Raw genomic sequence first — 123,496 nt, forward strand, 5'->3', positions numbered from 1 at the left:
ATATTTCCTATATATTTCTTTATATTTTGGTAAATAGCGCCCTCTATGTGTGACCTTGAAAAATTTAAGTATGCGGTCATGTAGACTATGAGTTGCTCTACCCATGTGCCAAATGTGACGATGAAACATCAAACAATAACAAAGTTATATAGGGGGAGGGGCACAATGTGCCCCCCCCCCCACCCCTTGGGCCTGGGAAGGGTCAAAATAGCTTGGGCTTTATAGGGTTAAAGGGACTGAAAAGTACTGGTTGAGGTAGGGATTCATGTTTTGAACATTCCTAAGTGAGATAATGAAAAGCCTCTTATGAAATATGAAAGAGCATGTCATTTTAAGAAGGATTCAACGTTTATTTGATGAAAATTGGTTTTCAAATGGCTGAGATATCCCAAAAAGTGCTAATAATGAAAGGCGACATGCCACAACTTTATTAGGATCTCTTTGTTTCACTTTGTTTTTGGATATATCAGCCATTTCAAAACCGATTTTCATCGAATAAACTTTTGCTACCATTTAGAACTGCATGTTCTTTTACATCTCATAGAGTGGTTTCTGAATATCTCACAAAATGTTAAAAGCTAAATCTACACCTCGACCAGAACTGTACACACCCTTTAAAGGTAGGGAATCCCATTTGCATGCCTCAAATGAAGAGTTGTATAAATACAGTGGTATGTTGAAGAGAGTATCATTTTAGAAACTCCCATAAAGTATTGAAAGTGGAAGGTAACATCTAGTACATTTTTATTGACCGTTAAATTTTGAATTGAATTTTTTTTTTTCGGGGCTCACCGTAAATTCCAGTACATTACTAGGCTACCTTTGCAGACCCATGCACTGCATGTGTGTCCATCACGTATATTTTGTGAAGACAGTTCATCAAAACTTTCAAACATTTCTATATACATTCTTGCCACACACTCTATACGTTATTACATCAGCTCTTATACTTTTAGATTTGTGTTTATAGATAAAAAATACAGAAGACTGCAACAAAAAGGCTTAAGTGTGGCTGACACACAGAACTACTGAGTAGTTGAGTTTTGTGCATTATTCAAATTGTAGATAACTGTTGACTTCCAAATTTCTCAGCAGTGGCCTAAACAAGTCCCCTGAGGTTCATATTTAATGTTTTGCTGCATTTTGGGAGGTCTGTAAAAGGTATTCCCTACCTTTAATATTACATGAGAAAAAGTACCGACGCACCCTTTCGGCAAAACCGAGGGGGGGGGGGGGGCTTTGGACGAAGGGTGGTGTTCCCATTAACGCGACGCGCCACCACCCAACCCACCCTTTCGGCACAAGCTTGTATGTACTGTATGTAATGTACACTGTATGCACAGTAGTATGCGAGTCCGTTCATTCGTGTACAAATTGAGTTTTATATTACATAAAATGTTGGCACCGAGTAGTAGGGTCCAATTTTGCTTCACCGTATTAACACGTTTTCATTCCTAGCGACATGAACAGTTTATCAATGGCGAGGGTGCTGCCTTGAGAACTACGTTGTAAGTGCTTCGAGCTCGACAGGTGACGGCTCCTCGGTAGCAGGAATGGCTTCTTCTCTTTTACTATCCATACATCGTACACGGAGAGCGTGCAATCCCTTGAAAACGGCCGAGCCAGCAACACTGGCAAAGGCCGTGCCAACAGCGGTTGCCGCCGCGATGCCGGGATAGTTTCCGTAGTCGAGAAAAGGAGAAATGTAAGAGTTTCCAAAAGGGTCCGTTCCCCCAACCGCCCAGTAGATGACAGTGAAGAGCAAATATACGGTCATGAAGATGCCTGGGTAGACCACGTGCACGAAGCGGACGACGATCAGGGTGAGAAAGATTTCCGCGAGGCAGGCAACTGTGGGGAGGAGATCTACGCAAACGTAGACCAAAATTGGTATCTTTGCCGAAATATTATAGTATAGGTCTATCCAAAAACCACTGGTAACGATGGAGCAGGAAGCGGCGGTGATGTTAAAGAGACACCACTGAATCTGGTACCGAACTTTGTCTGAAAGTATCAAGAGAAATAGAATCGAGAACAAGCGTGATAAACATAAATCGTGAAACACTCAACCGAACAAAAAAAAAAAAAAAAAAATGATCAAGGACCATAATTATCTATGCGCGCACGACTTTGCTAAAGGCATGCATGGTACGGTTCCTTTCGCCCTAATGTTTTATGTTATTACACTTATTCTGAACATCTTTTTTTTTTTTCATTACGTTAAATTCTGATAAACGAAATTGTTCGTGTTAGGACAAAGAGAAATGAGAAAGCATTTCACATAAGATAGAGTAGCATTTAGACAAGGAGAAACAACACAATTCCATCACTAGCAAACATTTTACAGCGTTGCTGGAAAATGCTCTCATTTCTTTTGAAATGCTGAGTGAATGTTTCTGACAGTGTCATTAATAGGTTTTTGTGAAATGAAGCTATGAAAAAAGAAAATTATGTCCTAAAAAGGATTGTTTAACACATCCTTCAAAAGGAAACGAAAATCGGCTTGTGAGCAACTGGATTTTATTTACCTATTTCGATACAATTTATTAAACCATTAAAGAAGCGGTTTAAAGATAAAATGGAGTTCCTGTTAAGGTGCATTTCACCGAATGAAACCATAATTCAAAGTATCTGGATATACCTGCTAGTCAGTATGGTGCTTAGGGAGCATTATAACTCATGTTTGATTACTAGAATGTCAATTTAGATGAGAACTGCAGTAGTGACTCTCGGTAAATAACGGCTCGTTTAAACGGAAGGATTTGGTCTCGCGAGCGCATGATTCACAACGCCCCCTTGCGGTCCCGAGAAGAAAGTCGGTTTTCGGATACTACTCACTGAACTCTTGAGAGAGTTCTGTGATATTCTACTGAAGTGTACTGTACACAATGTAAGCGCGACCGCATCCCAGAGGTTACGATCCGCGATCCGTTTATAGCTAGCAGAGCAAGCTGTCGACAACTGCGTACATTGTGTGTATAGCCCACAGAGAGTTCTGTGATATAGCCACTGTGTGCGTCTCATGTCCGACGTCCTGTAGTGAACGGATACCCCTGTGTGCGGTGTATGTTGTGTGTACGTATGATACTCACTGTCGTATTTCAGTCATGGGGGCATGGATGGGGCCGCCAGCCAACCGTGTACTATACTCGAAGTGTCTAGTACTGTGTGGTGGCCATGAGCACTAGTACCCATATTGTACACATGCCCAGCACGCAACGCGCTTTCCACCACTCTTTGCCTTCCACCAACAAGTAGATACTCTTTGCTAGTCATGCTTCCACCGAAGAGTGGATTTAGTACACTAAACAATGTAGTCCGTGGCGATATCGTTCTGGCTTCAGTTCGCTATGACAATGCCACTCACTATTGGTACATGCGTGGCCGGCCATGGCAAGCGAGCTGGCTTCTTTCGTTCACCCCTTTGCGAGCTATATATTTTACACGTATTATGTACCTGTACTTGGGTACTGTTTGTATTCATACGACCAGCTACGAGCTGCGTGTTAGTGGACTGTTCTGCGGATCATGCTATAATAAACAATGAGATTCTCTCGCCATATGTGTTGACAAGAACAGATAAAATAACTCAAACAATCAAAGATAGTCCTCCCATTTTTCTTGTTTTTGTTATTCTGTCGATAAATGAGCTTCCAAGTAAAAAAGAAAAGAAAGAAAAGAAAAAAAAAAGAGTAAACAATAGTGGGCCTGTACGTTTTGTGAAGGACATGTTTGATGTTGTTCGTCGGGTGATGGACCTAATATAGGCCTACTAGTACAAGGGCATTCATCGTACACATTTTCGCACACGCATAATACCTTGCGTATAGGATATACCTGTCCTCTACGATTACCGTCTTTTTTTTTTTTTTTTTTTTTTTTGCTCTGGAATATGCTACGGAAAAGTGAAATATTATTGAGATCACATGTGACAATCATTCTGCCATCATTTCTATGTGCTTTTCCCTAGCGAAAGTGTTTGCTTTGAGGTATGATTTCCAAACATACACCTCAAGACTGCACATTCACTTCATTTGATTTTTCTGCGTTATTTTCTTCTGCGCATATAGTTTTAGATTTCTCGAATCTCCATCTTGTTCTTCTCCCGGCTTGCTGGCGGTGACAATCATGGGATCAAAGCAGTAAAGCATGCTAAAACTGTCTTTGAGACGCTTTTGAGATGTAGGCCTACAGGTGCATGATTGACACAAAATTTCTCATGATCTCAGGTCTTTCTGCTCCTCATCATCGGTATCTATTCAAAGACATTTCTGTCTGGAAAAGGCACATCTGCGAAACAAGACTGAAATAAGGGAAACGATCATTTTGTTAGTGACGATACATGATCACACAATCAAGTAAACCTAAGAAAGAACAAGTGCTCTCATATGTATTTATTACTGATGATCATCTACACAGCCAAAGTTGCCACAGACGAGATGTTGACGCTTCCGCACGTATACCACGTGCTGTTCATTTCTAATTTTAATTTTACTTTATTATTGTTTTTAGTTGCATAGGCCTGATTGTCAGAGAAAGACATAATCCGAAATCGAAAGAATTTTTGTTTTGCTTTTTTTTTCTGTCTTTTTTTTTACTGATTGTTTGTAATTTTCAAATTAGTAGGGCCTATTGAGATACGTTTTGTGATTGTAGGACAAGTTTGTTGTTGGTCAGGTGATTTGTCGAGAGAACTGACAACCAAATTTGTTAACCATGTTTGTGTTATTGTCGTTTTAGGGTTTTGTTTTTTGTTTTTTGCTTTGTTTGTCCCGCATGATGGGGCCTACCTGTGTTCTGTGCGTATAATAAATAGTTACTGCGGCCGGCGTGTAAAGACAACAGGGTCTTGTTCAATTTGCCATGGTTTTTACACTATATCATTTATGATGAAAGAAAAGCAATTCTCTCGCCGTAAGTGCTGACAAGCCAAATCAAAAAATCAATAACAATCTTTGCATCGTTTTTGCCAACTCTGTCCATAGCCTAAATGAGCTGCCCAGTAAAAAAAAAAAAAAAAAAAATGCACTAGATATCGTCAACTAAACCTATAGAAGTAATAACAGCTTGATGATCTACACACGGTCAACGTTGCCATAGTTGACGCTTCAGCCTGTATATGCTGAACATTTTTTTTCTTAATTTCATTCCTTTTCTTCTTCTTTTTTTTTTTTTCTCAGCGTACTTTTACTGATTGTTTTTCAAATTAGTTGGGCCTATATATGCGTTTTATGGAAGACGTGTTTAGTTGTGTTTTTGTTTTGTTTTGTTTTGGTTTGTCAGGCGATCTGTTGACAGAATAATATTGATGACCACTGATCCTGTCTTGACTACAATTAATATTATTTTGGGTTTTGTTGTTTGAAATCGAAAATTGTCTGCACTTTTTTCCTTTTTTGGGGGGCCAACTATGTCGACAAATCAGCTGTCAAGCAAAAAAAAAAGAAAACAATTGCCGACTAAACCTAACTAAAACATCAACAAAAAACCAACAACAACAAAAACAAACCCAGCTCGGTTGTTACTGATGATCGTCTATACGTTGCCAGAGTTGGTGCAGTACATGACGCTTCGCACGAAGCATTTATTCAAATTCATGAAATTCTTACGTCGATATGTTTTCATTGCAGCTGATTGACAAATTGCCCTATATTCTCCATCGACGTATATCAGTTGCAACGTAGCATTTATGCTTGACATTTTTCATTTGTCCATTTTTCTTAGCGTAATAATAGCATAGGTCTGAGTGTCAAAGAATTACGGATTCCGAAAGGTTCGGGTTATTTATTTTGTTGTTGTTGTTTTACAGATATAGTAGGGCCTATAATATATGCGTTTTGTGCAGGACGCGACAGTTTTTGTTTTTTTTTTTTTTTGAGCAGATTTGTCGAAAGATTGTACAGAAATGCTAATCCTGTTTAGATTATTATTGTTTAGGGTTTTTATTTTCGTTTTTGTTTGTTTTTGCTTCCTTGCTCCATTGCACGTGGTACCTGTGTACTGTATGCAGTGAAAGAGCGTGTAATAGAACTGTGCTGCAAATCACATGTAGCGTTCTAGAATAATGTTCAATTGCCATGTTTATATGCTTATCGAAGAAAAGCACTTCTCTCGACATTGTATTATGTGCTGTCAGGTCAAGATTTAAAAAAAAAAAAATGAAAGAAATTATAAAAAAAAAACAGTCTTCACAGCCTTTCTTTTTCTCTTGCCCATTCTGACAATGAATGGGCTGTCAAGTCAAAAAGAAAAAAAAATCGCTAACTAACATATGGAAAATCCGATTGTTAATGACGATTATCTACATGGTCAACGTTGCCATCAGAGTAGGCATAGGCCTATCATGGATATTGACGCTTGGCATGTAGCATTTTATGCTGGACATTTTTTTTTCTTTTTTTTTTTTCGTAGCGTAGTATATATAGCACAGGCCTGACTGGCCAAGAAAGACGTATTCCGAAATGTTATGTTTTAGTTGTTTTACTGACTGTTTGTTTTTACAATTAGTAGGGCCTAATATGCGTTTTGTGTATAACATGTTTGCTTGTTGTTTGGGCAGGTGATTTGATGGAATTGGTTACCACATGTGCTGGTTCTGTTTGTATTATTTTGTTGTTGTTGTTTTTGCGTGGCGGCCAATTTTGTGGAGAGAATTGGCAGAAAAAAAAAATGATGTGAAGAGAACTGGTTTGTTTGCTTATCCGGTGATCCCGTGAGACAATTTTGTCAACAACAACAACAACAACAACAAAGCAAATCAAAGACCTCTTCCATCTGTGATTGTTCGACCGTCTTTTCCCTTTTTTTCATGATGACAAATGTCATGACAAGAGCATAATTTTATGCAATCTGTTTCACATAACACAATCCCAATGGAGATCGAGAGGGTTTCGTGTTAAAGTAAGCTATAATCAGTAGTGATCGAGGTGGCTTCGTGTTCGACCGGTATAACAAGCAACGGTGGACAGCTCTACACGTGTACCATCAGGTATGTATATCACTCGTCATATATATATATATAAGATATATAAGATATATGTATATATTTACATATATTATATCCTTTCTTTTTTATTTCTTTCTGGTGCCCCACTCGGGATTAATCAGCTGAATAGGGAAAAAAAAGGCTCCCCCATGCATTTTTTTCCCCTTCAGTTTCTCGTGCCACCAATGTCCCCTCGTTACGGGGTTGTTTCCTTCCTAAAAACAAATACATGTATTAAAAAATAATATACTAGTACAGTGGTCACTGCAGAACCTTGATGATATACATTTTAAAAGAAAAGAGAACTAACTATACCCTAGTTGGATGTAGGGGGCATGGGGGCAGTTTTCTTTCGTTATAACGAAGTTTCGTTATAACCGGACAAATACAATATTCAACGAAAAAAAAAGGAAACCACGCAAATTATGATGTTCTGTTTGCTGAATATTCATCATACACTGGAAAGCTATGTAAAATGGAATGGGACCTTTTAAATTCCGTTTGAATATTACAATTAAAAGGGAGCATAAAGTTGTTTGTAATATCACGCATGTATATAGAAAATGACGGTTTATAGGATTCGGTTATACATTTCGCTATTCCAAAGGTTCGTTTCTTATACTGAAGTTTGTTACTCCGAAGGCTCCTTATTCCGAAGTTTCGCCATTCTAAGGATTCAGTAGGTTTATTTATTTGAAGCTTCACACTTCTGAAGATTCGTTTTTCCAAAAGTTCATGATTTAGATAAAAATATATCATTCGTTTTCCGAAGGTTCGTTAATTAAATTTAAAATTAAAATGATCAGGCTCGTCATTCAAAAGGTTTGTAATTTACTAACTGAGAAAGGATCACTATTCCGAAGGTTCGTTGTTGCGAAGGTTTTTTAATCCGAAAATGTAATAAAGTTTGTCGTTCCGAAGATGGTTTGCTAATAAAAAGAAAAGTGACACAGGCTACGTATTTCGAAGGTTCAGTTTTCTTAATACAATTATAAGGTTTGAAATTCCTAAGATTTGTTAGTGGACTCACCTTTTTCTTTTCTGGATTAACGAAACGTTTTTTGTTTGTTTGTTTGTTTGTTTTGGTTTTTGTTTTGTTTTTAGTTGTTGTTTTAGGTTTTTGTTTTTTTAATGTTCCGATCAATGAATGTTTGGAATGCCTAATTCATCGGAGTATCAAGCCTTTGTACTTCATTGTCGAATATCACCTTCGGAATAAACATTCTACATCCGGCACTGGTGGATGTTTCAGAAAATAATTGTCAGAAGGGAAGGGAAATCTTAAAAGCAAAAATGAATGTCATTCTTAGTTTGATATGTTTCCCCTTCGGCAGTGGGAGATATTTGATTGTCTGTTAATAAATGATTCACCGTAAAGTCCCAAGGTAACAATGATACATTTCAACTATAATAACAAGGTATTATAACCAAAGGTAAACGGATTGATTGCCCTGCTCGCAACTCGGCATTCATGATCGTGATGGTCTTCCGAGGAATCCAATTTGACATGAATTATTAAATTGACTGAAACTCCATTTAAAATGAAACTCTTATTATAGGCACATATATTAAAGCTACACGAAACGAAATCATAATTATACAGAACAGTATTCGAATACCACCCACCCACAGCCCTCTTCATATAACATAATCATTAACATTATGTCGGGATACCAGATCACATACATTTTCATAACATCCAGTGCAAAAAAAAATATTATAAATTGCTTTCTTATATAGGAATTACACGATGGTGAGGGTGAGGATATCATTACCCAAGGTAACAGTATTGCATAGATGACTCACGATAGGCGAACATGCGTTTATTCTGTTCTTGTTTATTTTGACGTTCATTTCTTTTTCTTTTTCTTTATCGAGCAACGAGGGACAGGCCTATACTTCCGAAGTAGGAGCCTTAGTATTGACGGAAGGGGGAATTGGCGGGAAACTTTTATCTCCCTTTTTGACATCGTTAATTTTTTTTTTTTTTGCACCGTATCCATTACTTTGGGGGATAAGTACACATGTATAAGGTTCGTCAGTCCGGGTCCCCAAATTCCTGTTCCAGATCCATTTGTTACTCCGAATAATTATGAAGGCGTTCGTTATAATCCGAAAATTTTTATTCTGAAAACGAATTAGGTCCTATACGTGGTACGAAATTTATTTCGTTTCAGGATGAACGAACACCCGTGTTCGAATGAAGGAACCATAAAATAACGAAAGTGTCTGTCTGTCTGTCTCTCTGTCTCTCTCTCTCTCTTTCATTTTGGAATGATATAACCTTCGAGATGCGAATAATTTTCTTTCATTTTTGGATTAACTATCTTTCAGAACAACGAACTTGCAGAGTGACGAACAGTAACATGATTTTCCCTTTTTTATAATCAAGCACCTCTGAGTCACCGTCAGAAAAGAAAGAATAATAGAGAATCTTCCCCCTTTTTATAGGGCAGTGGAATATAATTCAGGAAAGATATAAAGAAAATAGAAAAAATAACATTATTTTACGCCAATTGATTGATGAAAGAAATGTAGAATCAGGTAACGTTTGCAATCTTGCCAGTGGTCTTCCCCGGAGTCTTCGACTTGAGCTCGCTTCGAAACATCCTTTTCATTCCCGCAGGCCCCAGACTGTTCATGACCTCAGCAGGAATGCGCCACCGCGCGGATTTGTGGTTTATCCCCCCCCCCCTCCCCCTTCCCCTCCCCCTCCCTCTCCCCCCCCCCCAATGCTATCGTGGGATTTTGCTCTTTTCGTCTTTTTTTTTTTTTTTTTTTTTGAAAAGAAGATGTTCGCACGCAGTGTCTTTTCCCAGTACCACTGCGCGTTCTGTTTCAATTCGTTTGGGTTGTAGGGTTTTTTTTTTCCTTGAATTTTGACTATGCTCTATAAAAACGTGGAAACGCCCCAGCCATACACCTACAGGTAGCTCACCGCAATTTTTGCAGCCAAATACTCGACTTTGTCAACACGAAACCCCCTAAAACAATAAAGAGATGATGGAGTACCTTGTATCGATGCATAAACGAAATATCATTGATGGAGAATAAAATATTCTTTACAAAAAAATAAATAAAAATAAAATAGAGTTCAGCCAACATATGAGTTTGTCGTCCCACAAGTTTTACACGTGTTTTTCACAAATCTGATAACACTTATATAGTTAGAACATGCATGTCGCCAATTCTCGAGGATGTCGCACACAATGTTTCAGGCTTCTGTTGTGTCGCACAATATTAGAGCTACATGCTCATACCCGTGGCTACCCTGGCGTCGTAAATAGGTAGTTCATAACTACAATCAAACTGAAGCTTACTACAGTACTAGTATACCACCCACAAGATCTTGCGATATTCCTCTGAAACTTGGATTTACTACCTCAACCTCGGTATGCGCAGATTGATTTTCTTCCCTTTGGAGTTGAATGTGGAGATTTTGTGTTTCTCTGAAGGAAGAAAAGCGTGTTCGAAAGAAAAAAAAAATCCGGTAAGTCCATTTTCCTTGAAAATCAATCGATTAATGATTTACACTGTGAATCTGAATGTAATCTGTTTGTAAAAATAAAAAATAAAAAACAAACCACGTAACATCGGATTATTTTCAGTCTAAAATCGATGTTTTGGGGCCAATAGCCCACTTATCATAGGCCTACTATAATGCACCATCTGCATAATGAAAACACCAACGTAACTTTGAAATACCAAAAAAAAAAAAAATAAATAAATAAAATAAATAAATAAATAAATGAATAAATTAGTGCAGGCCGAACTAAAGGCCAAAGAGGCTATCCTAAGCCCGCCGCACACTATTGGAATACGACTCACGACTATGACTGACCGACTTTGGATTTGAAAAAAAAAAAACAAAAACAAAAACAAACAAACAAACAAAACAAAAAACAACTCGTTTATGCTGACGCTGTTGTGACTTGTTCAGGATCCAAACTCTGTCAGTCCTATAGTCGCGAATATGGGATGGGCTCTATTCCATCCTCGACTGCGTCTGCATCATGGAGCTACTGGCACTGTTCTCCACGATTGCTTCAAAACGAGGCAGGTTTGTGAAATGTGTGTCTTTTCCTCTCTCTCTCTCCATCTCCCTCTCCCTGCAATCTGATCACTCTGCATCTTTGGCGTGGTTTCTTCTTCTTTTTTTTTTTTTTGTGAGTGTGACCCGACTCAAGGTCAATAAACGGTCGATCTATCTGTACCCGTGTCAAGACAGGTGGACTGGAACACTCCCTGGTGTATGTGTGTGTGCGTGTGTGTAGGATTTGTGGCAAAGTGCAGGATTTGTGGCAAATTATTGTTCAGAAATTTAATTTAGAAGAATTAGGAAATATGAATTGGGAAGTTGTTTATATAGGTATATCTGGAAACTCGTTAAAAATCAAAGGATGGAATACAATTATATTGATGATTAAATATATTCTATATTTAGCGAGATCAGAAGGGAAGGTACCAAATTTTAATGAGGTTATGAAGTATTTTAAGATGTGTAAAGAAGAAGAAAATAAGATAGCTAGTAAAAGAGGAACAGTTGGAATGCATCTGTCAAAGTGGGAGTATATATATGAGGTATACCGAGGATGATAATCCTATGTGATTATCTTTGTTTTGTTTTGTTATTTTCTTGTTTTTTCCTCGTCTCTATTGTTTCATTTCCACATCACTTCCATATCATGAGTAGAAAGTATTTTATTGTATGAGAAACAAAATGGCAATCTATACTGCAAAGGTATTAAAGTGTGAATAAAACCTGAAACCTGAGGGCTGAAGGCACGGGGGGGGGATGTGTGTGCATGTGTGCATGTGTGTATGTTGTCTCGCAAATGGCCTTGTTTGTTTGTTTGTTTTTTCATAGAGAAACAATGGAATATGTCCCGTTTTTTTGTCTTAAGCAAATGATCTTTATGTTCCCGTTTCGCGGACTTGTGCGAGAATATGTGTTAAAAAAAAAAAAAACGGATTTCGTTTCCTTGATTTCAGAGAGTTACAATGTGAAATTTGATATTAGTTTGCACAATGGTGTTGATAATGCATTTTGTTATTTATGTAGTGTAAGTTTGACGTTATTGTGTACAATGTTTGTGCAAAAAGCAGTTTGTTTTTGTATGATGTTTTGATTCTGTGAACATTTCTGTCTCTATGATATGGAATGGTACGAAATTCGAATAAAGAATTATCAAAAAAATATATATATACATACATTTGTTTGGTTTAATTTGTTAACACACACACACACACAAAAAAAAAAAAAGTGTTGCTGTTCCAAACGTAAACCAGCGCGAGCGGGTATTGCATTCATGCATGCATCTGGTCGGGCTGGGAGCTAGCCGAGGTGATCGTCTTCCTTCCTGTATTACGTGAATGAATAGGGAGTTCCCGTCTCCCCGGTAAACCACCTCCCTGGTAAAACGATCGACTGCTGAACAGGGCATGCTAAGGGTGCTTACAAGATAGATAACAAGTCCGCGTGATAGTCTAGCACTGTAGTGAAGCCTCTAAAATCACGCGAGTTTACCAACAGATGAATTCAGACAATAACTTAAAAATATCTAACTACATTATATCATGTAGGACCTTCTGTCTTATTTGGCAGCACAGCAAGTCTCGTCTCACCACCGCAGTGTTGTCAAGTTGTGTGCGCGTACAATCTGTATGTATGTTGTCTCACCTCCCTGGTATAATCCGTGCTTCGCTGCATAACGAGCCTCTAACCACCAGGGTGGCCGGTGCCAGTGGTGAGTAAAACGCAGCGCCCAGTATACAAAGTATACTGATGCTTATCTGATCGCCACAAAGTTGCCGCAGCTATACTCGTCTTTTTTTTTTTTCCTCCGGCAGGATTGACCACTGTTCATGGTCTTCGTATTTGTTTTTGTTTCCCTCCTGCAATGGCTTCTCTATGTCAAACCCGTCTTCGTGTACCAGACTACTAGACTGGTAGTACTCGTACACAATTCGTACATCCTCGCCTCATGAATGTACAATAATCTGTGATCAAGCATTGTCATGTCGGCACTGTACGTACCACTCGCATGCATGCACGCATTACACGCATTACACACAGCTGCAGAGGAGTGTCAGCGCTGCGGCACTGCCCGGATAACTGGCGGTCACAGAACTCTACACAAGTTCTGTGCTGGCGATCCGGTTCTCACGAGTTACACGCAGAATGATCGTTGAGGGAGCTATATAAAGATTCGAACGAGCCGTTAGTATTTATCGACGTTGTACAGCGTCGATAATATCCGAAACCATTATTGCATGATTACTAAGACATGAGAGCACTTTGGGGCGAGTAAGTCTCACAGTGTTAGTTATATGAAAGGTACTTTAACCTGAAACACAAACTAAGACAAGGCAATCTCAGGGAAACTTTATAAAGGTACCAAAACTCCATATTATCTTTAAACTATTTAAAAAAAAAAATTGTCTAACAACATCATAACTAATGTTGTATTCGTGATACAGTAGGTGTGCCCTCGCGCATTTGAGTGTGTCTCTGAATACCTGAAAATCATACTATTGTTCAGTTAACAAAGTATCACAATTTATTATATCAGGGCCTAAGGCCAAAACCGCATGCTTAACGTACTACTTTGTCAAGGGCTAACAACAACAACAAAAATGTCTCGAGCGAGCATCAACCCGCCGTAGATAACTATTGTGACGAAACAGATGAGTACAGCTATATCAAACGCGGCTCGAAAGTAATGTTTTCCTCTTTCGGCTCATTAGGGCCACTAAAATCTACAGATTTGGGATGTTAGTGGCTCAAAATGAAAATGTGTCCGCCGGAAATAAAAGCAGCCATAATCATCATTCTAAATCTTAGTTGTCACATCAGCAATACCTCATTTTTGTGAAATTTTGTGGCCAAACATTAAATTTTAATCAGTCTGAATTTTAGTTACCTCATTTGCAATACCTCATATTTTGAAATTTAGTGGCAAAATATTAAATTTAAGTGGCCCTGGACCACCAGGGCAAAGCGGGCGTCGATCCCTTTAATAGATTGGGTTTAGAAGAAGCTTCGTTTCCTTTCAATTTAACTTCCTCCTCCCCCTGCCATTCAACTCCGGCCATATCTTTTGGATCACCTTCAAATGCTGCATTTTTCCTGGTCTTCACGAAGTCCATCGCAACGTTAAAGAAGGCAAGGCACACATAACACACGGAGGCAGTATACGCCCAGACCGGGAGGTAAATGAAGAACTTCGCGCCCAGTGCCTTCACTCCGAGTACAACGTACGTTATGAAAAATACAAAGAAATAGGCGGCCAGTGTGGTCCGATAGAAGACGTAAAACCAGAATGGTATTCGTGGCTGAAAGAGATAGAGAGAGAACAAGTTTTGTTTCACGATAACAATGTTTTTAAATAAACTTTTCAAAGAAAACCGTATAAACAGTGCCCCTTAAAATGTCATTTTTGCCTTTAACATGTACATTTGTGTGCATATGGGTGCAAGATTCTGTATTGCTCAAAATGACATGACTTTTAATGCATACAAAAATAATTACCATAGTTATGTGACCGTGCATCACAAAACGAACAAAAAGTCGCACGCAGTGGTTTTGTGTGAGGACTGAAAATAGGTAAAACGGATCAACCTATAGCCAATCTTGAGTTTTACATATTTTCTGAAAGAACAAGTCTTCTTCTCTATTATTCTCAAGTTTTGGATCACAAAACAAACAGGAAACTGTGTTTTTCGCAGTTTTTCCCAAACACTTTATTGTTAAACAGTGTGATTAGATGTTTCTTATAAAATTGTCTTTTGGTTTATTAAACATGCTCTACACTTTCAACTCTAATAACTTTTGAAAGGATAATGCTACTGCTTTGAGAGATTTCATTAATCATGACCAAAATGTGTTAATAAAGCGTGTCAAATTCAGCTTAATCTGATTATCCCTTCATTATCATTGCTCCGGTGGTTAATACCCTGTTTTGATCCCAGCTAGCGCAGCTAGCGTGGCTTGGAAAAGATTAAGCGCTTGAATAGACTCTTCACTTCAGAACCTCTTTTCTCAGTTCACACTTTTCCAGAGTGTGTGCTTTCTTTCCACCATTTGGATAGGTTAGGATAGTGCATTTGCATTGAGTTATACATAGTTTTAAAGCGTAGAGTCTGCTCTTTTCATGCCCTATTCATGTCTGGCGACTTTTTGTCTGTTTTGAGGTGAAGGGTCACATATGATGGTGAGCATTTTGATATTTTGACATGCCTGCATGTTCATAGCGGGGTAATATTTTGCATGATTACTCATTATGACATAGAGTGAGCTGTGGCTCTACGAAATTGTATCTCCCTCCTTTTTACGTGCCAGCAGGGGTAAATTTCTTACATCTCCATATTTTACAAAAGCTCATGTGATTTCCGTGTTGAACAAGAAGGGTGTATTTTTCTTTATATTTACGTGAGACTCCAAAACAACAACAAATAAGCGCGAACAGTAGCACGATGCTAAAGCCAAGAAATGTTTCGCTTATTTCTGAATTTGCATGCTGATTTTTCTCGCGGTGAAGGTGCGAACGCCTCACATATAAGCGCGAGATTATTATATAGTCCAAGAGCATTAGTTTTAACCTGGACATTTTTGGTAACAAGCTGATTTTTTTCAGGATAGGTCCAGAAAAATGTCTAGAATAACATATTAAAAGTCCTCATAAATCCTCTTTGAGCGTTTTCCGCAATCCAAGATGGCGTCCAAAATGGCCGCCATTTCCAGAAATTCTTAAAACTTTTCAACCTGTCCAGAGAACCCAAATACAAAATGTAAATGTCTTAATATAATGTTGTTAAGCATGAAGAACTCAATAAAACACATATTAAGAGATGTTGATGAACGCAAGTACATTGTACGGTAATCCAAGATGGCGTCCAAAATGACCGCCATTTTCTGAAATTCTTATAACTTTTCAGCCAGGTAACCCAAATACAAAATTAAAATATCTAAATGTATGTTTTGAAGGATGAAGAACTCAATGAAATACATCGTAAGATGGCGGCTTTGTATAGTGTCCTGCACGCTCTTTCTACCCCGACAAATTGCTGAATTTCTGCTGTTGATGACATCCTTGCGATCTTGGGAGTGTTCACATATCGGTAAAAAAAGGTGACATTTTTCATTTGTTCAGTCTGTAATTTTACGAATCCCTATTAACTGACGAATTCACTAGAGTTGTTGTTACGCGACAAACGTGTCTTCGGTGAAAACAGCTCGCCCAGTCCGACGTATTGCGTCTTGTGTTACTGTGGGAGCCAGTATTCGGGTCCAGTATGGAGCTGCGTGATCGCTCCGCCGGCGGCGCTGGCGGCAGTAGGGATAAAGCAAAGCCACGACATATGAGCGCAGGCAATGTAGCGGACGATTCTGACTTCGAATCATATGTCAGACAGGCACTTAGATCCATTTTAGATGGCCAGGAATCAACGAAGCAGTGTATCCAGGAACTTAAAACTACACAAGCTGAGCTGAAAGACTCGATTAACTTCGAAGCAGCAAGAACCGATGAAGTTGAGAAAAAAGTAAAGGCTCTCACAAAGAACATGTCTGCATGCATGAAAAAAATTGACTATCTGCAGGTCGTCAATAACAACCTAGAGCGTCACTCTCGCAGATGTAACCTGCTTCTCTGCAACCATGGCCCAGAGAAAAAGGATGAGATCCCTGCCGCAATAGTCAACAGTGTCTTGAAAGGCGAGCTAGGCATTGATGCAAAGGTGGAAGTAGCCCACAGAGTTGGAAAAAGAAGGAGTGATGGGGCTGCCAGACCTATCATCTCCAAAGTCGGCTCAATCGAGGTGAGAGATAGGATCCTACGGGCCAAAGGCAAACTTCGTGAGGCAAAGTCTCAGTTGTACATCAAGCAGGGTGAGACCTTGTCTGATCGTAAAGCGAAGCAGCAACTGAAGTCTGTAGCTTCTGAGGCCTTCAAAGCAGGAAAGAAAACGTTCTTCCGGCACGACAAACTTTTCATTGACGGAGTAGAATACAAGAAGCCAAACGCTGGCCCCCAAGCGGAAGTGGAAGGAGCCACCAAGGAGATAGCGTAGGATAGCGATGGCTTTTGTCAGTTAAACATCGGCTGCTGGAATGTTGGTGGTTGGTCTGATTCATGTTCTTTGAGGAAAACTATTTTAGCGAAGTGTGATTTTGATATTATTTGTTTGGTGGAAACTCATCTTGTTGAAAGTCAAACAATTCAAGTTAGCAACTACATTTGGTTTGGGCATAACCGATTACAATTGCACAAAAATGCAAGGAAAGGATCTGGAGGAGTCGGCTGCTTGATACATCGTCGTGTGCTTCAGTATTACTCTGTTAAATGTTTGGAGAAATCATATGAGGGGATATTATGGCTGCAGCTGAAAGACAAGCAAGGAAAGGATATGTTTTATATATGCGTCTGTTACTTACCCCCAGAAAACTCAAGCAGAGGGGGACATGGTGAAGATTTTTTTGATAAGCTACTTTCCGGAGTATACAAATATAAAGACTGCGGAAAAAATTCAAATCTGTGGAGATTTTAATGCGGGAACTGGAGATTTATCAGATATTATTGAAGGCATAGATTGCATTAGACAAAGAAAGACTATTGACTTTGAAACAAACTCTCAAGGAAGATCATTTATGGATTTTTGTGTTTCGTCAAATGTGTGCTGCCTAAATGGTAGATATACAAATGATAATTTTACTTGTGTATCTTATAAAGGAAGGTCAGTTGTGGATTACTGTATCGTACCCTACCATGATTTTAACCTATACTCCAATTTTTATGTTCTGCTCGTTGCAGAGTTAATTGACAAACATTCTATTCCAGTGTTGGGTTCAATTCCTGACCATTCTATTCTATGCTGGTCACTCGACAGAAATCCTTCAGGTGATAGAGCCAAATCCACAGAGCCTGTTAATTCTAGTCCTCAAAATCTGTCTAAACTGTATCATTTAAATGATATAAATGATAGATTTATGTGTGATGAGGAAAGTAAAAATGCAATAGATTCTCTTTTTAGAAGATTAGCAGATGGTGCACCATCACAAGAGCATTTGGATGAAGTATATGGTGAATTTGAAAAAGTTCTGCAAAATGCAGTACACAGGCATTGTAGGAAAAAGAAAACCAATAGACCTGTAAAAGGTCTCCCTCACACTCCTAAAGCATGGTGGGATGAAAATCTCCAATCTTTGTGGAATAGAGTGAAATGTAAACAAAGAGAATGGTTGAAATGTAAAAATGCTTATGATAGAAAGATGAAGTTTTATGATTATAAAGTTGTACATAGAATTTTTGATAAAGCTGTACGTCAAGCAAAAAGAGCATATCAGCATAGAAAAATTAATGCATTGGATGCAATGGTTAATAAAGACTCTAGTAGTTTTTGGAAGGAGATAGGGAAGATTGGCTCAGATGAAAGTAACAGGTGTCATAAAATTCCTATGGAGGTAGTCAATAGTGATGGAGAAATAACTGAGAATTTTGATATTGTATTGAGTAAATGGCAAAATGATTTCTCCTCTCTTTTTACGGATAATGATGCTGGTTTTGACGATAATTTTTTGTTTGGTATAAAAAAGAAATTATTGGAGTTGGAATTAAATGTTCAGGAAATTGATTCACGGGGAGATGATCTGAATCATCCTATTGGTTTATCAGAGGTAACTTCAGCAGTAAACAGAGCAAAATTAGATAAAGCAGCAGGAATAGATGGCTTTATTGCTGAGGTAGTAAAAAATAAAGTTTCTATTCAGTTCCTGCATGCTTTATACTCTTTTTGTTTTGAACATGGTATTTCCCCTCAGATATGGCAAAAAGGTATTATTCATCCAATTCTTAAACCTGGTATGGATGAACGTGAACCTTTAAGTTACAGAGGTATCACATTGATATCTGTGATTTGTAAGATTTTTTGTGATATCTTAAAAGAAAGATTGATTAATTTCCTTGAAAAAGAATGTGTTATTAATGAGGAACAGAACGGGTTCCGAAAGAAAAGGAGTTGTCTTGAGCATTTATATAGCCTTTATTCTATCATTGAAAACAGAAAGCTGTGTAAAAAAGATACTTTTGTTTGCTTTATTGATGCAAAAAAGCATTTGACCGTGTTAACAGGATTTTGTTATGGTACAAGCTGAGGTCTAATGGTGTTCATGGCAAGTTGTATAACTCCATAAAGGCTCTTTATCAAGATACCAAATGTACTGTAAATGTGAATGGTAATTTTACTGATTTTTTTAATGTAGATCTAGGGGTAAAACAAGGTTGTCTTTTGTCCCCAGTCCTGTTTAATATTTTCATTAATGATATAGTTGATTGTGTGAGGCTGTGTAACAGAGGTATCCAGGTGTTAGATACAAACATTGATATGCTTATGTATGCAGATGACATTGTGGTAATTGCTGACAATGAACATGATCTTCAGTTGAAGCTTGATAGTATATGTTTGTGGGCTCAGAAGTGGAGGATCGAATTTAATACTTTAAAAACTCAAATTGTACATTTCAGGAGAAAAGCCCAAGCAAAAACCACATCCTTATTTCATTGTAATGGTCAAAAGCTTGATATTGTTGACTCATATAAATATCTTGGATTGTGGTTTGATGAATTTTTAAGTCTACAAAAAGGAACCAAGATATTGGCTCAATCTGCAACTAGAGCCCTTGGAGTGGTTATTAGTAAATTTAAATTGATCGGTGGTTCTCTGTTTATGACGTATAAAAAATTGTATGATGCTATGATTTTGCCCATATTGCAATATGCAAGCGGTATTTGGGGCTTAGAAGAATATTCAGCCATTAACCCGTTTAGGACGGTTTGCTTTGGCGAGCAAACACCCCCACAGACGGACAGGTTTTCCAAAATCGAGCCCGAACCGAGGGTTACTAAGGGGGTGTGACTTACGGTCCCGCTTTACCCAATCATCAAATTGCCGTGTTTGCGGTGTAGGAATCCGCTTTCTGATTGGATGAATAACGACCGCTCATGAATAATAATGTCGCTCCCTTCGCTATCTGTGTTCGCGCGCGCGGTTTGAACTTCACGTACTCTACGATCGCCAATTTGCGTTCCCTCGTCAACTCAAATGAATAGCGTCTTTTATTATTGGGCACCAGGCTATGCTGAGGGTGTCGCAAATTTCTACTACGTTATTGTCTTGAATTTACTGATTCATGGAGGCAATCTTTTGTTTATGGAAACTGTAATCCGTTGATCACAAGCCTTTAAAGTCTTTCAATGAAAAGCGATCGATCGGAGGATTGTGTACAGGCTTGCGTATTTCCATTTACACGACTATAAGACACGGCGAGTAAATCTCGTATTGTGGCGATATCAAAAGCACACGAACCCACTCTTAACTTACTGTTGTTCACAAAATTCCTTACCATAGCTAGTCAAGGAATTTTGGAAACAGAAGGAAGTTTATTTATTGTATACAACGTTTGAAAATCTGTAACACCTTGTTTGTCCCTGCTACTTGTATCCAAATACAAAGCTCGCGTGTCTGTAACAGAAGCACGTGGCTTAATTTCAACACTAGGCAAACCATCAACGATGTAATATCACAAGTAGAATTGGTGGTACTGATTTATCAAAATCGAATTTCGTAATAGAATAACGTCCACTTGAGTTTATTTCTTGGTTCTGTTTCAGTAATTCCCATAAAGTTGACAAGAGCCTGGAATGTTCAATATTCAAATAAATCTTTGCATCTTTCTAACTTTCTTTGAGACGATTAAAAATGCATAATCCACGCTTGCGCGATACCTGCCATCCCCTGAAGAAGTCTGTATAAAGAAGTTTGCTTCCTGAAATTATCAGTCGTGACTACCTACAAATTTCGATTATGCGACTTATAATAGGTTTTCATGGGATGCATAAAAGAGATCACCGAGTGGATTTGTGAGTTTATTATCGGGGTTTGATGCTGCCATTTTTCTGTGCGATCTTACGATTCCCTTACAACTTCAACGTAATGTCGGGAAGATATTATTTACTATGTATCAAGTGAAATGAGATTTCACACAGTGATACAAGACATATATTTAATTATTATAAAAAGTAATCACCAACCTAAATGAGTATCGTTAATTCTTACATAGAAAAAAAACAAACAAACTAAGAATAAAACACCGGTCCTGTTCAAGCCAGTTGACAGAACATGTATGAGCTCTTCAGATGAAACATGGGAGTCTATACGATGAGAAGAAAAAAAGGAGAGAAAAATAGGATGGTCATCTAAACTTTGTTTGATGGACGGTAGATAATATGAAAAGATTTTTGCAAACGTAATGTAAAAATATACCAGATGAGGTTTGCCTACAACCTGTATCTTGGAGAAGAGATCATCACCATCAATGATTAAGTTCAATCTACAGGTTTGTATATGGGAATGAAGAAGGGGATAGCTGGAAAGGAAAGTGATGAGATGTAATGAGATAAAATGAAGGAGCAATAATTGAGACAAATGTATTACAAAGGAAGAGCAAAACGGCAAAAAAAAAAAAGGCAAAAGAGTACAACATTATGCAAAGATTTTGCAGTCATTTTTTGTGTACGTTTGCCTTCCAATTTCGTAGTTACGTATAAATTCAAAATAGCCAACAAAAAAGAAAAAAAAAAAAGAGATAGCGCCATGAAGATGTTCATTCAACCTCGTTTGCCTTTCACTATGTCCTATCACTTCAAAAAATGTAGCATTAACACAATTCAAATTAGAATGCCCATCGAGAATTCAAATTCGCATCAATGTGAGAGAGCGGCTTTTCAAACAGGGTCGCAGGTGAGCATTTTTCGAGTTCGTCGGAGAAAATGAAGTACTATTCTCATTCAATAAGCATAATAAAGGAAACGATCATTTGCTGCAATCGTTTATGAATATGAAAATGCTGCAATGCGATTTCACGAAGTCTAAAGGAATGAATTCAAGTAGGTGTACCTAAATACAGAGATGTATATAATGCAATTATTATGAAAAATACGCAGCCACGATAAGTGCATTAACCACTTCAATAGCAGCATGAAAATATTTGATCACATCAGTATATGAGATGGACAAGAATATTTCATGCTTTTATTGCTTGAAATATGCTCCTAAACAAAGTACAATGTTCAATTTAAGCGACGGGTTATCACATCTCCGTCTCTCGCAAAACTGAATCATCACTTCGCAAATTTGGAGTGCTTTCAACAAATCTAAATAAAAAAAAAGTTTATTTTTAAAGGCATGAGTTACCATTTTCTACTGACTATAAATCGATTGAGCTACAAAACGGTAGTGTGTTGCTAAAACCATTGTTACTCGATGATCGCGAAATCATTTGACTTGTGAACTTCCAAAAGAGATGGACTGAAAAACCCAGATTTCTAAACGTATAATAATTGACAGAGCGACTATAGCCGAAAAATAGCATATTATGAAGAATTCATACAAAACTAGAACAGTCGACATCACCGTTGTCGGTATCGTCGTAATATGGGATGTAATTTTATTTTGACTGCCTCTTTGAAATGCTGCAAACATCAAATACTGAACATCATAATTTTTATTTGTGAATTCTAAGCGTATGAGAGAGAGAGAAAAAAACAACTTCTGCCGTATGTCTGGTTTCTCGCTTTATTGCAGCGTATGTCATTGTCGAAGTTTAAATTCTGTAATACATGCTCGTAAAAAGTACATGAAAACTTGCACATTCGAGTCCCAACAGCCATAAAATCATTGGGATCCGTAAAAGCGGTTACGTAATACATACGAAGCACATCACTATAATGCATTCTATGGACCGGTGCAGAAAAAAGAGACAGTCTGTAATCGGCCTTTGAACTTCTCTATTATGCTCATAATCCCCGACTTTTCAGATGGCGTCTACGAGTGCGTCTAGGAATGTTTTTGTATGAACATCCTGTCTATTCATGGAGGTACAATGTAACCTGATACTCTGGCCACCTGGTCTATTCAAAGTGTTCTTGCCTATAACACTCGCACATGTTACGCTGTGTTTCACCATGATGAATATAATTATAAGACCCCATAGTGGCAATATCGGCTCTTGCATTGTATCAAAATAATGAATATTATACAGTATATCCTCAATTTGGTTCGTTGGCCGAGTAGATTTGTTGAACGATCTTATAACATAATCACGCTGACATTCATAAGTATGAGAGAGGGGAAAAAAAGCTTCAAGCAACATCGAAGTTGAGTTTCTCAAATCAATCTTCCATTTGAGTTTGTTTCTTGGTTTTGTTTCAACAATTTTCAAAATGTTGACAAGAGCCTGATGGGATGTTCAGTATTTAAATAAATCATTGCATCTTTCTTGCAATCTTTGACAGCTAATGGTGACTAAACCTACGAACTCCATGCATTTTTGTGCAAAGACGTTTGTTTTCTGAAATTATCCATCATGACTGCCTCTAGATTTCGACCATAATTATATGACTTAGGTTTCCATGGGATGAATAAAGGAGATCAACGAGCGCATTTGTAAGTTTACTGTCGGGTTTTATGTTGCAAATTTTATGTGCAATCATGATTCCCTTACAACTCTACCGTAATGGCGGGAAGGTATTGTTCACTGCACATCACTTGAAATTAAATGTCACACAGTGATATGATAATCATCAGCAAACGGGATACATTATTGTTATATATATTATATATACACCTGTATATATATATATATATATATATATATATATGAAGAGTTTGTTTGCAAAAACCGATAAGTCCATATTTGTCAAATGGAGATATTTGCGATTAAAGGTCAAGAAAAATAAAGGGAATAATAAGAAAATTTTTGCTTCTTTTGACCATAACTTCATAAATATACCTTTATATGTAGTGACCAATATATCATTTAAAAGGTATTATTTTGTACTTTATGACATAGACCGTACTTCAAAATCTTCAAAAATGGACTTATCGGTTTTTGCAAACAAACTCTTCATATATATATATATATATATATATATATATATTATATATATATATATATAATTCTATAAAACACCTGTTCAAGTCAGTTGATGGAACATTTATGAGCTCTTCCGGTCTGAAAACGAAACATCGGAGTTTATGCGATAAGAAGAAAGATTGAGAGATAAAGAGAGAGAAAAAAAAATAGGTTGATCTTCTAAATTTAGTTCCATGGACGGTAATCTGAACACACTTTTGCAAACGAAATTAAATATTATACACGGCTAGGTTTGCCTATAATCTGTGTTATGGTGATATCTTATTAGATTATATATTACAATACGAGCAACGTATCTTGGAAAAGTGATCGCCACCATCAATGGGGATATTCAATCTAGACGATTAATTGTAGATGATGGGAATGAAGAAGTGGATAGCTGGAAAGGAAAGTAATGAGATGCAATGAGATAAAACGAAGGAGCACTAATCGAGGCAAATGTATTACAAAGGAAGAGCAAAACGGCATATTCGAGTGTTCAAAATGGTTTAACATTATGCAAAGATTTTGCAGTCATTTTTTTTTTTGTGTGTGTGTACGTTTGTCTTCTGATTTCACAGTTAGGTAATTCAAAATCGCCTACAAAAAAGAAAAAAAAGATAGCGCAATGAAGATGTTCATTCAATATCAGTTTCCTTTCACTATATCTTATCAATTCAAAAAAAAAAAAAAAAAAAACGTAGCCTTAACACAATTCAAATTAGAATGTCCATTGAGAATTCAAATTCGTCTCAATGTGAGAGAGCGTCTTTTCAAACAGGGTCGCAGGTGAGCATTCCCGAGTTCGACGGAGAAGTTCATTCAATTTAGCAACAAAAAAGTTTGGCCATCCAGCAACTGTAGAAGAAGCCGACATGATCATGGAAGTATGGCAAGCACAAGCCACACAGGCTTGAAGGCCTGAAGTTATTACATCACTTCAGAAAATAAGGAAAAGACGATATTTTTGTTGAAATAAACGACATTTCTCCCGGCATTCTTTGATATCTCATAACAAACGGCTAATTTTGCTGAACTGGAAAATGATCATCTCTTATGTCATGAGTGTAAATCAATATTTGTTTTATTGTGTATACCAGTCATCCCCCCGATAAAAGACAAAAACAATAATGAAGTACTAACAATCTCATTCAATAAGCATAATGTATAAAGGAAACGAGCATTTGCTGCAATCGTTTATGAATAATAATGCTGCAATGCGATTTCACGAAGTCTAATGGAATGAATGAATGTAGGCATACCTAAATGCAGAGATATACGTAGATATATATTAAAAAAATACACAGGCACGATAAGTGCATAAATTACTTCAATAGCAGCATGAAAAAAAAAATGATTACATCGATAAACATGAGATTAGACAAGAACATTTCGTGCTTTTATTGCCCGAATACCTTGCTCCTAAACAAAGCGTTCAATTGAAGCGATATGGTGATCACATCTCCGTCAGTCGCAAAATTGAATCACCACTTCGCAAATTTGGAGCGCTTTCTACAAAGAAAAAAAAATCGTTGTCATCGTAATATGGGATACTATGTTATTTTGACTGCTTCTTTGAAATGCTGCAAACATCAAATACCGAACATCATAAATTGGCGAATGCTAAGCGTATGAGAGAAAAAAAAATATGCCATATTATGTCTTGTTTACTCGCTTTATTGCAGCGTATTTCGCTGTCGAAGTTTAGATTCTATACATATATGTTGGTAACCATGGTAACAACCACATGAGATCTTGCACATTCGCTTCCAAACAACCATAAAATCATTGGGGTCCGCAAAAGCGATTACGTAATACATACGAAGCACATCACTATAATGCATTCTATGGACCGGTTCAAAAAAAAAAAAGAGACTGTCTGTAATCGGCCTTTGAACTCCTCTATTACGCTCATAATCCCCGACTTTTCAGATGGCGTCTTCGAGCGCGTCTATGAATGTTTTTGTATCAACATCCTGTCTATTCAAGGAGGTACAATGTAACCTGATACTCTGGTCACCTGGTCTATTCATAGTGTTCTTGCCCAAAACACGCGAATAGGCTGTGTTTTACCATGATGAATACATAAGACCCCATCGTGGCAATATCGGCTCTTGCGTTGTATAACTATTTTACAGTATATCCAGGCTCTATTTGGTTCGTTGGCCAGGTAGATTTTTTGAACGATCTTATAGCATAATCAGGATGTCATTCATAAGCATGACAGAAAAGAAAAAACAAACAAACAAACAAACAAACAAACTTCAAGCATCATCAAAGTTGAGTTTCGCAGACCAATCTTTCATTTGAGTTTGTTTCCTGGTTTTGTTTCAGCAAGTATTTTTGCCATAATATTGACAAGAGCCTGCTGGGATGTTCAATATTAAAATAAATCACTGCATCTTTCTTGCTGTTTTTGAAAACTGATGATGACTAAATCTGAAAAATCCATGCTCTTGCGGTACCTGCCATCCACACTGACGTTTTTGTGTATAAAGAAGTTTGCTTTCTGAAATTATCCATCATGACTGCCTACAGATATGACTTAGGTTCCCATGGGATAAATAAAAGATATCAACGAGCGCATTTGTGATTTTACTGTTGGGGTTTAAATGCTGCCAATTTTGCTAGTGCAATCTTACAATTGACTTATAACTCTGTCGTACTGCCTGGAAGATATTGCTCATTACGAATCACATGAAATAAGATTTCACACAGTGATAAGACATAAGTTATTCATCATAATAATAAAAAGTCATCACTAATAGGAAAGATGATTGTTTTGATGAATATGTATATTTATGAGGTCTTCCGGTCTTCAGGCGAAACATTGGGGTCTATGCGATAAGAAGAAAGATTGAGAGATAGAGAGAGAAAAAAAAAATAGGCTGGTCTTCTAAATTATGTTTAATGGATGTAATCCGAACAGTCTTTTGCAAACGAAATGTAATATTATACACAACTTGGTTTGCCTATAAAATTTGTGTTATGGCATGTATGGTAACATCTTTTTAGATTGTGTTATTCATAATACAGGCAAAGTATCTTCGAGTAGTGATCGTCACCATCAATGATAATATTCAATCCATACATTTGTAGGTGATAATGAAGAATTGGATTACGGGAAAGAGAGGGAGAGAGATGGAAAGGGGGGGGGGGAGAGAAATATGGTGGTCTTCTAAATTTTGTTTGGTGGATGGTAATCCGATCACACTTTTGTAATCGAAATGTAATGTTACACACGGCTAGGTTTGCCTGTCTGTGTTATGGTAATATCATTTTAAATTATATATATATATATATATATATATATATATATATATATATAACGGGCAAAATATCTTGGAGAAGTGACCGCCACCATCAATGATAATAACAAATCTATACGTTTGTAGACGGGAATGAAGTGGAAAGCTGGAAAGGAAAGTGATGACATGTAATGAAATAGAATGAAGGAGCACTAATCGAAGCAAATGTATCATAAAGGGAAAGCAAAATGGCAAACTTAGTTTACAAAATGGTACATTATGCAAGATTTTGCAGTCGTTTTTTGCGTATGTTTGTCTTTCAATTTCATAGTTAGGTAATTCATAATCGCCAACAAAAAATATAGTTTCATGAAGATGATCATTCGGCTTTGTTTTCCTTTCGCTATATCCTATCACTTCAAAAATGTAGCATGAACACACTTCAATTTAGAATGCCAATCGAGAACTCACATTCGTCGCTATGTGAGAGAGGTTTTTTTGTTGTTGCTTTTGTTTCAAACAGAGTCGCAGTTAGCATTTCCGAATTCGTCGGAGAAGTTCATTCAATTTAGCAACAAAAGGTTGGCCACCTGAAAGCTGAAGAAGTCGGCATGATCATGGAAGAATGGCGAGCACATGCCACACAGGCTTGAAGGCCTAACATCGTTACACACTTCAAAAAATAAGGAAAATGGACAACATGTTTGTTGAAATTACACCATTTCTCCCGACATTCTTCGATCTCTCATAGCAGAGGGCTAATTCCCCTGAAATGATCTTCTCTTCTGTCAAGAGTGTAAATCAATATTTATTTCATTGTGTATACCAATCATCTCCCGATAAAAGACAGAAAATACAGTACTTTTCTCATTCAATATGCATAAAGCAAACGAGCATTATTTTGCTGCAATCGTTTATGAATATCAAAATGCTGCAACGCGATTTCATGAAGTCTATAATTCGATTGAAAGCATGTACCTAAATGCAGAGGTAGATAGAGAGAAGACACATGCACAATAAGGGCTTAAACCACTTTGGTGATAGCATTAAAACATTAATTACATCAAATAAAGAGAAGAGCATTTCGTACTTTTATTGCTCGAAATACCTTACTCCCAAAAAGTCGAGAGCTACAATTGAAGCGCTCCATAATCACATCTCTGTCTTTCGCAAAATTGAATGACCGCTTCGCAAATTTTGAGCGTTTTCTACAAATTTGAATGAAAAGTAGATTTTTTTTTTTTTTTTGCCATGAGTTGTCATATAACGATTGACTGAAAATGGATTGAACTACAACCAGTGGCGTTTGGCTAAAATCCTTGCAATTCAATGATAGCAAAATCATTTTGACTTATGAACTTACGAAAGAAATGGACTAAAAAAAACCCAGATTTCTTAACGTTTATCGAGCGACTGCAGCCGAAAATAAGCATATTAAAAGAATTCATACAAAAAATAGAAATACAGACTAAACAGTCGAAATCACCAATGTCACTATCAACGTAATATGGGATATAATTATATCAAATATACTTTTTTTAACGGCTGCAAATACCAGATACCGATCGTTTTTTTTTTTTTTTTCATAGACAATTTCTTGCAAATGCTATAAACGTATGAGAGAAAACTTGTGCCATGTGTCTTGTTTATTCGCTTTATTGCAGCGCATTTCGTTGTTGCATTTACATTTCTATGATAAATTGATGTTTGGAACATGCACATGAGAACTTGCACATCCAATTCCCAACAACCATAAAGTTATGGTTACATATACATACGAAGCACATCGCTAACATCCATTCTATATGGACCGGTACAGAAACGAAAAGACTGTCGGCAATCGACCTTTTACCTTCTCTATTATGCTCATAATCCCCTGCCCTGCCCCTCCCCTGCCCTATCTAGGAATGTTTTTGTATCTGCATCCTGTCTATTCATAAATATACAATGTAACCTGACACTCTTGCCAGCTGGCTGGTCTATTCAAAACATTCTCGCCCATAACACGTGCACATGTGACGCTGTGTTACGCCATGATGAATATACGACTTCGATGAAGTAGCACAATCGACTGCGTTGTTTGTATGCAGTACATCCCCTACTCGGTTTGTTCTTGGCCAAGTGGTTTCTTTTTTTTAAACGATTTTATAACATAATCAGAACATTATTCATGACGGTAAAACTCTTCAAACAACTACAAGTAACATCGCTGTCATGATAACAAACAGACACAAAAACATTCACACACATCACATGCAGGGACACGCAAAAGATTTACTTTTGAATTTATTCAGTTTGCCTAGTTTTGGTAAATCCCAGGACTCGGTAGCGGAAGAGGAAGGCCAACATTTCAGGCCAATAATGGTAAGCAGGTTGCCATGCCGAGATGGCTTTCATAGAAAATCCATAAGTACGACATTACATTACTGATATAACACGAAGTAGTATGCCGCAATACTTTATCATGTAAATGTGTGCTAATAAGGTAGGTGCGTGCACGCAACGGTCTTGACCGCCGCACGCACGCTTTTCACTTCAATGTGGCAATTTGCATACCGATGCAAATGAGATCGCCAGAGCGTGCGGCTGGTCGCTCGTCATTGGTCAGTTTCCCGACCGTTGCGAAGGTCTGAATGTCGTGAAAATTGCACTCATGTTGTCAATATTTTGCTTGTTTATAGATATAAGATATGACCAATCATTACAAAATGTACACAGATGGTAACTTTGATGTATGTAGTCCCACAAAATATAAATCATTTTTAACATAGGCATCGTATTGTTGGTGAAATTCTAAGTTTAAAAATGCCTGTTCATTTCACTCTCTCAGCCCGAGTATACTCGGGACCAGTCCACAGCCTGGAAAACGTCAGCCCGAGTATACTCGGGACACGTCCTAAACGGGTTAATAGTGTTTTTTATAGAGCATGTCGTTTCTACCTTGGAGTGGGGAAATATACCCCTAATGATGCAGTTATGGGTGATATGGGTTGGGATCCCCCTTTTTATTATCAGTGTCAATCAATTGCTAGGCTTTGGTGTAACCTGAGTAAGTATACTAGTGACCGTTACCCTGGAAAAATTTTCTTGTGGTCAAAGTCCCTGGCAAATAATGGTATTAAGAATTGGTGTTATAAGGTTAAACAATTATTTGCAAAATTGCAGTGTATGCATGTTGAACCATTGGCTGAGCTTGTTAGTACACATAATTTTGTGAGCACCGTATCCAAAGCATGTAAATTATTTGTTGAAAATAAGTGGAAATGTTCACTGTTTGATGATAAAAGGAGAGTTCCCCAATCCAGAAACAAACTCAGAACATATCGTAATTTTAAACATTCTATGAATACTTCTAATTATGTTATGCAGTGTCAGAATAGATCTAACAGACGAGCATTAGCTTTGTTTAGAAGTGGTTGTGCCCCTATTGCCCTTGAAACCGGACGTTATAAAAATGTCCCACACGATGAAAGATTTTGTATAATCTGTAATTCTGGGGATGTAGAAGACGAGTTTCATTGTTTTATGATTTGTTCGGCATATGATGATTTCAGATCACAATTATTCAGTATAATAACAGAAAGACATCCCACCTTCCCTCAGTTACCTATTTACCAACAATTCCTTTTTTTAATGTCATCAGAGTCACTGTGCTGTCAAGTAGCCAGTTTTGCCAACCTTATTTTAACGTGCCGTAACAATTTATTATATTTCCACAGCTGAATATCTCTTTTATGTATTATTTAGCCCACCATGTTCTCTCTTTTGTTATGTTAAATTATTTTTTACTGTCTGTATATCCTACATGATTCATTTATATATCCTGTATTATTTATGATGTTTGATGTACACATGTATCACTCATAGGCCTTTTTAGGCCGGCCGTCCGTGTGACGGGTGTGATTTTTAAAGAATAAACTACTACTACTACTACTACTACTACATATTAAGAGTTGTTGAAGCACGCAAGTCATACCGTCAAGGATGGCGTCCAAAATGGCCGCCATTTCCTGATTTTTTATCATAATTTTGCAAGTAGATTTCAACTGTACACACTTGAAATGCCGAAATATATGTTTTGAGTCACAGGCAACCAATATAATACTTATTCGGAGATTTTGAAACACAAATAAAGCACTTAAGCACTTTCAGAAATCCGAAATGGTATCCAAACTGGCTACCATTTCCTGTTTTTCTCATAACCCTGCAACTAGGTAACCGCGATGCGCACTTAAATGTATAAATATATACATTTTGAGACATAAGGAACCCAGCGAAATACTTATTCAGTGATCATGAAGAACGTTAGTACAAATAAAACCACGTTAGTTCTTCGCGAAAATCAAAGGTTGCCCAAAATGGCCGCCGTTTGCTTATGAAGAGACAAAGATATTCAACATAATGTTCGAGATTCAACAACTCAGACGGTCCAGTGGAATCTTTCCCTTAAATGTGCACAACACGGGCATAGGTTCGCTTGGATGCATCCCCCCTCCCCATGGGGAAAGGGGTGGCCTGTCATTATTTTCCAAATATTCATCCTGAAGTAGGCCTATATGTACTTTGTCATTGAATTGCAATCATAAAAATGCAAAACGTCCCTCGCTCGGCCCCTTTCCACAGACTTTGTACACTTTTGAAATTAACAAATTTCCAAATATGTCATCAAAAAGTGTGCACTAGATCTTTCACTTACAAAATGCAAAAGTAAGTGTAATTTGCCTTTCCTACAAAACCCTTCCACCGCTCACTTCCCCAATATAAATTAAATACCCCTTTGATTAACAATTCCCAAATATTCCATCAAATGTGTATGAATAATTATTTTCATTTCAATTCAAGTGTTAAAGCTCCCTGGAGTTGGAGGGGATGGGGATACTGAGACTATGAATTATCTTCTCTTTGAGGATGGACAATCAATATAACACCAAAGGTGCACTAGGCCGGTTAATGATCATATAAATGCAAAACTTCCTCCAGTCGAAAGGGATCCCCCCGCCCCCATATCTTCTACTTTCCCATTGCCTTTGATATACTAGTCTTTATTCTTTATTCTACTTACACTTTTTAACAGAAACAAAAATCTTGTACACTGTATGTCATCAACATTGTGCACCATAAAAAACCTCCATTTTGTGGGAGGGTGCGACCCCATAACACCTCCCCTGCATACTGCCATTAATATATATTTATTTACTTTAGGACAAAAACAAATCTCAGATATATTCACCAAAAGAGTGCGCTAAATCTCTGAATTTCAAATTGGAAAATGCCAAAATCTCCATCGTACGGAAAGGAGTATTCTCCCCTCACACCTCCCCCTCCCCGACACTTTCCTGAATATTTCTTCTAGCGTTAAATAGAAAACAAATGTCGAATATTTCACCAAATAGGTGCGACAGATCTATAAATTTCAAGTCTAAAAATACGAAATTTTGCCCTCGTATGGGAGCGGGCAACCCTATGACCGCGCACTTCCATGATTACATAACAATGTGTTCCTTTTTTATGGAAACAAAAATTTAATATTTCACCAATGGGGGAACATCACATGTCTGAATATCAAGTCTGAAAATGCAAAATCTCCCTCATGTTGGGGGGAGGGGGAGGGGATCCCCCTTCCACATCCTCCCATATATTGCCTATTTCCCTGAATACTACTTTATATTACAGTGTATATTTCCTACTCTTTGATGGAAACAATTCAATATCTTACCAAACGTTTGCGCTATATGTTTCACCTTCGAGTCCAAAAAAAAAAAAAGAAAAAAAAGAAAGATCCCTCGTGTGGGAGAGGAGTATTCCTCCTCCATGTACCAATAACTATGAGTGCCACATTATCTGATTTCTATCTATAATATAATTTCACCTAATCTACACGACATGAATAAGATAATTTAGACACTTTGTTTTAAGGTGGAGCAATATACTGCAGCAAAGAAATTCACTGCCATGTGATGAATTACACATTATTTTGTCGCACATGGAGACACTAATTTTCAACATTTATGTAGCACAGACATCAGAAAGAATTGTTTTTACTTCTTGAGTGATAACTGACAGTTTCAAATGGAACTCACCTCATGGTAGACACCAAATGCATTGGTAATAAAAAACGGCTAGCACTATTTTTTTTTTTCATTTCATGTGCTTGAGGTGACGAAAATAGACCATGTGGTAAAAAGATCTAGTAGTCTCTCTGTTTAGCAACAAATCTGATGGTAAAATGTTTCTCTCTTAACAAGGACACACTCCTTGAGTTTAACATCCAATTATTTTATTTGTATACTTTACTCATAAGAACTATTTTTTGAATAAAAAGTTTCTTATAAACTATACTGACATTTATTTAAATAATTGTGAGATAAGATTGTGACTGCCGGCCATTTTGCACGCCATTTTGCATTTTAGGAAGAGCCCCAGCGGTTTAATTGGGACATGCGTGCGTCAACATCTCTTAATATGTATTTCATTGAGTTCTTTATATTTCGAAACATAGACACTTAAATTTTGCATTGGGTTGCCTAGTTGAAAAGTTATAGATATTTCAGGAAATGGCGGCCATTTTGGATGCCAGCTTGGATTACGGTACTTGTGTCCGTCAACATCTCTTAATTTGTATTTTATTGAGTTCTTCATCCTTCAAAACATATATTTAGACATTTGAATTTTGTATTTGGGTTACCTGGCTGGAAAGTTATAAGAATTTCAGAAAATGGCGGTCATTTTGGACGCCATCTTGGATTACCGTACAAAGTACTTGCGTGCATCAAAATCTCTTGATATGTGTTTTATTGAGTTCTTCATGCCCCAAAGGGGAAGACTAGTAACTGATCAGTGGGAATCAGTGGAAATGCTGGGAGATGATTGTTCCAATTCTTATGGGATTCATTCAAGAGTTCGTTGTATATCTATTGTTGTGTGAAAATGATTTGCTTCAGAACGGTCTCATATTCAAGTAATGTGCAGATTAATGCTCCGTCACTGACCAGGGACGCTAACCTGGAAGCATTAATTAATTAATTGGTGTACGTGTGAACAAGCCGGGTTCACACGTACACCAATTAGCGGGATACAAATCTCGAGATTTGCATCGCGATCGTCATCCCGAGTTTTTTGCACGTGTGGACAGAAAAAACCCGAAAATTAGCGGGATAAGCATCGCGATTCCCAAGAAATCTTGCGCTGGTTCGCCAATTAGCGGGATAATTGGCCCCGCGCTGGTACGTGTGAACGGTCGGGATTAGAATCTCGAATTTTTATATCCCATCATGCAATGCGCACATCACAACAGCCGCCTCTGAGAAGAGCTCCTTCACCTCTTTGGAGCACAACAACAACAGCGCGCGAACCACACAACTGACGCGTAAAAGACAATGGACAAAGGTAAGTGCGCAGCAGGCAGTGATAGAGAAGGGCGCTGTGTGACCCAGTGTACAGGCTTTGCTGTTATCACTGTCAGATTTGTGCTCCGGTGACAGCTTACCCAGCCTTTTTAATGTGTCAGCTTTTTATAATCAATCTTTTAGTCAAATTTTCGTTTTGAGCCCATGAAATCAACGATTATCAATACTTGGATTATCATATTTCATCATGATACCTATTTGATTGTCTCATCTCTCGTGATTGCCTGGATTTTTCTGGATTACTTATTGCTTCCCTTGCATACCTCTGGACGCTACACATCTTCTACGTAGTCCCATCTATAGAAAGGCATAAACCATCGACTGTTTGGACTTCGTCACATTATGCACAGTGTTTGGATTTTTGGATTGTCTACGCCTGAATCTACATGACTTGTAGCCTCCAACTGAACCTGGTACGTTTTTAAACTTATTCCAAAGCTGCTACGGTTATCGTATTCTTGTCATTTGATGGCTAAATCCAAGCTTAAAACCAAATTAAAGACAAACTCATGTCATGGATGTTCCGGCTCGGCGGATTTCTCGTGCAAATTACCCAAACACATAACAGTTCAAAGTATCAATAATACTCTCTTTCATTTGCTCAAATACAATATTGAAGATGCAGTTCTTGATGATACACAAGTTGACTATCTTACTTGTGAATTGCATTCTATTTACCCGAATTTGAACATTGATATTGCTCGACATTACTGCATTCTAGCAGTGGAAAATGGCCGCCGTGAGAGTGCGAAACAAGCTTCAATGTCCACTACTTTGCATAACAATAGTGAATCGCACACTGACATTCATGATGAACTGAAGTCCCGGAACCCAATTTGTGTTGACAATAGCTGCCAGACGGATCCTATCGTGGCTTTTCATTGTAGTCACACTCCCAGTCACAGCGCAGATGCTCCTGTTGAAGGGGACGCGGATTCCTATTCTAGTGATGATGAGAGAAGTCAAATTCCTGTTGCAGCTGGAGACTTGCATACAATGTCCAAATCCCCAGTAAACTCAAACTTGATTATTGATAGGAAGTTTGATGAATTAACCACTGAAATGAATGTTTTACGCGAACAAGTAAATGAGCTGGTTAACTGGAAAAACCGTTATTTGAATAGGGAAGCTTGTCCTCCCCATCAACCTTCCCCATGTAAGTCCACGGAAAGCAGATCTACTCCAACTATTGACCACGGAAATTCAAGTACCCCTGTTCAGCATGATTCAAATAGAACAAATTTCTCTTTTGAATCTCAACTGAAGCACTATCCCACAAAGTGTCAGAAGGCCTACTCGCGAGCTGTTGAAACTGGCAAATCACCTACTACTGTACTTGTAATTGGAGATTCGATAGTGAAGCACCTGAAACCAAAATCGCTGTCCAATGGAGCAACTCGAGTCATTTGTAAAACATTGCCTGGAGCTCGAGTAGAGGATATTGCTGATCATGCCTATCGCCTTGCGAACAAATTTAGTGTAGAAGGTGTCATCCTACATGTAGGAACCAATAACATTGTGAACTGTGATCCAAGCATTATTACTGCTCAAATTGAATCGCTTGCTAACTCAATCCTAATGGAATGTCCCTCTGTTTCTGGCATTGCATTGTGCTCCATAATCATCCGAAAGACATTCCATCATGAGCTAATGTGGAAGACAAATGAAACAAATTGGCTTCTTAAACAGCTCTCCGCTAAGCGTGGTTGGAGTTTCGACAATTGATCCCGACAAGCACCTGTCATATGATGGTCTGCACTTGAATCCCGAGGGTGATAGACTTCTTGAAGGTTCTATCTTCTCTCATATCTACAAAGTCTCAAGACCAGTACTTCATCAGGCAACTAACCACTTCGCGCCGATGAATGGACAGTCAGCTGTGAATACCTGCCAGCATGATGAGACTCCTCACAATGCCAACCATGCAACTCAACGAACTTCTACATATCAATCTGCGACTTACACCCAGTCAAAGGACTGTCACCGTGTAGAACCTCATCCCAGGATTTCAAATGCTCAAAAGCAATATACTGGTTGTTTTAACTGTGGCGAACTAAATCATAAGAAGAAGAATTGTAGGCATGGAATGAAACTCAAATGCGATACTTGTTCTCAATTCGGACATAAAGCAAAACTGTGTATAAATCGTACACATTACTAAGATCACGGCAAAGAAGATCTTGCCGTTACCACATCCCCTCCTATATCTACTACCTGTAACTCTTCTGCTAATTTACCCCCAATGATGATATTTCTAACACCATTTTGGATGAAATTAAATCTCAATTGAGGAGATGTCAGGGTCTAAAGTTAGCTCACATTAATGCGTGTAGCCTCCTTCCCAAAATTGATGAAATTAGATTTTTGATTATTACGTTAGACCTTGATGTTTTATGTATTCCAGAAACTTGGCTTTATGAACAAATACCAAATCATGAAATTGTCATTGAAGGCTATGATATTATAAGAAAGGATAGGCTGGATAAACGAGGTGGAGGTGTATGCATTTACGTTAAAAACACAATTTTGCAAAAGATAGATGTGAATTTATTAGTCAATTCGACATTGAAACAGTGTTAATTGAAGTTCAGTGAAAAAAAAAAAAATGTCTGTAGTAATTTCCTGAATAATATACAGGAAATTGCTACAGATATATTATATCGTCCTCCTACAGCAACTGCTACCTTCTTTTATGATTGGTCTGACATGCTGGAAAAAATACTTATGGATAATAAAGAGTTGATAATACTTGGTGATTTGAATGTTGACTATTGCTGAAACCCAAACACAAGTATCCATTCTCTTGAATGCCTCTTTTCTCTTCATCAGCTAGTAAGCAAACCAACACGTGTTACTGCTAACTCGTCCACGTGTATTGACCTTATAATGACAACAATGCCAGAAAATCATTATGTTTGTGATGTTGGTCAAATCTCGCTCAGTGATCATTATATGGTATTTACTTGTGTTGATATCAATGCCAAAAATACTGGTCATGAGATGGTTAGTTTCAGAGATTATAGTAACTTTAACCAAGATGAATTTATTGAAGATTTATGTAATTGTGAATTGTTAAGTGATCCAAATGTATTCTCAGATATGGCATGTGATGATATTTGGCTAAATTGGGTCAATGCATTTCTTAAGATTTGTGATAGACATGCACCTATCAAAAGTGTTAGGGTCAAAAATAGATATAATCCTTGGATAAATTCTGAAATTATAACTGCCATGTATAATCGCGATTTTCTCAAGCGTAAAGCAATTAATGATGCAGCTTTACTTCATGAATATCGTAAACAAAGAAATGCTGTCATTAGTGCTATTCGTACAGCCAAGACCGAATATTTCTCCACCGTTTCTGTAAAATATCGTAATGATCCCAATAAACTTTGGAAAGAGCTTCATAGAGCCACTCGGAACTCCCAATTTGTCAATAATGTGCATAATGATTTGACTCCGGATGAGTTTAATGATTATTTTGCTCAAGTAGGGAAGACAATTTCTGATTCCTTCCAACATGAACCACTGAAGTGGAGAAATCCACCATGTCTCCATAATTTCAAATTTTCTGAAATTTTTGAGGATGATGTAATCAAACTTCTGAATAATCTGTCAAGTTACAGCAATTTAGATATACTAAATATTGATTGCAAATTGCTTTGAATAGCTGCATCAATTATTGTTCATTCACTTACTGCAATTTTTGATTTCTCGCTTAAATCGGGCTTTGTTTTTGAAGATTGGAAGTATGCACGTGTAACAACCATTTATAAAGTCAAAGGAGATTAAAGATGTTCCGTCAAATTATAGGCCCATCTCTGTTGTTTCTCACCTTGCTAAGATTCAAGAGAAATTGGTTCAAACTCAATTCATTTCTTACTTACGTAGACATGAATTTATAACAATCGAACAGTCAGCTTTTTTGATGAACCATTCTACTGTAACCTCTCTTCACAGAGTAGTTGATGACTGGCATGCAATTTTGAATGACCATGAAGTAGTTGTGGTGTGCTTCTTTGATATTTCTAAATGTTTTGATGCAATATCTCATGAGTTATCAATTTGAAAATTACAATATTACGGGGTCCATGATACAGAACTTAACTGGTTTAAAAGCTACTTGAGTGGAAGACAGCAATCTGTTAACTTGAATGGTGAATTATCCAATTCAAATATAATGACTGTAGGAATACCCAAAGGAGGGGTGCCTGGACCTATCCCTTTTCTTATATTCATTAATGATATTGTTCAGAGTGTTAATGCAGGAACGTGTAACATTTTTGCAGATGATGTTGCGATATAAACATCAAAGAAGCGGAACTGAAATTACAAGTTTGTATTGATGAAATTGGCGATTGGTATGAAAACAACAGACTAAAAATCAATGCTGATAAAACGAATCTTATGCTTATATCATCAAGAAAACATGATTCAAATGAGTCAAATGTCAGTCTTAATGGCATTAGCCTTAGGCAAGTTGACTCTGTCAGATATTTGGGTTTAAACATTGATAGCAGATTAACATGAACTGATCATGTTAAGCAAGTTTGTAAAAAAATTATCTTATAAAGTGCTTTCATTACGTCGTTTAAGTAACACACTCAGTACCCCCTCCTAAACATAAACACTTTATAAATCTGTTATACAACCATGTATTGATTACACTTGCTCAGTCTGGGGAAATTGTTCTTTGAAAACTCGTGAATTGATACACCGTATTCAAAGACGAGCGGCCAGAATTGTTTCTAAGAAGTATGGTGCCCGTGACATTAGTGTCACTGACTTAATCAAGGATTTAAAATGGCAAACTTTTGAAACTAGGAGAGACTACTTTTTATGTATGTTGATGTCTCAATGCATACATGGTACAGCCCCTGTACGACTTTGTAATGAAATTGAAATGTATTTTGATAGGCATGGTTTTAACACCCTTAATGCTAATTCATTGAATGTGGTAGCACCAAAACCCAATACTGAAATGTTTAAACAATCTTTTGCTTTTTCTGGCCCGAAAATGTGGAATTCTTAGGACGATGAAATAAAAAATTCCCATACCCTAACGTTTTTTAAAACATTATATAAACGTAAACATTTCTGAATATCCGATGTGTTTTACAGCACCTTCAATTAAGCATTATTGATTATTGTCTTATGAATTGCTTTGTCTTCCCCAGTCCTAATAATCACACAATGTGCTGGTAATCGTTGATTTTTTTTAATCTTTTTTTTTATCTGTAATGTATTATTTAATCTTGTGTCGTTGATTTTATCTCCTACTGTTGATCTCTTGAATATCACAGTAAGCTTTTTCTAATGCAGTGGATTTTCCTTTACAATAACCCGGTCAATTACTTTTTGTAATTTCCTCACTGTGTTTCTTTTTCCTACCAACTTGCTCATTGGACAAACACGGTGATTTGGTGTGTAGCTATTTTGTACTGTATTTAATTAATTGTAAGCATACTTCTGTAATGTGTGTGAGTTTGTGTATTTGATTTCGACGCTTGTGTGCATGGTACTGGGTAATGTCTGTATATCATGTACATGTCTTTGATTGTGCGCATGCTTGCATTAATTTGTATAGTGTGTGCTTTTGCCTGTTTTGGTTTAGTATACTCTTATGGGTGTGTGGGCTCGGCGGTGCGGGTCTTATCATGAGTTGACGGATTCTGCATGTCCCATTCATCGTGGATGGGGCATTGGGGATCTGTTGGCGATTGAGAATGCTCGTACCGCTGAGCGAATACTAGTAAGTGACATTCATTGGATGTATTTGTGCGACGTCCGGGCAGATCTTTGTCACAGTCGGGTACGGACCGTGGGGCGGGGCTTGGGTGGGAGCGTATTGCACACTGGAATGAAACCGCTTTTCGTGGTGCATTGGATGGGTTTTGATGGCACGTGGCCAATGGTCCTCACCCTGGTGACGCTGATCTGCCTGGACGTTGCATAATTAAGCTATTTTATAGTCATTATTGCTGTTCACCTCATCACCGTGTAAGCATATTTGATAATTTCTAATGTAGTGATTACTGCATATGAAACTGTTTTTATATGTAATTTGATACAGGACATTGTTGTAAAACAGCTTTTGCTGAACTTTTTATCTTGAATAGATATATTTTAATAACAACAACAACAATCTCTATCTCCAATTAGCGGGATAATTCGGTACGTGTGGGCGCTCGCCAAATTAGCGGGATACCGATCGCGATCGCTATCCCGCTAATTTGGTACGTGTGGACGCTCGCAAAAAAAAAAAAAAAAAAAAAAAAAAAACTCGGGATGTGCATCGCGATCGTCATCCCGCTATTTTGTACGTGTGAACCCGGCTTGTACCAATTCCTAATAAAGCGATTGTGACGTCATGAAAACAATTCTGGCATTTCGCAAATTGCTTCGCACCATGCATCGCGTAGCGCTTGTCAAAATGTAACACTTTTAACAACATCACAAAGCGTTCTACATCGTACGCAGCTGCTAGCTAGCTGCATGCTTAATGGTCAATGTAGGATCCCTTCACATCGCATCTACGTTTACGACTTCTGGCTCTGCATTTCAATCATTTTCCTTTTTTTGTGAGTTTTTGATCCAAAATATAAAACAAATATACTAAGCCTAATTTCGAGTCTCTTGTTAAAACTATAGGCCTCGGCGCCTCAAAAACAACTATTCACTTCGGGGCTGCGCCCCTCTGTGAATAGTTCTTCTGGAGTCACCTCTGCCCATAGTTTTAACAAACTCTCAAGGCCAAGTTGTATAATAGCACATGGACTTGGTAAGTTCAATGACTGAAAGTTGAAACTGAAAGATAACTGGGTGTGAGTCTACAAATTGTTGTTGGATGACTTTATTGCGCCTAAAATTCACTAGATATCAAGGTCTAGGAAAATTGAAAACAAAGAAGATTGGACATCTAGCCGATTTTGAACCGCCTTGGCTGGGGGGGGGGGGGGCGCCCAATAGCGTTGGGTATGTTAACTGACAAGTGACATGTGAATGTGTACAAACTATAGGCCTATGGGAAAAAGACTCGGGGGACTAGGGGAGTGAAAGACTATAAAAAGGGAGTGAGGCCTGGAGGGTGCAGTCAACCAAACACATAATTGTTCAAGATTCTTGAAAATAGGCCTAGCCTATCCCCTTTTAATAGGGATGGAAAAGGGTTAAGATTTTGACCCCCTATATCACAGGTTTTTGGAAGGGAATCCAGCAAAATTACCCCCTATCCCCCCATCACAGGTTTTTGGAAGGGAATCTAGCAAAATTACCCCCTTTCGGAACAATTTCAGGAATGTTTGGAAAAGATTTGAAAACTACCTCTAATTCAACAATTTTCAGGGGAAAAATAATAAAAGACCTCCTATTTCAACAATTTTTCGGGATTATTTCCCGAACTGATCCCCTAAAATGTGCCCCTTTTCCCGAAAAATCGGAAACACGCATGCGGTACACTCTAAGAAAAAAAAAAAAAAGGTTCTCAAATGTTCTCGTCGGCTCCAAAATGGTTCTCATCAGATGGTTCTCGCAAAATGGTTCCGACGAGCACCTATAAATGGTTCCCAATCGAAATGGTTCCGTTCGTCACCATTTGCTAGTATGCGACCCAGTCCCCGAGTGTTATTTGTGGTACTCCTGCAGGTCAAACAATATCTTTTAGGTCCACTTTCATTTTTCCCCTTGCTGTATATTCGAATACCAGATTTAAGAATCATCAAAAATGTGGTATTGGTACAAAAATATTGTATTTGCTTCTACTGCTGTGATAATAAAAAGTACTTATTGTTTTTTTTTTTTTATCGTAGACTAATGACATCTCTTGGCTGCGTGCCAACTGACAGCTGCCACCATCCAATTTAGCGCTCGATTAGATATGCGTACGCGTAAACGCACACATACTAGTTCTGCACTGTTGCACCACCGCATGGGAATCTTGTGTATGTAACCACCGCGACACGCGCCGCGGCTATGTAGCCCTGTGCTGCCTGCCTAGCGCCTGCCTAGCTGTGCAAACCGGTTTATAGTGACCTCGTCTACAACCACTATGTCTATTTTCCAACTGGTCTACTGGCATATCGTCTATTACCGATTTGTCTAATACCCATTTGGTCTACAACTCGTTTTGTCCAGTACCCATATTGTCTAATAGTCACTTTGCTCACTACCCGCATTGTCTAATACCCAACTCGTCTAAGGAGCATTTTGTCTACAAAACAATTGATCTAATAGCCAAATCGTCTACACTCACAATGTCTATTTGCCATGTCGTCTAATATCTATTTTGTCTACTACCAGTTAGTCTACTCCCACCTCGTCTACAAGTCATTTAGTCTACATTCACTTTGTCTAGTTATCATATCGTCCAACCCTTAGTTTGTCCATACCCAATATGGTCTATACCCATCTGGTCTACTCCCAACTCGTCTGCTCCCAATTGGTCTACTCCCAACTGGTCTACTACCAACTGGTCTACTACCAACTGGTCTACTCCCAACCCGTCTACTCCCAATTGGTCTACTCCCAATTGGTCTACTCCCAACTGGTCTACTCCCAATTGGTCTACTCCCAACTCGTCTACTTCCAATTGGTCTACTCCCAATTGGTCTACTCCCAACTCGTCTATACCCAACTGGCCTACTCTCAATTGGTCTATACTCGTCTATACCCAATTGGTGACTCCCAACTGATATAGTTTTACTCTCAACAATTTACCCTAAACTGATCATTTCCATCTGGTCATGCTAATAATGAATATACCACTTTGTCTAGTGTCCAGTCCGTCTCACTGTCATGAACTATTCATATTAAACCCTGCCCTTGATTAGCACAAAAATCAATATTAGACTATTCTAGTTGTTACGATGTGGGCGTGTAGTTGGATGGATTGACACGGGATGCTCGCGTATACTAGTACTGTGTTCCGTGTGTGTGTGTGTGTGTGTGTGTGTGTGTGTGTGTGTGTGTGTTTACGTTTACATGTATGTAGTGCTGGGATGTGGTTACACTGTGAGAGAGATGCAGTAGGTTGTTGTCCAGTGGCCGGGGTGACGGTAACCTTCGAGAGAGTGTGGCCCAAAAGACGCAATGTTCAGATCATTCTACTGATTCACAAAATTAGCAATTTACCAATATCCTTTAGCGAAAGACTGTTATCACACAATGGCAAGATGCGGTATTTGAATGCTGAGTTGTAATTGCTTGATTGTAATTACTAGCAGACATACTCGTAGACGTATGGTGGTATAGTTGTGCATTATAACCGATATTTTTTTTTGTACATTTAGAATTTGACATGAGAAGTCCCAATTATTGGGTAAATGGATGCAAAGTTATGGGCCATAATAGAAACTTGCTCACAAAACTTAACGTTTACCTAAAAAAGGATATTGACCCCTGCCGGTGACCTTAGACCTTGTGTTGACCATTGCATACCTCAAAATTTTTAAGTCTGTATTACCAATCTTCCATCCAAGTTTGATTGAAATTGGAGCACTTAATGGCACCTAGAAATTCAAGATGAATGGATGGAGTGTTGAAGTTTGGACATATAAATGCTTATTTACGGTTCCTCGCGAAACGTGTATTGAGTACATTGTAGGCAAGTAATTATTCATCTTAGTAGTAGCTATAAATTGTACATGAATCATATTTTTGTGTATATGTTTCAACCTTTTTTTTGTGCATTTAAGCGTTTACATCAGTACGTGGCAGACAGAATAAAGAATACTGATAATGTACTTCTAATGTGTTCCTTTTCATTTTTACCATACTTATGATTGTGTATGAAAGTTGAATGGATGGAGTGTTGAAGTTTGGACATATAAATGCTGCATGATTGCTTCTGATATAAATTACACATCCACCACAAAAATAACACAGCAAGTTTTCACACTGTGACATTATCTTTTTTTCCTAAAAAATTGTCATAATTAGAACATAAAATTTTTAACCAAATGGGGCACCAAGAGTGTTCAACCTATTTCACTGGGAAAAAAGAAACTGGATGAAGTAGACTTAAATAACAAAAAAAAAAAAAACTATAACTAGTAGTAGACCAGTTGGGAGTAGACTTGTTGGCAGTAGATGAGTTGGGAGTAGACACTTGGGTGTAGACGAGTTGGGAGTAGACCAATTGGGTGTAGACCAGTTGGGATTAGACCAATTGGGAGTAGACCAGTTGGCAGTAGACCAGTTGGGAGTAGACCACTTGGGTGTAGACGAGTTGGGAGTAGACCAACTGGGTGTAGACCAGTTGGGATTAGACAAATTGGGAGTAGACTAGTAGGCAGTAGACCAGTTGGGAGTAGACTAACTGGTTATTAGACTAATTGACTATTAGACAATGAGTTGTAGCCCAATTGGCTATTAGACAAAATGAGCTGTAGACTATTTAATTCATAGACATAATGATTACTAGACGAAATGGTCAATAGACATAATGGGTGTTAGACGAAATGTGACTTAGACAAATTGGACATTAGATAAAATGGCTAGTAGACGAAATGACAATTAGACTAATTGGCATATAGACAAAATGGTTGGTAGACGAGTTGGTAGTAGACGAAGTGAGTTTAGACGAGATGGCATTAGACTAGGTGGACAGTGGACAGGGTGGGTGTAGACGAGGTGCCAATTTACCTGCAAACCTAGTACCACCACGCTGCGGGCAGAGTGCCAATGCAATACCATGCATGCATACTAGACGGCTAGTAGAGTGAACACACAGTATATTAGTCCAATACGTAGGTCTATGTATCACACCCATAACGAACGGCACCCGGTAACGTTAGACATTAATTTTGTCAAGGTGGACTGGAAACGTGTCACTGTCAATTCCATTTTCGCCATGGCTGTCATCACAATTTAGGAGAATAGGTAAGATTTTTAGTTTTAATGTGGTTTCATCTCATTTTTAGATGACATTCGTTGGTACAAAATCAAGTTAGATTCATCACTCAGTTTTCGTTTTCAGTCAGGCTCAGTGATTAACCTGTGGCGATAACGGTTAGATCCTAACGGTGAATGTTAGGTCTAATTTGATCTAAGTATAGTTGCTATCTTGTGTAATGTTTACCAGGTACAGTTGATCAAGATCTAACAATAACATGTTAGGCCTAACGTTAACACTTTACAATTAGAAATTTGGCATAGCAATGCCAATGGGCTAGCCCGAAAAGACGCCGTGCGACAATGCGGAGCATGGCTGTCACGTTTTTATAGCGACTGGGCCGGGCTAAGTTACTTAGTTAGGCCTGCATGTAACGTTTAATGCGTATTAAAAGTAACGTTAGAGTCTACTAACTCCGAAACACAGCCCGAACGCCGAACGCAAAGATATAACTGTGTACAAGGAGCGCCCGGGGTAAGGCCTATACCGGTACATGCTATGCAATAAGGAAATTTGTTCTAGATCTATATATAAGTTATAACTGTTGTGTTAACGTTAGAGCCAATACTAACAATGTGTTAGAGGTCTGTCTAGAGCCCAGTAGGCCTAGGTCAAAATCTCTCCAGTATGTTTTCAGGCTTGTTCTTAAGGAGTCACGTCATGTAATGCTGTGTTCTGTTTATCGAATTATAGCAATGACTTTGTTTTATTAACGCGGTGTAGGTCTATTGTATCTTTCAATTCATATGTCAGGGAAGTGGACACACCAACATGCACAGAAACCAGGGAACAAGTAACTCCGGCCGGAACGATAACCAGTACGGACGTGTTTGGGTCGTTGGTGCGGTTAGGGAACAAGGTACACCTGTAGACTCTACATTGATCACAGACCACAGCCCGTGACAGACCGTTGACAACATCGGCCAGAACTGTAGGCTTAACACTAGCCAAGAATGAGCTAGTCGAGAATGAGCTGTGTCGCTTGTGTGGCTAAGACAATACATCGATCAGAATGACAGCCCGTGATAGCCCGTTGACAGCATCAGACAGAACCCTGGGCTAGTCAAGAATGAGCTGGGTGCCCAAACGAATACATCGATCAGAATGACAATTTTAGCCCGGATAGCCCGTTGACAGCATCGACCAGAAACCTACACTAGCCAAGAATGAGCTGAGCTAAAGAGAAAACACTGATGCTGCAAGAGAAAACCTTTTAGAAATATGTAGATAGGGTATAAATGTAAGTCCGTTTGCATTGACTTCTATCATAGTGTATTTTATAGCTGCTCTTTCAGAATCTGCCGTCAACCAAAAATTCATGTCTGGCGACTTTTTGTTGGTTTGTGTGATGGAGGGTCACATATGTTTTGTTATGATCCCAATACCGTATTTGCAACTTAGAATGTACCAGTGATAATGTTTCACTATAATTCGCATTTAAGAATTTTGAATGAACTGTATTGGGGGGGGGGGGGGAGACGTAATGATATCAGACCGGATGCCAATCTGAGAAATGGAGTCATTCATAGTTTTAAACTTTAAAAGCACAAACGGAAAATGCTCTTTATACTTCTCCAGTCATTGTGTGGTCGATTTCTGCACACTTTTAAAGTTTGCACCTAGACTGGTCAAACTTATTGCATTTATACCCACGCAGGAATTACGTATTGTGAAGAGAATTGAATATTATGTAATTTATTTCAAAACACTGATGCACCTCTTGTCACCAGTTTATATTGTTTTTGTAGAAATACAACATGTACATGTTCATGTATTGTACGTGGTGGTGGTGTTTAAAAGTGTGTGTGTGTGTGTGTGTGTGTGTGTGTTTTCGTAGGACATGCTGTAAATTGTCAGAGGTCATGATTAACCCGAATTGATACCCTTCTTGTATTTGCAGTTGTATAGATGTGTCTATGGTGCTTTCAAATTGCAGAACAAAAAGAAGGCACTCGTATACAAACAAAGATAAGTTAATTCAAGTACTTGACGTTATGAATGTGAAGTGATGTGGAGAAGTGTAAAGCTTATCCTCTCCCAAGTATCATACCAGCAATATAATGTATAAATGTGACCCGCTATAACAAAATGATCCTAAAGTCGGGCAAGGTCGATTATTTGAAAATTGCACGACACAATTCCCTAATCTTTCTGCTTTAAATTGATATATAACACGTCTTATAAAAATAATCGGCTGCGGAGATATCGATGTTTAAAAGAGAGCATGTCAAGACGTCTGGGAAATCACTGTTTCGAGAAAAGCGCCCCTAAAGTTCTCCTTGCGACGCAATTACAATCAAGAGACACGCAAGTCAGTATTCACCTCCGGACAATAGAAGTTAAGCCCTAGCAAACCCCGATATGCTCATTTAAACACAGCGTCGGCGGTCTCCTCACCGACCAATCAGTGACCAGGATGTTAGGAGAAGCGGCTAGGCATAGCGCAACCCGCCCGCACGCACACTCTAAAAAAGGTATAGTCAAATATGACTGATATCTAGTCAAATCTGACTAGGCAAAAGGGTCAGCTGGGTGCAACTGATAATCAGTCATTTTGACTATATATTTCTAGTTATATTTATTTGACTAGATAATCAGTTAAAGAATCTTACTGGATTTCTAGTAATTTTCACTATTTTTGCAAGTCAGTTTTGACTATTTATATAGTTATCACACTTTCACTGATATTTCAGTCATTTCACCATTCATTTCTAGTCACTTTTCACTCTTTTTTATCAGTCAGTATTGACAATAAATATAGTCATTCCACTTTCAATGATATTCTCGTAGATTTTCACCATTCATAGTCACAGCATACACTTGCATTCTTTCATGCACCTCTTGGCCTTTGGTGTTCGTGTCATCACAGTTCAATTATGCTGCAAGCAAACATCAAATCGAATCATAAAAAATTGCAATAGCAAACCATCTTACATTCAAGGCAACATGCAAATATGCACTTTGCATTTGATTTAATAGTCTAATCACGAAACATTTTAATCAAAGTATTTTGAGAACATTTCATTTACATAATATGAGCGTCAATCCATGAAACAACATGAAATATTAAAAATTATTATTTTCAACTCCCTTAACCCTAAAAATACTGGGCTATTTTGACCCCCCCCCCCAGTCTTTTAGGGTTAAACCTAATAGGCCGGGCTTGAGATCTTGGCTGTCGAAAAATTGGCACGCATGTCGCCCGTGACATTATCTACTATATTGTGTAGTTGCTTTTTCGAAAAATTATGTAATTTCATTAATTATGCATGGAATCAGACTTTTTGGTCCAAATCAATAAATGGAGGTCAAAAACAGTTATGATGTTCATTATAAACCTACTTTTAGCTGGTACCATTGTAAAGCCAGATATTTTTTTCAGAGGAATTTTTTAGATTTGATTTGGTAACATTTTTCTGCGCATTTGTGCAGATTCTTCCATTCGTTTTATACACATAGGTCCGAATTCACAAAAGAGGTTTAAACCATGGGGTGGTTTAAACCTCCTTACGCGTACGAAAAATAAGTGTAAATAAGCGCACCAACCCATGCGCGCGCTTAAAGAAAACACATGATTGGACCGGATTCTGTATTCGCGTACGCTTAAAAAACCTCTTTTGTGAATTCGGGCCATAGCGTTGGTCATTGCTGACATCGTATTCATGCAAAACAGAGTACAATGAAAGAAAAAACATATATTTATGAGATGAAAGTCATTGACAATCTAGTTGTATATGCTATGTACCTAAAGCTAAGAAACCACACTTTTTTGTTAAATTCATTTATCAAATTCTACTTAGTGACCCTGTTTTTGAAAAACAATTTTTTAAAAATAGGAATTCGAGAAATCCCATTTGTGAAAAATTCTGTTTTTCCTCTACATGTAGCCTGTTGTTATTGTTCAGACCATTTTCAAACAAACAATTCTTGGATTGTTATTATGTAACAGTTTTTTGAATAGCATGTACTAAGGTATGAATATCATATAATAATGCTTTTGTGATGTTTTTATCATTTAGATTACTTGTACATTATGAATTTCTTTCAAGTAACAGTATGATCTTCTTACCAGTTTCTATGTTAAATGATGAAAGTGGCACAAACAGGATTTTGCATCATCACACATAACCCCATAACTATAACCATGTATAAAGATCATCTGGACAAATTATTTTGCGCTTACTTATTAAAGGAATTTGATTGGTTCGCATTTTTTGTCGCCTTGCGACAAAAAAGGTCACTTGCCTCTGTAACATTTTTTGACGCCTCATATCCCATTGACTTTGTACACAAAATGTTGCTGAGCTTTGTTATGCCTTGTCTGAACAAGGCTTTAAAGGTAGTAGCCCACATTTGCAAAATATGTCAAAACAAGCAGTATAGTTGGCATGGAGTTTGGATATGATTACAGTAAACATGTACAAAATAGCATTTCAATCTGCCTCTTACTTTGGCAAAAACATATGAAAATGTAACATGATGTTTCTTCAGATTACCTCTTGTTCAACAGTAACTCAAGAGTGCGAAGCGGCGGAGCTCAAGATCCAATCCACGGACAACTCATAAAACAGCACGTTTGTCTTTCTTAATCGATATAAAATAGGAGGAATTAGATTTCTGACTTACATCACTTCTAGACTTCTTTAGAAATACGTTCAGGCACTTGAAATTGTCATTCGAAGGTGTCTTCGATGGGAAAAACAGTGATGTCACATCGTCGATTTGACAATTCGCAGAAAACTGCGCAGCACTACTATGAGCATACTACGAGGCGCCGTTTGTAAAACAATTATATAGATAAATTATATGTTATATAATCATATGAGCTCCGCGTTCAACAGTAATTTTGCACCATTCGTAAAAGCATCGGGACGACAGGTTTAGAAATTGATTCTAAAACCCTGGTTCTCTCTCTCTAGAATTGAATATCATTGACAAAAGGCGACAGGTGAATTATGATACTTTGAACTTGTCTTTCAAAGTCATAAAGGACCTACTTCATCCCGCTTCGAGTTTTGTGGGTTTGCAAATATGGGCTACTACCTTTAACATTTCCTAGGACTCTATGATGAAAAATTAGAAATGTAAGCCCTAAGGGAAATGGTACTGGATGGGGTTGTGGTCTTGCAGTTGGGTTTTCCACCATCCATCTTATAGATGACTTTCTGCAGAAAGTCATAAGTGTTGGCTGCCTCCCAAGGATAATCTACCCAGAGTACAAAGATGGCCTTGAAACAAAGGTCCACTCCTTGGATGAGGGACATCGCCTCCAATGCAACACCATCACAAATGACAAACACTTGCTCCAGCTTGAGGATGTCTCCAAGGGCGAGCACAAATGGTTGCTTCTGCTTGCAGTTTTCGAGGTAGTCTGGAAGGTTTGTTCCTACCTGAAGAAAGAGAAAATTATGGTGCTCTATCACTTTTCAGATCACATTATTACAATTACGAATTCTTATGACATGAAGAAACAGTGGAGAGTATTTGACAAATGCAATATGAAATGTTATTTATTTTTCTTTTCGTTTTGTATATGTCATCTCAAGACATGTGTAAATCAATGTTGTTAAAATAATTTGAAGGTATTAAAAGAAAACAAATTTCCATTCATTTGTGTGTTGGCAATGAGGTATTGGACAAAGTATAGTAAATTCTCGATTAGAGGCGCATAATTGCTCTTTTTAAAGAGTTCCATAAAAACAAAGTGGGGGTAAATATTAATAATATCTGTCTTGGTAAAAACAGCGCAATATATCTTCAAAGTATATGAAGAGTTTGTTCGTAAAACGGGTTAGATCCACTTTTGTGACTTCAGAGAAAAACGCATTTGTTTGCCAGATTTTGTACAGGCTTCTATGGAAAAGTGAAATTAGGAAGTGCATTTCTTCATAGCTGCTCTGAAAATTTAGCTTAATACTTTTGTTCAAAAGACAGGCACAGTTGAACAATGTTCTTATATCAATAAGTCAATTTTCATAAAAAATGGATCTAACCCCTTTTGCAAACTAAGTCTTCATATATAAATGAATAAGTATCAATACCGGTAATCCCAGAAATATAAAGAGTGCAATCCTTCAAGTCAGTTCGCATCTCTGTTTGAGATTTTACAGTAGGGACATTTCCAACAACACAACAAAAAATGCATATTTTGTCATCTTTTTTATTTCATGATTATGTCATGAAAAGGAACATGATATATGCTAGCTAAAGCAAACTGAAAATGAACCACAGAGAATAAACTGGTTAAGTGAAATAATTGATGCTCATCAGTAAATGAATAATAGGACAATTTAAAGGTATATAGGAATTCATGTACTTGCGGTATAAAATAAATTTCACAGAACCTTAATAATTTAATGCATGATACACATTAGATGTGCTGGAAATAGTAGAACATTCGTCATATAACAATGATCCAAAAAATCATTTTGATATAGAACTAACACAGAAATGCATATATGGGACAGTGTTAATCTGACTTTTGACGTTGGGTGATGTCAAAAAGTATCAAGCATGTTTTAACCTATGATTTTAAAAATATTCAGTACATTTGTGTTGAAATGTTTCCACACTACAGTGCAAATGTGTAGCACTCTTGGCTGAAGATCAATCATAGGCCTATTAAACTTCAGCAAAATTTTCCACCATTGACCAGTACTCCATGTTACCTTTCAAATTGAAAAATTAACATGCTTAGACTATGTCCGAGGCTGAGTGATTTGCATAATTTTCATTAAATTGATTTTCTTACTGGGCCGATGTCGATGAAGGCTTTGGACGCCTCTACCCTGCTGCATCTCATGCTGCGCTTCCCCACCTTCTTCATTCCTGGATTCACATGTGTGGAAGTGCAAGAAGTGCCATGGTCTCACTTCTGCTGCAGGACACGCACTGGCAGAAGATGCTGCACAATTTATAGGAAGAAAACAAATTGAATAAGATTAGATAATATATAATATAGAATTCCCCAAACCACATTAGGTGAATGACAACTTAAGAATTATCCCATGCCCCGTTTTATTTCACCAAGACCAATGGCCGAGGTGAAATAAAACGGAACATGGGATGATTCTGAATTCGGAGTGACCATAGTTTGGCATAGGGAATGACAAATGGTTTGCTAATTATCATAGTATGGAAATAAAGTACTTTATAAAATGATTTCATGATCCTACACAAAATTTTGATTTGAAAGAATATGAACTGGAATTAATTTCGAGTAGATGGACCATTGCCATATAACCAACAACTTCATGGTTTGGCATGATGACCTATCATTTCAAATTACAATTAGCTCATTTCTTTTCAAGACCCCCAATGATGTTTTGCAAACAAGCAACATTACCACTGAAATCTATATTGTAGTTAGAATATACTAAATTAATATTCTCTAATTGACCTTTCTCTTTGCTCCTCCTGGAAATCTCTCTTTCCCCATTCCAAATATCATTTCTCTATTTGCATCATTCCAACTTCAATGTTGTAAATGTTATTCAATTAAAATGTGTTGGTTTTTAAAAAAAAATATTCTTACGGAGATGCGGAACAGTCAAAGCTTCCTGCCACGTCGTGTTATTGAGGTCTGCATACTTCAGTACCAGGGGAGCTATTTTTGGCCACTCTGAGAACAGCTTATCTGCAACCTCTGGATAAAGAATCCTGAAGTCCTGCTGAATCTGGAATAAATGAAAATAATGTTACTAGTATAAATCTATTTTCAATTTGAAAGGGAAAAAGCAATATGGGTAATTCCACAGAAAAGTGGACACTTTACCAAAACTTTAACCTTTGAATAGGCTACATGTAACATATACATGTATCATTTCAAAGAGGAGCTTCTGGTTTCTAGGGAAAAACTTAAAAAAAAAAAAAAAAAAATCGGCCTCCATCTCTTGCAGTTGCACGAGGGTGATCTTGCTAAAGTTAATGTTCACATGTACTACATGTCGATGGGCAATATCAGGTGAAAACAGCTTAAAGAGATAGGTCAGTAGTGGGGCAGAACGCCCCATACATATCCCACATTTGCATATAGACCTTATGCATTGACGTCATCACTCGCTTGACAACCTCTCGCGACGCCATCTTAGAGGGCAAGCGAAGTCCTTGACATCGCAGAGGCGTGAAGCTAGTTATGTGCTTTTCCTATGCGCGCTAGCGGCGATCACCTCACTCGCCGCCAGTCCCCAGGCTAGTGGCAGGGTTTTTTTTACCATCAAACAAGTTTGACATGACATGACACATTATGCAGCAATAGTTGGGTAATTTTCTCACATTGTGCAATCGAAATACTCACAGCAACTACAGAATTCCTAGGTTATATCGCAGAAATTTGTATCCATAGCGCAACATCGCCGTTCGCTGAATGTATGTCGCCATTTTGAATTTCATTAGCCAATCACATGCGAGGTACGTGTTTTAGTAAAAAACACGTAGAAATCTACCTTGCATGTGATTGGCTAACGGATTCGTAGGTTGATGAGCTGTTACGACCGCTGGTAGTTGCATCTTTTTTCATGAAAATTGTGACAAAATGTTGGATATATCATTAACCTGGTGAGTGCAATGCATACATCAAATGTCGATTTTGCTATACAAGCTTGTATTTCCCGATCTAGGGCTGTAGATTACATGCAATAGAAAAGACAGTAAAAGAAACACCGATGTTGTGTGTAAATGCCCATTGCCTCGCGTGTAAAAGCACGCTCTAGCAACGCATCGCTTGCCCTCTGAGGGAGGGCGCCCTTCAGTTAGTAAGACCGTGTGACGTCATATGCATAAGGTCTATTATAAAAAACATCAAAACAATTAAAAAGTCTAGTCAGTGGATCTGGTGGATCTAACCACCTGGAAGTGGTATGCATGGTTAGAAGAGATTAGTAAAAAATGCTATTTAGTGGTTGTTAGGGCAAGTTAAAATGAAAAAAAAAAAAAAATGAATGTCATGTACAGCCTTATGCCATGGTCACTACTCACACCTTTGTGAAAAGTCACCATGTATGAGCCAAGTATTAGAGACAAATCACATGAATTAAAGAAACCAAAACAAATTACAAGGCATTTAACGAAAGCCTTTTTTTTTTTTAATGCCCCGTAATTCCTTTTGATGTCCTCAATCTGATGAGGATGGATTTTAATAGCTGAGAGATACGAAGTTTGGACATAGCTCACAGATAATGAGATACAGTACGGGCCGATTATACACAAACACACTCACACACACACACACACACACACACGTGCACACGGGCGGGCACACACACAGAGTACAGTATGGTTGAGGGGTCTAGATATCGCGCACGAAAATTTGAAATGCTCTTATAATAGAAGTTATTCCATAATCGTACCTGAATTTCTCAATGAATATCACGAAAATGCAGAAAAATCACCTCCCAGAATCTCCTGATGATACGATGACGGAGTAGTGCGCTGTCGCCGTTTGTATGTCGGACCTTTTTTAATGCGTTCACCTTCTCGGGGTATGTAAACATCCCGCAGCTGCCCTATGTAGTTTCATGCGTGAAAGTGTCTGCCCCTCTCTGCGGCTGTAGCGTGCTTCGGCTTTCGTAGAATATTATCAACGATCGATCGAACAAATTACGAATTCTATCGGCTACGATCATACGAACGAGACAAGCGAGACGACACGTCTAGGCTACAACATCCTTAAAAAAAGATTTTAAGCTAAGGTAGGTAAATTATAAGGTAAAAAATTGGAAATTTAGTGAAAAATTTGTTCCAAAAAATTGGAAATTTGGCGCAAAATTTGTTTGAAATCAAAATTTCTTACCTGCTTTCTTCTCATGTTTAGCGGTTGTCAGGTATTTTTATTCCATGGGCGTATCGGCAAATTTTGCGCTTAGTCCTACGCGTAATATTGCTTGCTATACGCAGTTACGCTATGCGCGATCATTACGTCCCTGCGCGAGACCTAGTGCCCTTACTATACAATGCAAGGTCCACAAACACAGATAGATCGGCCTATTAAATAGCCTAATGTTTGGTCTAGCCTAGGCTAGGCTATAGGCTTAAGTTAAGCCTAGATTATCACTACGTACTAGCGGCTTTAGTCTGGATTAAGTTGGGCTTAGGCCGTAGCCTAGCCTGGGTTAGCCCGAGACTCCGACTCCGAGTCTGAGTGATAGTAGTAGGCCTACCAATACATGAATAATGGAGTTTAATTGGCGCTAGACGGCAGCCCGCTAGTGCATGTAGTTTCGCACCGATTCAGTAACGTTTAGACCTCACATTCACACAAAAGGTACAATGGGTGATTTTAAGTTCGGTGCTAGTGCTAGTGCTAGTGCTATCTCAGCACTAGCACCGGCGATAAAACCGAACTTGAAATCACGTCGGTGTTGGGAGTTGACCTCAAAATTATGACGTATTTCCGGTTGCTGGTGCTGGGCTCGGTGTTGAATGTCGTCTGCTGAACCGAGCTCCGCCGATTGTGTTAGCGATTTACGTGCTTTTTCGCCTTTGACTAACACTAGCCCCTAGGGATTAACATTTTCGTCATTTCAAGTTCGGTGCTGGTGTTAGCGTTGTCGTGCGAGACTCACATATTCACGTCCATAATACTAGTAGATGCACGTTTTACGTGCAAAGTCTATGCTAATGCAGTGGTCGCCCACGCAACGTACACGAACACTCTCGACGTGGCTTCATAAATCTGAGCCTGGGAGCAAAATTAAGATAGTTGTATTTTGGGGATTGGATGAAATTTGTGGAATTTTAATATTTCTTCCCCACTATGTCTCTAAAACTAAGCAGTTTTGGCTATATATTTTAATATTTAACTGTAATCACGCGCAATCACTTTTTTCGTCGCGCAATTCCCGCGGAGCTCGCGGTGCTGTGATTCCAACACCTAGTGCTGGTGATCGATAATTTTGATCGGTATCGCCTCGTTAATCTGACCGTCGGTGTTGGAGCTCGATTTAACGCTGTTATTCGGGGGCTAGCACTAGCACTAGCACTAGCACCGAACTTGAAATCACCCAGTGGGTCCTAAAGCTACGCACCATACAAATAACATACACGCGCAATGCGACGCGTTCAAATCAGGGTACACACGCGATACACACACACAGTAAATTTGCACGACTCAAATGCATAGGCATTCTGCGTAGCTTTAGGACCCCTTCATTTTTCAGAACAAAATTTGACACCGGCATTAATATTGACCTGAAAATAAGCGTTAACATTCAACCCTCGTAATTTTCTCTATCAACTTTGGAATATGTAGAATCTAGATATGGGTAAAAATGAAATTGCACAAGCCAATGATTTCCGTGATTTTTCTAGCTGCTGAAAACAAAGTGCGTAGCTTTCGGTCCCCCCATCAATTCATACAGTCAGTGTCACACTCATGACATGTCATGCCATCATTCACGGTCACTTCCGACCACATGCAGGTGCAAAACTGCACTACACGGTAGACCTAACGTTAATGCAGTTTCAACTTACCCTTGAAAATGTCTTATCAACTCCTCCATCTTGTCTTTGTCTCATGAAATCATTCATCGCCGAACGAAAAATAAAACGGCTTATTCTAGCCCACAACACTAGGCCCAGCTAGCTAGCAGCGCACACAGCTAGTGCAGTGATCAACACAGCCCAGCAGTCGCCGCTGTACTGTACATATACATACGTAGCGTGATTCGCGTAGCGTATTAACAGCGTCTGGCTGGTCGGGCTAGTGATGACTCGAACCATCGCGCGGATCGGCCAATAAGCGACTGCGCTTGTTCCCAGTAAGCGCATCAAAGGAAACCCGTCAAACGTAACTATTGCACTTAGTTATTCATCGATGACAGATGTTATAGTAAAAGGGAGCAAAGTAACTGATAATTGACTGATTTTCAAGTCAATTTTACTTGACTGGGAAATCTAGTTAATTATTTGACTAGACTGTTTTTAGAGTGCACCAGTCGACTGGGCAGTGTGCGAGCTTCACGCTTCAGTTAGCGGCAAGCAGCAAACTGACCAATGAGATCACTCTGGTCGTTGTTAGGGGCGGAGCCTATGTGTGGCGCTCAATCCAAATGTTCGAACCAGTTTCTGCTTCGTTGAAACGCCAAAAAACATGGCCCAGAAAAACGCTATTTTTTGGTCTTTCCTTTCATCATTTTGCTTCAAAATTTTGACAGATGATAGAAGACCTGTCAGACTCTAATAATATGTCAAATTCAGAAAATCGTACGTTTTGACCAATTTTGATGCTCTAACTTCAAACTCGATTTTCACGGCTTCGACCGTGCGCGACTTCAGGACCATTTTGTTGTAGCGGGTCACATATGTTTTCTGTGACAATACCAAAGGTCCTGTTTAATGGAATTGTTTTCCTGCCCTTTGTTGTTGCTTTTAGGACAAATATGCTTTAAAATAAAAAAATAAAAAACCCAACACCAAACAAACTAGCAAATATGTGGAAAAAGTTCCTCATACAATGTGTACTACTTAACTCTGTATGTGCCACGTTCGCACGTCCGGCTCAGTCGACGGCGTGCCAACTTCGCATATTCTGCTCAACAAACAAAGCCGCCAAAACCGATCGATAAATCGCTAATCACTGCTAATCCTGCGGCACAATGAAAACGTTTTTCGTGCTTTTGTTCCTCTCATTATGCGGCTTGCATTCTACGTGGTGATTGACTATCAAGATGTGTGATGGTGTTTCAAGAACTGCTCGATACACAAATCACACATATTGTGGAAAAAAAAATAGTGAACAAATGAAAATATTTTGTTGATATTTGACAGATTATAACATGACAAATACAAACCTCACCTTTAGATTGTAAAAGTTAAGGTGGATAAATACATTTTTGCGAATTTGTGAAACAGCAAATTTCTGTGGTTTTCAGTTATTGAGTGATGTTTCATGAAAGAATATTGGTGAATTTCATGTACATGTGAAAGTTTGTTTGCAAAATCCGATAAGTCCATTTTTGAAGATTTTGAAGAACGGTCTCTGTCATAAAGTACAAAACATTACCTTTTAAATGATATATTGGTTACTGCATATAAAGGTACATTTTGGAAGTTATGGTCAAAAGAAACAAACATTTTCTTATTATTCTCTTTATTTTTCTTGACCTTTAATCGCAAATATCTCCATTTGGCAAATATGGACTTATCGGTTTTTTGCAAACAAACTGTTCATGTACACGTTTGAATTCATGCTTGTGAAACTGTGTGTGCATGGGTGTGTTATCCTTGATTTTTTTTTTCCAGTGTCAACGATAATGTATGATATGCTTATGTATTGCTAATATGTAGGTTTTGTACGAATGTTTGACTGATGAGATGAAATTCAGTTCAATTCATTTCATTTCAAATGAGTTTTTGATGCACATTTTCAATGCAGATATGTACAAATGTACCTTTAAGAATGGTGCCAGTAAAGCAACTTACCAGCTCTGCGTGTGAAACACACAGAAAACACACAGACATCAATTCACATACTACATTCTAAGGAAAAAAAAAAGATTCTTTTGAGCACCATTAAATGGTTCTCAGCACTGTCACAATAGCGACACCTTTTTTTGAGCCTGTGAAAACCTTTTTAAATGGTGCCTTTCAGCACCTTTTAACATTGGTGCCCATTAGAACCTTTTCCAATGAAACGGTTCTCATGAGCACCTTTTGAAAAGAGTCAAAAAGGTGCTCATCTTTAGTCAAAAAGGTGCCCATGGCCACCTTTCAAATGGTACTCACGAGCACCATTTCATCGGGAAAAAGGTTCTAATGGGCACCTTTTGCAAAAGGTGCCGACAAGCACCATTTATAAAAAGGGTCTCACGAGCACCAGAAAGGGTGTCACTAATGTGACAGTGCTGAGAACCATTTAATGGTGCTCAAAAGAACCTTTTTTTTCTAAGAGTGTACAGTTGACTACCTGAGTGGGGGGGGGGGGGGAGTTTCCCCCTCCCCTGCGAAGCGCAAAAGCATCTACGTTTATACTTCTTCTCTTCTTTCTTTTCCTCACCTTTTTGTCTTTTTTACTCCTTTTTTTTTTCTTCGTTTTTTTTTTCTTTTCCATTTTTTTTTTTTTCGTTTTGGGGGCGACCTCACCCATCGTCCCCCTGGCTACACGGGTGTGGTCTGGGTCAGCTTCTCCCATTTGTTTATACACAAAATGCGTCGATTACTTATCCAATCCTGTTGTGCGCCCTTCTCCATATGCATGGCAGGCGTTACACCAAAAACAGCGATCTATCCGGTCTTCCCCTCTCCATAATCTTTTGTTAAAGTAATACATGAATTGGGGTCTTAAGTCTTAACTATACAGATGCTTCATACATTTATCACTAGTAGTAACATGTGTTATACGAGCACAATTTCGCCGGAGTGGAGATGAACCTTTCGGCTTTTTGCCAGATTATCAACTTCCTTATTTTCCCAAAATAAAGTGAGAAAAAGCGCTACACAATGCAGTGCCTCAAATTTTGTTTGTTTTTTTCTTAATAACTGAAGTTAATTTAAGCTAATTTGTGTGTGTGGGGAGGGGAGGGGGTGGTGGGATCCAGACTATTAACACTAATATAAAAACAAAAGCCTTTAGCTGCCACTTCCATTTGCGGAAACTGAATAATTTTTATACCTCCAAAGTTAAGCTACTAGTACTCTGTCTCATGATTTGACCACAAATTTTGAAGATATGCAATAATTTGAATGAGTTTTTATAATATGATTATTAGACCCATTCATATCCGTTTTCTTTTTCTTCTCTTCCGTTTTTTTTTTCTTCTTTTTTTATTGGCGGAAAAACGTGGCCTCTGCAAGAAAGGTACGGACAAAAAACACGCATTGTGGGTTACCTGGGCAAGCTGTTGCCTTATTGTATTATTCTACTATGTCTGAATTAATTTGGCTCTTTTTAATTTAATGATTCTTGCGTCGAGTTATTAATTTGAATGAAAATATGCTGTACTCGCTGCTATCAAGGGATTCGGACCAACACTGGCTATCGGGCGAAAGCTCGGTAGTCTAGTGGATATGACGCCTGTCTAGTAATCAGGAGGTCATTTGTTCGATTCCCATCCGAGTATGTAAAGCCCATGATTTTTTTATATATATATATATATATATATATCATGGCTTACTCAAAACACACTGAGTAATCGGTGTTTATACATGTTGAGAACGGTGATTTGTCAATCAGTTGCAATTAATTTGGCTCTTTCAACCACTCCAACCATGTTTAACCCAGTGACTTCCTGGGATACTACATTTCATCTATAAGTTAAAGCAAAATTCAATATAACTCGTAAGAAAAAGAATCAAGATAAATTTTCTTCATAACAACAGGGCTCTGGCATTGTAGAGGCGTGGGTTTGCCGCCTTCGACGGCCTTTCTAGTTCATATTGCCCATGAGTCGCATTGGCATAACTACGGGAAGGGGCGTGGGGGGCACATGTCCCCTCAAATTGGCTGGAAAAAAAAAGCCAACAAAACATTTACGACAGTAGGAAAGGAAAAGAGAAGGAAAGAGAAAGGAAATTAGAGCAAACAAAAAGAAAGTGGAAGGGAAATATCCGGAAGCGTTCGCTCCCTTCGCTCACTCGCATTTTAAGTATCTTAAGCAATGCAGATTATATTAATAATTACTATTCTTATGAAAGGGAATTGGTTTGTATCTTGTGTCTCTATCTAATATCATATTATTCTTTTACTTAAATAATTTTAGTATATAATATAACTGCAAAGAATTGGGCAGAGGTTGGCCTAAAATAGGTGAATTTCAGTGGATAATGGCCTATGACCAATAGCCTATTCCTATCATACCCACTATGAGAACGGAAGATGCCAATAAAATGTACACCATCATGAGAATGGAGAAACAATACACTAGAACCAGTTTTCAGAATACAAAATTCCAATTTTTTATCGCTCGTAAAATCTAGGAACAAGATGGTTTCTAGTAGCGTGATACCTGAATATCATAATATAACTATCCTCGAATGCGGCGTGAAGATGTACCTGTACTTAATAAAAATCCATTGTATTTTATGACGATTCTACGTTTGAAAGAAATTAAAGTTTCTTGTCGGTCGCTCGCTCTCAGAATGGTTACGGACGGCAAGCGAAGTGCCCAAACAGGGTCATATTCGGCTGATAGCCTAGGTGATGGAATTATCTTAAAGGCTTATAGTGAATTTTGGTGACGAAATCACTTCTATACCGTGAAAAAAGAGAAGTAAAGTTAACAATGAAATTTCAGATGAGATCACTACGAACACAATACAATACAATAATAATAACAATGATAATGATTTATAATAGTAATAATAATCATAATAAAAATAATTATAATAATAAGAAAGATAGATATGAAATAATTAAATCTGACATTTCCTTTTCCTTGTTTCCTGTTAATGTCACTTTCACATATTTGCATGTTTTATTTTTATGTCTCATGTCTCTGTATCTTCTGAATATGTAATTTCCATTGAGTTACATGTAAAGAGAACAAATAACCATATGAACAATAAACGATGAATTGATTGAATTCATATTATTATCATAATTGTTATTGTCATTATTATTATTGTTATCATTACCATTTTTCAGGCTCATCGGCAAAACTCCTTTGAGCTTCTTCCCGCTTTCCACCCCCTCCTTCCACCACACTTCCAAAGCGTTCCCGCTTCTCCTGTCAATCAATTATTTGTGACCCTGCACCTCAAAACAAACAAAAAGTCGCCAGACATGAATTTTTAGTTAAGACCATATTCGGAAAGAGCAGACTTTAAGCTTTAAAATGATGTATAACTCAAATCAAATGGACTCTCCTAGCCTATCTAATATCTTTCCAATATAAAGAAGGCACAAACTCAGGAAAAGTGGGAATTGAGAAAAGAGGCTCTGAAGTACAGTGTCTATTCAAGCGCTTAATCTTTATCAAACCATGCTGGCTGTGCGATGAATGGGACAAAAGACAGGAAGTAAACCACCAAAGTAACAACAATGGAGGGATTATCAGATTAAACTGAAATTAAGCATGCCTCATTAACACATTCTGTCCATAATTAAAGCCAACTTTCAAAGCAGTAGCACTATCCTTTCAAAAGTTATTAGAGTTGAAATTAAAGAGTGTGGACAATGTTTTTCAGAGAGAAATGAAAAAGGGATTCTAAAGACACACCTAATCACACTATTCTACCAAAAATGTTCGAGATAAACTGCTAAAAAAAACACACACTTTCCTGCCCGTTTTATGATACCATATTTTAGCATAATGTAAAAGAAGACCCGCTCTTTCAGAAAATATGAAAAAGTCAAGTTCGGCTGGGTTGACCCATTTCACTTGAAGAGTTTGTTTGCAAAAACCGATAAGTCCATATTTGCCAAATGGAGATATTTGCGATTAAAGGTCAAGAAAAATAAAGAGAATAATAAGAAAATGTTTGTTTCTTCTGACCATATCTTCAAAATTATAGCTTTATATGTAGTAACCAATATATCATTTAAAAGGTATTATTTTGTACTTTATGACTGAGATCTTACTTCAAAATCTTCAAAAATGGACTTATCGGTTTTTGCAAACAAACCCTTCACTTATTTTCAGTCCTCACGCAAAATTAGTGCGTGCGACTTTATGTTCGTTTTGAGGTGCACGGTCACATTTTCAATTAAAATAAAATAGATCTAATCTTAAACATCTCCCTCTAAAAAAGCCTGGGTACGCCTACGTGTTCTTAAAAAAAAAAGACAAAACAAAACAAACAAACACATAAACTCAGCAAAAAAAAAAAAAAAACCTCGAGATACTGAGCACGATAGCTAACCCGTTAATTCTGAGCTTGTGAACCGTTGGAAAAAACAAACAAATAAAACACTCGAGCTTCGGAGGATCATATAAAAGCAGCTATAGGCCCCTACTTTAACATGGAGAAATAGAACAGAATCGGGAATTAAATGTTGTATCCCCTCAAGGCCAGTCCGTATTATATCATTTTGCTCAAAATTAGTAATCACATAAAATTCCTGTAGAGTAGCACACGTCATCACCACTTCATACTCACGTGTTGGCTAGATACGTCCCTTAGTCGTCTACAACAAAGTTTGAAGTCCGCCCATTTAATGGAGTACCACTTTCTGCTCTCATCTTCGCTGTTCAGGGTTGTCTGCTCTGTCGATGTTAATTCCTCCGAAACTGAATGACATGAATATTGATTTCAGAAATAGTATTACTATAAAGTGGAAGTTGTTTGTATTTTCTTTAATCTTTCGCTTAGTCTGTCTCAATAATTACTTGGCAGACATGGCAGAAATGGTTGATTAAAACAATTTCAATCGTTTAAATACGAAAATTCAAAAGACAGAAATATTTCAAGTTCATTCCATTTAATTTATTTTATGAAGAAAACAAACCAAAAATAGATAGATAAGTAGACACAGAAACATAAAACGATACCTACCTTTTTGCTGAAGCTTTCTAAGAAGGAGAAATAGGATGAGTACGGCGACAGGTACACCAATGGAGAGTCCAATGATGAGACCAACATTTATGTGTTTTCCTGAAATTTTATATAGACACTGTACACTGTAAAAACATCGGTGTTAGATTTAACACCATGGGTGTTAAATCTAACACCGATCAAACTTCAATAAAGGACCACACCCACAGGTGTTAAAAATGCACTGTGATGGTGTTGAAAAGTGTTCACCTGACACTTCGTGGTGTTAATTTGACACTGTACCTGGTGTTATTTTGACACTGTACTGGTGATAATTCAAAAATGACACCACATGGTGTTGATTTGATATTTGTTGGTGTTAATATCAGTGGTTTAACCCCCGTCCAGCTTCAATAAGAGACCACACCAGCTGGTGTTATTTTGGTGTAAATTTATTTTCACATTTTTTCAAAAATCTAGTATTTTTTGTAAAATTCTTGATCGTCTTGTTTAAATTAAAAATCAACAAGAAGTGCAGTTACTAAGAAACTCTTCAAAAAACAGCTTAAAATTTGGAAATGACACCCGGAGGTGTTAATTTAACACCATAAATGAGCACCGAAAATTTAACACCAGCTCGGTGTTCACTATTTAACACCGGACTTTTTGCAGTGTAAAAGCCAAGTCAATAATTGATAGAGTTAGAAGTCATTAAACATGTCGATTACTACCTCGGTAATTTTACACCGTGGACGATATTCTGTTTAGTGCCACAGACGTTTGAATTGACTGTACAAAAACGTACATTATGATAGGCAATTATACTGAGCGATACATAGAGTAAACGGTGTTTTTTATGCGAGAGCTTTTAAAAGCAGAGAAACCTCGCATTTGATTGTGTTGTCAATCAATTCCATTCAATAAAAAAAAACAACAACAACTCGGAATAGATTTCCGTGTGACAAATCAGAATAAAAACAAATCAATTTTCTGTTTTTGTTATGGATACCCTTTTTCGCAGTTTATTTGGCGGTATGGAGCTTTAATAAGACACGTGATTATTCTTTTTATTATTATTTTTCACAGAACCTGATGTAGACAGAAGAGTGATTTCTTTGGTTGACGTTCCATTCACCGAGTCACCGGTAGCTATGCACACCAAGGTTCGCTCTGTCCCATGTTTAGCTGAAACATTGATTTTCTCCAACCTCTCGTATGTGTCGTCAGATAATGTTGTCTGCCGCGAAGCCACAGTTTTTAGTCTCTTTCCAGAGTCATCGGTCCATATCATAGAAACATCAGGCTTAAATCCACTCAGGACACACGTAAGTATAAGGAAAGTTGTGTTGGAGGGAGGTTGGTGCGTACAACTGCTTCGATGGGACTGGCTCTTATCGGCGCATTCTTCGATTCCATGTTGTAATTCCATCGCTAAGGAAACAGAAATTCATGAGATGAATTAAAAAATAATGATGTTTTCTTAATCGCAATGGTTACCTTCAATTTGACATTTTACATAATATGTGACCCACTACAACAAAAGGAGCCTAAAGTCGGGGAAGGACAATTTTCTGAAAATGGCATGACATTATTCCCTTACTCTTCTACTTTAATTTCATATATAGCACAACTCATAAAAGTACTCGGTTGCGGAGATATCGATTATCTTCATGAAATATTCCGAAATTTGTCATTGTAACTGTGTAGGCCGTACTTAGTCTATGGAAAAGGACCGAGCGAGGGAGATTTCGCATTTTTAGAATTGAAATTAAGCAAACTGATGCTTTTTTCTATCAAAAGATCAACTTTTTTTCACATGTGGGGAAATTATTTGAGGTGTGGGCAGAGTTATATGTTTGGCCCCCAATATTTTCATGGGAAAGGGGGCACCCAGCCTCTGCCCCAACCCCCCCCCCCCATACTCTTCAGTCAATGTCAGCAGCATGTGCAACATTCAATCAGAGTTTTGTCTGATCAGGTGCTGATCTTTAAGATAATATTTGTTATCATCTTATTTTATGTTCATCAATGAACATTTCTTTTTTTCAAATGTCATATCCAGGCATTCGTCGTTGAATACTCTGCTCATGAGTCTGCTTATCCATCGATTTCCCAATACTGACATTGGTACAATGTCAAACTTGTCCTACATCATATCAACCATATTTCCACTTTGAATGCTATGGTTTTCTAATGTAAATCTAACTTGCAAGTGTGTATGTTGGCACAACACTAAGACATTTGACGTCGCGCTGACGTCATTTTGACCACCGGGCCAACATTGGCCCAACAATGAAAGCCTAACTTTGGACTGACGTTAATTCAATGTCACACTGACATTATACCAGCCATGTTACCAACTTTTGAATGCTGCGTTGGCCCGATGTTGGTCGTACGTCATGCGTGTATGTTGTCACAACATCATAATATGACGTTGGCTCAACGTTATTTTGGTCGTCGGGCTACCACTGGCCCAACAGTTAAAGTGTCACGTTGGAATGACTTTGACTCAACGTCAAGTCAACATCGTATCAACCATATTTCCACTATGAATGCTGCATTTGTCCATGTTAATCTAATTTGAAAATGTGTATGTTGGCACAACGTTAGAAATATGACGTCACTCCGGTGTCATTTTGGCCATCGGGCCAACATTGGCCCAACAGTGAAAGCCTGACATTGGACTAACGTTGGTTCAATGTCAGACCGACATTATACCAACCATATAACCAATTTGAATGCTGCATTGGCCCGATGTTGGTCAAATATCATGCGTGTATTTTGCCACAACATCATAGAATGACGTTGGCTCAACGTCATTTAGGTCGTCGGGCTATCACTGGTCCAACAGTGAAAGTCTGACGTTGGATTGACGTTGGAACATTGTCAAATCAACATCATATCAACCATATTTTTACTTATTTGAGTACTGCATTTGTCTAATATTAATCCAATTTAAAAGTGTGTATGGTGGCATAACGTGCAAAATATTACGTCGTTCCGACGTCATTTTAGCCATCGGGCCAACATTGGCCAAACAGTGAAAGCCTGACGTTGGTCCAATGCTGGTACAATGTCAGACCAACGTTATATCAACCATTTTCTACTTTGAATGCTGCGTTGGCCCAATGTTGGTAAATCGTCATGCGTGTATGTTGGCACAACGTCAGAATATGACGTTGGTTCAACGTCATTTTGGTCGTCGGGACACCACTGGTACAACAGTGAAAGTCTGACGGTGGACCGACATTGGATCAATATCACACCGACATTATACCAACCATGTTACCACTTTGAATGCTGCGTTGGCCAAATGTTGGTAAAACGTCATGCGTGTATGTTGGCACAATGTCAAATACACCATATCGACGAAATTTCCACTTTGAACTCTGCGTTTGTCCAATGTTATTCCAACTTGAATGCTTGTATGTTGGCACAATGTTAGAAATATGACGTCGTTCCGATGTCATTTTGGCAATCGGACCAACGTTGGCCCAACAGTGAAAGCCTGACGTTGGTCCAATGCTGGTACAATGTCAGACCAACATTACATCAACTATATACTTTTCCAGTTTGAATGCTACGTTCGTCCAACGTTTGTCCAATGTCATGCGTGTATGTTTGCACAATGTCAGAAACGTGAGGTTGGCTCAACGCCATTTTGTCCGTCGGGCCAACATTTTTCAAACAGTGAAAGCCTAATGTTCGACCAACATTGGTAAAATGTCAGACCCTCATTGTATCAACAATTTTCCACTTTGAATGCTGCATTTGTCCAACATTAGTCCAACGTCATGCGCGTGTGGTGTCACGTCAGAAACATGAGGTTGGCCAGCGCTTTGGCAAAGAGTTGCGTGAGTGTTAGCCAATGTTGGGGAGTGTAGAGCCCACTAATGTCAAAATCGACCACTCATGTCAAAACAACCACTAATGTCATAACACGTCGACAACAAATGTCATAACAACCACTAATGTCATAACACGTCGACGACAAATGTCATAACAACCACTAATGTCATAACACGTCGACGACAAATGTCATAATGACCACTAATGTCATAACACATCGACGACAAATGTCAAAATCAGATTAACCACTAATGTCATAACACGTCGACAACAAATGTCAAAATTTCCATTTTTACTGCAAATGTCATAACACGTCGACGACAAATGTCAAAATCGGATTAACCACTAATGTCATAACACGTCGACGACAAATGTCAAAATCTCCAAATTTTACTGCAAATGTCATAACGCGTCACAGGGGCATGTCCAGGAATTCCATCAAGGGGAGGCGCCTTTACAAAATCAAAGGCTGGCGAGACCCTCCCCCCCCCCCATTTTCTTATTTACATTTCTGTTGCGTTAACAAAATATAGACAGGGAGCACCAGGGGGGGATGCGCCCCTCTCGATCCGCGATTGCGTCAACCGCAAATGTCAAAATTGGGTTAATCACAAATGTCATAACACGTCGACCACAAATGTCAAAACGCGTCACAGGGGCGGATCCAGGAATTCCGTAAAGGGGAAGTGCCTTTACAAACTCAAAGGCCAGCGAAACCCCTCCAGTTTCTTTTTCTTTTTCTTTTTATTTCTTTTGTTTAACAAAAACAGAGAAGGGGAGGGGCCGCCGCGCCCCCTCTAGATCCGCCACTGCGTCAACCACAAGTTAATGTCAAAACCCATCATTTGCATTGCAGAGGCGGATCCAGGAATTCCGTAAAAGGGAGGAGCCTTTACAAAGTCAAAGGCTTCCACATTCCATCCCCATTTTTTCTTTTTATTTATGTTAAAAAAATAGAAGGGGGGCACCATAGAGGAATGCGTGCCCTCTCCATCCATGAATGCGTTAACCACAAATGTCAAAACTCATTGCTTGCATTACAGGGCCAGATCCAGGAATTCCGTAAAGGAGAGGCGCTTTTACAAAATTAAAGCTGCCGCACCCCTCCCCCCATTTTTCCCTTTTTAGTTTTATTGTTTAAACTAAAGAGAGAGAGAGAGAGAGAGGGGGAGGGAGGTACCAGAGGGGGGTGCGCCCCATTTTTGATCCGCGATTGCGTCAACCACAAATGTCAAAACTCCTTGCTTGTAATTATTACAAGCAAGGAGTTTTGACATTTGTGGTTGACGCAATCGCGGATCAAAAATGGGGCGCATCCAGGAATTACGTAAAGGGGGGGGGGGGGTGGGCACCTTTATATAATTAAAGCCTGGCGCATCCCCCCATCCTTTTCTTATTATCTATGTTGTTTTGAAGAAAATGAAGAGAGGGAGCACCAGAGGGGGATGCGCCCGTCTCGATCCGCGATTGCGTTAACCAGTGTCAAAACTAATTGCTTGCATTACAGGGGCGGATCCAGGAATTCCGTAAAGGGGAGGCGCCTTTACAAAATGAAAGCTGCCGCACCCACCCCCATTTTCCCCTTTTTAGTTTTATTGTTTTAACTAAAGAGAGAGAGGGGGCACAAGAGGGGGATGCGCCCCCTTCTCGATCCGCGATTACGCAAACCACAAGTGTCAAAACTCACTGCTTGTAATACAGGGGCGGATCCAGGAATTACGTAAAAGGGGGGGGGGGCACCTTTACTAAAGCCTGGCGCATTTCCCCCCCCCCCCCCCCCATCTTTTTGTTATTATTTATGTTGTTTTGAAGATTTTTTTTCTTTTCATTTATGTTGGGTTGTTGTTGTTTTTTTAAAGAAATGGGGCACATGAGAGGGATGCGCCCGCTCACGATCCATGATTGCCTCAACCACAAATGTCATAATTCCTGGATCCAGGAATTCTGTAAAGGGGAGGCGCCTTTACAAAATTAAAGCTGCCGCACCCCCTCCCCATTTTCCCCTTTTTAGTTTTATTGTTTTAACTGAAAGAGAGAGAAAAAGAGAGAGAGATGGGGGGGGGGCACCAGAGAGGATGCGCCCCCTTCTCGATTCGCGATTGCGTCAACCACAGATGTCAAAACTATTTGCTTGTAAAACATGGGCGGATCCAGGAATTACGTAAAGGGGGGGGGGGGTGGGGGCACCTTTACATAATAAAAGCCTGGCGCACTCCCCATCTTTTTGTTATTATTTATGTTGTTTCGAAGAAAAAAAAAGGGGGGCACCAGAGGGGGATGCGCCCGTCTCGATCCCCCATTGCCTCAACCACAATGTCAAAACTCATTGCTTGCATTACAGGGGCGGATCCAGGAATTCCGTAAAGGGGAGTCACCTTTACAAAATTAAAACATGCCGCTCCCCCCTATTTTTTTTTTTTCATTTCATTTCTGTTGTTTTAACAACAAAAAATAGATAGGGGCACCAGAGGGGGATGCTCCCCCTCTCGATACGCGATTGCGTCAACGACAAATGTCAAAATTAATTGCTTGCATTACAGGGGCAGCGGCGGCGGGTCCAGGAATTCCGTAAAAATAAAAAGAAATAAATAAGTTGAGGGGGGTTACGCCAGCCTTTCATTTTGAAAAGTCGTCTTTGCGGAATTCCTGGACCCGCCCCTGTAATGCAAGCAATGAGTTTTGACATTTGTGGTTGACGCAATCGCGGATCGAGAGGGGACTCATACCTCTCTGGTGCCCCCTTTTGTCTTTTTTTTTGTTGTTGTTGTTGTTAAAACAACAGAAATAAAAAGAAAAAAAATAGGAGTGCGGTAGCCATTTTGTTGTTGTTGTTGTTGTTGTTGTTGTTGTAGAAACAACACAAATGAAATGAAAAAAAAAATAGGGCGTGCGGCAGGTTTTAATTTGGAAAGGCGCCTCCCCTTTACGGAATTCCTGGATCCGCCCCTGTAATGCAGGCAATGAGTTCTGACATTTTGTGGTTGACGCAATCGCGGATCAAGACGGCGCATCCCCCCTCTGGTGCCCCCCCCCCTTAAAAAACAACATGAATGAAAAGAAAAAATTCTTTAAAACAACATAAATAATAACAAAAAGATGGGGATGTGTCACTCTTTAGTTAAGATGCCCCCCCCCCCCTTTACGCAATTCCTGGATCCGCCCCTGTATTACAAGCAATGCGTTTTGACATTTGTGGTTTACACAGTCGTGGATCGAGAAGGGGGCGCGCATCCCCCTCTGGTGCCCCCTTTCTCTCTCTCTCTCTCTCTCACTCTCTCTCTCTTTAGTTAAAACAATGAAACTAAAAAGGGGAAATATGGGGGTGGGGTGCGGCAGCTTTAATTTTGTAAAGGCGCCTCCCCTTTACGGAAATCCTGAATCCGCCCCTGTAATGCAAGCAATGAGTTTTGACATTTGTGGTTGACGTAATCAAGGATCGAGACGGGCGCATCCCCCTCTGGTGCCCCCTCTCTTTTTTTTTCCCCTTCAAAACAACATAAATAATAACACAAAAATGGGGGGGGGGATGCGCCAGGCTTTAATTATGTGAAGGTGCCCCCCCCCCCCTTTACGCAATTCCTGGATCCGCCCCTCTATTACAAGTAATGCGTTTTGACATTTGTGGTTTACACAGTCGTGGATCGAGAAGGGGGCGCATCCTCTCTGGTGGCCCCCCCCCCCTTCTCTCTCTCTCTCTCTCTCTCTCTCTCTTTCAGTTAAAACAATAAAACTAAAAAGGGGAAAATGGGAAGGGAGTACGGCAGCTTTAATTTTGTAAAGGCGCCTCCCCTTTACGGAATTCCTGGATCCGCCCCAGTAATGCAAGCAATGAGTTTTGACATTTGTGGTTAACGCAATCATAGATGGAGAGGGCACGCATCCCCTTATGGTGCCCACCCCTTCTGTTTTTTTAACAACATGAATAAAAAGAAAAAAAAAATGGGGAGATGGTGTGGAAGCCTTTGACTTTCTAAAGGCGCCTACCTTTACGGAATTCCTGGATCCGTCTCTGTAATGCAAATGATGGGTTTTGACATTGACTTGTGGTTGACACACTGGCCGATCTAGAGGGGGCGCTGCGGCCCGCCCCTCGTCTCTCTTTTTTTGTTAAAACAAAAGAAAGAAAAAAAGAAAAAGAAAGGGGAGGGGTTTTGCTGGCCTTTGAGTTTGTAAAGGCACCTCCCCTTTACGGAATTCCTGGATCCGCCCCTATGACGCGTAATGACATTTGTGGTCGACGTGTTATGACATTTGTGATTAACCCAATTTTGACATTTGCGGTTCACGCAATCGCGGATCGAGAGGGGGCGCATCCCCCTCTGGTGCCCTCTCTCTATATTTTGTTACGCAACAGAAATAAAAATAAGAAAATGGGGGGGGGGAGGGTCTCGCCAGCCTTTGATTTTGTAAAGGCGCCTCCCCTTGACGGAATTCCTGGATATGCCCCTGTGACGCGTTATGACATTTGCAGTAAAATTTGGAAATTTTGACATTTGTCGTCGACGTGTTATGACATTAGTGGTTAATCCGATTTTGACATTTGTCGTCGACGTGTTATGACATTAGTGGTTAATCCGATTTTGACATTTGTCGTCGACGTGTTATGACATTAGTGGTCATTATGACATTTGTCGTCGACGTGTTATGACATTAGTGGTTGTTATGACATTTGTCGTCGACGTGTTATGACATTAGTGGTTGCTATGACATTTGTCTTCGACGTGTTATGACATTAGTGGTTGTTTTGACATTAGTGGTCGATTTTGACATTAGCTGGCTCTACAGGGAGATTATAGCATATAAGTAATTCACAACCGGGTACTGGTCCAAAATATTGATGAATTGCAGCATACATTTGAGTTAGCTAGAAATGGTCTACTGGAGTGGGGTTGGTGTACTCCTGGAATGATACTCCGTATAAGTTCACTATAGTTTGGGCTGAAGTTGGGATAAACGTCATTATCCATCATAAGAGAGAGTCTGTAAATTGAAAACTAATGAAGATAGACCAAAGACATTAAATGAAAATGTATTGATGCCAAGATTAAACTTTTTTTTTTAGATTCAACAGTTTCATTCTTATTTCCACCAAAGAAAAAAAAATATTTAAAGCCGTACATGTTGTCAATTTGACTTTCATTCATTGAATCATGGTTCACCGAACAGAGTATAAAAAAGGCACGAATATTATTTAAACAAAACAATGCACACTTTGTCATTTTAAAAAGAGATATCAAAACAGCGGAGAAGAGAAAACTGCTAAGCTATTTAAGTGTTTACTGCTTATATTATTGCGACATGTTCATGATATAAAGACATTTTTCAATACACTGTATTGGGATTTTTTGCCAAGTCATAATCATGTGAAAAAGCTTTTGGGACAACTTTGGCCCAACGTTGGAATAACGACGTACAAAGATCATGAATAGTAATGAGAGAATTTGCAATTCAAACCTGGCGAAAATATAAAAAAAAAAAACGTTAAATTTAAAAGTATTGATGCTGGGATTAAACTGTAAACTGTGTTAGAAATTGCCATCAAATTATTGCTGATTTATGCACAATTTCCACTCGCGTTTGTAAAAAGTATTCCGATGTTTTGATGGAATTTTGACGAAAATGTAATGAAAGTGTCATCCAGTTAGTAACCATGTCTTGAAACATTATCATCATGCAGGGGTTCATAAAGAAAACCAAATACTTTTTTTTTTCAGATAGGAAATAGGAATAGGTATAGGATGTAGAAGCTTAGGAATAGGGTAGATTGTAGGAATCATAGAAATAGACTGTAATTTAGGCGGCTTCTGCCCAGAAACAAGACTACGATGGCCTATCGTCAAAAACATTACGTTGGCCTTAAAAGCATTTTTGGTCATCGCACCAACGTTGGCTCAACAGTAAAAGGAGATGTTGAACCAACGTTGGTACGTCGTTGGCACAATGTCATAACAGTGTGGAAAAGTGGTTGGTACAACGTTGGTCTAACATTGAGATAACGTCATTGTGGGGTGGTTGATGCAACGTTGGTCTAAGGTTGGTCTAACACCATGACACACTTGTAAAGTGGCAGGTACATCGTGGGGATAATGTTATAGTATGGTATGAATTGGTTGGAACAATGTCGGTGTAACGGTGGGATAACGTCATTACAAGGTGGAATAGTGGTCGATGCAGCCGCTGGGATAGCGTCATAACAAAGTGGAAAAGTCGTTGGTTTTATGTTGGGATAACGTCATTACAAAGTCGAAAAGGGAATGGTTTTACTGTGTGATAATGTCATATTACAGTGGAAAAGTGGTTGGTATAACGTTTAACTTAACGTTATAACAGGGTGGAAAAGTGCTTGATATAACTTTGGTATTACGTCAAGATTTCACTGTTGGGCCAATGCTAGCCCGACGGCCAAAATGACTTTGGATCAACGTCATGTTTCTGACGTTGTGCCAACATACACACAAGTAGTTGGGCCAACGATGGCCAGTGCATCATGCAATGTGGAAGAATGGTTGGTATAAAGTTGGTCTTACATTGTACCAACGTCGGCCCGATGGCCAAAATGACGTCGGAGCGACGTCACGTTTCTGTTGTTGGCCCGGCGTACATGTATGCCGTTGGACCAACGTTGGGTCAACGCAGCATTGTTATCTGGGTTGATACATTACATGCAAACAACACAAACTCCGAAGACACTCACAGCCATCTCTGGCTAACAAAATGACTTTTTGTGCCGAATTCAATGGGGAAATCAATTGCTTGACAAATGCAAGGTGTATGCATCTGCAACAAACGACTGAATGAACAGCAATTTGAAAGTCAAGGCCGTGTCACACCTTTCCTGGTAAGCTACTCGGGCTTGTTGCGAGTAGAGTTTTTCCAACACGCAGAAGAATTTTCTGCGGGCGGACAAGGATGTTGGCGATCGAGTTCCGTACTTGCGTCTTACTGCTAGATGCGTGCTATTTACCTGTTACTTGCGTGTATTCCGTGTGACATGCGTAAGAGCTTTGAAACCGATCCGTTCTCAGCTACGAGCGACATATTATGGGGAGTGCGAAGTACCTGCGTCGGAGTCGCCTGCGAGGTGCTGCCGCTAGGGGCCTCCTGCTGGTGCTCTGTACCTCTGTACCTCTGCGGGAAAACCCCCGTGACTCACCAGGAACGAGTTTTGAGCATGTTCAAGGCCTTGGCACACCGTGTCTGGGGAAGCCTTGCAGGTTGTCTTGAGGGGAATTTTTGCTACCATTATTTTCATTAATCGCGTAGGTGATTTTTTTTTCCCTAAGCAATATTTTATTTCGATTTCATTATCCGTCCTTGAATACAATTACAAATTTGTCGTGCAAAATTTGCAATTATTCTACACTACAAAAATAATACAAATGTTACTTGTATTCATGTTTTCATCCCCGCACTAATTGTCAAATTATGGTATCGATTATCGGCAATGAGTCACCAAAACCGACTAGTACATCATGTACAATAATATATTTGACCCTGCATCACAAAACAACAAAAAGTCGCCAGACATGGATTTTTAGTTGAGGACAGATTCTTAAAGAGCAGGCTCTAAGCTTCAAAATGATGTGTAACTCATATCAAATGGACTCCCCTATAACCTATCTAAATACTAGAAAGAAAGTGCACACTCTGGGGAAAGTGCGAACTGAGAAAAAAGGCTCTGAAGTACAGGGTCTATTCAAGCGCTTAATCTTTACCTATCCGTGCTCTCTGTGCAATGAAAGGTACAAAACACAGGAAGTATTAACCACCGGAGCAACAACAATAAAGGGATTATCAGATTAAGCTGAAATTGAGCATGTTTTATCAACATATTCTACACATGATTAATGCCAACTTTCAAAGCAGTATCCTAATTATCCTTTTAAAAGTTATTAGACTTGAAAGTGAAGAGTGTACAAAGGATTTCAAGAAATGAAAAGGGGACGCTAAGACATACCTGATCATTCTATTCTATCCGAAAAATGGGTTGTAGAAAAACTGCTGAAAACACACTTTCCCACCAATGATATGATCCCAAACTAAAGAATAATGTAGAAAAAAAAAATAGCTCATTCAGAAAATATGAAACACTCAAGATTGACTCGGTTGACCCGTTTCACCTTTTTTGAGTCCTCGCATGAAATCAAGGGGTGCGACTTTGTATTCGTTTTGTGATGCACTGTCCATATATCATAAAAATATAATACCTCGATTCAAATGAAGATTAGATATTGAAATGTAAGTATTATATAAATATCTATAATATTGTACAAAATATTAATGAACCGCATTTAAAATCGTCAAGGAAGTAAAGTCATTACACACTTAAATCAATTATTGATAAAGAGTCAACAAAAAGTATACATAATTATGTACACACATACACAAACTATACAAAATGTACATAATCAATCCATACGTACATAAAACATTACCCCTCAATCGCTCACCAGTCACCTCATCAACATTTCCCACCCTGGGCACACCTCAGGTATTCCTTAAGCGCAGATACAAATGCATAAGGAAAACACACACACACACACACACACACAAACCCAACAAACACAGAGCCTATTCACCAAACACAATCAACCGCACAGCAGTCATGCAAAAATGGTAGCTTTAGATGTGAAGTAAGGATCACCGTGTTATCTATTAAACATTGGTTCAATGTCATGCTGTATACGGCCTTCCTTCATTGCTGATTTTCTTTCTTCTTCTCGACTTTCCAACATTTTCTTTAATTTCCCTTATCGATGAAGGCCTGTTCTTTTCTTTCAAAATACAAACATCATCCATAATTACCAATGATATCAAATAGTTTATTAAGTTGCGCTTTTCCAATGAACAGATTGCTAATCTAAATTTCGCATATGGGATAAAACAAAAACTTGACTTCAAAATTTCCAAATCTGATTGACTTTTTCACAGTCAAAAAGCAAAAATGTTCATTATTAAATGCTGATGTTTCCTCCATCTCTCATCAATACCTTATGAATAATTTTTGATGTGACATCCTTTAAATGATATAATGTGTTTGTTAATAACTATATTTATATTCCTTCAAAAAGGCTTGCCGCATCGTTACTGCAACGTCGCCGCAGCGTAGCCAAAATCTCCTTTGTTCCAGCAGGTTTTAGAGACGTAGCTGAGACGTCTCCGAGACTTGTTGAAGACTTGAAAGAGTGTGTCAAAAATCTAACCTGTGTTTCCTCTACTCCTCGGAGGCCCTGTTTGTCTCCACGAGATGTCGCAGAGACTCCGCAGGGACAACACAGCCACCACCTATACCTTCCAGGACAATGAAATAGTTTTCAGGCATTCTGCATTATCTTTATTCGTTGAGATGCAACGAGCTGACGAGTCCACTCTCTGTGCTAGGTTATTCTCTCTCATATTTGGATCCTACAGGTTTACAAGTTCACTTTGAAGTAGCTTTCATCATGTTTTTGTACTTTTGCTTCCTCTGTTACCAGGTGCTATTGACATAATCACAGTTGTGTTATAATAGTTATGCATTCTTTTTCCTAAACCAATATATTTTAATTCTATATTTACTACGCCGTTACAACTTCCTGCTTTATAATTTTCAGACAGTCTTGAAAGGATAATGCAACGAAAATCTTTATCTAAGGACTCAGTAAACGTTTACTACTATTTTCGATGACGAATATTTTGGTTAATTTTTGTCTCACTCCTTATTTAACGTGGTTCAGGATCTTTTTTTACAACTCATACGTACTTCGTCATTTGAAGTTAATTAATTCGTCGTATTGGTTTTTTTTGTTTTTTTTTAACCTATTAAGGCAATCTAAAAAAAAAATGATCCAAGCAAGAAACGAAACGTTGATGTTGTATCCATGTTGCATCAAACACCTAAACGTGCAGGTGGATATCATATTCTTTTATGAAATGCAGATTCTGACGAAAAGAAAATCGTGTAGATAGTAATGTTTAACCCATAATAATACTTTCTCAGACAAAACGTATGAAAAAAAGTTAAAGCATTAATTTTGATAATGAATATTGCTTTTATGCAGATACATAATAATCAGCAATGGTTGCTTCACGCGAAATGCATACAAAGAGATTTGCCAAGACGTCAGTAAAGACACTGCATGACTAATGCCTGGGTTTTTATCTTCGCAATTAAACGGAATGATTGAACGATTGTTACAAAGCCTTTGAAAACAATGTAGTAGATGTAGTAAATTCATTTGATAAGATAAATAGCATCCGTGCCATGTTCGCAGTGACTAGCATGGGCGAGTTTAGCTATTGAACACGTTTTCATTCCTTTAAGACATGAACAGTGTGTCAATGGTGACGGAGCTGTCATGAGAACTATTTGCTCAGTGATTCGAGCTCGACAGCTGCTTCCGAACCATTCGTAGCGGGAACAGATTCTGTTCTTTTCCTATCTATGCATCGGACGCGGATGACGTAAAATGCCCATAAACTAGCCTGAGCCAGCAGCGTTGCCAAGCTCGCGCCCTCCACTGTTGCGGCCGCTACGCCTGGGTGGTTTTCGAAGTCGAGAGTGTAAGAAATTGAGGGGTCTCCGAAAGGGTTCGTTCCCCCAGCCGTCTAGAAGATGACGACGAAGAGCAGGTAGATAACCAAGTACAAGAAGGGATAGACCGCGTGTACGAAGCGCATGACGATCAGGGTGAGAAAGATTTCGATGAAGCAGACGGCGGTAGGAAGTGGATGAATGGTGATGTAAAGCAAGTTCGGTACATTTGTCGATATGATAAAGTTTAGAGCCCCCCCCCAGTCGAAAGTAGTTACAATCATGGAAGGAGTGGCGGTGATGTTGAAGAGGAGCCACTGAATCTGTTATCGAAATTTGTCTGAAAGTAAAATAAAAGATAACAATGTGCAGAAAAAGAAAGAATCACTAAAAAATTATCAATATCGCTGTGGTATGCGTTTATTACTTTGGTATGCGTTTATCACTTTGATACGCGTGGTAATGCCCCAGTCACACAGTGCTTTACGATGGATTACGTCCGCCGCGGATAGATACAAATGAGTGGACGCAGGGGGACGCAGCGTGGACGCAGGCATCCGCAGGGACGTATGTAGACGTAACTGTCCGTAACTCATCCTAAAGAAGCGCAAAATGACGTCGCCGAACCTGCGAAATTTTGAAATGTTCAAAATTTCGCAGAGGGACGCCACGGACGCAAACTTACGCAAGTAACCGTAACCAAACGTAACTATCCGTAACTGAACGTAACTACCCCGTGGCTTGGACGCAGACCATCCGCAAAAAAAAAAAAAAAATACCTTCAGTCCGTTTGCGTTCGCTTACGTCCACCGTAAGTATCCGAAATTAACCGCAAGTTAACGTATCACAACAGTTTCGTCCGCTTACGGATATTTACGGACAGCTACGGATGTTACGGACAAATACGTCCTTCGACGTTTTCCGTTTTCCACTCGCATGGGAACACAGAAACTCGTGGAAAGCCACACAACTCGTGTTGCCAAGCTGCAGCGCCTTTACCTGAAGGAATGCTACAACACAGTCGGAGCGGGGGAGAGGCAGAACTGCATGGTGAAATTATGAAATTTCTCCCACAATTAATGGCCATTTTAAGTGGCACCAATATACCATGTATACTCATGACATCGGTTGACTCTTGGTGCTGAAATTTTTTCTTGTACTCTTCGAATGTATATTTTTCGAAAAAAAGCAATATTTTGGGTAGGGGATGGGGTGATTTTATTCATTTTTCTGGAAGGGGAAGGTGTGGGACAGGGGCAACTATATAAAATGAGAACGAATTTAGTATTTCTCTCTAGCCTTACCCATGCACTTTACGCTCCATCGAATGTGTATTACATTTTTTTATAATAACAACAATGATAATAATAATAATAATAATAATAATGATAAAGGACATTTATATTGCGCAGCTACTATAATAATATACTCTACTGCGCATTACAAAATGACATGCATAAAAGAAATTCAAACAGAAAATACATTACTTCAAGAGATGACTTGATATTGTACTTGGGTGTGGGCGGGGTGTTTGAAAGTTTTGATGTCTTTTTTTCTGTAAATTTAATAAGCATTGCTTTATCATGAATATCTCCTTAACATAAACCAGTAAGTCATGAATATCGCTGAGCAACGACAGCGTAACCACAGTTTGTCTATTCCATGACTGCAAGTAATATTTTCGTATTCTAATGTTTAACTTTTCGATCTATATTGTATTTTATTTGTGGTATAGTGATGTTATATGTGACCCTGCACCACAAAACACACAAAAAGTCGCCACACATGAAATTTTAGTTGAGAGCATATTCTGAAAGAACAGACTTTAAGCTTAAAAATGATGTATTACTCAAATCAAATGGACTCTCCTAACCTATCTAAATAGTGGAAAGAATGCACACACTCCGAAAAAGTGTAAACTGAGAAAAGAGGCTCTGAAGTACAGTGTCTATTCAAGCGCTTAATCTTTATCAAGCCGTGCTGGTTGTGCGATGAATGGGACATAAAACAAAATGGAAACCACCGGAGTATTAAACAACAATGAGGGGATTATCAGATTAAACTGAAATTGATGATAATAATAATGATAATAATAATGATAATGATAATGATAATAATAATAATAATATTAATATTAATATTAATAATAATAATGATAATAATAATGATAATAATAATAATAATAATAATAATAATAATAATAATAATTAAAATAATAATGATTAGGCCTTATTTACCCAGGGGAGCCAAGTCACGATCGGCTCTGTTGACCCATTTCACCTATTTTCAGTCCTCACACAAAATCAGTGTGTGCGACTTTGTGTTCGTTTTGTGATGCATGGTCACATATATTCCTTACATTTATGACGTTTATTCATATCTGAGTTGCACAAACAAAATTTAAACTTCAAGTTCAAAATTTCATATATCTTTTACTATTGTAAAGCAAATTAAAGGATTACGATTTTTTCACAACTTGTACGTAATTCAATTTCAGTTTTCCCCAGTGTACAATGTAAGACGGTCCAAAATGTGGTAACCTTACTGTTATAATACACTGACTTAGCAGGAATTGTAAGAGAAAACCAAATTGTCCATAATTATTAATAACAATCTGTAACTATCCGTAACTATCCGAAAATATCCACAACTCTCCGCAAGTGTTCAGAACTATTATGTGCCAATTCGTAAGAATATCAGCAAGTGGACGCAAGTATTCGCATCTGGTCGTATCTGTCCGTATCGCCCGCATTTTTTGCCCGCATGTTTTGTACAAATTTTTGGTGACGGCAAAGGATCCGCGGGGGTCCGCGGAAAAAAATGACTTTTTTGGACGTAACGCCGGACGCAGAGCCTTATGTGACTGGGGCTTTAGAGAGCTGTTAGCAGTATTTTGGTTCTCTAAAAATTACTTTCAGTTTATTTCAAGAAATATATTTCCATTTTTGTGTCTTAATCCAACTTACATTCATTCATTCAGTGAAATTTTCATGAGTAGCAGGTTCCTGCTGGCAGATTATGCAAGCTCAAGAAGGACGTGAGAATGGGAATGATACATAATAATGTAATTGCAACTGATTGACAAATTGCCCTGCTTCGACGTAAATAAGCACTGAATTGATCAGTGTTTTAGTAATAGCCATGATAAAAAATCATGGGCGTACATACTCTTTATCATGGCTACTACTAAAACACTGATCAATTCAGTGCTTATTTACGTCGAAACAGGGCAATTTGTCAATCAGTTGCAATGAAAACATCTCGACGGAAGAAAATCATGAATTTGAATAATGTAATTGTTCAACAGTACTTACAATGGTGAAAACTTAATATGATGATAATACGTAAAATCAACTTATGACAAACAGAAGGAAGCATTCAAAATATTCATTAAGTGCTCTATATACGGTGAAAACTGGCGTGTGGGCCGAATTCACCATAGGGGTATACTGAGATCTTCCCAAAGGCAGTATTGTAATAGACCATTACAGAAACAGTTTAAAAGTATGATGATTTTTCTTTGAATTGAGGGTTGCGTGTGTATGTGTGTGTGTGTGTGTGTGTGCGCGCGTGTGTGTGTACGTGTGTGTGTGCATATTTACCTTTGAACATCTTTACAGAGTTCAGCATATAAGCCACGCAATTCCTTCAATACAGTCTTCACGTTGCTATAAAAAGTGTCTTTGAGATAAAACTTTGAGGAAAAATTTGTTGTCGAGGGTAACCACATGAAAATGCGCAAGCTTCTATCCTGTTATCGATAAGATTTGTGAAAATAGAAAACAAACATCAGCAGTGGAATATACATGAGATTCTGCTATGGGCTATCTGTTCATACATTCATAGCTTCCTCTTCCTCACGACACGCAACAAATACCTTCAAGTGCTACTGTCCTGCTCTTCTTGAGGTCCATTACAGCATTACAGCAGGCAAGGCAAACATAACATGTTGCCGTAGAATATGTTCAAAAAGCGAGGTAAATGACGAACTTTGGGCCCAGTGCCTCCCCTGCCATTACGACATAAGTGATTAAAAACCCAATGACATATGCGGCGAGTGCGAACCGATAAAGGGCGTACACGCAGATAGGTTTCCTTGGCTGAAAAAAAAAACAAAAAAAAAAACCAAAACAAAACAGAGATGAGTTTGGTTTTGATATTCGAAACAGTGTTTTAACAGACAGGGCCTCCTGCTCAAATAACGTTTTATCCTGCGTTAATCTGAAGTAGGTATTGGAGATCGATTTAAGGCAGTTGTTTTGGAGATAACCATTCAGCACCATTGTCACAGTGTGTTACACGTGAACTAGCTTATTGGTCTAGATGAGGCAGTTTGATCACCCGAAATGAAATATAAGAAGAGATAAAGTACCGTTGAAATTATGTGTGCATTTATTAAAGTGTAATCAAGTCTTCAAATCATACATCCGGTCGTACAATATAATAGTCTTCTGAGCTCGGAGCTTTAACATATCTCGCAGATTAAATGACTATTATCCCATATATCAAATACTAACAACCTTCTAACTCCAAAACTAATAACTCTCAATGTTAATCTTCCGACTTATAAACTGAGTAACCAAGTACTACAACACTTCTCACAATATTGACTTATGAGACGGCGTGGGCATGTGGCTTGCCACAACAAATCATATCCCTGACCATAATGTCGGTCAGCGTTCAGAGTTCAGTTCAGTGCAAACTTGTGGTTCCGGTTTATCAGTTAATGGGGAATGTTATTATACTGACTTTGCTTCGCGAATCGGCGTTCTCCATATATATGACGACATCTGTGTGTCCTTGGAGACAGCGAACGCGGAGCGCTAGGAGAGTATGTCGGGGCGACAACGACGTCCTTCGACCGGCCGACCGCGGTTCAGCGAAGGCGACGGATCCAGCCCCGTGTAACCGGCGTTACTGTGGAGGGGGTGCGTCTCGAACTCGGCGAGGGAAATCCGGGCAACGGGCCAGGCAGCGGCTGAACAGGAGACACCTGTGGAGTCTCGACACGGTGATTGTGTGAGCTTATCTGGACGAAGCTCCACTATACCCTTAACAGCCGTCTGAAAAAATATTACAAACAACATCTTACGAGACAACTGTCTTACAATAATTATTCACTTCTATAATACCTTTACCTTGTTGCCGTCTTCGACTCGCAAACATAATGAGGGCATTATATATACATTCAAACAGCCTATTTTAGCCCGTTATATAAGAAATACAGAAATATCACAAGGGCCTCTCAAATGTATCCTAATCTCAAAATACACAGCAAACCGTTAAATCCACAACATCATCATCACTACAATTCACTACGCGGGGACATAATTCCGCGTATTACACTATACTCCAGACTTCAGCTATCAAAATTACTCCTTTTCCTTACAATTATCTTCAGTCCTCCTCATATCATACTCGAATACAAACAAAAAACCCTATATCAACTTTCTTGAGTTAACTTAAACTGTATTCATATCACAACTTCAGACAATAAGGAGGGGCTTCTAAACTGTCCGGGTATCAATAATTATAGAATACGGCTTACCGCCAGAAATATAACTATACAGGAACAATTACTATCTCAGCAAACTCAAACCATTATCCATAGTACAGAATGATAAATAAGACAAACTGAAACTTACAGTTGGGCCTTGGACACCCCAGTTGTGGCATCACTGCTAGACAAGGCTCTGCAGCGTCTGGTCTGTCTGGTGGCAAGACAGGGTGTGGCAGCTTCACTTCTTCTGAGCCTGCCTATACTACGCTGGCTGCTGCAACTTAACTATGCCGGGAAACAATAGCTGTCAAACACCTGCGTGTGGGATGCCTCCAACCCGACTAAATTCATATGCAAATTCACTTCCTCCCAGACTGGAGGGTATTTAAATTAGATTTAAATCAACTCCTTACAACCATGCAAGACTATATAACAACAAACTTGAAATCACCAAATTGTAATGAAGATATAAGGGCTGAAATCTGCGAACACTGTTAAATACACTGTTAAATACACATTATGTGAAATTTAATATCATTCATTTCCTTTGATTTATTTTATTGGATTATTTTTTGGATTGGATATTTTTCATTTTATACAACCCAGTTCATACTCACGTGCTTTGATGACACGTCTTTGAGTCTTGTGCAACAAAGTTTGAAGTCCGCCCATTGCACGGAATACCACTTTCTCGTCTCATCTTCAAAATTCAGGGTTGTCTGAACAGTCGGTGGTAAGTCCTCCGATACTGGACAGCATGAATAGGGATTGAAAAAAAAAAAATCGTATTTTGATTCTCGAAAGCAGGAGTGGCTCGCCTCGTTTCTTATTCTTCAAATCGATTCAATTCAATTCAATTCAGGTCAATTCAAATTCAAATTCAATTACATTCAATTCAGGTCAATTCAAATTCAAATTCATTCAATTCAAAATTCTATTGCTGAGTCACTCAGGTAAACATTATGCCGGCATTGCAGAAATGGTGGATTAAAACAATTTCTATGATATAAAAACGACTATTCGACAGGTTTTCAAAAGGTGGAGGATTTTACATCATCCAATCTTAGTGCATCCCATTTCTGTGGTTTTATGAAAAAAAAAAAAAACCAATCAATCAATTAAATGAATAAACACAGAAGCATAAATACCTCTTTGCTGTAGATACTCGTGCATTTTTGCCGAAACTTTCGAACAAGGAGAAATATGTGACCGTGCACCTCAAAACGAACATAAAGTCGCACACACTGATTTTGCGTGAGGACTGAAAATCAGTGAAATGGGTCAACCTAGCCGAACTTGACTTTTTCATATTTTCTGAAAGAGACGGTCTTCTTTTACACTATGCTAAAATTTGGTATAAAACGGGCAGGAAAGTGTGTTTTTTAGCAGTTTATCTCGAACATTTTTGGTAGAATAGTGTGATTAGGTGTGTCTTTAGAATCCTTTTTTTCATTTCTGAAAAAAACCTTGTCCACACTCTTCACTTTCAATTCTTATAACTTTTGAAAGGATAGTGCTATTGCTTTCAAAGTTGGCATTGATTATGGACAGAATGTGTTAATGAGGCATGCTTAATTTCACTTTAATCTGATAATCCCTTCATTGTTGTTACTCTGGTGGTTTACTTCCTGTTTTTTGTCCCATTCATCGCTCAGCCAGCACGGTTTGGTAAAGATTAAGCGCTTGAATAGACACTGCACTTCAGAGCCTCTTTTCTCAGTTCACACTTTTCCTGAGTTTGTGCTTTCTTTCCAATATTTATATAGGTTAGGACAGTCCATTTGATTTGAGTTATACATCACTTGAAGCTTAAAGTCTGCTCTTTCAGAATATGGTCTTAACCAAAAATTCATGTCTGGCGACTTTTTTTGTTTTGTTTGGAGGTGCAGGGTCACATATACACTAACCGGACAAAACTGTTTTCTCTTTTAGCAAACATGGGCAGGAAGATATTTTCTGGGATGCTCTACGATTTTTAAAGTATCAATATCTCAAATTTACACCAGTTGATTCATGGACAAGGATTAAATAACTTGAATGATGTCTGACTATAAAGTCAACAGAAAAAAAATGTGCAACATCACACACGCACACCAACACACACACACACACACACACACACACACACACACACACACACACAACCCACAGCCAGCTTTGAATAAAGAGGTGACTATAATACGTCGGATCAACGGAAAAAAACTTACTTGTTTCACAAGTACCATTTGAATGCATCTGAAACACAATAAGTGAAACTGATAAAACGGGAATTAGCTACACGGCATTACACATCAAACTAAGAGATAATGAATACCTTATACATGACTTTTTTCGTTAATATGAATGCAGGCCCATGAGAATAAAATCACAATTACTTGGTACAGTGGAACTACAGATCACAGAAGCAGTCAATGTTAACAAGAGACCAAGGGCGGATCGTTCAGTCATCATAGGTTGACATATAAAGACGGAATTTATACAAAACAAAGTAGATAAACTTTTCGATGGTATTGTCAGCGCAAGCCGCCCATACTGTGTATTATTATCACTGTCAATCACAGTCCTCGAAAAAGTTCCTATTGCCGAGCACACTCCTTGCGATGCAACCTTTCGAGACAAGCGCAATTCGCTGGTAAAAAGAGCTATCGGTGAAATCTCCGTATTTCTCAGATTACGTAGTATATATTACAAGCTCATTTTTACAACAGAGATATATTGTTTGTTGCGCCAAGGATTGTCGCCCCATCAAGGATTGTCGCCCCTGGCTCGGGGCGACAATCTTTGACGGAGTTGGCGTCAATCTTTGACGGATTTGGCGTCAAAGATTGTCACCCCGTCAAAGATTGTCGTCTGGCGACAATCTTTGACGCTTGTGCAGTTCCCAATTTTTGACTTCGATGGCGACAACACACATTATGATGGCAAAAAAGAATTGTTGCGTCAAAGATTGTCGCCCTCGGCTCGGGGTGGTTGTTCCGGTGTTATGCTTTGGTGAGAAGGGTATGACTGGTAAGTTATGCGTGTGTGTGTGTGTGTGTGTGTGTGTGTGTGTGTGTATGTGTGTCTGTTTGTGTTTGTGTTTTGATGTTTGTGCGAACAAACTTTTTTGAGCAGCAGGCAGTACTGTGGCAATGAAAATGCCTTCAACGTGTATAAGCACGTATTTATAGAGTTCACAGCAGCGTTGATTTCAAAATAGTATGGGTGTGTCAATGTCAGCGGTGAGGCGGGCTAGAAGAGAGAGACAGAGAGAAAAGGCATACGAGGGAGGTACCCTTCCTAAATGTTATCTGTCTTTGTTCATTTTTTTTTTCACCGTAGTCATATTCTTCCATCAGTCTTAACTACAACTTCCATATCACTATTTTTTATCATATGCACACCGCCAAAATACATACGTATTGTAAACAAACACCAAGAAATACTCAAACAAATCCTCATAATGCAAATAAACCATCTCAACCCTTTTTTCCCCCTTGATATTAATTGATTTCATTCAAATCATTCATAAATCAACCCATTCTGGGTGTAACATGAACAAAAACGTTACAAATGGAATTCAAAACACAAACAAATCAGTTTGTCAATTTATACTACAAATAATCTCACTTCAACATAGATAACTCGATTATAGATCAACCCTACTAACAATTTCTTCACGAGAAAGTTTTGACATGTACCAAATATCTCTTGAATATATTGGTTTGGATCATGTAACACCTTCTTACTTTCTTGGGCATATACATAAAAAAAACCCACGAATACATTGTACAAATCTAGAATGAAATCAGTCATAAAAAACCCGACCACCCCCCCCCCAACCGAAACGAATCTACATCTGTCCTAAATATTAAATCCAACCAAAATCTGTCATACCATTTATGACTATTCTTCAAATCAAATCCCAAACCCACCAACCCCCGATTAACCAAAACCTAAATCATCCCACACCCACATTCACCAACCCACATACATACACACACCCACACACATACACACACGGGTGCTGTTCGTTATTCAGAAGATTCGTTATTCCGAAGGTTCGTTTTTCTGAAGATTCATTTATCCGAAACACACAATTCCCTATACCTAGAGGTTCGTTGATCCGAAAATGAAAAAAGGGTTCGTTAATCCGAACTTTTGTGGCGTTATTCCGAAGGTTCGTTGATCCGAAAATGAAACTCGGAATAACGAACCTACGGAATAACGAACCTTCGGAATAACGAAATGTACCCCCCCCCCCCCGACACACACACACACACAACCGAACCGATATCACCTTCCTTCCTGATGAAACGACTTCCCAATGTTGATACATAAGACAGAATGGACTGTATGCTGAAAAGCAGCATCCGCCCGCACGCAAGCACCTCTCCAAATTCATATACAAATCCGTCAAACTCATCAAACTCAAAGCTGCTGATAAAATCAATATAACGTTTATGCCAACAACAGCTTATCCCTCAATTCAATTCAGTTCAATTCAATTCAATTCAATCATAGTTTATTTCCAATCATCGAAAATCAAAAAAAAAACATAGTACAAAGTATACATGTGATGAAATATTGTTCAAACGTTTCCAAAAGATTCATGTAATATATATACGAGACAAATTATAGAACAACATATAACATGTACAATATTTAGGAAAACACTGTATAAATACTTCGTGGGCGAGCGGAAAATAAATTCGATTATGGAAAATAGTGATCCAATAAAAAGCATAGCTTGTCGGACGTGGATCGCTAGACAAATAATGAGTAAATTATATATCATTCTATAACAATATACATGTAATTATTTTGAGATACACCGGTTGGGAAAAAAATTCCTCCCCACGGGCAGCCAAAACACATACGCTGACATAATAAACACATTCTTCCATCACTAACACATACACACACACGCACACACACACACACACACATACACACGCACACACACACACACACACACACACGCACAAACGGACACTAAATTATCATGTGCGCGCGCACATACACACTTCCTTGAAACCTCACCATGACGTTTTACATGGCATGTTTGCATGGATGTAGCCATGTAAGTTATGTGTTGGTATTTCAATGACTATGTCAAGAGCGATATTACTAGTAGAGCGGTTAAGCCCTCAAAATCACGCGAATTGTGCAAAATTTGACTAAAGCATGAAACTTTCACCAGTGTTAGTACATACCATAAGATTTATTTTAAGATCAGGAGGTAAGTTTGATTTGACCTCTGATGACCTCCAGAGGTCAATGAACTTTAGATATCAGAATATTGATGTTTGGAGACATTTGTGAATGATAGATGTGGTTATGTTGCACTAAACATGCATTTATACTACAGATAAATCATTTTATGATTCAATAGAGCATTGACAAGTTTTTACCTTTGACCTCTGGTGCCCTCCAGAGGTTAATGAACTTTTAATATCAGAATATCGATGTTTTGAGACATTTGTGAATGATATATGTTGTTATGATGCACTAAACATGCATCTATATGTACTTCAGGGAAACCATTTTCTGATTCCACAGAGCATTGACAGGTTTTTACCTTTGACCTCTTATGACCTTTAGAGGTCAATGACCTCAAAATAACATAATATTGATTTGTGATGTCATTGGTTAATTGTAAACATTGTTAAGATGTACAAAACAAGCATATCTGTTTTACAATGAAAAATTAATTGTCTTCATATTCTAAAGAGCAGACATGTTTCTACCTTTGACCTCTGATGACCTTGAGGGACAATGACCTCATAATATCAGAATATTGAACTATGACATCATTGGTTGGTGATAGACATGGTAAAGATGTACAAAACAAGCATACCTGTTTTACAGTGACATTGTCTTCATATTCCAAGGCACACAGAGAAGTTTCTGCCTTTTTTTTTCTGCCTCTGATAATCTCGAGAGGTCGATGACGTCAAAGTATCAGAATAGTTTGGCATCATTAATGGTAAACATGATGATGTTCTAGAGAGCATTTGTAGGCCCTGCTTATTAATGAGCCATTACCTTTCACCTCTGAAAATCACACAAGGTCAAAGACCTCCAATGAAATGCGATGATATCAATATTGATATTGCGATAGTTAATACATTTGTAAATAATTGTTTAAAATGTATTGCTTACAAACCATGCATTTCTGTTACCAAAAAATGGCTACTCATTCCGCATAACTTTTCAGGTAATTGTCTACATCGGGTATGTGCACAGAGCAAGGTGTGTCAATCTGTTTTCATGTGGGGGAGGGGGACTTGAAAACATGTGTAAGCATAAGTCCATGGTGCAAAGGAGTGGAGCAGAGGGGGAGGGTAGGGGTGGGGGATTGGATTTTTGCAGTTTTAGACCTGAAATCAGTGATTTAGTACAGCTCGTGTTTAACGTGTGCGTCATCACTTACATGAAAGTTGATGGGGTGTGGGCGCATCTCACCCCCCCCCCCCAAGACGTACGTTTTTCAATTTTTAGAATCTGATGCATACGTTTTGTGGAATATTTGGAAAATTATGGATCACCAAAGTGAACCAAGTCTATATGGATGGGAGCCCAGCAAGGGCAGCGTTGGAGAGGGTAGGGTATTCCACTCCCATTCAAGAGAGCTCATGTATTTTGAGAAATGAGATTCAACGATCTGGCACACATGCACTTTTGAAGGAATATCTCGAAATTTGTATCAGAGAGGTGTAGTAAGTCAGTCATCTATGGAGGAAGACCATTCGAGGGAAGGATGTGGGTGGAGGTATCTCCCTCCCACATTATGGAGCTTCTGCATTCTTTTGTTTGCAATTCAATGTGCCTCTCTTGGTTGAACTACCATTTAAAAAAAAAAAATGTCCATCACCAAAATGTGTATCCATAATCAATGCATGGAGGCGAGTTTGATATAGCGGAGTAAAGCGATAGCGAAAAATGTTGCCTGTTAATCTAGAACATACTATATGTGACTCTGCACCTCAAAACAAACAAAAAGTCGCCAGACATGAATTTTTAGTAAAGACCATATTCTGAAAGAGCAGACTTTAACCTTTAAAATGATGTATAACTCAAATCAAATAGACTCTCCTAACCTTTCTGAACATTGGAAAGAAAGTACAAACTCAGGAAAAGTGTGAACTGAGAAAAGAGGCTCTGAAGTACAGTGTCTATTCAAGCGCTTAATCTTTACCAAACCCTGCTGGCTGTGCGATGAATGGGACAAAAAAACAGGAAGTACACCACCAGAGTAACAACAATAAAGGGATTATCAGATTAAACTGATATTAAGCATGCCTCATTAACACATTCTGTAAATAATCAATACCAACTTTCAAAGCAGTAGCACCATCCTTTCAAAAGTTATTAGAGTTGAAAGTGAAGAGTATGGACAAGGTTTTTCAGAAATGAAAAAGGGATTCTAAAGACACACCTAATCACACTATTCTACCAAAAATTTTCGAGATAAACTGCTAAAAAATACACTTTCCTGCCCGTTTTATGATACCAAATTTTAGCATAATGTAAAAGAAGACCCGCTCTTTCAGAAAATATGAAAAAGTGAAGTTCGGCTAGGTTGACCCATTTCACTTATTTTCAGTCCCCACGCAAAATCAGTGTGTGCGACTTTACATTGTATGTTCGTTTTGAGGTGCACGGTCACATATGTGAAATGCTCAGACAATTTATTTTCTATTAAAAAAAAAGTTTTAAAAAGTCCGCATCTCAGGAAATACTTGGACGCAAAGTTTTATGACCCCACCATTCCCCCTCCCATATTTTCTCGGGAAGCGTGCCAACTGGCTCTTGGTGATTTCCTTCTTTGTATATACCTTGAGATGATGTAGGCCTGGTATTTTCTTTGCACATTATTACATCTATTTCTTTTTTAGTATTCTCGCTTATACTTTGATGTGAAAGTTGTTCATTTGTACCGTATCCGGGCACTTACCCCTGGGCAACTACCCTCCGGATAACTACCACCCGGATAATTACCCCCCAGGTCTATTCCCCCTTAGGGCAACTACCCCCCGGACAATTACCCTCCTAGGGTAATCACCCTCCAGGGCCATAACCCCCTAGGACAACTACCACCCGGTCATCTACCCTCCTAGGGCAACTACCCCCAAGGGCACTTACCCCTAGGACATCTACCCCCTGGATATCTACCCCCTGGGTAACTACCCCCTGGGTAACTACCCCCTGGATGACTACCCCCGGATAACTACCCCCCAGATAACTACCACCCGGATAACTACCCCCTGGATAACTACCCCCCGGATAACTACCCCCTGGATAACTACCCCCCGGAGAACTACCCCCTGGGTAACTACCCCCCGTTAACTACCCCCAGGATAACTACCACCCGGATAACTACCCCCGGATAACTACCCCCAGGATTTCATTTCATTTCATTTCATTTCTTTATTGTCCAAATTATGTATAAAAACATGGCATGGAAATTTGATTTTGTCACACATTCATAAACACATATTGACAACAGATAAATAGCAAATAATATTACATTACATATAAGACATCAAGTGAATTCTCAAAAAATACAGAGAACCAAACATACGTCACAACATTGACTAGCATCATGTGTTTAACGTGCAGAGGTGGAAAAATAAATATATTTGTGTACATACACAGAAGACTATGGAAAAAATCAATTGCCGCAAAAAGTTGTATAACCACAAATTCTGAAACACCTTACTTTACACAGACCACTCCAAATGTCATAATCCATAAATTATAACACATATTGCACATACTCCTTACACCACCCCCCCCCCCCCATACACACAGCTAAAATCTGCTTCGTTTCACTGAATCCCAGACACGCCCGATGTGCACAATCAGACATCTATTGCACATTAATCTTAATTCACTTAGAAGTTATTCTATTCAAATAATTGCAAACCATAAAATTCTTGTGTGTTTTTAATAATGCTCAAAATACCCCCCCCCCCTGCCGTCATACACCAAACCAGCTACAGCTCTCCCTTCACTTTATACAAAAATCAGCGGTTGTTATTACACATCCTGATTGCGTATGGAACAAAGGAGTCTGCATATCGATTTGTACGACATTTCAGAGACCGTAGTCTTCTGCCTGATCGTAGGAATTCAAAATAATCATGTAGCGGGTGATTCTCGTTTAACATAATACCATCTGCCATATTGGCGATCCGATCTGTGCATTCCTTTGTAAGGTCGTAACTTTCCCCAGTGATTTTGCTAGCCTGTCTCACTATAGCTTCCATTCTCTTGAAGTCTTGTTTCCTGCAGACCCCGAACCAGATGACACAGTTAAACAATACAATACTTTCAACAAGTGATTTATAGAAAAGATTGAGAATAGTTCTATCAATGTGTAGTGATCTCAGTTTTCTCAGAAAGTACATACGAGTCCGGGCTTTTGAGATAACAGATCTACACTCTTCAGTCCAAGAAAGTTTACTGTCCACTGTTGTCCCTAGGTATTTGTAACTCTTGACTATCTCAATATCTGTACCACCTATTTTTATAAATTTTGGCTGCGGGGGCATTTTCCGAAAATCAAACACATCTCCTTGGTTTTGGTGAGATTTAACTGCAGACAGTTCTTGTCACACCAAGAGGTAAAACGTTCAACCTCGGCCCGGTAGCTAGATTCATCTTCATCAATAAGTCCTAAAATAACAGTGTCATCTGCATATTTCAAAATGAACACATTTTCCCTTGCTGATTTACAATCGTTCGTGTACAGAATAAACAGCAACGCCGACAAAACACAGCCTTGTGGAGCACCTGTGTTCAAAACGACAGGGTCTGAAAAGCAATTTTGAACTTTCACAGTTTGAGACCGATTACATAAGAAATCTTTTATCCATAAGATCAGATAAGATGGTACATTCATGTGACGCAGCTTCTGAAGAAGAATGTGAGTCTGCATAGTATTGAACGCCGAGGAAAAGTCTACAAATAAGGCACGTGCATAGCGTCGTGGTTTATCGGTGTGCTGGGCGAGCTCGTGTACAAGTGTGAGAACAGCGTCATTCACAGACTTTTTAGGTTGATATGCAAATTGAAGTTTGTCAAGAAGATGGGACACTGATGGATAAAGGAACTGCATTATCAGTCTCTCGAAGCATTTCATGACGATCGAGGTAAGTGCCACTGGTCTGTAGTCGTTAAGCTGTGAAGTGCGATAACTACCACCCGGATAATTACTCCCCGGATAACTACCCCAGGATAACTACCACCCGGATTACTACCCCCCCCCGCCCCCTCCTGATACTTACCTACAGGACAATCCTCCCTCCCCGCCCCCCGAAAGTTACCACCCGTTGTAATTTTTCCATAAGTTCATAACACCATATCAGAAGATGCACCTTTCTCTTACACTGTCATCATTTGTGACCCTGCACCTCAATACAAACAAAAAGTCGCCTGATATGAATTTTTATAGTTAAGACCATATTCTGAAAGAGCAGACTTTAAGCTTTAAAATGATGTATAACTCAAATCAAATTTACTCTCCTAACCTATCTAAATATTGGAAAGAAAGCACAAACTCAGGAAAAGTGTGAACTGAGAAAAGAGGCTCTGAAGTACAGTGTCTATTCAAGCGCTTAATCTTTACCAAACCGTGCTGGCTGTGCGATGAATGGGACAAAAAAAAAAAAAAAAACAGGAAGTAAACCACCAGATTTACAACAATGAAGGGATTATCAGATTAAACTGAAATTAAGCATGCTTCATTAACACATTCTGTCCATAATTAATGCCAGTTTTCAAAGCAGTATAGCACTATCCTTTCAAAAGTTATTAGAGTTGGAAGTGATGAGTGTGGACAAGGTTTTTCAGAAATGAAAAAGGGATTCTAAAGACACGCCTAATCACACTATTCTACCAAAAATGTTCGAGATAAACTGCTAAGAAAACACACTTTCCTGCCCGTTTTATGATACCAAATTTTAGCATGATGTAAAATAGGACCCACTCTTTCAGAAAATATGAAAAAGTCAAGTTCGGCTAGGTTGACCCATTTCACTTATTTTCAGTCCTCACGCAAAATCAGTGTGTGCGACTTTATGTTCGTTTTGAGGACTGGTGCACGGTCACATTTACTCTTTTGGCTTGTCATTTTCTACCGTTATAACACATTAGACGATAAACATAACAAAAGGAGAGTTGATTTCACTGCAATTCATATTCCGTTAACATTAGCGAGGGACCCTTCGATATAAAGCCATAATTTCTGATAGGATCCGGGCACGGTTTTATGAAAGTTACAGTCCTGACAAGCTGTCAGTTCCACACAATTACCAATCGTTGGAGGTCGATCAAAGCAGGTCCATGGTAACAAGTCAGTGACTCGAGCTTATCAATCAAGCAGAACCCATGGTTTTATTAAAATTATTAGAGACTAACAAGATGTCATAGCTGGCAACTTTTATCAAACGGCGCCCTAATCTGTCATAAGAGTAAAATTACAGCTTGTTTTACATACAAGTAGACTTGTGCTAGTTTTCAAATTAAATGTCCTCGACACTTTAAGAGGAAATCCAGCTCAAATATAAGTTAGTCTCATTAGAAAGAGTAAAATATTACGAGTTTAACGGCATTTCTTTTTTTTTCTTTTTTTTTTTACAAAACACCCCTAGTTGTTAACGAAGTCTTTTGTCCTGCACCCTCTTTTTGAATAGATTTATAAAAAGTTGTATTTGACAGAATCCTTTTTACATTATAGGGCTTCTCTGTTTTATCCCGGCCATTTCAAGAGTTTTTTTTTTTTTTTCACAAAAACTTGAATCCTTCTTGGAATAACATGCTCTTTAATATTTCGTAAGGGGCTTCTAATTATCTCACCCAAAAGATGTTTAAAACCTGAAGTTAGGTCTCGACCAAAACCAGATGATATGATTTTTTTTTTTTTCAATTCAAATAGCAAACGTTGTTCGAAAATAACAATGAGAGACGTACTTTTCTGGGGGAGAGTTATTGTAAGAGGGGTGATTGTTTGGAGCCTAATTTTAATAAGGAGTAATTGTCAAGGGAGATAATGCTCTGCGGTGATCATACCAAGGAGGTGACAATCTCTTCCCACATCCTTGATATACTAGTTGTTAATGCCCAATAATGCAGTAGGGCAATTCTGAAATGAGCGTTAACGGTATTACAGTAAAATAGTTACAAAATTGATGAAACAATACAAAGAAAGCACATTAAGACAGAGACGAAGTACACAAATAAAGATACAGTGCACTCCCGTTACAACGAACACGGCTATAACGAAATTTCGTTATAACGAAGCAAAACTTCTGGTCCCAAAATCATCGCCATTAAAGTCTATGTATACAAAATTCGCTTATAACGAAGACGGTTATAACAAAATTTTCGTTATCACGAAGTCTTTTCTGACCGCCACTGACAAAGAAAAACAAAAGAAATGTGCTCCGTTATAACGAAATGCGGATCGCATTCGAAAATGCATAGCGGAACAAGCATTTTTAAAGCGTCTCTGCATGAGCGAACGCATCATTGAATGTTCACTCCCGTGTATCACGCACAGTTTCCGAGGGGAACTTGCGTTATTGTAATACAATAATCTGAATTCAGATAAGGTTTGTTTCATTGTTCCGAAGTCCTTTAATACAAAACACACAGATTCTGATACAACTAAATGTCCGTTAGTTCGGAAATGAAAGAGGGTTTGTTATTAAGCACATTTTGGCGTTATTCTAAAGGTTCGTTAATCCGACAATAAAATATGGTCCTTATTCTTATTCTTATACGGTTCGTTAGTCCGAAAATGACAGGAATTCAAAACGTTTGTTAATCGGAACATTGCAAAAAGTATCGTTAATCCATGGTGGAAAAAGGAGAGTACACTAAAAAAGCTTAAGAATTGCAATTCTTATAATCGTCTTAAGATAAATAAATCTTCGAAATAACAAACCTTTCTCATTTTTTTTCATTAACAAAATTTCTGTGGAATAACGAACCTTATTTCATTTTCGGATGAAAAAGCCTTCGGAACAACGGACTTTCTGAATAGTGAACCATTCTCTTTTCTTGATTTATAAACCTTCAGAATGACGAACCTCATTTCATTTTCAGATCAACGAACCTTCGGAAAATGAACAATATATCATTTTGATCTAAATTATGAACTCTCGGAATAATGATTCTGCGGAAATGCGAACCTTCACATAAACAAACCATCGGAATCCAGGGGATGGCGAAACTTCGGAATAAGGAGCCTTCGGAGTAACGTACTTTAGTAAGAAAAAAAAACCTCTGGAATAGCGAACTGTAACCAAATCGTACACCGTCATTTTCTACACATGTGGGACAACACAAACAACTTTATGCTCTTTTTAAAATGTAATATTTAAACGAAATTAAAAAAAGAAATCTCCCATTTCACATAGCTTTCCAGCGTATGATGAGGATTCAACAAACATAATTTTTTATGCGTGGTTTCCTTCTTTTCGTTACACATTGCATATTATATTTGTTCGGTTATAACGAAATTTCGTTAAAACGAAAAAAACAAACAAACAAACAAACTGCCGGTCCTGAGCATTTCGTTTTAACGGGAGTGCACTGCACATGAACACACACGAGATAAATCCCTTGTAATGAAAGAAAGAGGAAAGGTGAGTTATGAATGACAGGAATAGACTACCTTCACGGTGGACAGAGAAAAGCGAGAGGGAAGAGGAAGATGATGGGTCAAAACCAGGGCACGTGAGGCATGAGATATAAGCGCCTCAAAATAAAGAAGTGTTACATGGAGTTGTGGTAAACGATAGACAATTGTGGTTTAAAGAATATTGCAAAAAGTTTAACTCATTCTGAAGTGTAACATTTCTTCAAAATGTCTTTAGTTCAACAGTAAAGGCATTCAAACTTAAAACTTTTTATGCCTCCGCCACGAAGTGGTGCCAGAGGCATTATGTTTTCGGGTTGTCCGTCCGTCCGTCCGTCCGTCCGTAAGTCTGTCCGTACGTCCGTACGTCCGTCCGTCCGCTTTCGTTTACGCGATAACTTGAGTAATATTGCCTTGAATTTTACCAAACTTGGTCCAAGTATAAAGTATGATGCGGCAATTAGTTGATTAGATTTTGGGTGAAACCCGCCAAAGGTCAAAGGTCAAAGGTCAAATTCAAATCATGAAATTGTATCTGTTTACGCGATAACTCAAGACTGGATCAAGCAAATTTCACCAAACTTTGTCGGGGGATGATGTATGATGGGACAATTACTTGATTAGTTTTTTAGTGAAATCGGACTGAGGTCAAAGGTCAAAGATCAAGGTCAAATCCTGAAATTTATCTGTTTACGTGATAACTCAAAACGGGATGAAGCAGCTTTCACCAAATTTGGTCCAAGGATGATGTATGATGGGACAATTAGTTGAGTAGATTTTAGTGACATTGACAAGAGGTCAAAGGTCAAAAGGTCAAGGTCAAATGCAAAAAATACTGTTATTTCCCTCAATATCTATGCAATGTCCTATGGTATATTCTTGAAACTTGGTGTAGACATGTACTACTGCTTAAAGATTCTCCAGAGAGAGTTTCATGTCAAAAGGTCAAAGGTCAAAAGGTCAAAGGTTAGGTGAAAATGTTGTAATATCACTTTTCTCACAAATGGTTCAATGTATCTTCATGGAATGTGGTAAATATGCATGTACTGACAGGCAGAGATTATCTAGGGAATTAAGGGGTCAATAGTCATGGGGTCAAAGGTCAAGGTCAACTCCTCAATATTTTACTATTTCCCTCATGAACTAGTATATGAAATGCTTGCATTATTAGTTTTCAAACTTAATATATACATGCATTAATTACCTAATGGAGATTCTCCAGGAAATTTCCAGCGAGAATGTCAAAGGTCAAACGTTAAGTGTCAAAGGCCAGGTTTCAATGCCCCCCCCCAAAAAAAAAAATATATATATATATATATATATATATCTATTTTGTACTCTAATTACACTCTTTCTTCATACCTTGGAAATTACTCAATGCATAAACTTATAAAAGGGTCGATCAGAATTCAAGTAAAAATTCTCAATTTCCCCAATATGTGTACCTGCACTCTTCGACAATTATAGCAAACTCAGTTCAAGGAAAGTGAACATTCAAGGCATGTGAACATTCAAGTCATTTCTGACAAACCTGTCATATCAATATTTTACCAGTTACGTGAAACTGTCACACATTGGATCACACATTGTGAAGACATTGTACTGCCTATTGGGAGAATCATGCATTATGGCGGAGGCATCAGTCGCCGTTGCGACATTTCTAGTTTTTTACACTATACTATCAAGAGAAATCCAAAAATTTCGGAACAGCAAAAGAAAATACAGTTTGGCGAAAATAGTTTTGGTTGAAGGCATTGACATTTACTGGATTACCGAGTAGGATATGAAGGGACAGCTTCGTTTTTTATGAACATAGAGTCAAAATACAGAGGGAGAAATTAAGCTTGTACATAAATCGTCCTAAATGCAAACGATACAAATCGTAAATCCTTAAGATGTTGTTTTCATAAGATGATGTATCAGTATGGCATCTCCGTGATTCCTGGCAAATAATACAAAGAACTTCGTTTCCTGTAGTAATGATATATATTTTTTTTTTATTAAAACTAAGATTGGGGGTGGGGGCAATGACCCGGGAGGTAGTTACCCAGGGGGTAATTGGCGTGGTGCAGTGTCCTGGAAGTAATTTTCCTCTTGATAGTTATAGGGGAGGGGGAGTTGTAGGCCTACTTATCCGGGGTAAGCATCCATGGGAAGTTATCGGAGGGGGTACTTATCGGGTGGAAGTTATCTGGGGTCTAGTTTTCGAAGGAGGGGGTAATTAACCTGGGGATAATTATCCTGGTGGTAATTATCCGGGGGGGGGGGGGTAGTTATCGGGGGGGGGGGTGATTATCCGGGGGGTAATTATCCGTGGATAATTATCCGGGGGGTAGTTATCCGGGGGGTTGTTATCCTGGGGGTAGTTACCCAGGGGTAGTTATCAAGGGGGCAGTTTTCCTAAGGGGGAATTGCCCTAGGTGGTGATTGCCCTAGGAGGGTAGTTGTCCGGGGGTAGTTGCCCTAGGGGGAATTGTCCTGGCGGTAATTATCCGGGTGGTAGTTATCCGGAGGGTGGTTTTCCAGGGGGTAGTGTTCCTGGAACCATTTGTACATGTAGAAAAAAAAAATATATAATCCAAGACTGAAAATGAAACTGATGCATTACTTAATGATTGACATGATGCTCATATTGTGTATTTCTGTAGCAATAAGATTAAACAACTCAAAAGGCGTGTACTCATTTCACATGAACATTAGCAATTATCCTCTGACATCTGGAGGATATTGAAAGATATGCATAGAAATGTAAGAATATTGATGTCTGGTCCCATTGGTTTGTAATGACCAGCTGTTTATGAAATAATATTTAAAAAGTATTTTGTGTGTGTGTGTGTGTGTCCAAAATTGTATGCAGAGTATTCCACACCCTGTTCAATTTTGACTTCTATCTAGGACAATGATAGGTTATTTTTTCTCAACTACACATATCAAAATCTATTGAAAAACACGGTGGTGGCTGGGTCTATACATCTTGTGTTGGAGATCCATGCCCGATGGTCAAAACAAACATAAAAAACCAGATATATCAGATCTAATTGTTATAACAAAGCATCATATCCTCAACCCAACCCAACCATCTACGCCAAGACAATGTAAAGCACCCCACCAAGGACTTACTTGGAGCTTTAGAATATCCTTTGCCAACAGAGACATCCGAACCTTTGCAGTGCCGACTAGTATCTACCATGGAACTGTTGGCTCTGCATCATCAATTGAGAGCAGAACTCTTTTCCTATTCTCTTTCTCCTACTTCTTCTTCTTCACTATACTGTGTAATCTTGTAATGTTTTGCTGTAGAGCCTTTTCTTAATTGGTTAAAGAAAGGTCTCCAAAGAGCTATATGCAGCAAAAAAACAAACAAAAAAACAAACAAACAAACAAACCAGCAATCAAAAACAAAAACAAAAAGACAGACATCTGTATCTTTAATAGCAGAGCTGAATATTGAGTATCTCTCTCCTGAAGTGCTTTAAAGAGATACAAGAGACAGTGGCATAGGGTAGCGATTAAAAAAAAAAAAAAAAAAAAAAAAAAAAAAAAAAAACTTCTTTGGGAGTAGGCCTACATTCTGTTGTTTGCAAATGATGCCTGACATTTCTGGTCATTGGCCCTTTTTGAAGAATGCAGCAATGGAGCCACAACTTCCTACGGAGTGAATATTATGAAGTTCTTGTTACAGAACATCATCGCTGAATTTGCCTGTGCTGTACTCTCTTACAGGGATTGCCATTGTAGTTTTATTCAGTGTGGCTGTAACACTGCTTGTTTTGCATATGATGGTCATTGCAGCTGAAGAGTGCATTATCTTCTCTGGATCATCCCAAACTTTATGATGTTTGTCTGGGTGAATGGATCCCAGATGATGCATGCATATTCAAGGACAGTCGTGAGCAGTGTGGAGTAGCAATTGAAGCACCTGAACTTTATGATATTGTAAGAGTGTTGGTTTTATGGTGTTGGTAGCGTGGTGTGCACTCTCAACTGTGCACTCTCGATGTCAAGCCACAATCGAACATTAGTCCATGCAGGAGACAAGGTGGTGGTTCCGAGATATACAATTTAGTTTATTAGATATAATAATCAGGAATTCCAGAATGGTGCATAATATTGACGAGGGAATATTGTCGGTAGTATATATAAAGAATACTGTTCCACTCCTTCTTGGCACATGACCGAACAGAGTCGGGGCCGGAGTAAGATTGATTCCTCAACTCCAGAAGCATAAGATATATAGGGACATGGATAGAAGTTAAGAGATTAGTAGGAGAGGGTCTATGATGTGGGGATTATAGGTTCATTGAACAGTACTGTGTAAGGGACTGGTGGTGGGAATTGTAAACACAGTTAGTCTGAATTTACTTAAACTTGATTGAGGACAAAGGGAAGGATTAACTATTGAGTAGAGATTAACCAAAGTAATAACAAAGATGGTTGGGTTCTGAATGGAAGTTTCATTGGAGGTTTGATGGTCTTGTTAATAAAAGGACATGAGACTCTAAAGCTGGGAAGTGTACATAAGGTTTTGGATTGGACTGGTCGTATATTTAGACAGTATAATTGGGGCAGGAAATGGGGATAAATTCTTAACTTGGTCAATCAAGAGACACTTATGAATTACATGAGGTTTGTTCTGTTTAAAGGTATAAACTCCCTATTTCTCCATCTTACATTCGTCCAATCTTTCAAAAAGAAACGTCCTCGTTTCATAATTATATACTGCAATATTTAAAGAATTCAAATGATTGACAGATGAAAACATTTTAATACATTTACGGAGAGAAAAAAAAAATATAAGAAAACACTGTTGACATGTAAACATAATATAAATGATTGCTACACAAAACATAATTAAATTGAGTAGCATATTAGTAATTAACAAATTAGTGAAATAATTAAAAAGAAGATTGATGTATACATAAATCTTGCAGATGAGGTATAAAAAAAAAAAAAAATCACCAAAGAAACCTATTTTCCAGGGGACATATCATTGTCTTGAGAGGTGTAGGAAAAACAGCATGGCCTATTACACATAGCACATGCCGAGGTAACAATATACATTAAATTTAGAATGGAAATAGAAGGGATAGGAAAACAAGAGATCATCATAGTAATCCACAAACTGTATGTAAAATTTAAAGAACAATCAGAGGTCCAAGAATTGACAAAAATTATATTACCATATATGTAAAAAAAAAAACACTTAACATAAATGACAAAACTATAAACTAGAAGAATACACTGATTGCATACATCTAGTCTTGTGCACAGCAAATATGTTGAAAAATGAACAGTATAATCATAAAAACACTTAAAAAGAGGAACAGACAGAGGAGAAAGGAGAATGAAGCAATTAGATTAAATGGCCTAGATTATACAGAGTTGGTGTCTTTCAAATGCACCATGCAAGAAACTTGTAAATAATGATGTTGATGAACAACATGTAAAAAGATATCTGGCATCAAGAGTAATTCAAATTGTGTAGATAATATTATGTATTCTTAAGAAAAAAGTTGGGCAAACAACAGGACATTTATATGTGGTGAAAATGCGCATATATATCTAGACTGCAACAAGTTTACTAATGGTACAGTTTTTTTTCTTTTTTTCTATACAAAAGCAATTGATCAGAAAAACAATATTTCTCACAAAAAAAAATGAAAAGTTACAACCATACTTAACTAAGAAATTTATGCTAGAAAGTAAAAACATTTATTAATCATGTTAAAAAATTCTTTCAGAAATAAAACACAATACACATGCTAACAGTGAAAAACCTAAATACCAAATAATGATACAAATTTACATCAGAACTTAAACCGACATTATTGTTGAGCAAGAAGCAGAAATCGGGATATAAAACGGTCAAGAAAGGGGCAATTGAACGTGACAGAGAGTGAGAAGGAAAAAAAAAGGAAAGTATGGACAATGCAGAAAAATGAATGAACAGCCATGTGGGATGGGGAGGAGTGAGCAAAATATCATTGAAGGTACAAAAAGAATGTATAAAATATAGATGACATTAAAAACAAAGTTTCACTACTAGGAAATAGGATTTCAAGTGCCCAGGAAGCGGAAGGGATAAGGAGACTTGCCATAAATGCTCGATTATGCGTAAATAATTAATAGAATTCTGAAATTTGAAATTTGGAAGTAAAAGAAAAAAAAAAGGCTTCATTACATCCTGTCGCAAAAAAAAATGAGATCATAAATTATGATGGATCATAATCATTTGGGGGATTAGGAAGCTGACTGCCGTGTGTCCGAACACTATCGGCATGGATCACAGCGTGTGGATCGTAAAAGAGGTGTGATGAGGCAATGGACATGTGAGAGGGGACCACAAAGTCCCAATTCGTGAAGTGACTGGGCGACGGCTGAGGATAGTGAGAATGGGGCAGAGATGGGGAAAGGGGCTGAAATGTGTGGGTTTGCGAGGAAACAGTACAGTGAACTTGAAGAGGGGGTTGGTAGTCGGGCAAATCAGGAGGAGAAGAGGTGAAGAAAGGGGTGGAACTGTCCGAATCAGTCCCAGTGGAAGATGATGTAGGGGCGTCGGAGTCAGAGGCAAGGGGAAGAATGTCGCAGTCAATAGAAAGAGGGGAAAGTGGGCTAGAGATGGGAAGAGTGCACTTCAGAGATCGGATTGGAGTTGGGGGAGATGGGGGTGAGGGGTGGGAAATCACTGCACATGTTTGTGGTAGTGAGGGAGGCGGGAAAACTGAGGTGCGATATGAATTACAGGCCTCACAGTGAGAGCAGAGGTCCGCAATGTCTTTGCGCATCCCATGCCAGTAGCAGAGCCCTTCGATAAGCTCAATTGTCTTGGCTGTACCAAAGTGAAAAGCTGACATGGAAGTATGCATGACAGTCAGGACAGTAGGGATCACAGAATAGGGTATGACAATCTGTTCTATCATTATCCCAGAGGGATGTCTCTTCCGCCGACACAACAATCCATCACGAATTACGAAACGCTCAAACTGATGCCGGAACTTGAACAAGCATTCCTCGTAACGAGGGATGGCCGATTTTTGGGGTACATATCCAGAACGGATCCAGGCAGTGACCTGCCGGATGATTAGATTCTGGTGCTGAGCCTGATGAAGGCGTACACCATGTTTTAACAGAACATTACAAAAGGAGGAAACGTTAGTAGGAGGAGCGGGAGGAGAGGGAGGAGATGAAATTGACGATGAATCGGCACATGCTGATGCCGATGAAGGAAGTGAAGCTACTTCAATCGGTACAGCTGGTGATGGAGATAAGGGAGGGGATGGATTATGACCTCTGTCTATTGTTGAAGGAAAAGATGAAGATAGAGGTAAATCGTCATGGCCACCTTTGTAATGACCACCAGGAGAAGGAGGCGGGGGTGGAGAAGAAAGCTTTCTCACACCGGAGGTATCATGTGGAGGTGGAGGTGAAGAATGAAGTCTGGTGGAGGTTGGAGAGAATGTATGGGGACCATATCGATATCCCTGACTTGAATCATCATAACAATGATCGTAACCATACTGACTGGTTGAAGAGATGGAGTGGTTAGAGTAGTTAGAGTAATGATCAGGGGAAGGAGAACGCGAGTGATAGCGTTGATGTCGGGAGTAGGAAGAACTATAGTCATGAGAAGGAGAACGAGGGCGATAGTGTGAACGAGAATGGGAGTAGGATAAATGGCGCTCCGGGGAGGGAGAACGGGAGTGATAGGGGGAGCGATAGGAATGATAGGAGGGTGAATGAGGTCGAAAACTGTGAGATCGATCTCGATAGTAATTATGATCCCGGGAAGAATACATTGTGTTGAAAAAAAGGTATGTGGAAAAGAAGGAATATCAATGTACAGAATTGATATAACCAAATGTCTAGAGTAACAATGAGGGGGAAAACAGTCAACTAAAGATAAGAACACCAACGACAAATAAGATGGCAAAAAAATATCCAAACGTTATTTACACAATGGTAACACAAAAATTTCAATCAGGCCACGTTACCTTACGGAATTCAAGAAAAAAAAATGTTACAATTATTAAGTGTATCTACAACACAGTGTGTTGTGTAAATAAATTTATTTAAGGGATCAACATAATATGGTTCAAGAAAATTCCAATGCAATTTGAATGCAAACGAGGGGGTGGGAATGATAGTGTCAAGAGTCCCAAATTAAAAAAAAAAATAACTCAATCAGTAAACTTAGCTGCAACCATTAAGAACTGGAATTATTATGCAGGGATGTGGAGAATCTGGAGGACACGTGTTGGAGGAAGCAACATGGATGCCGTCCGATAAAAGATATGGAGGTAGTGGAGATCCTGATCAGGTAGATCCGCCAATGAGCTGAAGACAGGCCGTGAGCGAGACAGAAGAAGATGATATGGGCTATTTCACATTAAGTGTACACTTTTGTAAAAACTAGTTTTTCGCATTTTTGGTCCATTTTTAGCATTCCCTTTATTGTATTGGTAGTTTTGTTTGATGGACCTTATCAACACCAACCTACCAGTTGCAATTTCAAGACAGTTCAAGTATTATTTCTCTTAATTTTTGGAATTTTTGTGTATTTTTAACGGAAAATGGATTCTCATTCAACATTTTTAATAGAGTTCATTGATATCTTGAATGAATTTAATGAGAGGAGTGTTGAATATTAATGTTACTATGTAAGTACAACCAGTATTCAGCATTTTGAAGCTTGTTTGATGAAATTTGACCCATAAATGTGGAAATTGTGAAAGTTTTTGTAAATGGTATCTTTTCCGTTAAATAAAAAGATTGTGTCCTCTCCAGAACATATAAGTGACTAGCACTGAATGAAAGCGGTAAAGATGTGCCAAAACTCTGCTTATTCAATCTTCAGAATGTTTGTAAGTGAAGACATATGACAAATCAATGAACGTAATGTGTTGGATATGTTTTACTGCTTGGTTATTCTGATGTATGAATTTTCCGTTAAAAGTGTGTCCTCTCCAGAACAGGAAATTTTATCATTTTTTGAAGCACTAAGGATTTTGATATCTATTGAAGTGGTATGAAAATAATTGTGTACCTCAATTCAACATGATGAGGTATGATTTTCTTTCTAAATTCTTATAGATGGTAAGTACCTTACATCAATGCAGTGTTAAACAGCAAGTCCTCTCCAGAACAAAGGTAGTTCATCTTTTAACAATGTTCAGAAATAAAAATTTAAACAATAAACCTCCTTCTTTTATGTGAGAAAATAATGTTCTGTTGTTGCATACAGTAACAGAATTCCAAAACTGCCATTTTAACTACTAGAATTTTATTCTGGAATTGCTTTTCATTGGTTCGTCTATGTAATTAAGCAATATCGGAAGTCAGTGGCGGCAATACTCTCACACCATTATGTTGATAGTCAAGAAAAAATTAATGTGCTATTGTTGGTAAATGTTTAACTGACAAAATCCACTGTTCATGGCAATTACTTACTAGCCTGGTAAGCGACAAACTGAATGGCTTTGTGTTGTTCTGGAGAGGACATATATTTTAACACATTGTTTCATACACTATTTGGTCATTTGTATCTGAAACTAACTACTGATTTGATAATTTCTATTCAAGTACTTGACTGCTGAACACCATGGCAGATAACAGTTCACTTAAAGTTAAATTCACTTGCGTATTGTGCACGTACATGCCTTGATGACGTTTAAGAGTTTTGTATGAAATTGATTAGGTGGTTTCAAACTTATGTAGCTTTGCAGAGAAGTATCTATACTATACCTGCTAGTGTTGAGCCAATAGTACTTCACTTTGTTAAACAATGCCCTTTCCTATAAAAAAAAAAATCGGTTGGTAAATAAAATTGGCACCAAGAGCTGCATTTGAAGTGTTCTAAATATTCATTTATCAGTTACTACTACAGCATCAGAAAAATCAGAGAAATGAATCAATATCACACAAATAAGTTGCATTCAAACATTGAGATTTCATTGTTAAACGAAGTGTCCTCTTCAGAACTTATGCAATGAGTCACTCTTTGAGAGTTCAAATTACAAAACAATCTAGTTAACAGGATCATTACCTTAATAATGATGTATCAGTAAACGACAGCAGTATTGTTTTATTTGTAAAACACTGTTTAATCAACAAAATATTGTGCGTGAACTTCAAAACTTTCAGGCCATATTTTTTTTGTATATAACTGAAGCTGTACTTCTGGCAAGGACTTTGAAGTTTATCTTCATACCAATGCATGTCATTTGGCTCTGTAACATTGCAATAACATCTGGCATGTTTTTGCAGAAATGTAAAAAAAAAAATATATTGGTGCACTGTAATTCACATATTAACTCATTTCCTTGGAGTTTATATTTGTTGGGTTTGTTGTTAAACAATTGCCGTCTCCAATACACTTCGATAAATTAAAGTTTGGAAGCTCATGGTTCATTGGTTCTTCCACTTACTTAATCATTTTACACAACAACAAACAATTTACACCTAAATAAAACACTGAGATCAAATTTGAAGTCATGTTAAAAGAATAACTAGAATTTCTGATGTCACAACATAAATTTTACCCCATTCATATCGCAGTTTACCACCTCACACATTTATTTTATGGCAAAAAAATGGCTAGCCTGAAGTAGAAATGAGTGCATTGACACTTGATAAGTAATACAGATACATATAAATACACATAGAACCATATTTGTAGCAGTAACAGGCTTGATAAAGCTGATGTGTTTCTTGTTAAACAAAATGTCCTCTCCAGACGGCTATTTTTGTTACCATATTTCAGTTAACTATTTAAACATGTAAACATGGACTTGACGCTCTATAATTTTAGATATAAATGGCATATACCCTAAGGTTTCAGAATCTGTATATTATTTCCCCTAACAACAACTTTCATTTTTGACCCTCTGTGAGAAAAAAAGTGTACACTTGATGTGAAATGACCCATATAGGGTACAATGACATCAGATAGGATGAAGCAGCACACATCAGCACAGGAGACGATGACAAAGTAAATATGACTGGGCAGGCCACCAGCGATGGATGTTCCAAGAAAAAGAAGAGGGCAGAGGTGGTGTAGGTATGAAGAATGTCAGAGAAACTGGAAAAGGAAGTGTGCAGGCATCCACAAAGCAATGTAGAAACTTGTATCCAGGCATCCAGTCGAAGGACAGCATGAACACGTCATGTAGAGTCTTCATGTACAAACAGCATACACATTGGCTAAACAAAACACAGGTCAGGAAGATGAAGACATCTCAGGACAAGGCGACATCGAGTCATCATTGTAGTGATGCTGCAAGCCAAGGCAGCCAGGAACAAATTGTCAGTGTTGTGAAATTGTAAGTCCGAGCAGTTGCGATGGCCACCAGTTTAAACCGCTGCTACCACTGTAAGAGTGTTGGTTTTATGGTGTTGGTAGCGTGGTGTGCACTCTCAACTGTAGGATAAGATGTCAAGCCACAATCGAACATTAGTCCATGCAGGAGACAAGGTGGTGGTTCCGAGATATACAATTTAGTTTATTAGATATAATAATCAGGAATTCCAGAATGGTGCATAATATTGACGAGGGAATATTGTCGGTAGTATTGATTGATTGATTGAGGCCAATTTAGGCCATTTATTCGGCAAAATAAAACACAATAACATGTAATAATGGCGTTTACAATGAGAGCCAGGCAGCCTTGAAAGCATCTTGTGCTTGTGTTAGGTTGCCTACACATGAAAATACAACTTTGCAATAGCAACATATATTACAACTGGTTCTGTGTGAAATCAAGTAAATAAAAAAAAAAAATCATCACATTAATACGTACATAGTATATACACACTCTCACACACACATACAACACACACACACACACATGCAGTTTACATACTACTCTACTACTCAGTCATGGCTAACTGTTCAAAGAAAGAGTATATGAAGGGTTTGTTTGCAAAAACCGATAAGTCCATTTTTGAAGATTTTGAAGTACGATCTCTGTCATAAAGTACAAAATAATACCTTTTAAATGATATATTGGTCACTACATATAAAGGTATATTTTTGAAGTTATGGTCAAAAGAAGCAGCAATTTTCTTATTATTCTCTATATTTTTCTTGACCTTTAATCGCAAATATCTCCATTTGGCAAATATGGACTTATCGGTTTTTGCAAACAACATCTTCATATATAAAGAATACTGTTCCACTCCTTCTTGGCACATGACCGAACAGAGTCGGGGCCGGAGTAAGATTGATTCCTCAACTCCAGAAGCATAAGATATATAGGGACATGAATAGAAGTTAAGAGATTAGTAGGAGAGGGTCTATGATGTGGGGATTATAGGTTCATTGAACAGTACTGTGTAAGGGACTGGTGTTGGGAATTGTAAACACAGTTAGTCTGAATTTACTTAAACTTGATTGAGGACAAAGGGAAGGATTAACTATTGAGTAGAGATTAACCAAAGTAATAACAAAGATGGTTGGGTTCTGAATGGAAGTTTCATCGGAGGTTTGATGGTCTTGTTAATAAAAGGACATGAGACTCTAAAGCTGGGAAGTGTACATAAGGTTTTGGATTGGACTGGTCGTATATTTAGACAGTATAATTGGGGCAGGAAATGGGGATAAATTCTTAACTTGGTCAATCAAGAGACACTTATGAATTACATGAGGTTTGTTCTGTTAAAGGTATAAACTCCCTATTTCTCCATCTTACAATATCTTCGTCCGGAGAGAGTCTGTGGTTGAAGTACAGCCTTTTTTAGCTGCTGTGGCGATGTGATTCCAGCTGAGCTTCCTATGGGAGTAGACTCCAAAATATTTTGCACAATCCGCTTTCTCCATGGTTTGCCACGACTGCTTGTCTATTCCCTGGGTACAGTAGTTCTCGGATGGCAGTAGCTAGTTGCATAACACAGGATTGCTTCATGTGGAATGCATGTTAGGCCTCACAGTGTGTCGAAGTTTTCAATATGGTCCATGATGTCGCAGCTGTGGAATACATACTCCATGGACCATGAGTCATTCATCGCAGTCATACTGTAACAACCCACAAGCTTGAAATTGGCCAATACAGGCCCACCAGCTGGAAACTAAGCAAATATTGCCCATGAGCTTGACTCTATAAGCAAACCAGTCCCATAATGAGTCCGACACATGGATGGAAATGGTCTATGAGACCTACACTAAATAGATTAAACGCTCTGATGTATGTCAGTCTCGTGGGCCTTGTTTTCCTCGAGTGCGGAGATAATGGCCATATTTGCTTATATTTGCTAGTCTGCATAACTAACCTTATCATTAGATTTATATTTGAGGTCACTGCCATCACTCAAGACACTTAGAGCTTTATTTCTGAAGTAATGGACCTCTCACATTCCAGAGACCTGTTACTATAAACCAATGCTCTGTGGAGTATGCATACATACTTTGATCAAAACGTCAAGGCGAATTTGTACATGAAGCATTTACGATTAAACCAATGAAGCCAAACATCAATACAGGCAAGCCTTCACAAATTCAGGTATTCTAAATGGTCAGTGGCCTCTCATTGTCCTGAGTTCAAAGTTGGATATAATGCACAGGGTAATGACCAATGTTCCATTGAATGACAAGATTCTTCCATTACAGCATAAATGCTAATAGCATAATGCATGATAATTGTACATTGGGTATAAGTTGACCAATGAGTATACATAAATATTTTGATATTTTGAGGTCATTGTCCTGTCACAGTCCTCAGAGGTCAAAGGTTGAGACACCTGAGTAATTTCTCTTGCTCTGTGGAATAGGAAAACAATTCAATTGTAATACAAATGAATATGACATCTTAATCATGTTAATCATCAACCAATTGCACCAGATATCAATGTTCTGATATTTTGAGGTCATTGACCTCATCATAGGTCATCATAGGTCATCTGAGGTCATCTGAGGTCAAAGGTAGAAACCTGACTCGAAAGGCTCTGTGGAACATTGAGGCAATTCCACTTACAAAAATTAGTTTTTAGTACATGATTACCATGTTTCAGTAATGAGTGACACATTAAAATATCAATTTTCTGACATTTTCAAGTCATTGACCTCTGGAGGTCATCAGAGGTCAAAAGTATAAACCTGTCAGGGCTCTGTGGAACATGAGGACAATTCCACTGTAACAACAATTAATGTTAATACACTATTACCGTGTTAATCATTAACCAATGATGCAAAATACCAATTTTCTGACATTTTGAGGTCGTTGGCCTCTGGAGGTCATCAGAGGTCAAATTAGAAATCTGTCAAGGCTCTGCTGAACATGAAAACAATTTCACTGTGACAAAAGTTTTAGTACATCATTACTATGTTTATCATTAACCAATGATGCAAAATATCAATTTTCTTACATTTTGAGGTCATTCACCTCTGGAGGTCATCAGAGTTCAATTCAGACTTACCTCCCGATCTCAAAATTAATCTTATAGCATGTACTAACAATGGTGAAAGTTTCATGCTTTAGTCAAATTTTGCACAATTCTTCGGCTTAACTGCTCTACTATACCCAGCAAAATGTGCTTCGAGAGCGGGCGACAATCTTTGCCGCCAGCCCTCGTCAAAGATTGATTTCGTCAACCATTGATTTCATCATTGTACCAAATACCAAATACCAAGTACCAAATAGTATGAAAATTGCGAAAGTAATTCCTATTTATAAGAAAGGGGAGAAGGATGATGTCAATAATTATAGACCTATATCTTCATTATCTTCTATTTCTAAGATTCTCGAAAGAATAGTTTATATAAGGACAGCACGTTTTCTTAAAACCTGTGACATATTTTCAAATTTCCAATTTGGATTTAGAGAAAATCACAGCACAACACACGCATTACTTGCCCTCATCGAAAAAGTCACACACGCACTCGAAACATTTTCACACACAATAGGTATCTTCTTGGACTTCTCCAAGGCCTTTGACACGATTAACCATGCAATACTTCTCGCCAAATTATCTCATTCTGGCATACGTGGAAAGGCCTTGGAGTGGTTCACGAGTTACCTATCAAAAAGATCCCAATTTGTACATGTCAACGGCTTTGACTCTCAAAATAAAACAATTGCATGTGGTGTTCCTCAAGGGAGCTTACTAGGCCCACTGTTATTCATTATTTATATCAATGATTTTCATAGATCCTCGGAGAAACTATCTCTCATATTATTCGCGGATGACTCTAACCTTTTCTTTTCCCACCCAGACCCAAATATCTTAACAAGCACAGTAAATGATGAATTGAAAAAGGTTATACAATGGATATACGCCAATAAATTGTCACTAAATATTCAAAAAACAAAATGTATGCTTTTTAGTAACTCTTTAGACAGCCTCCCAGGCAATATAACATTTGATACTACTCCCCTAGAAGAAGTTTCTTCTTTTAAATTTTTTGGTGTTTGTGTTGATAACAAGCTTTCATGGAGAAATCATATCAATAACATATGTAAAATCATTTAACGTAATATTGGCGTCATGAACAGATTAAATTAGTATCTTCCTTCTTCTGCATTATTAACTCTTTATTCTAGTTTAATATTACCTTATTTGAATTATGGAATTCTTGCTTGGGGTAATACATATCAGATATCACTAGATAAACTTTTTTTATTACAAAAGAAAGCGCTCAGAATCGTTTTTAATCTACATACCCGAGATGCTTTGTTTTTTGACCATAAAATACTAAAAATAAAAGATTTGTATTTGTTTCAACTTGGTCAGTTTATGTTTGATTATAACATTAATTTTTTCCCCAAAATATTTCATGACCTATTTCATCGAAACAGTCATGTACATAATTATCCCACGCGACGATCCGATGAATATCATCTTCCATTAATGAGAACCGCACATGCCCAAAGTACATTTCTTTATACCGGACCCAAACTTTGGAATAATCTAGACAATAGTTTAAAAGATTCCCCTAAATTCGTCACATTTAAATACAAATTCAGAAAATATCTACTCTCTACTTATAATTTTAGATAATTTAAATTGTTTTAATTCATGTTTGAGAGCTTTCACCTGTCCTGATGTCGCAGCACTTTGCGTGTTCTGCATGCGGACCTCTCTTCTTTCTTCTCTCCTCTTCCTTTCCTGTCTTTTGTTCTTCGTAGACTTGCATTGTTACCGTCTTCTCTCCTCTCGGTACTGTCTCGCGTCTTATATGTGTGTGGGTAATGTGCGTACGAGTGTGTTGTCCTTGTCATATTTTCTCGGTACACGTGGTTCAGTGAACAGTGTCCAGGCATTAACATAGATATTTTATATATTTTTCTCCCGACCTGCGTATCTCAATATAACTACACGTATATATATATTTTTTTTTTTACAAATGATTTAAATAATCTATATCAAATATAATAGCTATAAAAACCCTCGAATAATATATTATTTACTCATTATTTATCTAGCGATCCACGTCCCACAAGCTTTGCTTTATAGTGGATCACTATTTTCGATAATCGAATTTATTTTTCGCACGTCCACGAAGTATATATGTATTATATATATATATATATATATATATATATATATATATATATATACATATTTAGTTATATACATGTAATTTATCTCGGATATTACATGAATCTTTTGCAAATGTTCGAACAATATCATTTCATGACATGTATACTTTGTACTATGTTTTGATTTCTGTTGATTAGAAATTTGTACTATGTTTCTTGTTTTTCGTTGAATGGAAATAAACTATGATTGAATTGAATTGAATTGAAAATTGTGTATTTTTTACATTATCTTATTTTCATAAACTTTGTTCGGCTGATCGAGCTGAAACAAATGAAATAAATGAAATGAAATGAAAAAAATGAAAGATTGTCGCCAATTTTTGACGCCAACTCCGTCAAGAATTGTCGCAACATATTGTTCAAGGTACACTGAGGGACAAAACGTGCCTCTTTGTTCGTATTGGACAAGTGCATGGTAATTGCTTCAAATGAAGCAAATTACGACAATTTCTTATTTGACACTATAAAAATTGTTTGCTTTTTCCGGAGCGACTAACACACAGACACACACATACAAGAGTAAACGATACAACAAAACTCATGTAAACAACCATAGACGTGTGACAATAAAGAAAAAAAAAGTCATTGTTTGATAGTACCATATAAATCTCTCATCCACTCTCTCCATGTTTGTTCCCTCAAATATATTGAATTGTCTTATCATAAGAGATAGCCTACATCCAGAAGACGCTCAATATTTGATGTATAGAAATATTCTCTTTCTTTTCATGTGTATGTGCGCGAACTTTGACTTAAATAAGATTATTTTATCAACAGCCTTTATCCTCAAAATTATCTTGAATTAACTTGAATAGAAATCATGGCCCTAAATCAACATCATTGTTTTTTTCTCCTTTCTTTCTTTCTTTCTTTCTCTCTCTTTCTCTCTCTCTCTCTCTCGCTCTCTCTCGCTCTCTCGTTCAGCACCTAAGCCTGTTATCAGCCGGGTAGAAACGTATGATATGTTTCGTATTAATTTCTTTCCAGAATCAATTTTGCCAAAAGAAATTACACACAAAACTCACAGCATGATACGTCGAAATATTTATAACGTTCAAACATGAGTCCATGTTGTTTGAAAGGGTGTATTAACAGAACTTTATGATTGCAAAGGGTGATTTCTGATTCGGCACAATCGATATTTATGTATACATTTCATGAATGTTGAGATAATAGTCCCATGATCTTCAAACAGGATATCATGTTGTCTTTCTTTGTAGACTATGCGTAAAAAAAAAAAAAAAAAATGTAGTTTTAGTACTTGATTAACAAAGAGCTTTATATCGCAGAAGCCCGACAAAAGAAAATCCCTTTCGGTTTAGTCTTATTTCGGGATTGCATTTTCAATTTGGAATAACGAATTCGTATACAGTGTGTAATGTCATGAATTATGACTTATACAAAATTAAGATTAGCTGTGCAGAGGGCGTGTGGTAAGGTGACCTGTTCCTAGTGCTGTGATGATGTTATAATGTGTAGATGTACGTACTATGTACAGACGTAATATATTGTTGTGGCCCTAAAGTCATTGTTTTGCGTAAACGGGAACCTGTGGTACGTTTTAAGTTATAATTATGTCGGAGAGATACCGAAGTATGAGGCTGCTTTTTAATCATCTTTGAAACATACTTAACGGTATAAACCGTTTGAGACTTGACATGTTTAAAGGGAAGGAAATTCAGACATGTAGCATCATCAAACACCTTCATGCTTCACTTCTCTTTGGACTATATAAGGCTTCTGGGGCTTTCACAATGGTAACTGGACAACTGACGCCTTGGGTATGAACTTCGGAGTTTGTTGGGAAAAAATCGAAAGTCATTGTTACATATGAATACGATAATGTACATGTACATATTTGCAAAGGAAGAACAGTCTGAAAAACATGAATATCATCAAAAGTTATTTATATAAGTTGATAGAACAAGGAATCAGAAGGATTTAGACAAGGGGAAGTAGTGATTAATACCACAACAGACACTTCTTTAAAATTAGATTTTGTTTAGTTGAGTTTACACAGCTCAGCATGTACTTCACGGTATAATCAGGGCACTCTATTAATAATTTTTGAGATACGAAGTTTTTTAGTCGGTATGAAGTTCTCATTGTTTTGTTTTTGTTTTAAAACTGGTCTGTATGTATTGGTCATTCCAAGTTCACTTCAAATCAGCAGGGCCTAATGTAATTCATAAGGCCCGTGTCGATCGCAATTCAAATAGAGGCAATCCTTCAAATATGAATATTGCAATCCTTTTTCTTATTGCTTCCTTGATAAATAATATGCTTTCTCTATGTCTTATCAAACCATTGAGAGAAACTTTGGGTACATTTCTGCACATTTTACTGCCACCTCCCTCCCCAAAATCTGCTGACATGCAAGCAAGGAAAAAATATATATGTATAAAATACATAATAAAAAAAAAAATGTCTTCATTTTTTTTTTTTCGAGGCGATGATTCTCAGACAGAGTGTACCATCATTGGTGAATTCTTATCGATGTGGAAAACTTTATAACTTTAGTTATCCATGTGTTGATGCCTATTATGTGAGAATAAATTTAATAGATATCATTTGAATGATATATTTAATACTTTTTTTTTGACATATAGACATAAATTTCTTGAAATATTCTAAATTGTACCGGTTTTACGGGAAATGTTTAATGTATTTATTTATTCAGTCTTCTTTTAACAAGGTAGCCCTTTCAGCTCACTCGGAACTGCTCTGCCAAGGGGCCCTGCATGTTATACAACGTTGACGAGTGTTTGATGAGTGTTGAATTCACTTTGTGAGCCAAGGATGTTTATCCATTTTAAGTGATTTCTTTTTTTACAAAAGGGATTTTTTTACTATGATGATATAAAAAAAAAGCAATCAAGAGAAATGCTATAAAATTTATCATCGTCATTTTGGAAATGTACTCCTATACAGAATTCCAGTGATTCCTCTTCTCCTCTTTTTGTTTTACATTATTGTTAAAGATTGCAAGGTAGTCTTGTTTACACGATACTGAAGAATAATAAACATGGAAATAATTGGCCAGATATTATATCATACAAGATATTATCATAAAGATGTAGTTGAATTTACTTTATCATTTTACTCTATTAGAAAAATATTCAAAATTGTTAATGATGTTTTGGACTTTCTTGTTGGTTATCAGTATAGATATGACAGAATGGGACAGAAAACAGTGGTCTGAATTTGATGGGTGCATCACCTATCTTTCTCAATTCATTCTCAAGGAACACAATAATGCATGAAATAGATAATTCGTAAAATTAAAAGGGTAAATTCATTTTGATAAACAATTCGGTCAATATCAAATTTCACTAAATTCTATAAACAAATTTCACTGAATGATATTATGATCTTCGATGACTGAATGGATTTGAGAGGAATTACCTTTGCCATCTATTCAGATATATGGTCAGAAAAATGATAACGTTTGAAGGTAAAACTGTAAAATTTGTTTGTTGTTGAATGTTATCATTTCGTCTGGGTATGACAAACATTAAAACTAAATGTTTGAAAATTACATTTTCAGAAGAGTTTGTGCAGCAGACCATTTTTTTTGCGTACTCTTTCGTCACTGTTCGCTGAATGATACACCATGCTTAGAATAATGTCAAAGTACCTCTAGAGTATACTCTAAGCTGCAACAAATTAACCTTGAGGAGAAATTGACCATGGATATCGGTAATATCACGGTCAAATGAACACATTAAAAAAAGAAATTTACAATCTACGTCTCACAGTGTTTCAAAAATGATATATAATATAAATGACAATTATTTTACACACTAAACCCAACATCAATGTACCAGCCTCAAAATGGGCATCAAGCACAATTTCTGTAGCTATGCGTGAAAGATATGTGGGGAATATCATGCGATATGCCCACAAAATATACACTTTTTGTTCTACAGTATTAGAGAGTAGAGAAACCATGCATCATAGTATATACAAATTAAAAAGACGTTCGGCAGTGGCTGCACATAATGTGCAAGCTATTGTGTGCTAAACACAGATTACTTCCCAAAGTATTTACATGCAAATACATTTAATCAAAAGTTGTACTTTCAGGTTCGGTCTAAATACTTTCTTTGCTATTTAAGAAATATATAGATATAAAATCTACAATACAATGTATACATGAATGCATTGCATAAATTTCTTGCTAAAATATGTTTTGTCCTAGATTTCATACTCAAAATTTGCAGTACGATCAGTCCGAATATTTATACGGCAAAATCTATTTGTATACATACAAATGTATTTCATGAATATTTGAAAAAAAAAAACCGACATCTATAGTATACGTCTCACACGTTTTCAAAAGTGATATACATGAATTACAATTTCTTATTCTTACACACCCAACCTAGCCGCTTCAGCCTCAAAATAGGCAAATACTATTTCTGTAGCTATGCGTGAAAGATTATGTGGTAAATATCAAGCGATATGACAGAAAAATATATACTTTTTTCTACAGTATTACAAAGTAGAGAAACCATGCATTTTATTTTCATTATATACATTTTTTTTTAAAGCGTTCGGCAATGGTTGCACGTAAATGTGCAAGCTATTGTGCGCTAGACATAGGTTATTTATATGCAAATACATTTAACAAAAGTTGTACTTTGCGGGTTCACTTTAATACTTTGTTTGCTAAGAAATGTATGAATATAAAATTTATAATACAATGTATAGAATGCATGCGTATTCTTACTTTAATGAATTTCTTTACAGCCTAAACGTTTAAAATCTTCTGGATAACCCCCCCCCCCCCCGGATAAAGACAACCATACCACCATATCGACATCGGCTTTATCTTTGATACAACATGAATTATCTAAAGGGCAGATATACTGTAAAATGTTTTGCACAGATTTCTTGCTAGAATTACTTTTGCCCTAGATTTTATACACACAATTTGCATTATGATGCCTCTGAATGCAAATGTATTTATATCAAAAGAAGGTATTTGTATATATTTCCTGTATATTGAGAAAAAAAAAAACACGACATTTATAATAAATGTCTCACACGGTTTCGGAAATTATATACATAAACGACAATTATTCTATGCACTATACCCAGCATACAATGTACCAGCCTAAAAATGGGCATCAAGCACGATTTCTGTAGCTATGCGTGAAAATTTATGTGTCAAACATCAAGGGATATAACCACAATATATTATGTGACCCTGCACCGCAAAACCAACACATGACCAACAAGAAGTCGCGTTATCATTACTAAGCCGTGCTACCTGGGCCATGAATGAGAAAAAAAATGAGCATGCTCTATTATCACATTTTGTCTATGATAAATATTAACTTTCAAATCAGTAGCATCATCCTTTCAAAAGTTCTGGAGTTGAAAGTGAAGAGAGTTGAAAGGATTTTCCAGAGCTGAAAAGGGGCCTCTAAGAAAAACTTGATCACACTACTCTTCCAAAAAAAAAAAAAAAAAAAAAGGGGTGTAGAAAACCTGCTAAAAACCCACTTTCCCATTAAATATGATCCCAAACTAAAAAAAAAAATAATAATAATAATAATAATCATGTAGAAGAATATCTCTTTCAGAAAATGTGGAAAACTCAAAATTAGCCAGGTTGACCCGTTTCACCTTTCTTGAGCAGTGTTGTTCAGTCATCACGTGATGCACGGTCACATACTAGTATATATACATTTTTTTTTCTGCAGTATTACAGAGTACAGAAACAATGCATCATACACACAAGTTAAAAATGACGTTCGGCAGTTGCTGCACGTAAATGCGCATGTTATTGTGTGCTAGACACAGATTACTTCCCAAAGCGTTTACATGCGATTACATTATAATCAAAAGTTGTACTTTGCAAATTCAGATTATTAATAATGTTTGCTAGCTATAATCCACGGCAACCCCTAGAACAGTCGTCGCTTCCTATTCAAGCTTCAATGTTATGCAATTGCGTTTGATTGTAGGCTCCTACTAATAACTATCTTTTGCATACGTGGTCGCGGTGGTAACGGTTTCGAGCTCGACGGCTACCGGCTCTTCCGTCGGAGGAACGGCTTCTGTAGGAGGAACAGCTTCTGTTAGAGGAACGGCTTCTGTTGGACGAACGGCGTCCGTAGAAGGCATGGCTTTCGTTGAAAGAACGGCTCCTGTTGGATGGGAGGCTTCTGTTCCTTCCTCAATATACATAAATCGGACACGGAGGGCGTATAATCCCTTCAAAATGGCTTGACCCATCAGCGTTGCAAAGGTCACACCCACCACTGTTGCGGCCGCTTTGTCGGGGAGGCTTTCGAAGCCGAGAAAGAGAGAAACGGAACCCTCTCCGAACGGGTCCGTTCCTCCAGCCGCAAAGTAGGTGACGATGAAGAGTAGGTAGATAACCAGGTACATTAACGGGTAGACAACATGAGCAAAGCGGACGGTGATCCGGGTGTAGAAGATTTCAAGGAGGTAGAATACGAGGGGATGGATAAAGATGAAAAGATTGTTCAGAGACCCCAAGTAGAAAACAGCTACAATTATGGAAGGAGTGGCGATGCAGTTATAGAGAAGCCATTGAATCTGGTAGCGGCATTTGTCTGAAAGTACAACGACATAAATGATGGAGAGAGACAGAGAGTTAACAGTGATCAACACACATGAAAATAAACATGATTAATGATCCAAAGTCATGCTCTCACTTCTGAAGTACTCTAATAAGCATGGTATAATCTCCCTTTGTTTGTAAGACAAGCAGTAACAATTAATGAGTTTAAGGCCAGGTTAAAAAGTAATATCTTGAAGTAATTATTTTCTGTTTGAATTTCTTGTATGCATGTCATTTTGTAATGCGCAGTAGAGTATATTATTATAGTAGCTGCGCAATGCGAATGTCCTTTATTATTATTATTATTATTATTATTATTATTATTATTATTATTATTATAAGAAAGTTGGGTATAGTTGCTTCCTCTCGAAAATACCTTAAGTTTGTTGAAGAAATGCATTTTTTATTTTTGTATATATTCAATTTATGTTATGAAATCTTAGATAAACTAAGCCATGCCCTAAGCTCAAATGTTGCCGTGTTGCTAGAAAATGTTGTTTGTGCGCATTGCTTAATGCGCCAACAGTTGCCATAAGATAAACATAGTGATTCTGTTTGAAAAGCAAGTGAGCCTATATGTCACCATAAACTACGTTTCACACGTACATTTTCATCTCAATTCCGCTTTACTCATTTGTTATCACTTGTGAAAATATCACGTAGAATGTTAATGTATTAAGGGGCAGTGCTTTTAGATTACTCATGCACCGAAACGAGGTTTATTCATTCAATTTCATTCGTGATTTCTTTAAAGGAAAAGGGAATTGGCACATTCAGTTTGCCAACTACTATACAATGGCACCATGTAAGCATTATACTTACAGGTTATATGAACAGACAGTGATATTATACCAACGCGTTTTAATACAAAACAATCACATACAAAGAAGAAACTTAACTGCGGGTGTACAAGGAAGGTACAACAGATTTGGAAATGTGGAGTAACTAAGGAGTTTTGAAAATGAAAAAAAGTGGAAAGTGTTGGAGGTTTCAAGGCACGTTAACAATGTTCCGTGGGGGGGGGGGGGGGGGGGTGATGAGCTGCAGAGTGACTGAAATGAAGTCATGCAAGGAAAAAATGCAGTTTAAAATTGTTTCGCAGAGCGAATATGTTTATTACTGGTTAGTTAAAATTTGTGATTGAGTTTGTTTCATTTGAAATTAAAGAACATCGTAGGAGACATGCGCAATGAGTGAAAGTTGTCATCTGCCCATAATATTATGTAATGTTTTCGTGCGTTTTATACATGTGCCATGTTTCTCAGTTTGGTTCCGGCTATCACAATTGGTGCCACGATTGAAATCATGGTCTTAATCATAAAACAATCGTGATGATCGTATCAGAACGTATCAGATTGTATCAGATCTTGACGTCAATCGTGGCAATCGCGTTAAACGTGAAATTTTTGGACGGTTCAAAATTTTCTACGATTAACACCATTACTTTTCGATCGAGATCACGCATCAGATCGTCTGGGATCGTATCAAAACGCAGCAAATCTCAACTAGTCATGCTTTCTAATCGTGTTGATCGGAATCAACTTTTTCACTTCCCTTCCGCTTATGTTTGTACATTTGCCCTTATTTTACTCGCAGATTATATATTGTGTTCCGCGAGGTGGTAGTCTGCATCTTTAGATTATTTCCAAACGGTAGATTGTATGACTGTTTGTGTGGGTATTTCATTACCATTATTTGTAACGTAAATTGTGTCTAATTTCATGAAATGAAAGTTGTATTATAGATTGTTAGATATTTCCATATATTATCATGTTCATGATGTTATCAGTAATATCTTATCATTAACATTATACAGACAAAAATTCCCTAATTCCCTAATATCAAAATAGGGTACTCTTGACGAAAACAAAAAATGAGGTCACTCATGCACACATCAAAGGCAAATTGTTACTTTTTAAAAGTACAGCCTAGTGGAGGTTCTTTGTTTTTTTGGGGGGGGGATGTCATGTGAGGTATTCTGTTTCTTGTGCGTTGTACATAATGATAAAGAGCTGTTGTTTCAACAGCCATCGTTTGATCCTTTCACAGCTATTGTGACACTTTTTCATGTTTTATTTTGTGGTTGGTTGAGAACAATTTTAGAGAAAATTAGCTATGGTCAACTTTCATTAACCTGCAAAACTCATTTAATTTAGGATGTTATCAGATAATGCAATCAACATCTAACAGCTCATGTCGAGTGAGCATAAGGAGGAGTAGCCTAGTTGTGTCTTCGTTGAGTAAGCATGTGCACTTTAAAGATGGAGCAAGAAATGCAAAACTCCCTCACTGTACTCTTGGTATTGAATAAGAGGGGGGGGGGGGGGCTCAATGGGCGATAGAATAAGAACACCAGAAGCTGAATTTTTCACAAATCCCAGAAAAGTATAACTTTTGTGACTTTTGTGACGTACGAGTGACCATTGTCGTGGATGTAGGGTCACTCGGTACGTGACTATAAAGCTTACTCTCATTATTTTTCACGATTAGTTAGTCAATAAGTGTTGCAATAGACCCCTACAAAATAATTTTGCTTTAAACCTTTTACTTGTTGAAAATTGACGATTAGGGGAGTTACTTTTCTGTTGTGGGTATATTACATGTACTTATGTTAAACATTGTTAAAGATAATATAAAGTTTTGGTACCTCAAAAGTTTCCCTGAATTTCCTTTTCTTAGTTTGTGTTTCAGGTTAAAGTACCTTTCATATAACTAACACTGTGAGACTTACTCGCCCCAAAGTGCTCTCACGTCTTAGTAATCATGCAATAATGGTTTTGTACCACGCGCACACATCACATGCGCACAAATTTCAAATCCATGACCGGATAAGATGTCTGTGTGCGCATGCGCTGGCCGTCAATTCAGTGTAGCTCTCCCAAGGTCACATTCAGTCATCAATTCGAACAGAAAGGGACTATTGGCAGAGCCAAACGTTGCCCGAAGCTTGTTTTCAATACTTCTACTTAA

At 38.0% G+C, this 123,496-nt stretch overlaps 2 protein-coding genes and 1 pseudogene across 2 annotated transcripts in view; all 3 read right to left on the bottom strand.

Moving 5' to 3' along the window:
* Positions 1 to 1,501: 1,501 nt before the first annotated feature.
* LOC140227862 (uncharacterized) lies at positions 1,502 to 65,336 on the bottom strand. Its single transcript, XM_072308252.1, has 5 exons — positions 64,992 to 65,336; positions 63,929 to 64,046; positions 63,533 to 63,663; positions 14,095 to 14,320; positions 1,502 to 2,004 (listed from the first exon to the last, which is right to left on the bottom strand). Exons 1-5 carry the CDS (start codon positions 65,334 to 65,336, stop codon positions 1,502 to 1,504), a joined length of 1,323 nt encoding a protein of 440 aa, XP_072164353.1.
* On the bottom strand, positions 40,411 to 59,627 carry LOC140227090 (uncharacterized; annotated as a pseudogene).
* Positions 65,337 to 119,910: 54,574 nt separating the features above from the next.
* Positions 119,911 to 123,496, bottom strand: part of LOC140227864 (uncharacterized) — a 110,028-nt gene continuing 106,442 nt past the window's right edge. The window contains exon 5 of the mRNA XM_072308253.1: positions 119,911 to 120,518. Within this exon, the coding sequence (XP_072164354.1) occupies positions 119,911 to 120,518 (608 nt within the window). The remainder of the gene's footprint in view (positions 120,519 to 123,496) is intronic.

Source organism: Diadema setosum, chromosome 4 (assembly GCF_964275005.1).
Source record: "Diadema setosum chromosome 4, eeDiaSeto1, whole genome shotgun sequence".
Lineage (NCBI taxonomy): Eukaryota > Metazoa > Echinodermata > Echinoidea > Diadematoida > Diadematidae > Diadema > Diadema setosum.

Coding starts and splice junctions, on each gene's coding strand:
- LOC140227862 (XM_072308252.1), bottom strand. CDS start 65,336: ATGGAATTACAACATGGAATCGAAGAATGCGCCGATAAGAGCCAGTCC. Junction 64,047..64,991: donor TTCTGTCTACATCAGGTTCT/GTGAAAAATAAT, acceptor TACAGTGTACAG/TGTCTATATAAAATTTCAGG. Junction 14,321..63,532: donor GGGACGTATCTAGCCAACAC/GTGAGTATGAAG, acceptor TATCTCTTTCAG/CCACGAATACCATTCTGGTT.